This window comes from Tachyglossus aculeatus, chromosome 3 (assembly GCF_015852505.1).
Source record: "Tachyglossus aculeatus isolate mTacAcu1 chromosome 3, mTacAcu1.pri, whole genome shotgun sequence".
In the NCBI taxonomy this organism is placed as follows: domain Eukaryota; kingdom Metazoa; phylum Chordata; class Mammalia; order Monotremata; family Tachyglossidae; genus Tachyglossus; species Tachyglossus aculeatus.
The window spans coordinates 54,650,078-54,794,256 of NC_052068.1; the positions used below are offsets into that span (position 1 = coordinate 54,650,078).

The following is a 144,179-nucleotide window of genomic DNA, read 5'->3' on the forward strand; positions in this document are numbered from 1 at the left end:
TGCCTACTGAATGCCAAGAACTGTCTTAAACACTGGATTGGATATAAGCTAATCAGGTTGGACAGTTTCGGTACCACATCAGGCTTATAGCCTACGTAGGAGAGGGAACAGGTATTAAATCCCCACTTTATAGTAGAGGAAATTGAGGTACTGAGAAGTTAAGGACTTGCCCAAGGCAGGTGGCAGAGCCTGGATTAGAACCCAAGTCTCTGACATCTTTCCAGTAGCTAACAATGCATCTCACAAGTGTTTGCGGGATACAACTTGGGACATCATGGCACTCAACCAAACATGCCTGGAAAATGAAGGGGTTATAGAGAAAGAGAAATCCCGATGACGGAAAGAGACATTTGGGGGTATGATTTTCCATCCAAATTAACCTCAGGAGATGTCTGAGGCCAACTTGTACTTCCCAAGCGCTTAGTACAGTGCTCTGCACACAGTAAGCGCTCAATAAATACGATTGATTGATTGATTGAAAATCTATCCATACACACTGTCAGGGATGAAGTACGAGTTGACTTTGAATGGTATCAAGCCCACATTATGCCTGTGACAACAAACCAAAGAGGAATTTTAGAACCTCTGGGGCCAGGCGATCTCGGGCATGGCGAAAACATAGAAATTAATTCTACTTGGCCATTTGGACGGCAGGCTCAGTGGAAAGAACCCGGGCTTTGGACTCAGAGGTCATGGGTTCGAATCCCGGCTCCGCCACATGTCTGCTGTGTGACCTTGGGTGAGTCACTTAACTTCTCTGAGCCTCAGTTACCTCACCTGGAAAATGGGGATTAAGACTGTGAGTCCCACATGGGACAACCTCATCACCTTGCATCTCCCCCCAGCGCTTAGAACAGTGCTTTGCACATAGTAAGCGCTTAACAAATACCATCATTATTATTATTATTATTATTACCACCTGGAGTTAAAAATCAAAATGGCAACAGGTTCCTACAGCTAACCGAGTGCGCAGAACAACAGCTGGCAATTTCAAGTTCATGTTTTCAACAGATGCAACTCAAGACCACTTGGATAATAATAGTGATGGCATTTATTATGCGCTTACTACGTGCAATGCACTGTTCTAAGCGCTGGGGAGGTTACAAAGTGATCAGGTTGTCCCACAGGGGGCTCACTGTCTTAATCCCCATTTTACAGATGAGGGAACTGAGGCCCAGAGAAGTGAAGTGACTTGCCCAAAGTCACACAGCTGACAACTGGCGGAGCCGGGATTTGAACCCCTGACCTCTGACTCCAAAGCCCGGGCTCTTTCCACTGAGCCACGCTGCTTCAAAGCACCGGCGTCTTTTGGACTTGGCAATCGTATAGAGAGGAGGCTTGAATGATCTAAAGGCAGTGAGAGAACTGAGATGGGTGGAACGTCGGCCCAATCCCGGGATGGTCCAGGCTGTGCACAAGTGCCAGTTTAAATTCTTCTTTGTGAGACAAGCTCCCAAATCGACCAGAAAATTGGATTTGGGGAGGTGAAGAGACGAATCGCACCGGGCCGTAATGATCTCAAACACCGGCAAAGCTACATCATGCTTGCCAGCCTTTTGATACCGACATCGAGGCAGGCTGCCACCTGTTTTGGGACGCGACTTTCTTAGCAGCTGGAGATACCATCGGCTTCATCAGGCACGAGAAGCGGGGGGCTGGTTTGCCGAAAGCGATGCTAAAATAGCCACGCTTCTATCCAGGAAAATAGAGCATCATCACACCGAAATCACTGTGACTTTGTCAAATTCGAGAAAAAAAAGCTAAGCTGAAAACTGACGCCATGCAAAACAACTGGCGGGATCATCTTCAGTCCCCAGCAGACTGAGGAGCAGCGTGGCCTAGTGAAAAGAGCACAAGCCTGGGAGCCAGAGGACCTGGGTTCTAATCCTGGCACAGCCTCTACTTGCCTGCTGTGTAACCTTGGGTAAGTCACTTCTCTGGGCCTCAATTCCCTCATCTGTAAAATGGGGATTGAGACTGTGAACCCTATTTCTCCCCCTCTAGACTGTAAGATCGTTATATCTCTCCCAAGTACTTAATAGAGTACCAAGTACTCTCCCAAGTGCTTAATAGAAACAGCGTGGCTCAGTGGGAAGAGCCCGGGCTTGGGAGTCAGAGGTCAGGGGTTCAAATCCCGGCTCAGCCAGTTGTCAGCTGTGTGACTTTGGGCAAGTCACTTAACTTCTCTGGGCCTCAGTTCCCTCATCTGCAAATTGAGGTTTAAGGCTGTGAGCCCCCCGTGGGACAACCTGATCACCTTGTATCCTCCCCAGCACTTAGAACAGTGCTTTGCAAATAGTAAGCGCTTAATAAATGCCATTATTATTATTATTATTATTATTATTATTATTATTATTATCACAGAGCTTTACACACAATAAGTGCTCAATAAATACAGTTGACTGACTATGAGGGACAGGGACTGTGTTCAAACAGATTATCTTCTATCTACCCCAGTGCTACAGTGTTTTGTAGCCTGCCTTAGTGGAAAGAGCCCGGGCTTGAGAATCGGACATCACGAATTCGAATCCTGGCTCTGCCACTTGCCAGCTGTGTGGCTTGGGCAAATCACTTAACTTCTCTGTGCCTCAGTGACCTCATCTGTAAAATGGGGATGAAGACTGTGAGCCTCACATGGGACAAGCTGATTCCCTTGTATTTACCCCAGAGCTTAGAACAGTGCCTGGCACATAGCAAGCACTGAACAAATACCAACATTATTATTATTATTTTTATTTTTATAAATACCACAATCATTCTAAGACTGTGAGAGCTTTCCCAGAGCTCTGAGCTTGTCTTCGGTCCTAAAACAGCAGCAGTAGCCTCACTGCTGCAGCCCGGCTGAAAGGTGTTAAGATCAGCTAATTGTCAGCTGTGTGACTTTGGGCAAGTCACTTCACTTCTCTGTGCCTCGGTTACCTCATCTGCAAAATGGGGATTAAGACTGTGAGCCCCCCGTGGGACAACCTGCTCACACTGTAACCTCCCCAGCGCTTAGAACACTGCTTTGCACATAGTAAGCGCTTAATAACTGCCATCATTATATAGACTGTCTCTATATGTTGCCAACTTGTACTTCCCAAGCGCTTAGTACAGTGCTCTGCACACAGTAAGCGCTCAATAAATACGATTGAATGAGTGAATGAATGAATCCCCAAATCAGCTGTGCACGGAGTCGCTTTTCCAATTTGCCAGCTAAAGCTAGGAAAAGTTCCAGGACCAGTAGCTGGCCCGACTTTGCCACCTAAAATAGCCCCATTAGTCACTGTAATTCCAAGAACACTGCTATTCTAGCTGATATTCATTCATTCAATCGTATTTATTGAGCACTTACTGTGTGCAGAGCACTGTACTAAGCGCTTGGGGAGTACTAGTTGGCAACATATAGAGACGGTCCCTACCCAACAGTGGGCTCACAGTCTAGAAGGGGGAGACAAACCACAAAGCAAAACATATTAACAAAATAAAATAAATAGAATAAGTATGTACAAATAAAATAGAGTAATAAATACGTATAAACGTATATACATGTATACGGAGGGGATGGGGAGGAGGGGGAGAGACAGATGCAGATGATTGTTATAATCATTGAGAATGGTGTGGAAGAAAAACTTTACAGACTCTGCGTTGTGTTCAGAAAGAGGTAGGTCAGAGACAAGTTTTATTACTACCAGCGTTTCATCCAGTACTGGTAGGGGAAGGCGTTGAGTGACAGAGAGTCCCCTGCTAGTCAAGGCCAGCTCAAATTCAAGCAATACAGAGTTTCTTTAATAATAATAATAATGGTATTTGCTAAGTGCTTACTGTGTGTCAAGCACTGTTCTACGCGCCGTGGGGGGATACAAGGTAATCAGGTTATCCCATATAGGGCTCACAGTCTTAATCCTCATTTTACAGATGAGGTAACTGAGGCACAGAGGAGTTAAGTTAGAGAAGCAGCGTGGCTCAGTGGAAAGAGCACGGACTTTGGAGTCGGAGGTCATGGGTTCAAATCCCGGCTCCGCCACTTGTCAGCTGTGTGACTTTGGGCAAGTCACTTAACTTCTCTGGGCCTCAGTTCCCTCATCTGGAAAATGGGGATGAAGACTGTGAGCCCCACATGGGACAACCTGATTACCGTGTATCCCCCCAGCGCTTAGAACAGTGTTTAGCACATAGTAAGCGCTTAATAAATGCCATCATTATTATTATTATTATTAAGTGACTCGCTCAAAGTCACACAGCTGGAGCCGGGATTAGAACCTCTTTAGATACCATTAGTACAGCATTCATAATGATCAGACAATACAACAGGAGAAATAGTTTAGGATAGAAAGCAGTGAGTCCCTGGGGCGCTTTCTGTTTATTCATTCATTCAATCGTATTTATTGAGCACTTACTGGGTGCAGAGCACTGTACTAAGTGCCTGGGAAGTACAAGTGGGCAACATATAGAGACGGTCCCTACCCAACAACGGACTTATTCGTCCTGGGCCCCCTTTGATAAGGTGATAAGTAGGGCCAGGGGCTCGATTGGTTCGAAGGCTTGGTTTTACCGTGTTGTAATGTGATTGATTGAGATCCAGCTTGGCTACTCAATTTGAGTCAATCAAACCATCAATCAATCGTATTTATTGAGCGCTTACTGTGTGCAGAGCACTGTACTAAGCACTTGGGAAGTACAAGTTGGCAACATATAGAGACGGTCCCTACTCAAGCGGGCCCAGGCAGAGGGAAAGGTCAGAGAGAAAGGTGGACTAAAGTTGAGAAAAATGGCCTCACCAGTGACAATTATGGTGGGTTATCGCTCCTGGCTATACCTGGAAAGAACTAGCATGTATTATGCTAAACTGTATTATTATTATTATTATGTATTATACTAGCATGTATTACGTTAAACTGTTTCTTAATCAGCGGTACGTACTGCAGGTTAACTGAGTACAATCTGAGTACAATCAATCAACGGTATTTAACGAGTGCTTCCCATTTGCAGAACACTGGACAAAGCTCTTGGGAGACTACGATACAACAGAGTTGGTAAATATGTTCTCTGCCCACAAGGAACTTGTGGCCTAGACAGGGAGATGGTACATAGTAAGCACTTAACAAATACCAACAATATTATTATTATTATTATTCATAAAATAAATTATGGAAATATACACGAGTTCTGTGGGGCTGAGGGTGGGGTGAATATCTAGTGCTTAAAAGGGATGGAGCCAAGTGTAGACGTGACACAGAAGGGAGAATGAGTAAAGGAAAATGAGGGCTTAGACAGTAATGAAGCAGCGTGACTCAGTGGAACGAGCACAGGCTTGGGAGTCAGAGGTCATGGGTTCTAATCCTGCCTCCGCCACATAATAATGATAATAATAATGGCATTTATTATGTGCTTACTATGTGCAAGCACTGTTCTAAGCGCTGGGGAGGTTACAAGGTGATCAGGTTGTCCCAAGTGGGGCTCACAGTCTTAATCCCCATTTTACAGATGAGGGAACTGAGGAACAGAGAATTGAAGCGACTTGCCCAAAGTCACACAGCTGACAAGTGGCAGAGTCGGGCTTTGAACCCATGGCCTCTGTGTGCTGCTATGTGACCTTGGGCAATTCACTTAACTTCTCTGAGCCTCAGTTACCTCATCTGTAAAATGGGGATTAAGACTGTGAGCTCCACGTGGGACAATCTGATCACCTTGTATCCCTCCTGGGGCTTAGAACAATGCTTCACACATAGTAAGCACCTAACATTCATTCATTCATTCAATCGTATTTATTGAGCGCTTACTGTGTGCAGAGCACTGTACTAAGCGCTTGGGAAGTACAAGCTGGCAACACATAGAGATGGTCTCTACCCAACAATGGGCTCACAGTCTAGAAGGGGGAGACAGACAATAAAACATATTAGCAGCATGGCTCAGTGGAAAGAACATGGGCTTTGGAGTCAGAGGTCATGAGTTCAAATTCCGGCTCTGCCAATTGTCAGCTGTGTGACTTTGGGCAAGTCACTTCACTTCTCTGGGACTCAGTTCCCTCATCTGTAAAATGGGGATTAAGACTGTGAGCCCCCCGTGGGACAACCTGATCACTTTGTAACCTCCCCAGTGCTTAGAACAGTGCTTTGCACATAGTAAGCACTTAATAAGTTCTATCATCATTATTATTATTATATTAGCAAAATAAAATAAATAGAATAGTAAATATGTACAAGTAAAATAAATAGAGTAATAAATCTGCACAAACATATATACAGGTGCTGTGGGGAGGGGAAGGAGGTTGGGCGGGGGGGGATGGGGAGGGGGCTCAGTCTGGGAAGGCCTCCAAGATAACTAACCAGTGCTTAGTACAATGCTTGGCACATAGTACGTGCTTAACAAACACCATAATTATTATTACTATTATTATTATTATTAAGATGTAGGGGACAGTCCAGCTGAAAACCAGGAAAACGGCCACCCTAACAACCATTCTACCCACTAACAAATTCCCTCCTTCCTCTCCCTCTCCATCACCCCCGCCTTACCTCCTTCCCTTCCCCACAGCACCTGTATATATGTACATATGTTTGTACATATTTATTACTCTATTTATTTATTTTACTTGTACATAGTTATTCTATTTATTTTATTCTGTTAATATGTTTGGTTTTGTTCTCTGTCTCCCCCTTCTAGACTGTGAGCCCGCTGTTGGGTAGGGACCGTCTCTAGATGTTGCCAACTTGGACTTCCCAAGCGCTTAGTACAGTGCTCTGCACACAGTAAGCGCTCAATAAATACGATTGAATGAATGAATGAATCATTATTATTATTATTATTAAAGGCCTCTTGGAGGAGATGTGATTTTAGTAAGGCTTTACTCAAATCACTAACAACTACCAGAATTTCAAGTTGGCTTTCAAACAAACAGAAAAACAGCCACCCATGATCTTCCGTCCAAGGCAGCTGCTCTAGAACAAGCAGCGTGGCTTACTGGAAAGAGCCCGGGCTTGGGAGTCAGAGGTTGTGGGTTCTAATCCTGGCTCCACCACTTGTCAACTGTGTGACTTTGGGCAAGTCACTTTGCTTCTCTGGGCCTCAGTTACCTCACCTGTAAAACGGGGGTTAAGACTGTGAGCCCCATGTGGGACAACCCGATTAACTTGTAATTACCCCGGTGCTTAGAACAGTGCTTGGCACAGAGTAAGTCCTTAACAAGTACCATCATTATTACAGAACAAAGCATTGGACTAGATGCAATTTTTCTATTTATCGAAAGCTTTCAACACCATCAGTAGATCTGAACTGTGGATCACAATGGAAAAGCAGCATGGTCTGGTGGATAGAGACTAGTTCTGGGTGTCAGGGGACTTGGGTTCTAATTTCGGCTCTGCCACTTGTCTGCTGTGTGATCTTGGTCTTTTTGCCTCAGTACCCCGATCTGTAAAATGGGGGAAAAGACTGTGAGGCCCATGTGGGACAGGGACTGTATCCCATCTATTTACAGCGTGGCTCAGTGGAAAAGAGTCCTGTGAACCCACTGTTGGGTAGGGACTGTCTCTATATGTTGCCAACTTGTACTTCCCAAGTGCTTAGTACAGTGCTCTGCACACAGTAAATGCTCAATAAATACAATTGATTGATTAGATATAAGGTAAATAATAATAATGGCATTTATTAAGCACTTACTATGTGCAAAGCACTGTTCTAAGAGCTGGGGAGGTTACAAGGTGATCAGGTTGACCCTCGGGGGGCTCACAGTCTTCATCCCCATTTTCCGGATGAGGGAACTGAGGCCCAGAGAAGTGAAGTGACTTGCCCAAAGTCACACAGCTGACAGTTGGCGGAGCCAGGATTAGAACCCATGACCTCTGACTCTCAAGCCCGGGAGTCAGCCTAGTAGAAGGCTGCCTTTGTAGATCTTGCCTTGCCAAATGATTTTGGGTGCGGCCCAGAGGGGAAGGAAATGAAAGTACTAACCAGGATGTATGTAGCAACTGGGGCCTAGTGGAAAGATCACTGCCCTGGGAACCAGTCACTGGCATGCTGGATCGCCTCGGGTCACTTGCTCACTTGCTTTGTGCTTCAAATTCAATTTCAATAGAGAAGCAGCGTGGCCCCGTGGATAGAGCACGGGCCTGAGTGTCAGAAGGACCTGGGTTAAGGCAGAAACTCCTCACCCTGGGCTTCAAGGCTGTCCATCCCCTCGCCCCCTCCTACCTCACCTCCCTTCTCTCCTTCTCCAGCCCAGCCCGCACCCTCCGCTCCTCCGCCGCTAATCTCCTCACCTTTAGGCCTCGTTCTCACCTGTCCCGCCATCGACCCCCGGCCCATGTCATCCCCCGGGCCTCGAATGCCCTCCCTCTGCCCATCTGCCAAGCTAGCTCTCTTCCTCCCTTCAAGGCCCTGCTGAGAGCTCACCTCCTCCAGGAGGCCTTCCCAGACTGAGCCCCTTCCTTCCTCTCCCCCTCGTCCCCCTCACCATCGCCCCCGTCTTACCTCCTTCCCTTCCCCACAGCACCTGTATATATGTTTGTACATATTTATTACTCTATTTATTTATTTATTTTACTTGTACACATCTATTCTATTTATTTTATTTTGTTAGTATATTTGGTTTTGTTCTCTGTCTCCCCCCTTCTAGACTGTGAGCCCACTGTTGGGTAGGGACCGTCTCTATATGTTGCCAACTTGGACTTCCCAAGCGCTTAGTACAGTGCTCTGCACACAGTAAGCGCTCAATAAATACAATTGATTGATTGATTGATTGATTCTAGTTCTGGCTCTGCCACTTGTCTGCTATGGGACCTTGGACAAGTCACTTCACTGTGCCTCAGTTACCTCATCTGTAAAATGGGGATTAAGACTGTGAGCCCAACATGGGACAACCTGATCGCCTTGTATCCCCCCAGCGCTTAGAACAGTGCTTTGCACATAGTAAGTGCTTAAGAAATACCATTATTATTATTATTATTATTTATCGAGTGCTTACTCCGCGCAGAGAGCACCGTACTAAGGTCTTGGGGAAGCAGCAGGCCTAGTGGAAAGAGCATGAGCCTGGGAATCAGAGGACTTGGTCCTAATCCTGGCTTCACCTCTTGTCTGCTGGGTGACCTTGAGCAAGCCACTTAACTTCCCTGTGCCTCAGTTACCTCATCTGTAAAATGGGGGTTAATAATGATAATAATAATAATAATAATAATAATAATGGCATTTATGAAGCACTTACTATGTGCAAAGCACTGTTCTAAGCGCTGGGGAGGGTACAAGGTGACCAGGTTATCCCACGGGAGGCTCACAGTCTTAATCCCCATCTTCCAGATGAGGTAACTGAGGCCCAGAGAAGTAGAGTGACTTGCCCGAAGTCACACAGCTGACATTTGGCGGAGCCGGGATTTGAACCCAGGACCTCTGACTCCAAAGCCCATGCTCTTTCCACTGAGCCACGCTGAGACAGGGACGGTGTCCAACCTGATCCACTTGTATTTTAGTACAGTGCCTGGCACATAGTAAGCGCTTAACAAATACCATAAAAAAATTAGCTTCTCTGTGCCTCAATTCCCTCTTCTGCAAAATAGGGAGTCAATGCCTGTCCTCCCTCCTACTTAGACTGGAAGCCCCATGTGGGGCTTAATTAGCTTGCATCCGCCTCGGCGCTAAGTACAGGGCTTGGTATATAATAAACGCTTAATGAATACCCCAATTATCATTATTATTATTCTACTAAAGTTAGTCGAGTCCCAGAGCCCAGGAGTGCAAAAAGGCCATCAATCAATCATTCAGTGGCATTTACTGAGCGCTTACGATGAGCAGTGCACTGTACTAAGCGCTTGGGAGAGTACAAGCCAACAGAATTAGCAGATTCGTCCCCTGCCCATAATGAGTTTGCAGACTAGAGGAAGGAGGAGAGGTGTCCGCACGTCAGTCCTGGACTCCAACAAGGGTAAGAAGATACTTTTTCTGGTCCCAAAGCTGGGTGGGGAGAGAGAGAGAGAGAAAGACATATCCTGCTGGCAGAAAGAACCCTTATAAATAATGATAATGATAATAATAATAATAATAATAATAGTATTTGTTAAGTGCTTACTATGTGCAAGCACTGTTCTAAGCACTGGGATAGATACAAGTTAATCAGGTTGGACACAGTCCCTGTCCCACGTAAGACTCTCACTATCAGCGTGGCTCAATGGAAAGAACCCGGGCTTTGGAGTCAGAGGTCCTGGGTTCAAATCTCAGCTCTGCCGACTGTCAGCTGTGTGACTTTGGGCAAGTCACTTCAATCAATCAATCATATTTATTGAGCGCTTACTATGTGCAGAGCACTTCACTTCTCTGGGACTCAGTTCCCTCATCTGGAAAATGGGGGGGGGGGGTGAAGACTGTGAGCCCCCCGTGGGATAACCTGATCACTTTGTATCCTCCCCAGCATTTAGAGCATTCATTCATTCATTCAATCGTATTTATTGAGCACTTACTGTGTGCAGAGCACTGTACTAAGCCCTTGGGAAGTACAAGTTGGCAGCGCCTTGCACATAGTAAGCGCTTAGAGAAGCGGCGTGGCTCAGTGGAAAAGAGCCCGGGCTTTGGAGTCAGAGGTCATGGGTTCAAATCCTGGCTCTGCCAATTGTCAGCTGTGTGACTTTGGGCAAGTCACTTCACTTCTCTGTGCCTCAGTTACCTCGTCTGTAAAATGGGGATTAAGACTGTGAGCCCCCTATGGGACAACCTGATTACCTTGTAACCTCCCCAGCACTTAGAACAGTGAGCCCACTGTTGGGTAGGGACCGTCTCTATATGTTGCCAACTTGTACTTCCCAAGCGCTTAGTACAGTGCTCTGTACATAGTAAGTGCTCAATAAATACAATCAAATAAATGATTATTATTAATAAATGCCATTATTATTATTATTATTATTATTAATCCCCATTTTATAGATGAGGTAACTGAGGCCCAGAGAAATTAAGACACATCCCCTGCCCATAGTGAACTTACAGTCCAGAGATGAGCTTAAAGTTTAGAGGAAGGAGGAAATAATAATAATAAATATTTATGGTATTTGTTAAGCGCTTACTATGTGCCCAGCACTGTTCTAAGCGCTGGGGTAGATACAAGGTAATCAGGTTGTCCCACATCCATTCATTCATTCAGTCGTATTTATTGAGCACTTACTGTGTGCAGAGCACTGTACTAAGCGCTTGGGAAGTACAAGTTGGCAACATATAGAGCCCAACAGTGGGCTCACAGGGGCTAACAGGTGTAATCCCCATTTTCCAGATGAGGTAACTGAGGCCCAGAGAAGTGAAGGGACTTGCCCAAGGTCACACAGCAGACAAGTGGTGGGGCCAGGATTAGAACCCATGACCCTTCTGATTCTCAGGCCTAGGCTCCCAGGCCATGCTGGATCCACTACACCATGCTGCTGAGATCAATCAATCAATCAATCAATCGTATTTATTGAGCACTTACTGTGTGCAGAGCACTGTACTAAGCACTTGGGAAGTCCAAGTTGGCAACATATAGAGACGGTCCCTACCCAACAGTGGGCTCACAGTCTAAAAGATGTGCTGAGATGTGCCCACAGGTCAGTCCTGGACTCCAGGAGGATCCTTACTCTGGTCAAGGTCACACAGCAGGCACATGGCGGAGCCGGGATTAGAACTCAGGTCCTCCCAAGCCCGTGCTCTATCTACTAAGCCACACTGCTCCTCCACTATAATTCCGGTATCTGTTAAGCGCATATTATATGTCAAGCACTGTTCTAAACGCTGGGATAGATACATACCAATCGGGTCAGACACGGTCCCCCTCCCCCTTGAGCTTCGCAGTCTGGGTAGGAGGGAGAAAAGGGGTTGAATCCCCATTTTACGGAATCCACCATTTTACAGTGGAAAATGCCAAACAAATCTACAAAGGAATCAATCAATCAGGGGTATTTCTTGAGCGCTTACTATGTGCAGAGCACTGTACTAAACGCTGGGATAGATACATGCCAATCGGGTCAGACACGGTCCCCCTCCCCCTTGAGCTTCACTGTCTGGGTAGGAGGGAGAAAAGGGGTTGAATCCCCATTTTATGGAATCCACCATTTTACAGTGGAAAATGCCAAAAAAATCTACAAAGTAATCAATCAATCAGGGGTATTTCTTGAGCGCTTACTATGTGCAGAGCACTGTACTAAGCTATTGGGAGAGTACAAGCCAACAGAAATTAGCAGAAACATTCTCTGCCCAATCACGATCTGAGAGTCCAGAGGAAGCAATCTTTCCTTCCTATATCACCTAGTAAATGTCTAGAATAGAGAAGCAGCGTGGCTCAGTGGAAAGAGCCCGGGCTTGGGAGTCAGAGGTCATGGGTTCGAATCCCGGCTCTGCCACATGTCTGCTGTGTCACAACTTCTCTGAGCCTCAGTTACCTCATCTGTAAAATGGGGATTAAGACTGTGACCCCCACGTGGGACAACCTGATCACCTTGTAACCTCTCCAGTGCTTAGAACAGTGCTTTGCACATAGTAAGCGCTTAACAAATGCCATTATTATTTATTTATTTATTATTAATTTGGTACTATAATAAAGGATGCGGAGGGGACAATGGGGTGGTCCATTGCTAATCATGTGAACCCACTGTTGGGTAGGGACCGTCTCTATATGTTGCCAACTTGTACTTCCCAAGCGCTTAGTACAGTGCTCTGCACACAGTAAGTGCTCAATAAATACGATTGAATAAATGAATGAATAAAGGACCACCATCTTTGACAGGTCCACTCCTGGGAGGCCTCCCCTTTAATAATAATAATAATGATGGCATTTATTAAGGGCTTACTATGTGCAAAGCACTGTTCTAAGCGCTGGGGAGGTGACAAGGTGATCAGGTTGTCCCACGTGGGGCTCACTGTCTTCATCCCCATTTTCCAGATGAGGGAACTGAGGCACAGAGAAGTGAAGTGACTTGCCCAGAGTCACACAGCTGACAAGTGGCGGAGCCGGGTTTTGAACCCATGACCTCTGACGACAAAGCCCGGGCTCTTTCCACTGAGCCACGCTGCTTCTCGTCCCTTTGGCTTCAAGGGGGGGAGTGGGCAGTTCGATCTCCATTCCAAGCCAGCGGTCACCACCATCGCTTCCTCTTTCCCGCCCCTTCTCCCCAAATTGGATCCCCATGGGAGCAGGGGGTAATGTGGCCAAAGGCCCCTCCTGTCAACCCAGTCGTGAGAAAGGGCCACACCAGCAGAAACTACAGAAAGATATGGCACACCGACCCAGTAATGTAAAAAAAACTACTTCTAAAAAATGCTTCGTAAATTCAGATTTTCCCACTTAGCTCAAAATTGCGAACCCCTGCTCCGTTGGCATGGGCGAAGATGCTTCTAAATTTATTCTTGGAAGTGCCGATACATTCATTTTACCGCTAAAATTATTTTCAGGCTGGCTTTGTTGTTACTTGGTGAGTTTCAATGACTCATCCTTTAAACACTCACTAGCATGCTGAATTTATTAAATGTGCCGATACATTCATTTTACCGCTAAAATTATTTTCAGGCTGGCTTTCTTGTTACTTCGTGAATTTCAATGACTCATCCTTTAACCACTCACTAGCATGCTGAATTTATTAAATGCTTTCTTGGCGAAGAGTACTGTATTTGCAAGACACTTTATACCGGTCCTATCCTACAGCAGAGATGTCAGACAACACTGCACAAAACAGGAAGGGGAATTATTTTAGCACATAGCTTTTAAAACATTTGAAAAAACATGAAGTTTTTAACATCTCTTCCTCACCCTTGTTTAACACGTAGCTTTTAAAACGTATTTTTTAAAACATAAAGTTTTTAACATCTCTTCCTCACCCTTGTTTAACACGTAGCTTTTAAAACGCATTTTTTAAAACATAAAGTTTTTAACATCTCTTCCTCACCCTTGTTTTAAAACGGCACTTAATAAAATATCTTATAGCATCTTTTTTCCCCCAAGTGCTTCAGAAAGTAGAACGATCAAACTTGGAGAACCAGTGTGGCTTAATGGAAGGAGCCCAGGTTTGGGAGTCGGAGGTCATGGGTTCTAATCCTGGCTCTGCCACATGTCAGCTGTGTGACTTTGGGCAAGTCACTTCACTTCTCTGGGCCTCAGTTCCCTCATCTGTCAAATGGGGATTAAGACTGTGAGCCCCACCTGGGACAACCTAATAACCTTGTATAATAATGATGGTATTTGTTAAGCGCTTACTACGTGCCAAGCACTGTTCTAAGCGCTGGGGGAGATACAAGGTCATCAGGTTGTCCCACGTGGGGCTCACAGTCTTCATCATTAAGCATTAAGCAGCTTGGCTTAATGGAAGGAGCCCAGGTTTAAGAGTCAGAGGTCATGGGTTCTAATCCCGGCTCTGCCGCATGTCAGCTGTGTGACTGTGGGCAAGTCACTTAACTTCTCTGTGCCTCAGTTCCCTCATCTGTAAAATGGGGATTAAGACTGTGAGCCCCCTGTGGGACAACCTGATCACCTTGTAACCTCCCCAGCGCTTAGAACAGTGCTTTGCACATAGTAAGCGCTTAATAAATCCCATTATTATTATTATCCCAGCTTGTAGTACTACATCAGCCTCCTTGCCTCCAGCTGTTTACTAGACTCCCTGGATCATTTTTCTAAAATATCATTCTGCGAACGTCTCCCCGCTTTCCAAAACCTCGCACTGTTTGCCCACTCCTTTCGGCAACCAATCGCATTTGTTAAGCGTTTACTGGGCGCAGAGCACTGTACTGAACACTTGGGAGAGTACGGTACAATAGAGTTGGTAGACTTCTTCCCTGTAACCTCCTTTTCGTTCATTCAGTTGTATTTATTAAGCCCCATTTTAATCCCCATTTTATAGATGAGGTAACTGAGGCCCAGAGAAATTAAGACACATAGTGATCTTACAGTCTAGAGACGGGCTTACAGTCTAGAGGAAGGAGGAGATGATAATAAAGCACTTGGGAGAGCCCAATACAATAACAGATACATTCCCTGCCCACAATGATGTTCTTACTAAATCCATTACAATAACAGGTACATTCCCTGCCCACAGTGATCTTCTTGCTAAATCCATTTTAGTCCTCCTCGACCTCTTCGCCACTACTGTGACTTCGCCACAATTATCATTATTATTATTGTTACTCTAGAGTTAGTCGAGGCCCAGAGTGCAGAAAGGCCATCGATCAGTCAATCGATGGTATTTACTGGGTGCTTACTATGTGCAGTGCACTGTACTAAGAGCTTGGGAGAATATGATCCAACAGAATTAGCAGTCTCCTCTTCTCCTTGAAACGTTATCTAAAACCTCGGCTTCACTGACACTGTCTTCTCTTGGTTCTCCTCCTATCTCTCTGGCCGCTCCTTCTCATTCATTCATTCAATCGTATTTATTGAGCGCTTACTGTGTGCAGAGCACTGTAATTCTCAGTCTCTTTGGTGAACTCTGCTGACTGCGACAATCCCTGGAGGCTCGGTTCTGGGTCCCCTTCTATTCTTCATCTACACCCACTCTCTTGGACAACTCATTTGCTCCCAGGGCTTCAACTACCCTTTCTATGTGGATGATTCCCAAATTTACCTCTCCAGCCGTGAGCTCTCTCCTTCTCTATAGTTTCACATTTCCTCCTGCCTTCAAGACAGCTCTACTTGGACGTCCCACCGGCACCTCACGCTCGTCATGTCCAAAATAGAAGATGAGTTCATCCCTTGCCCACATCCTCTCTCTGGCCTGGCACTCCTTCCTGCCTCATATCTGACAGAGCACCACTCTCCCCACCTTCAAAGCCTTATTAAAAATCAGATTTCCTCCAAGGGGCCTTCCCCGACTAAGCCCCCACTTCCTCTCTCTCCCTTCTGCTTTACCTATGCACATAGATTTGTCATAGTTATTATTATATTACAATAATATTATATTATTCTATTATTATATTATAATAATATCATTGATAATATATTAATATATAGTATTATAATATAATAATACATAATGTATAATATATTATTATATGTAATATATTATATAATGATAATGATAATAATAATGGCATTTGTTAAGCGCTTACTATGTGCAAAGCACTGTTCTAAACGCTGGGGAGGATACAAGGTGATCAGGTTGTCCCACGGGGGGCTCACAGTCTTAATCCCCATTGTACAGATGAGGTAACTGAGGCACAGAGAAGTTAAGTGACTTGCCCAAGGTCACACAGCTGACAATTGGCGGAGTCAGGATTTGAACCCATGGCCTCTGACTCCCAAGCACATGCTCTTTCCATTGAGCCACGCTGTACCCTTGAAGCATCTGCTAGTCACCCTACGGCATTTCTGTACATAGATGTAATTTATTTTAGTGTCTCTCTCCCCTTCTAGAATGTAAGCTCCTTGTGGGCAGGAAGTATATTTATCAATTCTGTAGTATTAACTCCCCCGTGCATTACAACAGTGTTCTACACTCTTCATCTTCCCATCCAAACCCTGTCCTCTCGTCTTTCCCATCACTGTAGACGACACCACCACCACCCTCCCTGTCTCTCAAGCCCATAACCATTATCCTCGACTCTTCTCTCTCATTCAATCACATATGTTCGATCTATCACCAAATCCTGTTGGTTCTGCCTTCACGATATGACTAAAAATCCACCCTTTCCTCTCCATTTAAACCGTTACTATGCCGATCCAAGGATTTATCGAATTCTGCCATGATTACTGCACCAGCCTCCTACAGTCCATACTTCACTCTGCTCCCCAGATCATTTTTCAGTCCATGTCTCCCTACTTCAGGAACCTCCAGCGGCTGCCCATCCACCTCCGCATCAAACCGAAACAATCAATCAATCAATCGTATTTATTGAGCGCTTACTGTGTGCAGAGCACTGTACTCAGCACTTGGGAAGTACAAGTTGGCAACATATAGAGACGGTCCCTACACAACAGTGGGCTCACAGTCTAGAAGGGGGAGACAGAGAACAAAACAAAACATATTAACAAAATAAAATAAATAGGATATGTGCAAGTAAATTAGAGTAATAAATACGTACAAATATATACATATATACAGGTGCTGTGGGGAAGGGAAGGAGGTAAGGTGGAGGGGATGGAGAAGGGGAGGAGGGCGAGAGGAAGGAGGAGGCTCAGTCTGGGAAGGCCTCCTGGAGGAGGTGAGCTCTCAGTAGGGCCTTGAAGGGAGGAAGAGAGCTAGCTTGGCGGATGTGCGGAGGGAGAGCATTCCAGGCCAGGGGGATGAAGTGGGCCGAGGGTCGACGGCGGGACGGGCGAGAACGAGGCACAGTGAGGAGGTGAGCGGTGGCAGAGGAGCGGAGGGTGCAGGCTGGGCTGGAGAAGGAGAGAAGGGAGGTGAGGTAGGAGGGGGCCAGGGGATGGACAGCCTTGAAGCCAAGGGTGAGGAGTTTCTGCCTGATGTGTAGGTTGATTGGTAGCCACTGGAGATTTTTGAGGAGGGGAGTAACATGCCCAGAGCGTTTCTGGACAGAGACAGTCTGGGCAGCGGCGTGAAGTATGGATTGAAGCGGGGAGAGACAAGAGGATGGGAGATCGGAGAGGAGGCTGATACAGTAGTCCAGATGGGATAGGATGAGAGCTTGAACAAGCAGGGTAGCAGTTTGGATGGAGAGGAAAGGGCGGATCTTGGCAATGTTGCGGAGCTGAGACCAGCAGGTTTTGATGATGGCTTGGATATGAGGGGTGAACGAGAGAGCAGGGTCGAGGATGACACCAAGGTTGTGGGCCTGTGAGACGGGACGGATGGTAGTGCCGTCAACAGTGATGGGAAAGTCAGGGAGACGGCAGGGTTTGGGAGGGAAAACAAGGAGTTCAGTCTTGGACATGTTGAGTTTTAGGTGGTCGGCAGACATCCAGATGGAGATGTCCTGAAGGCAGGACGAGATGCAAGCCTGGAGGGAGGGGGAGAGAACAGGGGCAGAGATGTAGATTTGGGTGCCATCAGTGTAGAGATGATAATTGAAGCTGTGGGAGCGAATGAGGTCACCAAGGGAGTGAGTGTAGATCAAGAACAGAAGGCGACTGAGAACTGAACCTTGAGGAAACCCCACAGTAAGGGGATGGGAGGGGGAGGAGGAGCCCGCAAAAGAGACTGAGAATGAACGACCAGAGAGATAAGAGGAGAACCAGGAGAGGATGGAGTCTGTGAAGCCAAGGTCAGATAGCGTGTTGAGGAGAAGGGGGTGGTCCACAGTGTCGAAGGCAGCTGAGAGGTTGAGGAGGATTAGGATAGAGTAGGAGCCGTTGGATTTGGCAAGCAGGAGATCAATGGTGACCTCTGAGAGGGCAGTTCCCATGGAATGTAGGGGACGGAAGCCAGACTGGAGGGGGTCGAGGAGAGAGTTGGTGTTGAGGAATTCGAGGCAGCATGTGTAGACGACTCGTTCAAGTAGTTTGGAAAGGAATGGTAGGCGGGAGATGGGGCGATAACTAGAAGGTGAGGTGGGGTCAAGAGAGGGTTTTTTTAGGATGGGAGAGACATGGGCATGTTTGAAGGCAGAGGGGAAGGAACCAGTCGAGAGTGAGCGGTTGAAGATGGAAGTTAAGGAGGGGAGAAGGGATGGAGCGAGAGATTTCATGAGATGAGAGGGAATGGGGTCAGAAGCACAGGTGGCCGGAGTAGCACTTGAGAGGAGGAAGGAGAGCTCCTCTGAGGATACTGCTGGGAAGGATGGGAGAGTAGCAGAGAGTGTTGAGAGCTGGTGGGGTGGAGAAGGGGGGGAAGTGACTTTGGGGAGGTCGGACCTGATGGATTTAATTTTGTTAATGAAGTAGGAGGCCAGATCGTTGGGGGTGAGGGAAGGAGGAGGGGGAGGAACCGGGGGCCTGAGAAGCGAGTTGAATGTACGGAAGAGCTGACGGGGATGATGGGCATGGGTGTCAATTCAGCTTTAAAGCACTCAATCAGTTTGTCCCCGCCTATCTTACTCTGCTGATATCCTACTACGACCCAGCCCAGATACTTTGCTCCTCTAAAGCCAACCAACTCACTCTATCTAGACCTTGTCTACTTTATCACCAATCCCATGTCCACATCCTCTCTCTGGCCTGGCACTCCTTCCCGCTTCATATCTGACAGAGCCCCACTCTCCCCACCTTCAAAGCTTTATTAAAAATCAGATTTCCTCCAAGAGGCCTTCCCCGACTAAGCCCCCGTTTCCTCTACTCCCTCTCCCTTCTGCGTTACCTATGCACGTGGATTTGTACCCTTTAAGCACCTGCTAGTCACCCTACAGCATTTCTGTACATAGCTGCAATTTATTTTAATATCTCTCTTCCCTTCTAGAATGTAAGCTCCTTGTGGGCAGGAAATGGGTTTATCGATTCTGTTGTACTAACTCCCCCATGCAATTACAACAGTGTTCTGCACACACTAAGCACTCCAGCAGATTTGATGACAAGCAGAAACTCCTGATCATTAGCGCTCTCCTATTTATCCACTCCTCGCATTACACCCCAGCTCAAATCCACTAATTCACTCTACCTCATTCTCTTCCACTCACACTCCTAATTGCTCTCAAACCCATTTACTTACAGGACCTTATTTTTGTCTCTCCTTTTACTGACTCCTTGCTTATGTCCTCCCTCCTGCCCGGAACTCCCATTCCCCCTTCAACTTTGGGCAGGCAGATCTCCTCATCTTCGGATCGCATCTCCTCCCGGAGGCCTTCCCTGATTAACTTCTAAAATCCCCACCCTGTATCCCCCACAATTGCCACTTTAGCCCTTCAGTGCCATTTAGGACTTTAAATAATGATGGCATTTATTAAGCGCTTACTACGTGCAGAGCACTGTTCTAAGCGCTGAACTTATTCCCCCAAACACTTACATGCTCTATTACTTCCTCCTATTTATAATTCCCTTTAATAGTTGCTTCTCCCTTCTAGATTGTAAGCTCCTCGAGGACAGGGTCGTCTAATTATTCTCTAAAGCATTTAGTACACTGCTCTGCACTTGGTATGGAGCCAATAAATACTATTGATCAATTTGATTAATTTTGAAAGGATAGGACAAGCCCACATGATTCAGTAATCTGGCAGGCCCTTCCTCAGTATCCTTAAGGAATTTTATGTTAAGAGTTCAGCAAAAATAGAAAGGATGACGATCAGTCAATGGTACTTATTGAGCGCTCGCCATGTACAGAGCACTGTACTAAGTGCCTGGAGGAATACAACAAAAAACAGAGTTGGGAGGCAGGCTCCCTGCTCACAAGGAGGAGGGTGGTGATGACTATTACAAGTATTTTGGAAAAATAAATACAGAAGGAAGACTGGAAGCTACAAAAACCCTTGCAGGAAATATTTTGAATTGCATTGTGGTGTTTTTCAGCAACATAACTAAAAAATATTCTGCTGGCAGAGCTGGAATTTTGCAATAGCCTCCCGGCGTAATTTACCCAACCGAGCATTAGTAATTGTTAAAATAATGTACTACAATTATCTTGATTTATAGACACAATTAGGTTCTTCATTTTAAACAAACTTGGGGAGCTATTTCTGTAAATTGGAAGGAGACAGTTAAAACGTGCCACAGAACAGTCAGGAAAGCATCAATTCAGGTGCTTTCCAAGGGAATATTTGGAGCCTCGGTACTCAAGGAGGCTTAAATTCAATTTAGTGATCATTGGGTCAAAACCCCCGATATCATTTGCATGACCCCCTCTCCATCCCCCCATCTTACCTCCTTCCCTTTCCCACAGCACCTATATATATATATGTATATATGTTTGTACATATTTATTACTCTATTTATTTATTTATTTTACTTGTACATATCTATTCTATTTATTTTGTTAGTATGTTTGGTTTTGTTCTCTGTCTCCCCCTTTTAGACTGTGAGCCCACTGTTGGGCAGGGACTGTCTCTATATGTTGCCAACTTGTACTTCCCAAGCGCTTAGTACAGTGCTCTGCACACAGTAGGCGCTCAATAAATACGATTGATTGATTGATCCTCGATAGCACTCGAGGGGGAAGCGCCCCCCCCGGAGGGCCAGATTGCGCATGCGCCGCGAGGAGCAGCCTCCCCGCTTTCGGGGAGGGCCAGACCGCGCATGCTCGGCAGCGAGGCGCGGCCCCCAGCTTTCGGGGAGGGCTAGACTGCGCATGCTCCGCAGCGAGGCGCGGCCCCCCGCTTTCGGGGAGGGCCCAACTGCGCATGCGCCACAGCGCCTCGCACCCGTTAGCTGCCCGCCAGCCGGCCTTCCCTCCTCAATCCATCGATCAATCAATCAATCAATCGTATTTATTGAGCGCTTACTGTGTGCAGAGCACTGTACTAAGCGCCTAGGAAGTCCAAGTTGGCAACATATAGAGACAGTCCCTCCCCAACAGTGGGCTCACAGTCTAGAAGGGGGAGACAGTGAACAAAACCAAACATACGCGGCCATTTGAAGGCCTTGAAGCCTGGTCCTCCCGTTAGGCTGCGTGAGGGAGAGAGAGAAACCACCACTTAAAAGCTCGGTTCTTCCTCGCGTTGGGAGGAGAGAGAAAAGGAGGGGGAAAAAGAAACTGCCACGTAAACGCCCAGCCCGCCCTGCCGTTGGGTGGACTGTGAGCCCACTCTTTTAGACTGTGAGCCCACTGTTGGGTAGGGACCGTCTCTATATGTTGCCAACTTGTACTTCCCAAGCGCTTAGTACAGTGCTCTGCACACAGTAAGCGCTCAATAAATACGATTGATTGAGAAGGGAGGGGGAAGGGAAACCGCCACTTAAAAGCCTGGCCCTCCCTCCCGTTGTGGGGGGAAAGAGAGACACATGTCCACTTGTTTTGTTGTGAACCCATTCCTGGGTAGGGACAGTCTCTAGATGTTGCCAACTTGGACTTCTAAAGCGCTTAGTACAGTGCTCTGCACACAGTAAGCACGCAATAAATACGATTGAATGCGTGAGAGTGAAGTGGGGGGGGGGCCCTCCATCCCGTTAGGGGAGGGGGGGGGAGAGAAGGGAGGGAAGTGAGCCCGCCTTCTAGACTGTGCGCCCGCTTTTGGGTAGGGACCGTCTTTAAATGTTGCCAACTTCGACTTCCCAAGTGCTTAGTCCAGTGCTCTGCACACAGTAAGCGCTCAATAAATATGACTGAATGAACCGCCACTTAAAAGCCCGACTGTCCCTCCAGTTGGGGGGAAGGAAGAGAAAAAGGGAATCCATCACTTAAAAGCCCGGCCCTCCCGAGAGAGAGAGGAAGAGATAGAGAGAAGGGGGTGGGGGGGCACCGCCACTTTAAAGCCCGGCTTTCCCTCCAGTTGGGGGGCGGGGGGGGGGGCAGAGAGAAACCACCAACTAAAAGCCCGGCCCTTCCTCCCGTTGGGGGGGGGAGAGAGAGAAAGGGGGGAAGGGAATCCATCACTTAAAAGCCCGGCCCTCCCGAGAGACAGAGAGAGACCACTACTTAAAAGCCCGGCCCTCCCTCCCGTTGGGGCGGGGGGAGAGAGAGACCGAGAGAAACAAACAAACACCCCGACCCTCTCTCCCGTTAGGCTGAGGGAGGGAGGGAGGGAAGGAGGGAGAAAGGGAGGGAGGGAGGGAAGGAGGGAGGGAGGGACGGAGGGAGGGAAGGAGGGAGGGAGGGACGGAGGGAGGGAAGGAGGGAGAGAGGGAGGGAGGGAGAGAGGGAGGGAAGGAGGGAGAGAGGGAGGGAAGGAGGGAGAGAGAGAGGGAGGGAGGGAGAGAGAGAGGGGAGGGAGAGAGAGGGAGAGGGAGGGAGGGAAGGAGGGAGAGAGGGAGGGAAGGAGGGAGGGAGAAAGGGAAGGAGGGAGAGGGAGGGAGGGAGGGAAAGAAGGAGGGAGGTAGGGGGAGGAAGGGAAGGAAGGAGGGAGAGAGGGAGGGAAGGAGAGAGGAGAGGGAGGGAAGGAGAGAGGAGAGGGAGGGAGAGGGAGGGAGAAAGGGAAGGAGGGAGAGGGAAGGAGGGAGAGAGGGAGGGAGCGGAGGGAGAGAGGGAGGGTGGGAGAGAGAGGGGGGGAGGAAGGGAAACCGCCACTTAAAAGCCCGGCTTTCTCTCCAATTTTTTTTTGGGGGGGAGAAGGAGGGGGGGGGAGGGAAACCGCCACTTGAAAGCCCGGCTTTCCCTCCAGTTGGGGGGGGGAGAGGAAGAGAGAGAAAAGTCGGGGGGGGGGAACCACCAGTTAAAAGCCCAGCCCTCCCTCCCGTTGGTGGGGAGAGAGAAAGGGGCGAAAAAATCCGTCACTTAAAAGCCCGGCCCTCCCGAGAGACAGAGAGAGAGAGAGAGAGCGAGAGCAACAGCCCGACCCTCTCTTCCGTTAGGCTGCGTGAGGGAGGGAGGGAGAGAGAGAGGGCGGGCGAGAGGGGGGGGGGGAAGGGAAACCGCCACTTAAAACCCCGGCCCTCCCTCCCTCCCTCCCGTTAGACTGTGAGAGGAAGGAGGCGGGAGGGAAGGGGGGGGGAGGGAAACCGCCACTTCAAAGCGCAGGCTCCCCCTCCCCTCGCGCTCCTCTCCGTCCGGGCCCGCGCGCCTCCGGCTCCAGCCGTCGCCACCGCCCTGGTGGTCGCTTCCCTCCCTCCTTCCCCTCGTCCGCCGCCGCCGCCATGTACCGGTGCCTGGGGGAGGCCGCGCTGCTGGCCCGGGCCGCGGAACCGGTGGGGGCCTCCTCCTCCGTCGTCCTCCTCCGCGGCCCGGCCTCGTCCCCCCCCGCCGCCTCCTCCTCCGCCGCCCTCCTCCTCCTCCTGCCGCCGCCGTTACTGCGAGGCCTCCGCCTCCTCCTCCGCCCACCGCGAAGACGACCCCAACTTCTTCAAGATGGTGGAGGGCTTCTTCGACCGCGGCGCCGGCATCGTGGAGGACAAGCTGGTGGAGGACCTGAAGACCCGGGAGAGCGACGAGCAGAAGCGGAACCGGGTGCGCGGCATCCTGCGCATCATCAAGCCCTGCAACCATGTGCTCAGCCTCAGTTTCCCCATCAAGCGCGACGACGGCGCCTGGGAGGTGGTCGAGGGCTACCGGGCCCAGCACAGCCAGCACCGCACCCCCTGCAAGGGAGGTCAGTCGCCCCCCCCCCCCGACACCCCCTTCTCCACGACAATCAATCAATCAATCGATCAATCGATCGTATTTACTGAGCGCTTACTGTGTGCAGAGCACTGTACTGAGCGCTTGGAAAGTGCAAGTTGGCAACAACAGTAGCCCACTGTTGCGGAGGGACCGTCAAGATATGTTGCCATCTGTATATGTGTTTGTACATATTTATTACTCTATTTTACTTGTACCTATCTATTCTATTTATTTTATTTTGTTAGCATGTTTGGTTTTGTTCTCTGTCTCCCCCTTTTAGACTGTGAGCCCACTGTTGGGTAGGGACTGTCTCTAGATGTTGCCAATTTTTACTTCCCAAGCGCTTAGTACAGTGCTCTGCACATAGTAAGCGCTCAATAAATATGATGATGGTGTATATATGTACATATTTATTACTCTATTTTACTTGTACATATCTATTCTATTTATTTTATTTTGTTAGTGTGTTTGGTTTTGTTCTCTGTCTCCCCCTTTTTAGACTGTCAGCCCACTGTTGGGTAGGGACTGTCCCAGACTGAGCCCCTTCCTTCCTCGCCCCCCTCGCCCCCCTCTCCATCCCACCCTTCTTACCTCCTTCCCTTCCCCACAGCACCTGTATATATGGATATATGTTTGTACATATTTATTACTCTATTTTACTTGTACATATCTATTCTATTTATTTTATTTTGTTAGCATGTTTGGTCTTGTTCTCTGTCTCCCCCTTTTTAGACTGTCAGCCCACTGTTGGGTAGGGACTGTCCCAGACTGAGCCCCTTCCTTCCTCTCCCCCTCGTCCCCCTCTCCATCCCCCCTCCTTACCTCCTTCCCTTCCCCACAGCACCTGTATATATGGATATATGTTTGTACATATTTATTACTCTATTTATTTTACTTGTACATATCTATTCTATTTATTTTATTTTGTTAGTTTGTTTGGTTTTGTTCTCTGTCTTCCCCTTTTAGACTGTGAGCCCACTGTTGGGTAGGGACTGTCTCTAGATGTTGCCAATTTGTACTTCCCAAGCGCTTAGTACAGTGCTCTGCACATAGCGCTCAATAAATACGATTAATGATGACGATGATGATGATAGTAAGCGCTCAGTAAATACGATTGATGATGATGATGATGACTGTCTCTATATGTTGCCAACTTGGACTTCCCAAGCGCATAGTACAGTGCTCTGCACACAGCAAGCGTTCAATAAATACGATTGATTGATTGCCACATTGTACTGCCGAGAAGCAGCGTGGCTCAGTGGAAAGAGCCCGGGCTTTGGAGGCAGTGGTCCTGGGTTCAAATCCCGGCTCTGCCACTTGTCAGCCGTGTGACCTTGGGCAAGTCACCTCACTTCTCTAGGCCTCAGTTACCTCAGCTGGAAAATGGGGGTTGACTGTGAGCTCCCCCCCCCCCCATGGGACAACCTGATCACCTTGTATCAACCAATCAATCGTATTTATTGAGCGCTTACTGTGTTCAGAGCACTGTACTAAGCGCTTGGGAAGTACAAGTTGGCAACATATAGAGACGGTCCCTACCCAACAGTGGGCTCACAGTCTAAAAGACTGAAAGACTAGGCCTCAGTTACCTCAGCTGGAAAATGGGGGTTGACTGAGCCCCCCCCCCCCCCCCCCATGGGACAGCCTGATCACCTTGTATCCGCCCAGCGCTTAGCACATAGTAAGCGCTTAATAAATGCCACCATTATTATTATTATTATTATTCCCAACCGCTTAGTAATAATAATAATAAAGATGGCATTTGTTAAGCACTTACTATGTGCAAAGCACTGTTCTAAGCGCTGGGGAGGTTACAAGGTGATCAGGTTGTCCCATGGGGGGCTCACAGTTATAATCAATCAATCGTATTTGTTAAGTGCTTACTATGTGCAAAGCACTGTTCTAAGCGCTGGGGAGGTTACAAGGTGATCAGGTTGTCCCATGGGGGGCTCACAGTTATAATCAGTCAATCAATCGTATTTATTGAGCGCTTACTGTGTGCAGAGCACTGTACTAAGCGCTTGGGAAGTACAAGTTGGCAACATATAGAGACAGTCCCTACCCAACAGCGGGTCAGTTATAGTACAGTGCTCTGCACACAGTAAGCGCTCAGTAAATACGATCGAATGAATGAATAATAGGCCTTGTTTTGTTGTCTGTGTCCCCCTTCTAGACTGTGAGCCCGCTGTTGGGTAGGGACCGTCTCTAGATGTTGCCAACTTGGACTTCCCAAGCGCTTAGTACAGCGCTCTGCACACAGTAAGCACTCAATAAATCTGACTGACTGACTGAATGAATGAATAATGATTAGGATGGCATTTGTTAAGCGCTTACTAGGTGCCCATCACTGTTCCAAACCCTGGGGTAATAATAACGATGGCATTTATTAAGTGCTTACTACGTGCAAAGCTCCGGGGAAATTGCAAGGTGATCAGGTTGTCCCACGGGGGGCTCACAGTCTTCATCCCCATTTTACAGATGAGGTAACCGAGGCACAGAGAAGTTAAGTGCTTGCCCAAAGTCACACAGCTGACAGCTGGCGGAGTCGGGATTTGAACCCATGTCCTCTGACTCCAAAGCCCGCACTCTTTTCCACTGAGCCACGCTGCTTCTCTATGTTGCCGACTTGGACTTCCCAAGCGCTTAGTACCGTGCTCTGCACACAGTAAGCGCTCAATAAATACGACTGAATGAATGAATGAATAATGATTAGGATGACATTTGTTAAGCTCTTACTAGGTGCCCAGCACTGTTCTAAACGCTGGGGTAGATACACAGTCAGCAGGGGGTCCCACATGGGGCTCACAGTCCCGTTTTACAAACGAGGTGACTGAGGCGCAGAGAAGAATAATGATGATGATGAGTGTCAATCCCCATTTTACAAAGCAGGTGACTTAGGTGCGGAGAATAATAATAATAATAATAATAATGATGAGTGTCAATCCCCATTTTACAAATGAGGAAACTGAGGTGCAGAGAATAATAATAATGATGATGAGTGTCAATCCCCATTTTACAAATGAGGAAACTGAGGCGCAGAGAATAATAATGATGAGTGTCAATGCCCATTTTACAAACGAGGAAACTGAGGTGCAGAGACTAATAATAATGATGAGTGTCAATCCCCATTTTACAAAATGAGGTTACTGAGGTGCAGAGAATAATAATAATAATGATGAGTCTCAATCCCCATTTTACAAATGAGGTAACTAAGGCACAGAGAATAATTATAATAATGATGGCATTGGTTAAGCGCTTACTATGTGCCCAGCACTGTTTTAAATGCTGGATTAGATACACGGTCAGCAGGGTGTCCCACGTGGGGCTCACAGTCCCATTTCACAAACGAGGTAACTGAGGCGCAGAGAAGAATAATAATGATGTCTCAATCCCCATTTTACAAATGAGGTAACAGGCACAGAGAATAATAATAATAATAATGATGAGCCTCAATCCCCATTTTACAAATGAGTTAACAGGCACAGAGAATAATAATAATGATGAACCTCAATCCCCATTTTACAAACGAGGTAACAGGCACAGAGAACAATAATAATAATAATAATGATGAGCCTCAATCCCCATTTTACAAATGAGGTAACAGGCACAGAGAATAATAACAATAATAATGATGAGCCTCAATCCCCATTTTACAAACGAGGTAACAGGCACAGAGAATAATAATAATAATGATGGCATTTGCTAAGTGCTTACTATAATGATATACTATATAATAATAATTATTATTATGTGCCCAGCACTGTTCTTCTAAACGCTGGGGTAGACACAGGGTGATCAGGTTGTCCCATGTGGGGCTCACAGTCTCAATCCCCATTTTACGTATGAGGTAACTGAGGCACAGAGAATAATAATAATGATGGCATTTGCTAAGTGTTTACTATAATTATATACTATATAATAATTATTATTATTATGTGCCCAGCACTGTTCTAAGCACTGAGGTAGATACAAGGTCAGCAGGTAGCATGTGGGGCTCATAGTCTCAATCCCCATTTTACAAATGAGGGAACTGAGGCACAGAGAAGAATTATAATGATGATGAGTCTCAATCCCCATTTTACAAATGAGGGAACTGAGGCACAGAGAATAATAATAATAATGATGATGATGAGTCTCAATCCCCATTTTACAAATGACAGAGCTGAGGCACAGAGAATAATAATAATGATGATGATGATGATGTCTCAATCCCCATTTTACAAAGGAGGGAACTGAGGCACAGAAAAGTGAAGTGACTTGCCCAAAGTCAAACAGCTGACAAGTGGCAGAGCTGGGATTAGAACCCACGACCCCCTGACTCAAGGCCCGCTGTTCCTTGAGGCAGTAACCTTGCTGGGAGAGGAACCCTGATTCCACCGCTAATAACTGGGATGCCTGCGAAGCACTCATGGGGTGCCAGGCACTGTACTGAGCGCCCCGGGGGAGAATCCAAGCGAATCGGATTGGGCACGGTCCCTGTTCCGTGGGGGGGATGCTCCCCGACTCGATCCCCATTTTACAGATGAGGGAACTGAGGCCCAGTGAAGTGATTGGCCCAAAGTCACCCAGCAGACTAGTAGCGGAGTCGGGATTAGAACCCACGACCGTCCGACCCCCCAGGCCCTGGGTCTGTCCACTGTTGACTTCCCCCAAACCAGAAGCAGCGCGGCGTAGTGGATAGAGCACGGGCCTGGGAAGCAGAAGGTCGTGGGTTCCAATCCCGACTCCACCACTTGTTAGCTGTGGGACCTTGGGCAAGTCACTTCACTTCTCCGGCCCTCAGTTGCCTCGTCTGTAAAATGGGGATGGAGACTGGGAGCCCCACCTGGGACAGAGACTGTGTCCATCCCTATTTGCTTGGCTCCACCCCAGCGCTCAGTACAGTGCCTGGCACCTAGCAAACGCTTAACAAATGCCATCATCATCACCCGCTCGCCGTCCCGTGGGGTAAAACCTCGCCCCCTTGACCAGGAAGGGCATTGCTTCCTGCAGGTCTCCCACGCCCAAAATCATTCGTTCATTCAGTCGTATTTATTGAGCGCTTACTGGGTGCAGAGCACTGTACTGAGCGCTTGGAAAGTACAGTTCGGCAACAAGTAGAGACAATCCCTGCCCACAACGGGCCCGCCCCCGAAAAAGAGGGGACCCCCTCCCCCAAGGCCCGGGGGTTGCCCTTTCCCAGGATAGGGGAGCTGTTCAGGTAGCCGCCAGGCACCGATTCCCGATCCCAACTCCACATTCCTCCGCGTCTCCGCCGCAGGGATTGGTACTCGCAGAATCACGGCCCGGCCCTCCCGCCTTCGCTCATGGCAGGCAATCAATCAATCAGTTGGATTGAGTGAGCGCTCATGGCAGGCAGTCAATCAATCAGTGTCGGATTGAGTGAGCGCTCAGTGTATTGCAGAGCACTGTACTAGGCGCCAGGGCTGCTGGACCGAGGTGGGGTTCGCCCAGCTCTGATCGAGTCTTACTAGACTCTCCTTTCCTGGTGGGCCAGGGATCGGCGTCTACCCACTCTGCTGTATTGTGGCCTCCCGAGCGCTTAGTTCAGTCCTCTGCACACAACACTCATTAAATGCCATGGATTAAACTTGGCCCTGCCTTCAACTCTCCCCACCATCAAGCTGTCACTAACGGGCTCGGAAGCATGTTTTTACGTTCTCAGGCCTATGTGGGCCCTTGCATTAGTTGGCAAAATGATCTACTCCCACCCCCAGATCCAAAAGGATGTTTTTACCTACACGGATCTCCTTAATGAAATCGCCCCGGGGTCGTTCTAAAGCAGGAGTCTTTTTAAAATACATTTAAAACCGCACAGCCCTTTCTATTAAAGATTTGGTCGGGGATTCCGCCAGAAAAGCTGAAGGGCACAAACTCCTTCTGGTAGCCAATCAAGAGAAACAGTTCTGGGGGGTGGGAAAGGTCCCATGGTTAACTTTTAATTCGAGCTTGTAGGGAGGAATATAGAGTACTGTAAATGGAGACTGGGCTCGGTGGTTTTTACTTAGTGAGACCAAAGAATGCTAAAGTTTAGGTGGGGCAGTTGTGTTTTCTGGTGTATCTGTAGGACTGTATCTGACCAGATTTTTATCTTGTGCCTCCCTTAGCGCATAGTATAGTGCTTGGCAGATATTAAACACTAGTGTTTTTATTGATGATAATCATTCCTACAGCTTGGAGTAATAATCCTCAATTTTGGCCCATTGACCTCTAACCCCAGAGTTTCAGCTTTTCCTATCCGGACAGTGCTTCTAAAGGTATCTGTTGAAGTGTTTACCGTAAAGGGCTAGGGTGGAGTGCAAATGCATCCTTTTCCTGTACTGGGGTCAGATTGTCTCCTTCTTTGAGTAGAGGACACCTCTACCTGTTTTGCTTTTCCGGTCACCACTGTACTTCTCTGAAGCTGCTAGGATAGAAAATTGAAGAATGTAGCTGTCTGTGTGGAAAACTACAATTACATTTCCTAACATGGGAGAAAGGATCTCATTATTGCGCCTTGTAATGTTTAGAGAATCTGGTCCCTTAAATACTTTAAATAGGCCCTTCAATCAATCAGTGGTATTGGTATTTATTGGATTTTTGCATCAGCCTCCTGTCTGATCTCCCACCCTCCTGTCTCTCCCCGCTTCAGTCTATACTTGACTCTGCTGCCCGGATTATCTTTGTACAGAAATGCTCTGGACATGTCACTCCCCTCCTCAAAAATCTCCAGTGGTTGCCTGCCAACCTACGAATCAAGCAAAAACTCCTCATTTTTGGCTTCAAGGCTGTCCATCACCTCGCCCCCTCCTACCTCACCTCCCTTCTCTCCAGCCCAGCCCGCACACTCCGCTTCTCTGCCTCCACTAACCTCCTCATTGGGCCTCGTTCTTGCTTGTCCTGCCGTCAACCCCTGTCCCGGAATGCCCTCCCTCCCCACATTTGCCAAACTAGCTCTCTTCCTCCTTTCAAAGCCCTGCTGAGAGCTCACCTCCTCCAGAAGGCCTTCCCAGACTGAGCCCCTTTTTCCTTCCCTCCTCCCCTCCCCATCGCCCCCCCCACCCTATCCCCTTCTCCTCCCCACAGCACTTTAAATTCATTTATTCATTCATTCAATCGTATTTATTGCGTGCTTACTGTGTGCAGAGCACTGTACTAAGCGCTTGGGAAGTACAAGTCGGCAATATATGGAGACGGTCCCTACCCAATAACGGGCTCACAGTCTAGAAGGGGGAGAAAGACAACAAAACATGTAGACAGGTGTCAACATCGTCATTTGTACATATTTATTACTTTATTTTACTTGTTCATATTTACTGCTCTCTTAATGATGTACATATAACTATAGTTTTGTTTATTCTGGCGGTTTTGACACCTGTCTACTTGTTTTATTGTCTGTTTCCCCCTTCTAGGCTGTGAGCCCGTTGTTGGGTAGGAACAGTCTGTATATGTTGTGGACTTGTACTTCCCAAGTGCTTAGTACACTTCTCTGCACACAGTAAGTGCTAAAATACTATTGAATGAATGAATATTGAGTGCTTACTGTGTGTGGAGTCCTGCACTGTGTTTGGGACAGTACAGTCTAGTAGAGACGGTAGACACGTTCCCTGTCCACAACGAGCTCACAGTCTAAGGGGAGAGAGACAGACATTAATATAAAAAATTATGACTATGTGCGTGAGTGCTGTGGGGCTGAGGGAGGGGTGTAAATGATATCCATTCAATTCATTCATTCAATCGTATTGAGCGCTTACTGTGTGCAGAGCACTGTACTAAGCGCTCGGGAAGTACAAGTTGATATCCCAGTGCAAGGGCAACATAGAAGGGACAGGGTGGAGAAGAAATGAGGGCTTTGCTGGAAAAGAACCTCTTGGAGAAGATGTTTAATATGTGATATTTATTCATTTTATTTCTACATATTTATTCTATTTTATTTTGTTAGTATGTTTTGTTTTGTTCTCTGTCTCCCCCTTCTAGACTGTGAGCCCACTGTTGGGTAGGGACCGTCTCTATATGTTGCCAACTTGTACTTCCCAAGCGCTTAGTACAGTGCTCTGCACACAGTAAGCGCTCAATAAATCCGATTGAATGAATGAATGATAATTCCCCTTGATTTAAGTGGTAGACCTGGGCTCTGCAGGACACATTCATTAAACTTTAATGGAAAGGATAGACGTAACTACTTGGGAGAGAGTCTTTTTTTCCTCTTAATTGCAAATTTGTACATTTATAAGTCAGTTCTTTATGGAGTGAAAAAGGAGGGTTTTATTAATGTAAGGAAAAAGAGACTTGTAATGGAGGAGTGGTTCTTAACGATTGCTGCTTTTAAGGTCAGAATGCTTGCTGCAGAATCAGTTCTTCCATCCCTATTTCTTCTGCAAGTGCAGGGTATTCATTCATTCATTCAATCGTATTTATTGAGCAGTTACTGTGTGCAGAGCACTGTACTAAGCTCTTCGGAAGTACAAGTCGGCAACATATAGAGACGGTCCCTACCCAACAACGGGCTCACAGTCTAGAAGGGGGAGACACAACGAAGCAAAACATGTAGACAGGACAGTGCCTTTCCTGTTGGTCCACTTGCATCTCTTAACCTTCAGGGTTAAATTCTAGTTTGGTTGTCCATTTGTCTAATAAAGAGCAAGGATGTGCAAAGTGTAGGATTTACCGTGATTTTTACTTCAGTCGTGTGCTTTTTATTGTAGCAACACAGGATTTTTTTTTTAAATCCCAAACCCCCAAAATGTGTCCTGTTTTGATAGCTCTGCCTCCAACAAAGGTACATGAAGAGTCTCTTCATTTTTCAAAGAATCAGAACTGTAAGTAACTTAGGTGGTGTCATTAAAGAATGACTGTTACATGCTGAACAGCTGGTCAAAGAGGCAGAGAAATATGCAGTAAACTGGTCTTGATCAGACCATTGCAAATTTGAGACATAACCCTGATATTGGAGGCCTAGAAGGAAGCCTACTATAGGAACATAATTCATAGCCAGGAGGCAGTGTGGCCTAATGGAAAGAGCATGGGTTTGGGAGTTTCTAATCCTGGCTCCCCCACTTGTCTGCTTTGTGACCTTGGGCAAACCTCTTAACTTCTCTGGGCCTCATTTTCTTCATCTGTAAAACGGGGATTAAGTACCTGTTCTCTCTTCCCCTTAGACTGTGAGGCCCATATGGGACAAGGAAGGACTATATCTGACCAGATTTTTATCTTGTGCCTCCCTTAGCTCATAGTTAAGTGCCTGGCAGATATTAAACACTGTTGTTTTTATTGATAATAATCATTCCTACATATTGGAGTAATAATCCTCAATTTTGGCCCATTGAGCTCTAACCCCAGAGTCTCAGCTTTTCCTATCCGGACAGTGCTTCTAAAGGTATTTGTTGAAGTGTTTACCTTAAAGGACAGTTTAGGGTGGAGTGCAGATGCATTATATAACACTCCAGTGATAGGAGGCTCTCCAGGATTTCTTCCTGGGAGATAACTGGTTTCTCTCATTGTACTGATTCCTTTTTTTGCATTGTCTATGTTTCTCCCTTCCCCACTTGTCCTAATCTTTTGTCCTAACTGTAGTTTTCTGGGACATGATACACCCTTTTGAGTTGTTTACTCCTTTCATGGCATTTTAAGTTCTTCATCAGTGGTATTTGAACGCCTATTGTGTGCAGAGCACTGTACTGAGAGAATACAGAGAGAATACAACAGAGTTGGTAGGCACATTCCCTGCCCACAATGAGCTTAGAGTGTTCTTGGGGTTTTTTTTGTTTTAATTACCCACTTGCTCTGCATTCTGACCCTTTTGTTAAAGAGGACATTCCTAGAACACAAGTTCAATAATAGGTACTTGATTTCCTCTGCCACCACCCTCCTCTAATTTAAATTTGTATTAGTGCTAAAATGTAAGAAATTAACATGGAGTAATGTGAAAATAATCTTTCTAGTGAGGTGGCTGCTGGGTAAAACTCTGAAGAATCTTGATATTCTTTTGAACGAAACTCCAACTTGTACTTCCCAAGCGCTTAGTACAGTGCTCTGCACACAGTAAGCGCTCAATAAATACGATTGATGATGATGATGATGCTCCCCTCCCCCCCCAGTGGAAACTAATCAATCAATGGTATTTTTTTTGAGCACTTGATCTATGCAGAGCTCCCTACTAAGTCTTGTGTGGTAGAATTAGTAAATGCGATTCCTGCCCTCAAGGAGCCTAAAATCAGATCCTTGGTAATGCTCGTCTAGAATGTGTTATCAATATAATAATAATAATAGCATTTGTTAAGCGCTTACCATGTGCAAAGCACTGTTCTAAGCGCTGTGAGGGATACAAGGTGATCAGGTTGTCCCATGTGGGGCTCACAGTCTTAATCCCCACTTTACAGATGAGGTAACTGAGGCACAGAGAAGTTCAGTGACTTGCCCAAAGTCACACAGCTGACAAGTGGCGGAGCCGGGATTAGAACCCATGACCTCTGGCTCCCAAGCCCGTGCTCTTTCCACCGAGCCATGCTGCTTCTCTTGATGTACGAGCTTTCAGCATGATAATTATAAGTTTGTTCGGATCACCAGTTTTAGAACAGTACTCAGATGTCATTGTTCTGTGGCCCTTTAAAGATTCTAATGCCTTTTGTTAATTTTAATTGCTCATCTTAAACCAGAGCTGTAACAATACTGACTTTTCTTAGGTAAGTATTTTTCATCAGATTAATGTAACACCTCAGTGTGAGAATAGAAACTAAGACGAGAAGAATGAAAGAAAATAAGAACTTGAGTCTCGAATAAAATGTCCCAGATGACTTTTAGGCTAGCCCTGAACTGAAGCTGTTTCCTTTAATTAGTTAATCGATGGTATTTTTTTGAGCACGTACCGTGTGCAGAGCACTATACTAAGTGTTTGGGGGAGAGTACAATACATCAGATCTGGCAGATGCATTTTAATGTGTTCTCCCACATGTTTGGAAGGTTGACAGTTCAAAATTAGTAGGAGTTCAAAATCAGTAGGACTCTTATCCTCCTCCTTACCCATCTATGTGTACTGTTGCCTGCTCTGACCCGGTTATCACGTTACTAGATTAGCTGATGGTTTTTGTCCCTTCATGCCCTACTGAACAATGTCATTTCTAACTTGCATCCTTTCTCAGAATGCCCAGGTGTCAAACACCCCTTAATTTCCAAGGATATTAAGTGGGGGAAGCAATTGAAATAACCTTTTAAATCGAGTATCTCAAATCTTCCACCAACTCATGTGTTTTTAATGTATCTCACTGGCAGTTTACTTTGGCATTAAATCTAGCAGGTAGAAAGACAAACACTCAGTGCTCATTCATCTATGTAAAGCTGGCGAGTAGTTGGGCATCAATAAGTGGAAAGTGAGAAGCACTGTTAAGCTCTAGAATAACTTACCATTTTTGATCTTCAAGTAATCATTTTGTTTTGTTGTTTTTGCCCTTTTTATGTGCTGACGCTTAAGTACTTTTTTGCCATATGCAAGGCAGTGTAATGCCATTGGGTTCAATGGAATACATCTTTTTCTCCAAATTTTTTTTCCAATTTACAGCTAAAATTTTTTAGTGCACTTTTATAACCAAAAGTGTGAGAACTAATAGATAATTTGAGTGTTTTAGAATGCTATATGATGAATCTATCTTACTGCTATATACTGTTATCTCCCCCCCGTAAAAGCATCTTGAGAAATTTGGAATCCCAATCACTTCCCCTCTTTTCTGCTGCCTCTTTTCAGCCAAAGAATCTTTCCCAGTTGGCCACAAATTGCTGTTACTTCTTTTGATCATCACACCATTCACTGTGGAAGTCTTTTGAAACCTCCCGGGTTCTTAGAATTGCCTTGTGGAGTGAGAAGGAACGGGAGGCTTGACCCAAATAAAAATCTAACAGTGGCTATCAAAGACAACTTCCAAGACCTATTGAATGGACCTTTGTGGCCTTGTTCTCTTTTAATTTTACCATTACCACACAGGAAGTAGAAGTAGGGTCAGAATGCTTTGTTTTTAAACAAGAATTGTACTTACCTGCCAAAAACTGGTTAAAGTTCATGAAAACTCAAATGGACTCGTGCAAAGTCAAATGAATAAATCCTCAAATGTAGCGCTTATCTGTGGGATGGAAGGTCCAATGAGATCATACAGGTTAATGAGTAAAAATTAATCTAAATTAGATTTGGATTTCCTTTTGGACTCATACATTTTTTTTTTTTTTGTATGGTTGTTATGCCCTGTACTAAGCTCTGGAGTAGATACAAGCTAATCAGGTTGGACACAGTCCATTTCCCACATGGGGCTTACAGTCTTAATCCCCATTTTTCAGATGAGGTAACTGAAGCCCAGAGAAATGAAGTGACTTGCCCATGGTCACACAGCTGAGCTAGGATTAGAACCCAGGTCCTTCTGACTTCAGGGCACGTGTTCTATCCACTGGGCCACGCTGCTTCTCCCCTCCTCAAAAATCTCCAGTGGCTACCAATCAATCTGCGCATCAGGCAGAAACTCCTCACCCTGGGCTTCAAGGCTGTCCATCACCTCGCCCCCTCCTACCTCACCTCCCTTCTCTCCTTCTCCAGCCCAGCCTGCAACCTCCGCTCCTCCACCGCTAATCTCCTCACTGTACCTCGTTCTCGCCTGTCCCGCCGTCGACCCCCGGCCCACGTCATCCCCCGGGCCTGGAATGCCCTCCCTCTGCCCCTCCGCCAAGCTAGCTCTCTTCCTCCCTTCAAGGCCCTGCTGAGAGCTCACCTCCTCCAGGAGGCCTTCCCAGACTGAGCCCTTTCCCTCCTCTCCCCCTCGTCCCCCTCTCCATCCCCCCATCTTACCTCCTTCCCTTCCCCACAGCACCTGTATATATGTATATATGGTTGTACATATTTATTACTCTGTTTATTTATTTATTTATTTATTTTACTTGTACATTTCTATCCTATTTATTTTATTTTGTTGGTATGTTTGGTTCTGTTCTCTGTCTCCCCCTTTTAGACTGTGAGCCCACTGTTGGGTAGGGACTGTCTCTATGTGTTGCCAATTTGTACTTCCCAAGCGCTTAGTACAGTGCTCTGCACATAGTAAGCGCTCAATAAATACGATTGATTGATTGATTGATTTAAAGGCAAACTATTCGTGTCATCTTGAAGTTATTTTTCATCCCCAGAGTACCTTTTCCTGTTCCTTCTGACTTTGAAATCAAGGAAACAGGAACTTAAGTAGGAGAAGCAGCGTGGCTCAGTGGAAAGAGCCCGGGCTTTGGAGTCAGAGGTCATGGGTTCAAATCCCGGCTCCGCCACTTGTCAGCTGTGTGACTTGGGGCTAGCCACTTCACTTCTCTGGGCCTCACTTACCTCATCTGTAAAATAAGGATTAAGACTGTGAGCCCCTCGTGGGACAACCTGATCACCTTGTAACCTCCCCAGCACTTAAAACAGTGCTTTGCACGTAGTAAGCACTTAATAAATGCCATTATTATTATTATCATTAAGTCCCAGAAATTAGTACTGATGCTAGTCAGAAAACATGATGGCAAATACAGTTTTAGTCTCTTCAAAATATTTCTAAGTTTTTCAAAGGGAGAGAGATTTCCTTGTAACTCAGATGTGGCCATTTGAAGCATAAGGAACAAAAACCTGATCATGGGATTGCCATCTCTCTCACTGTACCCACATAGTGACCTATCTGGAAAGGCTGCTTGATAACGGAAACCACAGCTGCTTTTTCCTGTCCAACTGTCAGCTGCTAAAGAAGAAAAATAATCTAAATAAGGGAACAGGAAATAGGAACTTAAGTAGGCAACCAGATAGCATCAAAGCAACATATAGCAAGATTTTAACTTCAACTTTTGCTAGAAAGTGTGTGAAGTGTTTAAAAAAAATATTTTTCTGTTTACTTCTAAGCTTCTGAAACTGCATGATTCTCATTTATCTTCTGGACTCCACTTGCACATTAATGAACACCCGGCAAAGTCCTGTGAGCCAATTAAAATGTTGTTGTCTTCTAATCTTCCTATTTTTGTTATTGTAGGCAAAATGCTTGTTTTCTGTTTCTTCTGTTTCTCCCAGTCTTTCGGGTTGGATCAGGAAATGTGGTATTAGCAGCTTCCTTTCTCCATCATAACTCGTCACTTTTCTCTCTTCACTCTTGAGGTCTTTTAGCATCTGCCAAAAGCAAAGATTCTACTCCTAGCACAACTTTTAGCCTTCTATGCCATTTTTTCCAATCTGTGTCTATCAGAACAATCAACTAGGGGGAAGATTAGGGCGATTTGATTGTTGGACTGTCCTGTAAATCTCCTGATGGGAAGAACTTGCCACCTAGCCTTCAGGTTTCAACCAATCCAGAAAATGTCTTTGAGCTCCTAGGAAACAAATAGAAAAAGGGAAAGATGATAGAATGACAATTAGCTTTTACCTCCAGTACGGAATGCCTTTCAAAATTTTAGTAGCGCTAGATCTGGATACTACTTTTTAATCCCATTTGGAGGGCCAATCTTGTTTATCCACCAAAGCAGTTGGTAGTTTAATCTTGAGTTCAGATTATCTGTTAACTGTTAAACTCAATATGTAAGGCATTTTTCATAAATCTGAAACAGGTTCCTTTGCCAGATGTAATTAGACCTTATATAGCCTTTGTTTTCTTAGTGGCCCAGCCCTAGAGCACATCTGAGAGTCCAATTTTGGAGTTGGAAATTAATGGGGTTTATCATTTGCAGCCTACAGAATAAAATTGAGCAGATAGTCTGTTGTGGTGCAACCCTGAACTAGGGAATAATCACTCTACGTAAATTTGGAGATGAAATTACTGATTCACTTTATGTAGTGACAAGAAGTGTCCCTTGTAATGGTACTCTTGAAGGTTAAAAATAGATGTAACAATAATCCAAACCCTCTTAACAAGTAACTCACTGACTGGAGGTCTGACTTTTTAAAAAAATGTAAAGTGAAGTGAATTGATCTGCTTTCCTCTGCATCAGCACGACAGTAATATGAACACTTTGATTTCATTTCCTAGTATACATTACAGAGCTCAGGAAGTCATGCACCTCCTTGATCAGGAAGAAGGAAGCTAAAAGGACAGAGAAACATCGCTATCCCAACCATTTTTATATAGGACAATTGGTGAAATTGCCGGTATATGAAGTAAAAGTTTTATTTTATATAGCCAGAGAGTAAAATGTGATGAAAGATCTTTAGCTCTTGAGATTTTAATATCTTGCTCACATTTGGTATTTTTGTGATGATACCACTTGCAGGGAGTTTTGTGTATTCAACCAGAAGCCCTTTTAAAAGACAGGTAAATGGGGTCGTGGGCTCTAATCCCGGCTCCACCACTTAGCAGCTGTGTGACTTTGGACAAGTCACTTCACTTTTCTGGGCCTCAGTTGCCTCATCTGGAAAATGGGGATGAAGACTCTAAGCCCCATGTGGGACGACCTGATCACCTTGTATCTACCCCAGCGCTTAGAAAAGTGCTTGGCACATAGTAAGGGCTTAACAAATACCAAAATTATTATTATTATTGTTAATATCCTGTTTTCACAGATTGGAAAACTGAGAATACTAGGAAGCAATGATTTTTAGATATCCTTTTGTGTGTAAAGTAATGCAGCAGTATCTCCAGTGAGATTCTGCTTAAGACGCTGTCTTTAGTGTATTCACAAGGACTGCCTGAATATATTTGGCACATTTCATTCCTAATCATTGAGCATGGACACTTAAGCATATTTATTTCAGTGGTTTCTTGCTTGATTATACTATGGAAATGGTTGCATTCCGTTATCAGTCCCTGTTTAAATTTGGGCACGAGAATAGGAATGTATCAGGCACCCATGGCTCTAGGATTTTGACTCTTACAGTGTGTAGTTTGACTCTTACATGTGATTCCAATAATGTTTTTTCAACTACTTTGAAAATTTAGATAAGCCACTTTTCTGGAACTTTGATGTCTTCTCACCTCCCCTCACCCCTAAATTGAGGAGTTTGTAAAAGCAGGGAACTTCAGAATGGTCTTCTTTCTCCTTGGATCAATTTGCTGTTACTCTTGAGGTATTTTAGCAAAAAAAAAAAAAAGGGGGGGTGGAAAAACCAGCCCACCAACTGTTGACCATGGGAATCTGTCCTATTGTTGTTTGTCTCAAGGCAGCCCCCTCACTCTGGCCTTAGGGTACCGTGAATCATCCTGGAGTTGAGTCATGCCCAGGAGACCTATGTCAATAGCCAATAACCACCCAAAAGCATCTGGTCCAGATTCTTCCCTTTGTCCCCAACCAGTAGGACTGAGAGGATCTAAATCCCTTTGTCTCCTCCTTTCCTCCACGGTCCCAGGGACCAGGTGCAGGGAGAAAGAGGAGTCCTGAATGAAACTGAGCTGATCCAAACTCAGTGGCATCACTGTAGGGGCCCAGACGCATTCCCGTTCTTGAGAAGAGGAAGTCACTGACCGGGAGAATAGGGAAGAGAGTGGATAGGAAAAGTGGAGCCGATTGTGAGGTGTTTTTGATGAGAAGGGACACAGGGAGCCAGTGGCAGGTTTTGAGGAAAGGAGAAATGTGGGCCAAACAAACCTTCAGGGGGGTAATCCAAGCAGCATTGCCTAGTACAGTTTGGAAGGAGGTTGGGAGACCAGCGAGGAGGCTAACGCAGCTGTCTAGCTGGGCAAAGGCCAGAGGTTGTACCAGGGTGGTACTGGTTTGGGAGAAGAAGAAGGACTGGGTCCGGGAAGTAATTATGCAGGATAAAACAGCAAGATTTGGCAGCCGACTGAATGTGAGACTTGAACAGTAGCAGAGAGTGGAGGATAACATAAATGTTGTGGACTTATAGGGCGGGGAGGTTGGTGGTCTTTGGATGGTGAGAGGTTTTTTTGACTTGTTTGAGGTGCCAGCTGGACATCCAACTAGAGATGTTCTGGAGGCAAGGGAGATGTGGGATTGCAGGACATATGAGGGGGGTCGGGACTTGAGCTGAGCATTTGGGTGCTACCCATACAGGATAGCTGAAGCCATGTGAGTGGTTGAACTGCCAGAGAGAGTACTTGTTTGTTTTTTGTCGATTTTTTTCCTTACCCATTTGATGCATATAATCAGCTTGATTATTCAGAACTTGGACTGATTTACTTTGACACCCCGTGCATTAACTCATAAGTGTTAATGCAAGAGAAGTAGCAGGGCCTAGTGGAAAGAGTATGGGCCCGGGAGTCAGAAGGACCTGGGTTCTAATTTCGGCTCTAATGTTTGTGTCTGCTATGTGACCCTGGACAAGTCGTTTCACTTCCCTATGCCTCAGTTACCTCGTTTGTAAAATGGGGATTGACTGTGAGTCCCGTGTGGGACAGGGGCTATGTGAGAAACAGCGTGGCTTAGTGGAAAGAGCACTGGTTTGGGAGTCAGAGGTCGTGGGTTCTAATCGTGCCTCTGCCACTTGTCAGCTGTGTGACTTTGGGCAAGCCACTTAATTTCCCTGTGCCTCAGTTAGCGCCTCTGTAAAATGGGGATGAAAACTGTGAGCCCCACTTGGGACAACTTGATTATCTTCTAGACTGTGAGCCCACTGTTAGGTAGGGACCGTCTCTGTATGTTGCCAACTTGTACTTCCCAAGCGCTTAGTACAGTGCTTTGCACACAGTAAGTGCTCAAATACGATTGAATGAATGGATTATCTTGTATTAGCCCAGCACTTAGTACAGTGCCTGGCATATAGGCAAAATATGATTTTTTAAAAAATGTCTAACATGATGTCTACAATTTTACAAATTGAATTTGGACAGAAGATAAGTTTTAGTTTAGGAGTATTGAACTTGAAGACTGTAAAAGCAAACTGCTTCCTTTCTCTCTACATCCTTCTAAACTGAAATTGTACTTCTTTCCCTAATGAGTCACCAAAGTGACTGTTTGAAATGTTTTCTCCTGTTCTGGAAAATAGTGGTGATAATTGTAGCCATTTCCCCTTCTGAAACATAACGTCTTTGAGCTCTGACTGGGTGTGGTTGAGGGACAAAAAAATCCATTTGTAAAAAAAAAAAATTTCTGGGACTCATCCAGCGAGAACTTGGTTGCTGGATTATCATGAAAACATAAGTCTGTATCTTGACGCCTGGTATAATTCCAGGCCTTTTGTAATAGGGCAGCTTGTTTTTCTCTTGAAAAATGAGCTTCATTTAGTATGCCTTTTTCAGTTTGCAACATCGTGCTTGTGGGGAAAAATGCAAAGGTTATCGTTTGAATAATACATTAAACTGTGGGAAATACTGAAGTATGTTCTGTTGATGATGATTAATTAGATTTTAATACTAAATGAGTATTTGTGTCCCATCTACCCCAGCACTTAACACAGTGCTTTGCACGTAGTAAGTGCTTAATGTCATTATTATTATTAAAAAAGCCAAACTTGATAATTTGCCATAATAAGAATTATGTCTTCATTTTCTGAGTGACTAAATCAGAAACTAGATGGAGGAAGATTTTTTTTTTTTTCTCCCTCCTCAATTTCTGGTCTATGGCTGATTAAAAGTAAATCACCTAATTTTCTAGAGCTGAATTTTTCTCAGGAAGCTAGCTATAAGCATTGCAGTAAAATTGCAGTATTTGATTCCCTTTGAAATACATGGCTACTAATCCCATTGAAAGAAATTATCCTTAATGAGAACAGATGCACTTTGATCGAACCCTATAGCCTTGAACAGCTGACCTACCTACAGCCTCTGAAAATTAGCAAAGGAGTATGTTAATTGTTATTGATGCATTAAAGGAAGGTTCTTGTCTCCCCTTTTCCCAGGCTGTAAACTCTCTGTGGGCAGGAAATATGTCTGTTTATTGTTGTCTCTTCCAAGTGCTTAGTACAGTGCTCTGCATACACAGTAAGCACTCAATAAATAGGATTGAATAAATGAACTACTGGATGAGACAATATTAGAGACTTTTGGTGTGGTTTTTTTTTTTTTGAGATGGTAGGGGGTTTTTTTGGTTTTAATTGAAGCATCATGGCCTGTGGGAAGAACACAGCCCTGAGAATCACAGGACATGTGTTCTAATTCTGGCTGTGCCACTTTTCTGCTGTGTAACTTTTGTCATATCACTTAACTTTTCTGTGCTTCAGTTCCCTCATATGTAAAATGAGAATTAAGACCGTGAGCCCCACATGGGGCATGGACTGATTAGCTTGTATCTACCCCAGCACTTAGTATGGTGCCTGGCACATAGTAAGCACTTAACAGATACCATTTTAAAAAAGCCGGGGAGAGGTAAGGAGAGGATTTCAGTTTTTTTGTTGTTGTTGCTTCAGGGATTCCCCCCGCAAGGACTGTCTGTTGAGCCTGGTTGACAGATCGGTTCCAGAATAATTTTAAGCGCTAAAGCCAAAGTCAATTGGGATGTTGCCAACTTGTAATTCCCGAGCGCTTAGTACAGTGCTCTGCATACAGTAAGTGCTCAATAAATACGATTGAATGGATGCATGTCAGTCATTTTGCATTGTGGAATTCCTTGTGTTAAAGGCAAGGTGGTATTTCAGTCAATGGTATTTATAAAGCACTTGTTGTGTGCAGAGCACTGTTCAATATACTGGAGTTGATTGAGTGATTCCTGTCCACAGTTAGGTTACAGTCTAGAGGCACTTACTTGAAATGTGCCAATTCTTGGAGCATCTTTAATAGGGGACCTTGAATTGCAAATAAGTACTGTGGATCTCTGAAGTTTGCTTTGTGCCTTTGTTAAAGACTTGGAAGAACGTTTTAAACTAAAGAAATAATGACTAAATACTAAAGAAATACTTTCTAAATACTTTCTAAATACTAAAGAAGTATTTTTGGGGGTGTAAATGCAAAGAATTGCTTCACCTTATGCAATAAATACCACTGGTTTGAAAGGGAAGTCTCTTTGTCATTCAGAAGAAGCTCTTTGGGGCTATTTCTGAAAATAATGTGCTTTCCTTTTAGCCCTAGATGACACCTACTTCAGAGGTGACATTCAGTCCAGGTAGAAATAAAACTCCTGGCCTCTAATGGTAGGTAACTTTCGGACCATGACTATTAAGTGAGCTTAGGTTCCAGCCCCTGGTATGGTCATAATTTAGCTCATTACAGTGAAGAAATTTTTCTTTGCAGATAAGTAGTCCCACCCTGGCCCCCTGCCAATCTCACCAAGACTGGTCAAAAATTATATGAAAATGGAAAAACAGTGTTAGGCCCTTCTATATTTTTCCCTCTTCTGACAGCTTAAACTCATTTCACAGTCACTAACTGCATTGAGCCACTCAAATTTGTGTTGTCATTGGCGGTATATCAGGAAGAGTCTGGAGGTGGTCAGCAGTTTTACCTTATTTCAGGTAATTCTGCAAAAGACTTACTTGGATTTGTTACACAACTAAATTATTATCTTAAAATGAGCAAATTAGTTCTAAATAATGGATTAAAAAAAATAAAGTCCATGGGAAATTTGCTCAATTTTGTTTTTTCCAGAGGTGTCAGTAGATATTAAAATAAGACTGAAGCAGCAGCAGGGCCCAGAAGTGTTCTGTTCCAGAACTCAGATCTGAATTAGGATTTTTCAGAATTGATTTTCTGTTGAACTTTTAGTAAATGTTCAACCAAATGCTGTTTTGAATTGGTGCATCCAGCAAACATGTATTTAATACTAGTAATATAAAACTATTGTGTTTGGGGTACAGGAGCTTATGATTTAGAAGATCTACCAACAAAAGATGAGTTGTCAGTAACTGAGGAAATCACTGAAGACCCAAGCAAGACATTTTTAATGTAAAATAGAAAATCAAGGAGAATAGGGGAAAATAGCATCCTTAAAGTAAATGTACATACACAGGAACCATCAGCATTAAAAGCTGCCTAAGGACTGCAGAACCGCTTGCTTTTGAGAACTTAGGGAGACTAGAAAACCTGATGATTATAGGCTATAAATTCCTTGGGGACAGAGACTCTATGAGCTCTGTTGTACTGCATTCACCTGAGCACTTAGCATAATGTTCTGCACACAGTAAGTGCTCAATAAATGCCTCTGATTGTAAATGTCATGTACGTGCAGTCTCTCTCTGACTCTCACCTTTCCGCCTGGCTGTCCACTTTAATTAGGAGGCAAGTTCCTTTTTTTTATTTGGTTGTTTTGTATTTGTTCCTGTTCTGTCCTGTTCCCCCACAGGGTCCTACGATCTGACGCCATCCAATTTTCTGAAGTCACCATGCCCCATTTAGTCTCCATACCCAAACTACCTTCCCTTGACAACTGAGTCGATGCCTTCAACACCACCCTCTCTACTGAGCTCACTCACTTGATCCCCTAGTCCTTTGCCATCTCAAACCACTAACCTACAGCCTTTGCTCTTCCTTCCCTCCTGAGCATGAGCTTCAGAGTTCTGCTGGTGGAAATACAGCCATCAGGCCAACCGTGTCCACCTGAAATCCATCCTTGTCTGCTTTAACTCTGCCTCCCCTCTGCCCGGCAATGTTATTTCTCCATCCTTATTGACCTCCATGCCCACTGCCCTCACCAGTTGTCTCCCCCATCTCTTACCCCTAAATGACCTGATCACATTATTGAGAAAATTGAAACCATCAGGTGTGCTTTCCCCTGCTCCTCTCCAGTCCCTCTGTCCTCCTGCCCCTCTTCCCATTATCCCCTCTTTCCCAACAGTATCTCCACAGATCTCCTGCCTCCAGCCCCATCCCTTCCCACTTGATCCCACTTGTCCCTCCCTTCTTCCCTTCCTGACTGCCATCTGCAAATGTTCACTCTCCAATGGCTTCTTTCCCACTGCTTTCAAACAAGCTCCTGTCTCCCCTATCCTGACAAAAAAACCCCACCCACTTTGACCCCACAACTCTCTTCAGTTGTCACCCCATCTCCCTCCTACCAGTCATCTCCAGTCTCAGCGAGTTGTCTATACCTGCTGCTTCCCAATTCCTCTCCTCCAGTTCTCTCCTTGACACCCCCACCCCCTTTCAATCTGGCTTCCGCCCCTTCATTCTACAAAAACTGCCTTCTCAAAGGTCACTAATGATTTCCCTCGTGCCAAATCCAATCGTCTCTACTTGACTTTAATCCCCTCTCAGCTGCCTTCAGCTTAGTGTCGACCATCCCCCTTTGGAAACAGTATCCAAGCCTGACTTCACTGACACCATTCTCTCTTGGTTCTCTTCCCAATCGGTCTGTCTTATTTATTGAGCGCTTACTGTGTGCAGAGCACTGAACTAAGAGTTTGGGAGAATACAGTATAACAATATAACAGACCCTTCTCAGTCCCTTTCACAGGCCCCTCCTTTGCATCCCACCCCCTAATTGGGAGAGTCCCTCAGAGCTTCGTTCTGGGTCCCCTTCTCTTCTCCATCTACACCCATTCCCTTGGAGAATTTATTCACTTCTATGACTTCAGTCATGTGGTTGATTCCCAAATCTACGTCTCCAGCCCTGATATGTCTCTTTCTGTGCAATTTCATATTTCCTCCTGCCTTCAGGACATCTCTACTTGGATGTCTCACTGACAATTCAAACTTTACATGTCCCAACAGAATTCCTCATAATCCCACCCAAACCTGACCTCCCCTGACTTTCCCATCACCGTTGACAGCACCACCACCCTCTCTGTCTCACAAGCCCATTCACAACCTTGGGTTTATCCTCGTCTTATCTTTCTCATCGAACCCATATTGCCTGTCACCAAATCCTGTCTGTTCAACCTTCACAGTGTTGCTGAAATCTGCCCTTTCCTCTTCACTTTAATCCATTCACTTATCCGGTCCCACCTCTCCTTGCTGACCTCCTTTCCTCCTGTCTCTCCCCACTCCAGTCCCATTCTTCACTCTGCCGCCCGGATCATTTTTCTACAAAACCATTCAGTCCCAATTTCTGCACTCCTCAAGAACCTCCAGTGTTTTGCCATGCACCTCCGAATCTGATAGAAACTTCTTATCACCTTTAAAGAACTCAATCACCTTGCCTCCTTCTACGGTACCTCGCTGGTTAGCTCCTCTAAGGCCACCCTATTCACTGTATCTCAATCACCTCTATCTTGATGCCGACCCCTCACCTACTCCTGCATCTGGCCGGGAATACCTGCCCTCTTCATAGCCAACAGACTTTCAATTTCCCACCTTCAAAACTTTACTAAAAGCACACCTCCAAGAGGTCTTCTCTGAATATACCCTCATTTCCTCCTCTTCTAGACTGAGCCCACTGTTGGGTAGGGACCGTCTCTATATGTTGCCAACTTGTACTTCCCAAGCGCTTAGTACAGTGCTCTGCACACAGTAAGCGCTCAATAAATGCGATTGGTTATGTGTCACCATTGCCCTTGAATTTGCACCCTTTATTCACCTCTCCCTCAGCTCGCATCACTTATGTACAGGTGCATTATCTATTTCCCCCTCTAGACTGTAAGCTCCTTGTGGGTGGGAATGGGTTTACCAACTCCCTTATATTGTGCTCTCCCTAGCTCTTGTTACAGTGCTTTGCATACAAGAAGTGCTCAACAACTATGATTGATTCTGCTGATACTATTATGCTGAAGATAAGTGCCTATTTAAATTGGGCAAAATTAGTATTTGAAACAATAGAGAAATTAAGAAGTACCAGACCAACCAGTGTGGGAGCTTTCAAAGGCCCAGATTTCTTTAGAGCTTCAAATTTGATTTAGCAAACTCCTCAAACCCCGAGTTATTTTCTTGGACAAAGTGTATCTTTTAGACACCTGTGTGGGGGTTGGGGGGGAGAAGTCTTTCTGAAAAATGGTTTCTGAACAGGGTGTAAGCAACATTGCCTAGTAGAAAGAACATGGGTCTGAGAGTTCTGGGTTCTAATCCCAGCTCCTCCACTTGTCTGCTGTGTGGTCTTGGGTACGTCATTTAACTTATCTATTCTTCAGTTCACTCATTTGCAAAGTGGGGGTTCAATACCTGTTTTTCCTCCTTACTTTGAGCCCCATGTGGTATCTGATTGTCCTGTATCTACTCCAGTGCTGAGGAAAGTGCTTGGCATATAGTGAGTGCTTAAAAAATGCTATAATAATGCTAATTATTATTATTATTATCAGGATGCACTTAAATATATATTGACAGTGCTAACAAGGCAGCAGGAGATTATTTGGGCTCAGTATCAGTGAGGTAATCATACCATGTTTCCTTCACACATTGGGTGACTGCAGTTGAAGGCAGACTATAGAATTAGATGGATCATAGATTTGACCTAATAGAGACATTGCTTTTAGACTGTGAGCCCACTGTTGGGTAGGGACTGTCTCTATATGTTGCCAATTTGTACTTCCCAAGCGCTTAGTACAGTGCTCTGCACATAGTAAGCGCTCAATAAATATGATTGATGAAGATGATGATTGCTTATGTTCTTATGGTTTCCCTTGAACCTGTGGTGGACAGGGAGTGTGTCTACCAATTCTTTTATATTGTACTCTCCCAAGTGTTTAGTAGATGCTTTGCACCTCAGTAAATACAATTGGGTCTTTTTCTGGTAGGCCAGGAACTGTACTGAGTGCTGGGATAGATATAGAATAATCAGATTGGACATAATTCCCGTCCCACATGGGGCTCACAGTCTTAATCCCCATTTTACAGAGGAGGTAACTGAGGCACAGAGAAGTGAAATGACTTGCCCAAGGTGACCCAAGAGATACCTGGTGGAGTTCATTCATTCATTCCTTCAATCAGTTGTATTTGTTGAGCACGTACTGTGTTCAGTTCAGCAACACAGTTCAGTACTGTGTTAAGCGCTTGGCAAGTACAAATCGGCAACATGTAGAGATGGTCCTTATCCAACAATGGGGTCACAATCTAGAAGGGAGAGACAGACAACAAAACCGGTAGATGGGTGTCAGTACCATCAGAATAAATATAATTATAGCTATATACATATCATTAATAAAAGAGTAATAAATATGTACAAATCTAAACAAGTGCTGTGGGGAGGGGAAGGGAGTAGGGCAGAGGGAGGGGGAGTGATGGGGAGGGGAGGAGGAGAGGGAAAAGGGGGGGCTCAGTCTGGGAAGGCCTCCTGGAGGAGGTGAACTCTCAGTAGGACTTTGAAGGGAGGAAGAGAGCTTGTTCAGTGGGTGTGAGGGCATTCCAGGCCAGAGGTAGGATGTGGGCCAGGGTTCGACTGCGGGACAGGCGAGAACGAGGCACATCCAGGAGATGAGCGGAGGGTGCGGGCTGGGCTGGAGAAGGAGAGAAGGGAGGTGAGATAGGAGGGGGCGAGGTGATGGAGAGCCTTGAAGCCGAGAGGAGAGTGAGGAGTTTTTGCTTGACTTGAAGGTTGGTAGGCAAACACTGGAGATTTTTGAGGAGGGGAGTGACATGCCCAGAGCGTTCCTGTACAAAGATAATCCGGGCAGCAGTGTGAAGTATAGACTGAAGCCGGGAGAGACAGGAGGATGGGAGATCGGAAAGGAGGCTCATGCTGTAATCCAGTCGGAATAGGATGAGAGATTGAACCAGCAAGGTAGCGGTTTGGATGGAGAGGAAAGGGCGGCTCTTGGTGGTGTTGTGGAGGTGAGACCGGCAGGTTTTGGTAACGGATTGGATGTGTGGGGTAAATGGGGAAAGGAGCCCCTAAAATAACTTGGGAATCTGAGGCATAAAATCCCTGATGACATCTGGAATTAGGTGGAACTAAAGGGTTCTCACCTGGGTCCCAGAGTCCACTGGAGATACAGGGAGCCACCAGATTGCTGGCAGCCCCAGGCTGGGACAAGAGGCATCCCGAGTTCTCTCCCAGAGCCCCGACCAGGCTGCCTGACTGGGCCTGGGGGTAAGAATCATCTGGCTCAGGGCCTAGCTGGGTGAGAAGATGCTCGGTGGATTCTGAAACTAAGCCAGAGAATTGCCGCCTCCCAACAGGGTGCAATAAAATGAAGCCACCAATTAACTTCCAACATCTTCCCCCCAGCTCTGGCTCCCATCCAGCTCCAGAGAGTGGGGAGGGCCTACGGCGGTCCGTCATGCCAAGAGCGGCCGGGAAAAGACCCACGATGCCAATCAAATGAGGGTGATGGGGCACTGTACCACCATGGATAATCTCTCCACCTTTTTCTTTCTTTTTAATAATAAGTATGGTACTTAAGTGCTTACTATGTGCTAAGCACTGGGGTAGATAGAATTTAATCAGGTTGGACACGGCCCCTGTCCCAGATGGGGCTCGCAGTCTAAATAGGAGGAAGTAGGATTTAATCCCCATTTTGCAGATAAGGCAACTGAGGCACAGAGACGTGATGTGACTTCCCCCAAGGTCTCCCAGCAGACGCGTGGTGAGCTAGGATTAGTACCCAGGTCTTCTGATTCCCAGGCCATGCTCTTTCCACTAGACCTTGCTACTTCTCTACCTTTTTTCTTTTTTTTTCCCCCCTCAAGAGTCTCCCAAGGTCTCTTACCTGCAGGCGTTTGTGTCTTCTATTTAAGCCAAACTGTGCAATCAATCATTAGTAATTGAGTGCTTACTCTGTGCAGAGCAGTGCGGTATTTGGGAGAAGACACTAAAATGAGTAGACATGGTCCCTTCCCTCAGTCGTTTGTGGACCAGGTCATAAAACATAAATCAGGTTCTGGAAGAAATAACTAATAAATGCTATCAGCTTGAATAAATAATTGTGAACGTCTTGAGAAGTGTCAGTGTGAGAAGGGTAAGGGAAAATATTTCCGTAAGTTACATATGTGTGTTCCCTTAAGGCAACTTAATTCCTTTTGTTCCTTCAACAGGTATTCGTTACAGCACAGATGTTAGTGTGGATGAAGTAAAAGCTTTGGCTTCTCTAATGACTTACAAATGTGCTGTAGTTGGTAAGTGATCTCTCATTTGTTGTATTACCTTTTAAAGCTCTCCAGGAAAGCAAGCTGTTATATAATTGTAGTTTTTATTCTGAGAAACAATGAGTGTGCCCTGTCTCTAGAAATGAACTAGTTTTTAAGAAACGAATGAGCGTTTGTTAAATTTTTCTTTATTTTTACATTATCATTTAGAGTCCTAAATCATGAAAATTGAATGTATTTTATTTTAAAAAATCCTTTTTAATGAAAGTAAAGATTGCCCGTCAATAATTACTTTATGGGAGGAGAAAATTAGGTAAAATTGTGTTGGAGATTTGATGAGAGATCCCCGATTGAACAGAACTCTCCTCTTCATCTTGTAATACACTTTTTAGTCCAGTCAGAGAGGATGTGCATTCTCTCTGAGTGAAGGAAGGCTTTAGAATTAACCTAGTACCTGGGTGCAATCTTAATTTTACAAGTACCGGTGAGTTTTAGTTTTAACTATTGAACAACTTGAAATTCTATCACCCGTTAAGGCAGTTTAATTGTTTCGGTTTTGTCTTGCCTTTACCTCTGTCTACTTGGGGTGGGGGGAAAAATCCTTTTTTTACTTTTTGTTTCAGATGTGCCATTTGGCGGTGCTAAGGCTGGGGTTAAAATCAATCCCAAGAACTATTCAGTAAGTCATGATTTCATAGATGTACATGTTCACAGAGCAATGTGTCGTATTCACCTCACTTTAAAGCCGTGGATATCCTTTTCCTGAGTCAAGTAATGTGCCAAGGCTGTGTTTGCCTTTCTAAGAATTTTGGATTCTGACTTTGTTTTTCCTGTGCTCTTTATCGTATAGCAAACCCATTTCTGCGCCCTTTACTAAATGCTTAGAATGTTAATTTTGAGAAGCAGCATGGTCTAGTGGAAAGAGCACGGGCCTAGAAGCCAGAAGACCTGGGTTCCTGCTGTGTGACCTGGGGCAAGTCACGCGACTCCTCTGCCTCAGTTTCCTCAACTGTAAAATGGGCATTCAATACTTAGACCCCGGGCTCCATTGGGGATAATAATAATAATAATGGTGGTATTTATTAAGCGCTTACTATGTGCAAAGCACTGGGGACGTAACAAGGTGATCAGGTTGCCCCGGGGGGGGCTCACAGTCTTAATCCCCATTTTACAGATGAGGTAACTGAGGCACAGAGAAGTTAAGTGACTTGCCTAAAGTCACACAGCTAAGTGGCGGAGCCGGGATTTGAACTCATGACCTCTAACTCCAAAGCCCAGGCTCTTTCCACTGAGCCACGCTGCTTCCCTATAGGAATAGGATAGGAATTATGTCCAACCTGATTATCTCGTATTTACACCAGCACTTAAAATAGTGCTTGATGCATAGTAAGAGAAGCAGTGTGGCTCAGTGGAAAGAGCCCGGGCTTTGGATTCAGAGGTCATGGGTTCAAATGCCGGTTCCACCAATTGTCGGCTGTGTGACTTTGGGCAAGTCACTTGACTTCTGTACCTCAGTTCCCTCTTCTGTAAAATGGGGATTAAGACTGTGAGCCCCCCGTGGGACAACCTGATCACCTTGTTACCTCCCCAGTGCTTAGAACAGTGCTTTGCACATAGTAGGCGCTTAGTAAATGCCATCATTATTATAGTAAATGCTCAAGCAGCGTGGCGTAGTGGATAGAGCACGGGCCCGGGTGTCAGAAGGTGGTGCGTTCTAATCCCGGCTCTGCCACTAGTCTGCTCCGACGTGGGCAAGTCACTTCACTGTGCCTCAGTTTCCTCATCTGTAAAATGGGGATTAAGACTTTAAATTATTAACATACGATTTTTTTTTTTTAAAAAGTCCTTCATCATTTCCCGGTCAACCAGGGTCAGTTGCCGTTCTGTTTCCCAGAAGTTAATAATTAGCAGTTTGCACCAAGTGGGATAATATCCAACATTGGATCCGTAGTCCATCAGAGATAATTTACACTGTTGAGAGGGAGAGAACTGCTGAAATTGTCAAGTATTGAATAGTAAAAATGGGGTTGGGGGGGGCGGTTGCTGAGGCTGGAGGATGAGTGAGGGGAAGGGTGATGTCCTAGATTAGTGAAACCTGGAGAGAGCTACAGTGTGGACTGTAAATACTGCTGTAGCATGGGGGGAAATGGGAAAAGTCAGATAATTATGGTGATGATAATCATGCATTTATAAAGTGCTGCTTACTAGGTGCCAAACACTAAGTTGAGCCACAAAGTAGATTATTCACATGTGGACAATGAAGTCTGACTAGAATGCCAAAACAATATAATAATAATAATGGCATTTAAGTGCTTACTTTGTGCAAAGCACTGTACTTAGCGCTGGGGAGGATATAAGGTGATCAGGTTGTCCCACGTGGAGCTCACAGTCTTAATCCCCATTTTACAGATGAGATAACTGAGGCACAGAGAAGTGAAGTGACTTGCCCAAAGTCACACAGCTGACAATTGGCGGAGCTGGGATTCGAACCGATGACCTCTGACTCCCAAGCCCGGGCTCTTTCCACTGAGCCACACTGCTTCTAAAGAGATAATTCTACGTACTTTGCCCGGGGTGGGGTGGCGGGGTTCTCCATGTAAAACGGACTCCTTATACTAAAGTGGTATCTGGATGGGAAAAGGGACAAGAATAGTATAATTTCAATACTGAACCATCCTAAAAGTTAGATTCTGTTAGTGAAATCAGTCGTACAAGAAAATAGGATGACGTTCCAGTTGTTTGATCGGTTTCAGGGACTTCAGTCATATGAAAAATCTTCCCTGAACTTTAATATATCCTGTAATAATTATTATGCTATTTAAGTGCTTATGTGCCAAGCACTGCACTGTGCAATGGGGTAGATATAAGGTAATCAGGTTGGACACAGTCACACATGGGACTCACAGGATTGGACCCCCATTTTACAGGTGGGGAAACTGAGGCACAGTGAACTTAATAGACTTGCCCAAGGTCACACAACAGACAAGTGACAGAGCCAGTTGTCTGACTCACCCAGGCCCATGTTCTTTCCACTAGACCAAGCTCTTATTATGTTGTTATTTATCATGATGTATTTTTCTTCGCAGGATAATGAGTTGGAAAAAATCACACGGAGATTCACCATGGAGCTAGCGAAGAAGGGCTTTATTGGTAATTATTTTCAGTTTTCAATGATACGAATTTTTCAGTGATAACCTAGGCTTTAGTATTTCATTGCCTAAGGAGAAGCAGTGTGGCCTAGTAGAAAGAGCATGGGCCTAGGAGTTAGAAGACTTGGGTGCTAATTCTGGCTCTGCCAACTGCTTGCTGTGTGACCTTGGCCAAGTCACTTAACTTCTCTGTGCCTCAGTTTCTTCAACTGTAAAATTGGGATTCCATACCTGTTCTCTCTCCTACTTAAGACTGTGAGCCCATGCATCATAGGGACTGTGTCTGTGCTAATTGACTTTGCCTAACCCAGTACTTAGAACAGTGTTTGACACTCAGTAAGCACTTAAGTACCATAAACCAAACTTACTATGTGCAGAGCACTGTACTAAACTCTAGGAAAGAATACAATTGTTGGAATTTAGCAGTGTCCCTGTTTCTCAGGAGGCTTTAGTGAGTTTGAATCAGATCTTATTCGTATGCAAGTGTATGTCAGAGGAGAGGTGCACTTCTAGCCTGAGAAATTTTTATTTAATCTACACTAACCCAGTTGTACCTCTTAAATGTTGAAGCAACATGGCTCAGTGGAAAGAGCCCAGGCTTGGGAGTCCGAGGTCATGGGTTCTAATGCCAGCTCCGTCACTTGTCAGCTGCATGACTTTGGGCAGGTCCCTTCACTTCTCTGGGCCTCAGTTTCCTCATCTGTAAAATGGGGGTGAAGACTGTGAGCCTCACATGGGACAACCTGATCACCTTGACTCTTTCCCCCCCCCCCCCCATGCTTTGAACATAGTAAGCGCTTAACAAATACCATTACCATTAATATTATTATTGATAGTACTATTGAGGCACCTATTTTGTGCCGTGTTCTGTCAATGCCTAGTAAAAGATAATGCAAATTATTAAAAGTAATGCATACTTTGTCTTCAGCTGTTTTTTTAATCTCCAAATAGTATGGGGTACAAAATAGTAAGGAAACAGAACACAATGCCTCTTCTATGTAGACATAATAGGCTCGCTTAATTGTGGAACAGTATATACACTGCCATTCAAAAAGACCTAATCTGGTCTTTTACTTGGGGAAAATGGATTAAGGTTACACACGGCTTTTTCAGCATAAGTTTTTGGATAGTGTCGCTCTGCTGTTTCTTTGAAAAGGTTCCACTTTGTGGCTGTTAATCCCCTTAATTAAGGAAAGGTCTGCAGATTTTCCCCGAGCAACTGAAGAGACTTTCTTTAAAGTGGGCCAAATGTCTATCTGGTTTGTTTTCTTTTTTTGCGTGTGTGTGTGTTGGAAAAGGGACAAGAATAGTATATTTTCAATACTGGACCAACCTAAAAGTTAGATTCTGTTAATGAAATCAGTCGTACAAGAAACTAGAATGACGTTCCAGTTGTTTGATCGGTTTCAGGGACTTCAGTCATATGAAAAATCTTCATATGTGTGTGTGTGTGTGTGTGTATGTTTTTTGTTTGTTTTTTTTTTTTCCTGGGGTGGGGGAGTGAGATGGGAGGTTTAAACTCTTCTGTTTAAACCTCTTCTGTTCTTTTAGACTGTGAGCCCACTGTTGGGTAGGGACTGTCTCTGTATGTTGCCAACTTGTACTTCCCAAGAGCTTAGTACAGTGCTCTGCACACAGTAAGCACTCAATAAATACGATTGATTGATTCTGTTTTTATGTTCGCAGATAAATGTTATTTATTTAGAAATGGCATCTGACCACATTTGGATTGATTTTTCTAATGAAAAAAAGTAAAATGGAGGAAAAACATAATGTGAAAACTCGATGCCTGGTCACTGGTCAATATTTATCTCTGACCCTGCTTCTGGGGCTCAGGGGCCACATTAGCCCACTGTGGCTCTTCCTGCTGTACAAATTTGATAGTCCAGGTTTTAGGGCTATCCCCCAACAGTTCTGCTGCTCTACTAAATCAAGACTAGCTTTGGAGGGTTTGCAGGGGTGGAAGAGGAGGAAAAGCTGCCTTCAGTGCTCTATCATCATCATCAATCGTATTTATAGAGCGCTTACTGTGTGCAGAGCACTGTACTAAGCGCTTGGGTAGTACAAATTGGCAACATAACCTTATATTGCCTATCACATGACCTTAGGAGCCCTAACCTCTGCTGCGAAGCCACTCTCTCCTGAGAGACCCAGGCAAGTACAGGTCAATGTCAGGCCCTTCACCAGGCAGCCTGGGTGGTAATAATAATAGTGGTATTATTTGTTAAGCACTTACTATGTCCCAGGCACTGTACTAAGCGATGAGATACAAGATAATTGTGTTGGACACAGTCCTCGTCCCACAAAGCGCTCCCGGTCTCCATCCCCATTTTACTGATGAGGTGGTAACCACAGAGAAGTGAAGTGACTTGCCCAAGGTCACACAGCCACCTTGGTGGAGTGGGATTAGAACCCAGGTCCTTCGGACTCACAGAGCCATGCTGTATCCACTAGGCACACTGCCTCCTGCAGCCTGATAATAATTTTAATAATAATATTATTGATGGTATTTGTCAAGCGCTTACTAAGTGCCAAGCACTATACGAAGCACAGGGGTGGATACAAGCAAATCAGGTTGGGCACAGTCCCTGTCCATATGGGGCTCTCAGTCTCAATCCCCATTTTACACGTGAGGTAACTGAGGCACAGAGAAGTGAAGTGCGTGGCACAGTGGAAAGAGCACAGGCTTTGGAGTCAGAGGTCATGGGTTCAAATCCCAGCTCTGCCACTTGTCAGCTGTGTGACTTTGGGCTAGTCACTTAACTTCTCTGTGCCTGTTACCTCATCTGGAAAATGGGGATTAAGACTGTGAGCCCCCCCTGGGACAACCTGATCACTTTGTAACCTCCCCATCGCTTAGAACAGTGCTTTGCACATAGTAAGTGCTTAATAAATGCCATAAAAAAAGTGATTTGCCCAAGATCACACAGCAGACATGTGGCGGAGCCGGGATTAGAACACATGACCTTCTGACTCTCAAGTCTGTGCTCTATCCACTATGCCATGCTGCTTCTCACAATACTTCTAGTAAACGCAGTTGGTGTGAAATACCAAGACCAACTCCCCCCCACCCCCCAGTTAGTACCCCGCTTAGTACAGTGCTCTGCACACAGTAAGCGCTCAATAAATACGATTGATTGATAGTAGACATTTGGTCCCCTACCCATAGATTTTAAGGTTGTGTAGAATTTTTGTCTCCTACCCACCAGCACTTTATATTTGCAGTATTGTTACTTGGATAATCAACTTCAGTTGAGGAAAAACGTGATAGAAGGACTGGATTTACTGATTGTTCATTCATTCATTCAGTCGTATTTATTGAGCAGTTACTGTGTGCAGAGCACTGCACTAAGCGCTTGGGAAGTGCAAGTTTGCAACATATAGAGACAGTCCCTATCCAACAGTGGGCTCACAGTCTAGAAGATTGTTGATTTAAAGGGACATCTAGGCTGGAATTCTTTCACTGGTAAATTTAATCTTGTTCTCAGTCCTTCACATCTTGAGGATGTATTGCAGCAAATGGTATGCAAAAAATGGCTGTTTTTGAGGGAGGGTGAATCACCTAGCCTCTCCCTCATGAGTGATTTGTTAGGAATGTAAGGACTAAGATGACTGGGAAATCTTAACCATGTTCTCGTTTCTGAATTAGCCGGTACACTAGTCGGGAACAGTTTCTTTCCCAGTATGGGATGGGAACCCTATATTCTGAATGATGTGATAGAGATTACAAACATAAGAACGATAAATTCTTCATTTTATCCAATTATGCCGGCTTATGACTTTTTGGTGTGTGATTATAAAAATGCATCTATGAGAGAAGAAAAATTTAAAAAATTCTCAAGATCATTTATTTCCAAGAATCTGGTAAAATGTTTTGAGACAGAGTGCATAATAATAATAATAATGGTATTTATTAAGCACTTACTATGTGCAAAGCACTGTTCTCCAAATAGTCACTGTCCAAAAATATGAGGTTTCATGATCTCTTGTATGGAATTGGTTTATACAGAGTGCATAATAATAATAATGGCATTTATTAAGCACTTACTATGTGCAAAGCACTGTTCTCCAAATAGTCACTGTCCAAAAATACGAGATTTCATGATTTCTTGTATGGAATTGGTTTATACAGAGTGCACAATAATAATAATGGCATTTATTAAGCACTTACTATGTGCAAAGCACTGTTCTCCAAATAGTCACTGTCCAAAAATATGAGGTTTCATGATCTCTTGTATGGAATTAGTTTGTACTGCAACAGTGTCTCTCAGGGTAGGGAAATGAGGGAAATAAAAGACCATAATTACCATCCTTTCATTTGCATAATCTGCCCTTGCAAATGTGGCCATGATGACCATTTCCATCTCTCCTCCGCCCTCCCCCCCTTTTTTTATAGAAAATGTCAACTTGTCATTAGCTTCCCCCATTAACCCTTTGTTCACAACCAGTCTCTCCCCTCCTTATTTCACATTTCGCCCTCCATCTCCCTCCCCTCCCCACCCAGGGCATTAGTCTTCCCTTCTCAGCAGCCTAAACATCCTGCCATGTTTTTAAATATGTATTTTGGGGGTTGGAAGGATGACTTCATAGGAGCGAGTTTGGGGAAATCCTTGGTCTATATATCGGACTGGCTGTACAACTGGGTGGGCTAAAGTTAAGAGCATTAACTTTGTCTTTTTCTCCAGGACCTGGTATTGATGTACCCGCCCCTGACATGAGCACAGGTGAGAGGGAGATGTCGTGGATTGCAGATACTTACGCTAGTACCATAGGGCACTATGTAAGTACCAAATAAGGGTTGTAGGGTTGTCTAATGCTTTACTTTGTAGAGAATGTCCTCCTAAGTGTGTTTTTTGCTTAACCACTGGAATAATCAAGTCACAGCATGGTTCTGGGTTGGCAGGTCCTCCTGTCCTGGGCATTGTGGCATTATGCCACTGACCATGAAAGCTGGGGACAGGATGAGGTAAAAATCCCAAGCCCTTTGAGGCTTGTAGTCTTCAGCAGGATTGAGAGAGTTTGTATGCCGATGTCTGAGTCTTGCTTCCTGCAGAACAGCAGTCCCAGAAGTATGCTCATCTAATAGGGTTAAAAATGAGACTGGCCCCTTCCCCTAGCAACAGAATGATTTTTAGTCTAAAACCTAGAAAGTGATTATCATTTTTGGGCCATGGAAAGATCGGTTGCCATCCTGAAATGGGTACAAAGGAAAAATGCTGCATGTACTCTCCTTAGACTTTGGGTCTTCCACTCTTACTGTAGTGTGTTTTTGTAATGACTTTACAATGTTTAGATTTGACTTAATATTAATTGAAAACTTTTAGAGTTGTACAGCATGTTCTCTGTAGGAAAGGGCTCTTACGCCATCGTGTTGGGTATAGCATTATGTTTTTGGATGGGACCTGGGAATAGTAATCAGGCCCAATTTTAACCAACTTTAAGTGCACTGCAATATGGGTGAAAGATAGTGAAGGCTGGTTACACTTAAGAGCTCTGCAGATACATTTGTACATTTTGTGTAACCTAGTAAATAGGACGCCTTCAGTGAAATAGAATTTTGCCAGTTTGGCTAAGTTCGGTTTCTGGCTCCCTCACTGATTTTTATTACCTTCAGTAACTTATCTCCCTTTGCTTCCTCCCTTTCTTAACCAGAACCTAAAAGAGAATGCGTATTTAAACACTTTAGTTCCTTGGCTATTGAACCAAGTAGAAGAGCAGTTTTAATGAAGGTATGCATGGTATAGACCAGCAAGGGTTTAGAACAGTGTCCTGCACACAGTAAGCACTCAATAAATATTATTGATGATCAGAAAGGGTGTGCTACATGCCTTGTTGTTTAAAGCTTATTTCCTAGTAGATTCATTCATTCATTCAATCGTATTTATTGAGCACTTACTGTGTGCAGAGTAGATGTTGTTGAATTAAAGCAGCGGCTTGTTGATCCTTTTTTTTTTTTAAAAAAAAAGGAAAAAAAGAAGAAATTTAGTTCAGCTTTTGCTTTTAGAGTCTCATTTGAATCTTCTCGTACACATTCATTCAACGAGGCATCACTGGTCTTCTATCCTTCAAACCTCAGGCAGGGCTTTAGAATGCTTAACACATCCGAAAAGCCGACAGCCAAAGAAGGCTCTCTGCAAAGCCAGTAAAACCCTGCTACTTTGTAGGTCAGTTGGCTTCTTTATTTGGAAGTCATTACATCCCAATACAGATTGAGGCCCCACAGAAACAATTTAAAATTTGTGGGAAATGCAATTTTCCATTTGTAAGATGAAACCTAGCATGTTCAGCTTCAGCTGCTTAGGCTGATGGAGCTGGTGGGGAAATGTCTTAGACAGTTTGCCTCTCAGCTGCAGTAGTTGCAGTTTCATGGCTATAGTTGGCAGTGGGTGAAATGTTCTGCAGTCTCTCGTGTTTTTAATTATTCATGAAAAACTGTGGGAAAACCTGACTAATTCCATAATTCACTTGAGAAGACTTCTTTTACTCAGTAGTTTGTCTTTTTGCTATGGAAACAAGAGAGCTTTCAAAACTACTTCATGCATTTCACACACCAATGAAAATTGGACAATAACGTGCTGTTAATGGATGCACATTACCCAGAGAAAACCATTTGTGGGTGCAGTTGTCTGTTTGACTAGAATGTAAAATGTTGGTCATCTTCTGATAGCCTTTTTTGCAAGTGGTCAAATACATTAATTCTAAGCAACTCTAGGCAGTTTTTCTTTTATTCTCAAGGGCTCCTTGTTTACCTCTGTTTTCTACCTGACATAAGAATTGTTTGTCACAGGTTGAGCCTTATTACCTAAGCATTAACTTTATATTTCTTTGGACTGGTCAAACTTTTCACAGTAGCCTTTGTATTCGTATGTTTGTAACTGAAAGAAGGTATAGGACTCCAAAAAGTTACCAAACTAAGTTGTCATGGCCATCAATCCGAGAAGAGTCATGGTAATTTGGTATGGGCTTTAAAAATTTGTATTTGTGGAATCTTTATGGTTGATTCATGTTGACTGAAGTGTACAAAGCCCACAGAGAAGCAGCGTGGCTTAGTGGAAAGAGCACAGGCTTGGGAGTCAGAGGATGTCGGTTCTAATCCTGGCTGTGCCACTTGTCTGCTGTGTGACCTTGGCCACTTAGATTCTCTGTGCCTGTTACCTCGTCTGTAAAATGGGGATTAAGACAGTGAGCCCCATGTGGGACAACCTGATTATCTTGTATCTACTCCAGGGCTTAAAACAGTCCTTGGCACATAGCGCTTAACAAATACCATCATTAATATTATTTTTGATTTTCTGTGACAGTCTCAATGTACAGGATAGTTTAGAAATAGAGTCCTTACCCTGCAGAATTTGGGGAGTAAAAACAGAAACGTTTTATCCCATCAGCAGCATTTATCACAAGTGCTGACAGTGCTCATACTCAGTATAAAGTCCCGGAAAGAATACATTCAGGCCAAGCCCTTGGCCTTCATGATGGGGAGAACAGACATCCAGGGGTTAAGTAATCAGTAGCATTTACTGAGTACTACTTTATTCAGAGCACTGTTCAAGGCAGCTGGGAGAGTAAAATAGAATTGGGAGATACGATTCCCTGCCTTCTAGTTTACAATCTAGAAAGTGAGACAGGCACTACAGATAGGAGAAAGTGATGGAATAATATAAGATACAAACATACCAGCGTAAACTCAAGAATTCATAAACAGTAAAAGTAAATTATTACTTCCCGGAGGGGGTAGTCCTTGAATTCTGTGCCTTCCCCAAATTCCTTGGGCAGGCTGGCTTCTGCTCAGCTTCCACTCCTGTGTGAAGAGACTTCACTCTTGCGGCAGACAGGCAGCTGCTGGGAATGAAGTGTAACTTCCTAGTTTAAACTGGCTTGTCTACCAAACTTACTAATTTCAGATATTCACAATGCTGAGGAACTTTGTAAAAAGCATGAATAATTTGCACTGAGGTTTAAAGAAAACTCCCCCTTATTGACATTTAATGTGAAAGATGTCAAACTTTAAAACATAGAAAGATATCTATCTTTAGTGATTTAGGAAAATTCAGATTGCTCATCTTCATTAGTGTTCACTGATATGAAGAAAAGTGACTGAAGTTCCCAAGAGCACCTGGTTACGTAGGATCACAAAATGGGAATTGGGCAGGATACCAATGCTGTTTCCCCTGAACTATGGCATGTAGGCTTTCTGCTTGGGACCTCAGCAGTTTTGCTCTCTTCATGTGAGGGAGAGGGTAGACTCCTAGAGTGAGGGAGAGCAAACTCTAATTTCTAAACATTAGAAAATGGGTCTGTTTCACTGAAGGATGGCTAGTGGTGGAAAGGCAGAAAGATGTATTGATTGATTTTTTTTTTCATTGTTGTTTGAGTAGCCACAGTGTTCCAGGGCTTGTTATCCAAAGTGCAATGATAGTATGGGCCAATATAGCAGCCTTTGAAAATTTGGCAATTACTCCCCAGTGCCTTTTGGATACTTGGATCTGTTCATTTGATCGCGTTAGAATATGGTAACTTCTTTCAGGAACTTCACCACACAGTAAGCGCTCAATAAATACGATTGAATGAATGAATGAACTGGGTAGCCTAGATTCTTTGAGCCTACTTCCAAAGATAGTCTAGTTCACGAGTTGTTGTCAGTGGCCTTTCCTGAAAATGAAAATGAGCTCAACCTTAGCGAACAAGCCTTGAGTTTGTTTTTTGAGAGGTGCTTTCAGCACTTAAGATCTGAAATGACTATGGTATTTTGAGTTGTCGTTCTCTTACAGGATATTAATGCACATGCCTGTGTTACTGGTAAACCCATCAGTCAAGGAGGGATCCATGGGCGTATCTCTGCCACTGGCCGTGGTGTCTTCCATGGGATTGAAAACTTCATCAATGAGGCTTCTTACATGAGTCTTTTGGGGATGACTCCAGGATTTGGGGATAAAACCTTTGTCGTTCAGGTAATGTGTCTTTATCCCTATTCCAAGCCTAAGTGAATCACAGTTGCAGTTATCAGTGAATCTGATAGCTAATTCAAAAAGAATCAGATGATAATGGCAAATGAGATTGTTAATTTGCTCTACAGTTCACATCAGCACATGTATAAAAAAAAAAAGACAATCGACGTATAGCTCTGAAACCAGTGACTTCAGCCCTCAGTCTGATGCTTCTGAATCAGAACTACTTTTCCTTGCAAAAGATCTCAAACATTTGTAAAAGACCTTTACTTTTTTAGTCTCCTGGGGAGAGGTTCTTTTTGTTTATGTGAATGAATAGCATAAAATCATCTTACGCAGAAGTGTTTACCACTTCATGGAAGAACCTGTAGCACTCCCTTCACTGTTTTATCTTCTGCAAATACCTCTCCTACTCCCACAGAAAGAGAAAGGTACCTTCAGTTCCTTGGAAAAAAACACATGTAGCATTCCCTCAGGGCCCTAGACACTCGACACACAAATGTTCTAAGGGAGCAGAGACTCCAGCGCTTGTCCATTGGCAGCTGCCAAATCAGATCATTCCCCACGATGCTATTTTTCAGCTGCCCAGTTGGTTCTCCGATCCACGTTGGTCATCTGGGATTTAGAAAGCAGATATGTCATCTTGAGAGCTGGATTGTCTCTGGATTTTCAACTTGCAATTAGTGCCAATAATCAGAATTTACTGTAAATGCTTAGGTCTCAGTGTTAAGGCAAGCATTTGTTTTCTGTGGCTGAACATTGATAAGGGGGTGAGGAGAGGGGTTTGGGGGAGCAATATGGTTAAAGTTCAGTTCTGAGCAAGGCGTGCCTGAAATAGTTTTCAGCTGTGTTGTGGGAAGAGGCTCTTTTCAGGGTCTTATTGTTTAATGAATTGGGGTATAGGGGGAAGCTCAAGGGGAGGGGAACATATTCCTCACCACTTCAGTAACATGGGCTCTGAGGAAACCAAAACAGGTGATTAATCACAGCCTAATTAAACGTACGATCATTTCATTATTAAAAGGTGGCCTTTGGATGCTGTTCTTGAACAGTTTCTTTGGAATTATTGGAATGTTTTCCCTGTTAATACAATTTGTTAGGACTATGTGAGGAGTAGTTACTAAATTAGAGATAATGAGGCCACACCACCACGTAATCCAACCACTATTTTTTGCCAGTTAGTAAACAAGCAGAAGACGTACAGAATATCCTGAGCGGTGATAAAAGTAGAGCACACTATTAACAGGCCCATCTTTGCGGAGACACACAGATAATTCTCAAAGAATGTAAGATCTTGGCTTTCTCCCCCTTCACCAACCTTCTCATTTGTCTCCTTGGTATGGGATTATTATTATTATTTTTTTGCTATTTTTCAGTTATGTGAACCCCATTGTTACAATGGATGGCCTGACTGTTGTGAGCACCATTCTCATGGCACCTGTGCTGGCCTTCCTATATCTCAAGAGCACTTAACCAGGGCCTCAACTGGTCTAGCAGCACTGATTCTCAAGCAATCTCTAAAACCACTTCCATCCAGATGCTGTCCCTTTATGCACTAGACCAAAGATGGTCACAGAAAAGCTCTTAAATTTAGAGGGTTTAGCCAAATGTGCCGTGGCTGCCGGCATTAGGAAGGTGAACCTTGTTTCTCAAGGTAAAACTGGGAAGGTATTTTACATTGAATTAGATAAATGCATGATACAGAACCCAAGGGTAGCTATCACAATTCTCTCCATATGCTATCTTTATGGCTAGCATAGTCATCTTAAGCAGAAGTCTTTATCACATCCACAGAAGAGCCTGTAGCACTCTCTTCACTGAATTCTTGAATTCTTGTTTTATTAAAATATAACTTGTTTGACTTGTGGAATTTTTACTGTGGGGTTGCAAAATAATCCATTTTATTATTTGCAGGGGTTTGGTAACGTGGGCCTGCACTCTATGAGGTACCTCCACCGTTTTGGTGCCAAGTGTGTTGGTGTTGGTGAGATCGATGGAACTATATGGAATCCTGAAGGAATTGACCCAAAAGAGCTAGAAGATTATAAATTGGTATGTAAGGCGTACTTACTGTGAATCAACTCGGAGATCACTTGCCTAGTTTTTTGTATATTTACCAAGAATAGCGATACTTTGACGGTATCCTATACTTTTTCAACCGTTTGATAACATTTGACATTAGAGAAGCAGCGTGGCTTAGTGGACAGAGCACAGGCTTAGGAGCCTGAGGTGGTGAGTTCTAATCCCGGCTCCTCCGCTTGTTAGTTGTGTGACTTTGGGCAAGCCACTTCACCTCTCGGTGCCTGTTACCTCATCTGTAAAATGGGGATTAAGACTGTGAGCCCCAGCGAGGGAAGATCTGATTACCCTGTATCTACCCCAGCGTTTAGAGCAGTGCTCGGCACATAGTAAGCGCTTAACAAATACCGACATTATTATTATTTGCCACTTTTAAATGTTTTGGAGCTTTTTGAATATATTTTAAATTCTTATCTTGTATGGGATACCGAAGGCACAAGTTATCAATTAGGACTGTCCATATAGGCTTTAGACACAGAATTGTAACTACAAATTAATTAGCCTGTGAGCTCCTTGTGGGACGGGGACTGTGTCCTGCCTGATCCCATGGCTTAGAACAGTACTTAGCACATAGTAAGTGCTTCATTCATTCAATCGTTTTTATGGAGCGCTTACTGTGTGCAAAGCACTGTACAAAGCGCTTGGGAGAGTACAGGCCTCCTCCAGGAGGCCTTTCCAGACTGAGCCCCCTCCTTCCTCTCCCCCTTCTCCCTCTCCATCCCCCCCGCCTTACCTTCTTCCCCTCTCCACAGCACCTGTATATATGTTTGTATGTATTTATTACTCTATTTATTTGTACACATGTATTCTACTTATTTTGTTACTATGTTTTGTTTTGTTCTCTGTCTCCCCCTTCTAGACTGTGAGCCCACTGTTGGGTAGGGACCATCTCTATATGTTGCCAACTTGTACTTCCCAAGCGCTTAGTACAGTGCTGTGCACACAGTAAGCGCTCAATAAATACGATTGATTGGTGATGATGTGAAGGTAGAATGGACAGGATTTTATGATGACATGAGTACCATAATAAAAATTTCAAAATGTTATTTTGTTTCCACCAACACAGCAACATGGGACAATTGTTGGCTTTCCCAAGGCAAAGCCCTATGATGGCAGCATTTTGGAAGCAGATTGTGATATTCTCATCCCTGCTGCCAGTGAGAAGCAGTTGACCAAATCAAATGCATCCAGAGTCAAGGCTAAGGTGGGTGAAATCTCATTAAAAATGTGTAGTAAACATTTTCCCCAGGGTACGGTGACTTCTCTTCAGAAACGAAAGAAGAAAAGAAACCCGAACAGTCAGTCAAATATAGTTAGTGAAATAGCCACTTCACATTTTACCTGAAACTCCTTTATTTGTGTAGGTCTTGGTATGAAAGTGTGAAATGCTTACGAGGAAAGGGCCCTCCAGTCTTTATTTTGAAGTTTGTGTATTCAGCATCTGTTGCTTATTTAATGTCTTCATCACCCCCTTGCTCTCACTGTACTGGGACTTTGCAAACACTTTCAGCATTATTGCCGTATGATTTTCTTTCAGATCATTGCTGAAGGTGCAAATGGACCTACAACCCCAGAGGCTGATAAAATCTTCCTGGAAAGGAATATCATGGTCATTCCCGTAAGTCCCTATTGCTAACCAACTGTAGCAAGTTCTTCAAGTGGAGTAATAGTCAGGCTTTTCTGCCTTTAAGAGGGAGCAGCAGTGAGGTTTGTTCCTTTCTCAAACTGTACTTGGTCCTTCCCTTGTTCCTTGTGATTTTTAGCCAAAGGAAAGAGAGGGGTGGTGGAAACAACACTTTTGACCTAATAAATCACTAACTCCCTTTTAAATGATGTCAGCCATTCATAGCTTAATAATTTTTTTTTTGTTAATCTCTCAAGATTCAGAATCTAAAACTGCCTTTTTAGTTTCAAGCAGCACCTCAGTTAAACTTTGAAATCCAGTTACTGAATGCCTTTTTGTTATGCAAGTGAAAGGTAAGCATAACCTAAAGCAGTAATTCTTATTACAATGGTCACTGAAGAGGTGCAAAGGTTATCCAGGCAATTTCTAGCCATCTCTTTCCCTGTAGTCAACCCCTATTTTTTATTTTTTTTTTTTTTGGTATGAACCTTCCTGGGGTAGCGGTGGGTGGAAAAAAATTTCTTCTTGGGAATCCTTTGATTCTAAGATTTCTATGAAAGATAGAATTTTTATGGAAACTGAGTTGAGGCTGGTAGATAATTTAAAGTGCTTGAGTGCCTACTATGTATGAACTAGAGCCTTGGGAAGGTGCATTAGAATTAACAGACAGGTCCCTGGCCTGGAGGAATTTGCACCTGAGAAGCTGACAGATTTCAGTTTTAAATGGTAATTGGGTGGGATGTGCCAGGGAGAAATTCAATCTCCATGCATATAAGAAATTTCATCTCAGCTAATTTCTTTCTTACCCATAATTTAGAAGATTTTATAAGCTTATTAAAGTGTGTTCTAACACGTTCCATAGTTAATAAAATCCTCATATGTTTTAAGAAACTTGATATTCTGGTTTGCGGTGGGGTTTTATTTGTTTCCATAGGATCTCTATTTGAACGCTGGAGGAGTGACGGTGTCCTACTTTGAGTGGCTGAAGAATCTGAATCACGTCAGCTATGGCCGCTTAACTTTTAAATATGAAAGGGATTCAAACTACCACTTGCTCAGTAAGTAATCATTTTGTCTCCTCCAAAAACCATGCTGTCACTGAAAATACTGTGGAACTGATAAAGGATTACTAAAATCCCATTCCAGAATGCCATTCAAGATTTAGAGTCTAAAGGCTAGTATTTAATTTCTAATTTTTTGTTTTTTCTGCCATAAATAAATTTAGAAATTAAAATTGGGATTCTCAGAGTTCAGTGCCATATTTTCACTGATACATCATTACACATGGCAAAGGCCAAATATGCTAATGCTAATAGTTAAACCTCTGAAAAATGAATTTGTACATATGAAGTCTCCAACTCCAGTGTGGCACTTTTTGGGTTGAACAAAATCATTAATTCTAGGTTTGGTTAAAGCGGTAAATATTGAACAGATCCGTGCTAGAACTGCTATATAAGTCTCTTTTAATTTTTAATTTTTTTTTTAAGTTGAGAAGGGAGTTAAAGTAGTACAAGGTGGTCTTTCTAACTAATTTGGTAGAGGTCTCAAACTTTGGTTGTGTTTTTGGTAAAGATTTACCCAATGCAAGAACTCTTCAGCCCCCTGATGAGAATATTTATCCTGTCGTGAATAGTGGTACAGTTCTTCTCCAGCAGAAACAAAACAAATATATTCTATTGTACTTTTTGAGGGGTTGCTAATGAGCAGCACTAGCTCAGGAAATTTTATTTTTCAGATGAGTTTTGTCGAGACCTTAAACTCAACCTGATTTGAGGTCTGAGATGATTTTTTCAACCATTTGCTCTGTTTTTTTTTTTTTCTCCCTTTTTTTCTTTTAGTAGGCTGTGCTTAAGTGCCAAAATAAACCTTGGTAATGAGTGTTATGGAAACACAGAACAAAGGCCTAAATTGACAGTTGAGTTGAAATTTAGTAAAATGCTAGGCAGGCTAATCCTCTCCTTCCTCTTTAACTTCAAGATGAATGAGCAGAATATGGGTTTTCGTTACTAATGGTCAGGGCTCAGTAAAAGACTTTGAAAAGGGTGCTAGTCCAGTCTTCCATAGTCATCCTCCAACCTGTGTCATTATTTAATTTAAAACAAAATTTTTTAAAAAGGGCAGGAGACAGGCATTGAGAGCAGACATCAACAAACAAAATCCTAAAGATAATGAAAAATCAGCGTACACAGCCACATCTACACAAGCAGAAAGCCTTTAGATGAGAAGCAGTGTAGCTCAGTGGAAAGAACACGGGCTTGGGAGTCAGAGGTCATGGGTTCTAATCCCGGCTCTGCCGCTTGTCAGCTGTGTGACTTTGGGCAAGTCACTTCTCTGTGCCTGTTACCTCATCTGGAAAATGGGGATTAAGACTACGAGCCCCATGTGGAACAATCTAATTACCTTGTATCCCCTCAATGCTTAGAACAGTGCTTGGCACATAGAACTTAACAAATGCCACCATTGTAATAATAATAATTATTATTATTATTATGAGTGAAGACTGTAAGCTCTTTGTGGGCAGGGAATGTCTTTATTGTTGTACTCTCCCAAGCACTTAGTACAGTGCTCTGCACACAGTAAGCACTCAGTAAATATGATTGATTGAATGACTGTTTTAGACTGTGAGCCCACTGTTGGGTAGGGGCTGTCTCTATATGTTGCCAATTTGTACTTCCCAAGCGCTTAGTACAGTGCTCTGCACATAGTAAGCACTCAATAAATACGATTGATGATGATGATGAGTGGATATTTGCTAGTTGATCGTATTTGAGTGCTTAGTATCTGCAGAGCACTGTACTACTCTCTTGGGAGAGTACAGTGTAACAGATGGTAGACACATTCCTTGCCCACAAGGAGCTTATAGTCTAGGTGTTTGACATGGACTAGTTCCATTCTTGTTGAGCCCTGTTAATGAATATTGGTATTATGAGTTTTCAGATTCTATCAGAAATAGTTGTTGAATTACTCAAACTCCAATGAGTCCTTCTGTTATTGGTGAGACTTGGAAAGTGAGATACCGAGAATTTGAAAACTTGTATCTTGAGAGTATTTTCCACTGACACGTCTCATCTGGACTTCCTTCCCTTTCAGTGTCTGTTCAGGAAAGTTTGGAAAGGAAGTTCGGAAAGCACGGTGGAACTATTCCAGTGGTGCCTACGGCAGAGTTCCAAGACCGGATATCTGTAAGTAAGGGCATCGTTTGCACTTACTACATTAGTAGTTTTCCAGTTCAGTGGATCACTGTTGAACTGACGAGAGGGTCTAAAGAGTACTGTCATTTTCCACATGACAGTTCAGTGGCTTTACATCGGTGCTTGGTACACTTGGTAAGATCTACAGACTGAAAGAAAATTCTGCATGTGGAGTGAGGAAAAACTTACAACCCCCTAGTCGTTCTGGTGGCTCTAAAAGACAAGGGCAGAATGATAGTTTGAAAAAGCTGGGCTTCTAGAAGTTGCTATTGTAGTGTCCTGGGAAGAGTACTGGTCTCTGGGGTGTAGATTTGCCTCAGAGAACAAATTCAGTTCTAAAGATGTGAATGGAAACTTGAATAATTACTTATGGTTGCTTTCAGTACATGCCAAAATCCATCCTGGTACTCTTTAACTCTTAAATCTTAGAGCACTCTTCCTCCTTGCCAAGTATCAACTTCCAACAGGGGCCAAACTAAATAATTCTTTAGTCTTTTGTTTAAGAGCTAAAGAAAATTGGGATCTCTAAACCGGGTTCTTTTTCCTTTGTGAATTGGAAGAGATCAATTATCTCTTTCTTTTGACAATATGAGTACATTTTGATTAAATTGAAAATCAGCTGCAAAGATAGTTAAATTCCTGTCAGAATAGTCTAAGACCTGGTGACGTGTGAGACATCGATACTGAATGCAGTTCCCTTTCTCATGCATGATTGCTTGGAACTAGGAGAGCTCTTCACATACATCAAGTGGAAGTTAGAGGTAAAGAGGTGTCACTTTCTATATGATCTGATCCCAGCATTTTTTGTTTCTAGCCCACCCTCCTGATCTTACTGAGGGCTTGGTGAAGTTTCTAAGAGTCATTTAAGTTCAGCCTTTAAAGAATCATTGTAAGAGAATTCCTGAAGTCAGAAAGCTAGCCATTTGGTCAAACACCTGAAACAAATTTGACCAACTAAATGTGTGTTTTTTGTTTTCCATATTTGTGCCAGGTTGTGTTGGTCATATGGGTTTCTTGGCTTTTGTTTTAAACTGCTGCACTGTAGAAGCGTTAAAGACAAATCATTGTTTCTCGGTGACTTGTGGACATTTAAACTTTCCTCTGAAATTTACTGTCCCTTGTGCTTGAGCTTTTCATTAACATTTCTGTTGGAACCCTAAAAGTGTAATTAGGACTGAATTGTGAAAGTCAACATGAATCTCAGTAACTATATGCTCAGGTCTGCCACAATGGGCATTTTTCCACCCGCGATATGAATAGAAAACAATTAGGGTATTTGGGAAACAATTCTTCTGACAGCATAAGCCTGAACGGGGTGCTATTAATAAAGAAAGTACTTGTGCAAGTTTGCAAGGCATTGGAATGAATGACTGGTGAGTGAGTTTTCCTTAACAGATGGTTTTGCAAGAATGTGAATCTCAAGTGAGAAGAGCAGTGGGGTTAGTGAAATCTTGAACTTGAAAGTCGCAGGCTTGCTCTCTTGGTTAGAAAGAAAGTCTGCATCTGGACTTCTTTTTGTAAAGGGAAATGAATCTGTGTTAGTCTTGCCGGCGATCCTGGTCTATATGAATTTCAAACTGTTTTCTCCTTCCTTGCAGGGTGCATCTGAAAAAGATATTGTACACTCTGGGCTAGCATATACCATGGAACGTTCTGCCAGGGTAGGTATTGAGCACGTGCTGCTCGATTTATCCTTGCCCTTGGAGAGACTTCACTGCTTGAACTCTTCATCACCTAGATTTGTAATGTTAATGGAAAAATTCCCACTCTGTGTTTGACTGTGTTCAGTTGAACTGTCCGTCTCAGTGATGAGCAGGTTTTTCCTGGGAGAACGTATGGGAGTGTATTGATCCAAACCCACCTTTAGGAATAAGCAATGGACTTTATGGGGGCCTCCCAAGTGTCAAGTGGGCTTTAGTCAATCATTTGTATTTATTGAGCACTTACTGTGTGCAGAGCACTGTACTAAGCTCTTGGGGGAGCACAGTAAAACAATATAACAGACCCATTCCTTGGCCACAATGAATTTACTGTCTTGAGGGGGACTTGCAGACTTGCAGCTCCCGACTTGCCTGTGTCAGTGATCTTGACAGTGGCTTTCCTTTTGTAAGAAATCTGTTCAAACCACCTTTTAGACTGGTAGCCACTTGTGGGACAGGGACTGGCTCTGCTAGGATCATCTTGTGTCTACCCCAGTGTTGGCACAGTGCTTGGTACATAATAATAGCTTAAAAATGCCATCATGATTCCTACTAATCCTCCCCTTGACGACCAAATTGGCACCCTCGACACCACCCTCTCTACTGATCTCAGCCCACTTCGTTGATGTACCACTGAACCCACAGCCCTGAATCACCCCACAGTCCGCTTTCTTCACTCCTGTACAAGTCACAGAGCTCTGCTGGCGAGAATCTAGATATCAGGCCAACTTCATCTACTCCAAGTTTATCCTTAAGCGCTTTAACTCTGCCCAGCAACATTCCTTCTCCATCCGTATTGACACCCATGCCCATTGACCTCACCAGTTGTTCCAGATGTCTAACTCCCTCCTCAAACCCCTTGCCTCCCCGAAGTCTTGCCCCTAATGACCTGTCCGCCTGCTCAATTGACAAAAATGGAAACCGTCAGTTACGATCTCCTTAAAAGTCTTCCCTGCTCTTCTCCAGTCGCTCCCTTCCTCCTTCCCCTTCTTAACTCTTCCACCATCTCAAGAGGAGAGCTCCTGCTTTCTCTCAGAATCCACCCCCTCCACCTGCACATCCAAGTGCATCCCTTTGCACTTTATCAAAGCGCTTGCTCCCTCCCTGACTGCCATCTTCAACTGGTTGATTGCCAAAGGTTCCCCCCCACCCTGCTTTCAAATACACTCATGTCTCCCATCCTAGAAAAAAACCCATCACTAACCCCACAGCTCCCTCCAGTTATCACCCTATCTCCCTTCTACCTTACCTCTCCAAACTCCTGGAATGAGTTGTCTGCACCCACTGCCTCCACTTCCTCTCCTCTAATTCTCTCCTCCAGTCTGGCTTCGATCCCCTTCACTCCACAGAAACCTCCCTCTCAAAGGTCACAAGCGATTTCCTTCTTGCCAAATCCAACAGCCTCTACTCCATCCTAATCCTCTTCAACCTCTCAGCTACTTTTTGACACTGTGGTCACCCCCTTCTCTTGGAAACGTTATCCAGCCTTGGCTTTACTGACACTGTCCTCTCCTGGTTCTTCTCTTATCTTTCTGGCCACTCATTCTCAGTCTCTTTCTGCCTCCCACCCTCCAACTGTGGGGGGCCATTAAGATTCAGTTCTGGGTTCCCTTCTGTTCTCCGTCTAAGCCCACTCCCTTGGAGAAAGCATTCGCTCTCATGACTTCAACTATCACCTCTTTGCAGACTATTCCCACATCTACATCTCCCTCCGTACAGTCTCACACTTCCTCCTACCTTCAAGACATCGCTACTTGGTCGTACCGTCAGCACCTCAAACTTAACATGTCCAAAACAGAATTCCTTATCTTCCCACCCAACCCCTCTCTTCCTCCTGACTTTTTCCCATCACTGCAGACAGCACTACCATGCTTCCTGTCTCACAAACCAGTAACCCTGGCATTGCCCCCGACTCACCTCCCAACCCACATATTCAGTCTGTCACTAGATCCTGTTGGTTCACAACATTGCTAAAACCCATCCTTTCTTCTCCATCCAAACTGCTACCGCATTAATCCAAGTATTTATCCTATTCCCCCTTCCCCTCTTGATTACTGCATCACCTTCCTTGCTAATCTCCCTGCCTCATGTCTCTCTCTCTCTCTCTCTCTCTCTCTCTCTCTCTCTCTCTCTCTCTCTCTCTCTCTCTCTCTATCTATCTATCTATCTATCTATCTCTCTCTCCTTTCGTGCTACCCAAATCATTATTCTACAAATCCACTTGGTCTGTGTTTCCCCACTCCTCAAGAACCTCCAATGGTTGCCCATCTTTTCATCAAAAAGAAACTCCTTACTATCGGCTTTAAGACACTCAATCACCTTACCCCCTTCTACCTTACCTCGCTGCTCTCCTTATCCAACTTAGCCATACACTTCGCTCCTCTGTTACCAACCTACTCACTATACTTCGCTGTTGTCTGTCTTGCCCCCGGCTTCTCACTTCATCCTGCCTCTGGCCTGGAACACCCTCCCTCTTCATATTCAAAAGGCAGTTACTCTCCCCACCTTCAAAACTGTACTGAAGGCACATCTCCCAAGAGGCCTTCTGTGACAAAGCCTTCATTTTCTCTTCTCCCACTCCCCTCTGTGTCGCCCCTGCACTTGGATTTGCTCCATTTATTCACCCTTCCATCAGCCCCGCAGCAATTATGTACAGATCCATAATTTTATTTAATATTAATGTCCATCTCCCTCTCTAGACTGTGAGCGTGTCTGAGTTACGTTATTATATTGTACTCTCCCAATCACTCAGTAGAGTACTGAACACAGTAAGCACTTAATAAATATTATTGGTAATATTATTATGAGCTTAGGCCATGTCTTTGTGTGTGGCACTAACTACACTGTCAGCCAGTCCCCCAGTGTGAAATACAGTTGCAGTGATGAGCTACTGGCGGCATAATTTGTGTTTAGAGTAATGGTAGTGCTTTGTCCTGAGCTGTGGGAGTACCCTCGACTTAGACTGAGATAACAATCTGTGATCCAGAGCTACACTACAGTAAGGTAACCACGTTAGTGAAATCATAGTTGTAAAATCAATCTCTTCTGTGGAGAGGACCATAGATCCCCAAATCTCTAAAGTCCTGCAGTATTATAGGAAAAAGTTTATGCATTTCTTGGCATGGACATACACCCCAAGGACTTAAATGTAACCGTGCCTTCAATCAGGCAAACATCAGTGTCCTTGCAGTAGGGAAATTTCTCAGAGGCAGTGGAAAGATTGTTCTGCAGCCAGAGGACAGATGTTCAAATGTGATCCAGATTCTCAAGGCTTGTTCCTATTATCTACTAAGTGAACTGAAGTGCTTCAAGGACGTATGCACTACACGTTTGAGCCCAGTTTCCCCTTGATTCCTTCCAGCATAAAGCTCTGTTCTTCCAGCCATCTGGGCTGAAGTTGAATGAGGCCACCGACTGGACTTAATCAAGAAGGAGCTCTATAAACCACAGGGCGTCCTCAACTAGAATATCTTAGAACTTAGTCCTGAGGGGCATGGTGGAGGATCACCCTGATTTCCTAGGTGTCTAGAAAGAAGTCACCTAAATCTTTCCTGCATTTTATCCTCTGGTGTGTGTGTGTGTGTGTGTGTGTGTATATATGTATGTATGTGTGTGTGTGTGTGTGTGTGTGTACATATATATATTTAGTTTTTATCAATCGTATTTATTTGTGTGCAGAGCACTGTACTAAGTGCTTAGGAAAAGACAATATAAAAGAGTTGGTAGATAACTCCCCCTCATCCCCCTCTCCATCCCCCCATCTTACCTGCTTCCCTTCCCCACAGCACCTGTATATATGTATATATGGTTGTACATATTTATTACTCTATTTTACTTGTACATATCTATCCTATTTATTTTATTTTGTTAGTATGTTTGGTTTTGTTCTCTGTCTCCCCCTTTTAGGCTGTGAGCCCACTGTTGGGTAGGGACTGTCTCTATATGTTGCCAATTTGTACTTCCCAAGCGCTTAGTACAGTGCTCTGCACATAGTAAGCGCTCAATAAATACGATTGATGATGATGATGATGATAACGGTCCCTGCCCACAGTGAGCTTATAGTCTAGAGGGAGCTTAACAGCCTTAAACGAGCTACCAAGAAGAGTGACTTCTGCTTTATATATTGGGACACAAATGTGCGGGAAACCCAGGGTAGGCGCAAAGGTCTTGACGGAGTAATGGGCCCCAGGTGACACGTGCACATAGGCAGAAACAGCTGATGTCTGTAGACGTCTGTCCCCAAGATTGTCCACCGAATGAGCTCTCCGTCTCGGAGCTGCTGTCGTTTCTCAGTTGAGGTATTCTGAGCAGTTCACTACATCCAAACTTGGTTTCTGGTCTTCTTTTCAGCAAATCATGCGTACTGCCATGAAATACAACCTGGGTCTGGACTTGAGAACTGCCGCCTATGTCAACGCGATTGAGAAGGTCTTCAAGGTGTACAACGAAGCTGGTCTGACCTTTACATAAATGAGAGAGCTAGCCAACTAGAGTCGCCTCCTTCGCCGCCTCCTGTTCTGTACCCTCTTTCACACGTTTACATGTAACTACCGAAGCCCCTTTTCCCTTTTAGGACTCATTATAGCAGATCCTGTTCTCAACTAGTTTCAGTCCGTAGTCCTTTTTTTTTTTTTAATTACACTCTTCGGAGTGGGGTATCGTATGCAGATTTAGCGGCCTAAAGATAACCAGTTCATCTGCACTTAAGGACCATTTGGGGTATTTCAACTTAAACTAAAAATCTCTGCCGTATGGGCATACCGTCTTGCTATATGAGCTGCTTCCCGAGATTGCACATCAGTCGCATTTTGCACCAGGTGAGCGTCTGGCGAGATGTTAGCTAGCTTGCTCTTTGGCGCTGTGCAATTTTGGTTCATGCTGCAACCTTGGCTTTGGCATTGTCAAGAAGGCCTTGTACGAACAATGCAGTGGCCCTGTCAAAAGGTGGGGCTTTGCTGATGTGCAGTAGCAGAACTTCGGGCCTGGTCCTCTTTAGGTTAATTTTTTTTTTCTTCCCCTTCCTTCCTCTCCTCCTTTTAAGAAAAAAAAAATTCCATGCTGCTGTTCTAGAATTGCCTTTAATCACTTATCAACCTAAACTTGACTTGAGCAGTGAGATGCATATAAACCCATGGATGAAAGAAGCTAGTATTTTTGTAACCTGAAAACAGTATCATTTATAGCTTATTATGTACAGACATCCAGCAAAAAATTTCTGGTTGGTGTAATCAAGGTGTCGACGTAAATGTGTGGATGATGGGAGCTAGATTTTGTTTTTTAATTTAAACAAATACCCGAATAGGCAAAAGTTATAATCCTGATATCCCCTGAAGAACTGTCACCTCCTTAACAGTCAACTCTTTCAGATTTTCTAATCCTTTGGAAGAGTCGTTCAGAACATGAGATTTTTATGCCGCCTCAGTGAGTAGCAATGATAGATAGAGGGGAGGCTAACCTAGAAACGGATTTTGGCCCAGAAACTTGGAGCCAGGCTAGGAGCTTTGAGCACTGGCCAGTAAAGGACTTACTGGACTCGACAGTCTTTGTCCATCTCCTTTATTTGGATGTCTAGCAAGTGCTGGACATAACCAAGCAAAACAGAGTGGACTTTGAGACCCTATTGGAACCAATCTGGTTTTTGACGAGTTCTTGTGGTTTCTGGGTTGTTTTTTTTTTCCCTTTTGTGGGGGTCGGGGAGGGAGAGTAAGGCTTTTTGTCTAGAATAATCCCAATAAAGTGCCAGATATTATTTATGTAATGAATAAACCTTTTTTTTAGAAAACAACCTCCCAGAAATTTCATGCTTTTTTTTCTAACTACTTTGTAACTGCATGATTTAACCTGGCGATGAGCAGTTATTAAAAAGTGAACCTTTTCCAAACAGCCCCCTGTTTCTTTTCCAATGTTGTTAATTTTACATTTGGTAATACGTTTAAAATGTGGTCAACTGCAATTAGAGCTATGAAATTTCATGTAACAGCCACATAAATACCACGTTGATTCCCTGTGCTGTGAGTTTCTTTCTTCACCAGGTAAATGCGTTTTACAAAATACGCCCAAAGGACAGAATAATGCTCTCGTTTTTCAGGTAGCCCGTACTGCAGTAAGATCTGTAGTCTGGCTCTTTGACACTGGGAAAACTCTAGAAACTGAATATTTCTGTGCTCTCTTTTCTCTCTCTTGCTCACTTGGCCTGCCTCTCTCTCTCTCTGCCTCTCTCCTTCCAAAATATCAACCTTCATACTGGTGACTGGGCCTGAGCTCAGCGCTAATGAACATATTCTTGTACTAACTAGAGCTGGCTTGACCGAATGAACCTTTGCAGAAAATGCTCCACCAGCGGGATGGAGGTGTCCCTGATGAGCAGGGTGTCCATGTCCTCCTTAGGACAATGGGGAGGCATCTGATGGGGTTAAGCTGAATGCATTTCCAGCCCTCCTTGGAGGTGATCATCTCTGAGCAAGGTGGTCCCCAGCAGCTCAAGGTCCCCGGTTCTAGTCTCCTAATCAGATTAGAGAAGCAACGTGGCTCAGTGGAAAGAGCCCGGGCTTTGGAGTCAGAGGTCATGGGTTCAAACCCCGGCTCCGCCAATTGTCAACCGTGTGACTTTGGGCAAGTCACTTCACTTCTCTGGGCCTCATCTGTAAAATGGAGATGAAGACTGTGAGCCCCCCGTGGGACAACCTGCTAACCTTGTAACCTCCCCAGCGCTTAGAACAGTGCTTTGCACATAGTAAGTGCTTAATAAATGCCATCATTATTATTAGTAACAGCAGCCTCGGTGCTGGTGGTGGGGTCGATTTTATTTTTATTTTTTATTCCCCACCCCCAAGGGCCTGTGCCACCTGCTCCCTGGGACCCCCACACACATTCTCTAGCTTCCATATCCCAGAAATAGGGGCACATCCCCCAAGTTTTACCCCTCCCACTTTCCAGTGGTATACACGACTCTCACCCCTCCAATGGGCTAATGGGCTTCTGCAGGGATGTTGCTTCCATTTGTCTGTCAGGGTCTCACTAGCCTCGTTAGAACCTCTCCTGATGATAATAATAATAATAATGGCATTTATTAAGCGCCTACTATGTGCAAAGCACTGTTCTAAGCGCTGGGGAGGTTACAAGGAGATCAGGTTGTCCCACGGGGGGCTAACAGTCTTAATCCCCATTTACAGATGAGGGAACAGAGGCACAGAGAAGTTGTGACTTGCCCAAAGTCACACAGCTGACAATTGGCAGAGCTGGGTTTCGAACCCATGACCCCTGACTCCAAAGCCCCTGCTCTTTCCACTGAGCCACGCTGTTCCTGATGGCACTCCCCAGCTGGTGGTGGGGTTCGGCAACCTCACTATTCAATCAATCAATCATATTTATTGAGCACTTACTGTGTGCAGAGCACTGTACTAAGTGCTTGGGAAGTACAAGTCGGCAACACATAGAGACAGTCCCTACCCAACAGCGGGCTCACAGTCTACAAGGGGGAGACAGAACAAAACCAAACATACTAACAAAATAAAATAAATAGAATAGATATGTACAAGTAAGATAGAGTAATAAATATGTACAAACATCTATACAGGTGCTGTGGGGAAGGGAAGGAGGTAAGATGGGGGGGGATGGAGAGGGGGACCAGGGGGAAACGTCCACCGGGGTGACACTAACCCCTGGTTGACTGAAACTTTGGCTCGGCTGTAACAAACTGTTACTGTACGTCACTTTCAGGTCTGTCCTTTTCACGTGGGATCACTATCGTTGGGCTTGGCAGGTGTAATGCAAGTGTGGCGCACGGCCTGCTTGTAGCCTGACGCGTCGTGAGGCAACCGTCTCAGAGCAGCTACGCCCACATGACTGCTGACGGGGTAGAATTGCTGCTTTAAATGCTGCCAGGTTTCTGCCATGGTTTTAAGATACTAATTTAAAGGAAAGCACCCAGACGTTCTCTGCATTGACTTGAAATACTGAATTGGTTGCTGACAGGCCTGTGACAGTGTCTAGGGCCGTTGAAGGACCATTCTTAAAGTCCAGGGAACATTTTTGTGAGATGATAATATTAAGTGCCTAAAATGAGTGCCCTAAGAGAGAGGGGCTGCATCTGTAATTGAGTAGGTTTAGGAAAACCAGCACCATTGCTCCGGCAGGAAGCTTCTCCCTGGCCCTCCCAACAGCTTCAGCGCTTAATAAGTACAATTGAATGAATGAATGTAGCCCTTGAAATAGCCATTGCTCTAGTCAGGACACCTCTAGTAATAATAATAATAATGGCATTTATTAAGCACTTACTATGTGCAAAGCACTGTTCTAAGCCCTGGGGAGTTTACAAGGTGATCAGATTGTCCCACGGGGGGCTCACAGTCTTAATCCCATTTTACAGTTGAGGTAACTGAGGCCCAGTGGAAGTGACTTGCCCAAAGTCACACAGCTGACAATTGGCGGAGCTGGGATTTGAACCCATGACCTCTGACTCCAAAGCCCATGCTCTTTCCACTGACCCACGCTGCTTCTCTAGTGTCTGACTACTATTTTTCCTGAGGGATTGCAGGTTTTTGTTGGGGGGTGGGGAGCAGCTCCACCTCGCTTGGGAAATCTCCCCAGGGCAAAATGCCCCTGCCACAACCCTCTGCCGTAGCCCGTGGAGCTGTTTGGGTGTCTGGAGCAGAATTCTTGGTTGAGGTTTCTCTGTCCCCATCTCAACCCTCTAGAGAGGGCACGACCTGCCTCTGAAAACTTTCTCCTGTAAGAAAGGCCCCACGTGGTGCTGTCCCAAATAAACTGGAAAGTTTGGGTGGTTATCCCCCTCTGAATCAATCAATTAATCAATCGTATTTATTGAGCGCTTACTTTGTGCAGAGCACTGTACTAAGCACTTGGGAAGTACAAGTTGGCAACATATAGAGACAGTCCCTCATAAGCCCACTGTTGGGTAGGGACTGTCTCTATGTGTTGCCAATTTGTACTTCCCAAGCGCTTAGTACAGTGCTCTGCACATAGTAAGTGCTCAATAAATACGATTGATGATGATGATGATAAGCTAGTTGTGTGTGGTCAGGAAACACGTCTACCAACTCGGTTGTACTCTCCCAAGCACTTAATACAGTACTCTCCCCATCATCATCATCATCATTAATCGTATTTATTGAGCGCTTACTGTGTGCAGAGCACTGTACTAAGCGCTTGGGAAGTACAAGTTGGCAACATATAGAGACAGTCCCTACCCAACAGTGGGCTCTCAGTCTAAAAGTCCCCAAGTAAGCGTTCAGTAAATACCATTGATTGAGGTATCCTTAAAAGGCAGGGGAGCTGGCTTGGGAATCTGAGGCGTCAAAGCCTCTTTGAAGTATAATATTTTAGGGATTGATAGCATTCCTGTGATTTTTTTTTTAATATAGAATAATTGTAACTGGGTAGAGATGTGCTTAGTGGATGGTCTTTCTTTCCAAGCCGTCAGCCTACGTCTGGCAGGATCCCTGGCCGAACTAGCACGACAGAACTCAGGGCATGGCCACAAAAAGCCAGTTTGGAGAGGAAGGAGGTGGGTGGGAGGGTGGGCACTGGTACCCCTGGAAGTGATTTGTGTTAATATGATGTGCATGCAGCCGGGAGCAGAAGTACCCACTTCCCTACCAAGGCAGAGTGGGAGGGACTAATGGGAGTCTGGGCCCCTGCCAGCCTGGGCCCGGGGGCCACGGCCTCAAAGCCGGTTGACGTGTGGCCAAACTTTCCGAAGAAGAAGATGAAATCAGGAGTGGAAGCCAGGAGTCACATTGATTATTTTTATTTTATTGCTCTGAAGCCTGCAAGGGGACAGCGGAACTGCTTACTGTCCTCCCAGCTTGCCAATGCCCGCAGCCGCGTTGGTCACAGTGGTGGCAACTTTGTCGGTCACTTCCTTCACGACTTTGTCACCGGCCTGTTGGGCAGCCTTGACGACTTCCGAAATGACTTGGAAAGGGAGAGAGGTGGTAGAGGTGAGTATGGAGAATCAAATATTGGGGTAACTTTGAAGAGCCCGAAGTGACATCTTTCTGTAAATTCTATCACCCAGAGGGCCCAAGTTGCCCATTAATGTCATATGGCTTCTCCCTCTGTTCAATTGGAAGAAGCCACTGGCACTTTAGGGTGGAGGGGCGACAAGGATGTCCCGACACGATGGCTGAGTTTGCCACCGGTGAAGAATCTGGTTTGGATTTGTAGCGGCAGCGAACAAGTCCAGGAGGTCTAATAGAATAATAATAATGATGGCATTTGTTAAGCGCTTACTATGTGCAGAGCACTGTTGTAAGCGCTGGTACAAAGGTTGGGTGTTTTGAGGTGGCTTAGTGAGGGTAAAAAAGGTCACTCTGTGGAGGCAGGGTGCCTTCGAGATGGTGAGATCGATTAGGCCAATTGAGGCTTGAAAGAAGCGGAAGTCTTTAAATATGAGATCAAGCAGGCTGACTAAATAATGATCGTAACTTCAGTATTGGAGTGTCAAACACCATACTAAGTACTGGGGGTAGATGCCAAATGGGAGACCCGGGAATTTAATTCTCATTTTACAGATGAAGAAACTGAGGCACTGGGGAGCAAAATGACTTGTCGAAAGTCACACAGCAGGCAAGTGATGGAGCTGGGAGTAGAACCCAGGTCCCCAGCCTCCTAGATCCGTTCTCTTTTTACTACGCCATGAAGGAATTAGATTGGCAGTCACTGTGCCTTTCTCCACTCCCAAAAAACTGTCTTTTCTACCTCTGCCACCTTCTACCAACCCTGGGCTTCTCAGGGAGTTTGGCCAGGGTAGGAAGCATGGTGATCTAATCTGGGTACCAAGGCAGAATGGAGACCAGGGGGCCACTTCGCAAGAGGGGAATGGCTTAGGTATTTTTTAGTGTTCAGGTATGGAATGGAGCTACTTTGATTGCAAGCTACTTTGCCCACTGCAAGCCTAAAGGGCAAGTCTTTGGTGGTCTCCTTAGCTCTCCCACCTCAGAAGAGGATACATTGTTATCCGGTCCCAAAGAAGCTGTTTCTTACCTTTCTCACCAGCCTCCTTGGCATTATCCACCACCTCCTTCACCACCTCTCCCGCAGCGTTGACTGAAAATCCAAGATAAGCTTATGTCAGAACAAAGAGGCGTTCCCACGTCCCCACCCTTAAATAATCCCAGCCTGCTCCTTCAGCCCTGGACTGTAAATTTCGGCCTTCCTAATACTGGTCTTTCTGGGGTTCTGGAGCAGGAATGGAAAGTGGGGTTGGGAGATTCAGGCAGGAATCCAATTTTAGCTGGGTGCTGGCTGGCTTACTGTAACTTGTCTGTGGTTTCAGGAGACAAGCCTCCTCCGTACTCTCTTTGACTTGGTTGCTAATTTCAAGGGTCTTGAAAAGATGCCAGATTGGCCCATTTGTCCCTCTTGTCCATTATCTTGGAAATCTCTTTAGGGCCAAAGTGGCTGGTCTACCAAGAGAAAATGGGACCGTTACATCTTAAATTCCTAAGCTCATCATCATCAGATACAGAGCATTCTATGAACAGAACAGAGTAAGTAAACACATTCCCTGCCCACAGTAAACTTACAGTCTAGAGGGAGAGAAAGATAGCATGACTTAGTAGAAAGAGCTTGGGCCTAGGAGTCGTTGGACCTGGGTTCTAATCCTGCTTCTGCCACTTGTCTACAGTGTGACCTTTGGCAAGTCACTTCACTTTTGTGTGCCTCACTTTCCTCATCTGTAAAATGGGAATTAAGACTGTGAGCCCCCATGTAGGGCATGGACTATCAGTACAGTGCCTGGAAAAATCCCATTAAAAAAAAAAAAGTCCCACTGCGTTTGCAGGACAGGGTTGCCAAAGCAGAAATCAACCGATCAATCAGTGGTATTTATTGAGTGTTTACTGTGTACAGAGTAATATAATGATGGCATTTATTAAGCGCTTACTATGTGCAAAGCACTGTTCTAAGCGCTGGGGAGGTTACAAGGAGATCAAGTTGTCCCACGGGGGGTTCACAGTCTTATTCTCCATTTTACAGATGAGGGAACTGAGGCCCAGAGAAGTTAAGTGACTTGCCCAAAGTCACACAGCTGTCAATTGGCAGAGCGGGATTCATTCATTCATTCATTCAATCGTATTTATTGAGCGCTTACTGTGTGCAGAGCACTGTACTAAGCGCTTGGAAAGTACAAGTTGGCAACACATAGAGACAGTCCCTACCCAACAGTGGGCTCACAGTCTAGAAGGGGGAGACAGAGAACAAAACAAAACGCATTAACAAAATAAGTAGAATAGATAGGTACAAGTAAAATAAATAAATAAATAGAGTAATAAATACGTACAAACATATAGACATATATACAGGTGCTGTGGGGAAGGGAAGGAGGTAAGGCGGGGGGATGGAGGGGGGAGAAGGGGGAGAGGAAGGAGGGGGCTCAGTCTGGGAAGGCCTCCTTCGAGCCCATGATCCCTGACTCCAAAGCCCGGGCTCTTTCCACTGAGCCACGCTGCTTCAGAGTACTTTACTAACCCCTTGAGAATGTATTCATTCATTCATTCATTCAATCATATTTACTGAGCGCTTACTGTGTGCAGAGCACTGTACTAAGCGCTTGGGAAGTCCAAGTTGGTGACATATAGATGGTCCCTACCCAACAATGGGCTCACAGTCTAGAAGGGGGAGACAGACAACAAAACAAAATATATTAACAAAATAAAATAAATAGAATAAATATGTACAAGTAAAATGGAGTAATAAATACGTACAAACATACAGGTGATGCGGGGAGGGGAAGGAGGCAACACAACAGAGTTGGTGGACACATTCCCTGCCCACAACAAGCTGGCACTTATTTTTCACATAAACAGGAAGTGGCCCGGGTCGAAATTGAAGGATAGTCATCACAGCCGCCTGGCCACTACTTTTACCGTGAGCAGTCACTTCACTTCTCTGGGCCTCAGTTACCTCATCTGTAAAATGGGGATTAAAACTGTGAGGCCCCCCGTGGGACAACCTGATCACCTTGTAACCTCCCCAGCGCTTAGAACAGTGCTTGGCACATAGTAAGCGCTTAATAAGTGCCATTATTATTATTATTATTATCTGCCACCCACAGCAGTATAAGTAGCATGGGAGTCCTCACTGTCTTTGTCTCTTTCAGTATCTCCCTTTCTCTCTCTATCCCTCCCTCCCTCTCTAGCAGGGGGAAGATGAGTCCAAAAACAGCTTTCTCCCCTTGCCATCCTGGATTAGACCTCTCCTCCACCACCCAGAATTTGTGCCAGGAGAGATTCCCAGGGTTTGTGGACATAAAATCATCAGTCAACCCACACCACTTATCCGAGAGAAAGCCTCTTTCCAAAGGATCAGAGCCCCACCCTGAACACTTCAAAGCCTTTTCCAGTATCCTAAATGGGTCTTTCAGTAAAAGCATGAAAGTACTTTGAGAGCTCCACATGAAAGGCACCAGATAATTTAAAATAATAATAATAATAGCATTTATTAAACGCTTACTATGTGCAAAGCATGATTCTAATAATAATAATGGCATTTATTAAGCACTTATGTGCAAAGCAGTGTTCTAAGCACTGGGGAGGTTACAAGGTGATGAGGTTGTCCCACGGGGGGCTCACACTCTTAATCCCCATTCTACAGGTGAGGTAACTGAGGCACAGAGAAGTTAAGTGACTTGCCCAAAGTCACATAGTTGGCGGAGCCGGGATTTGAACCCATGAGCTCTGACTCCAAAGCCTGGGCTCTTTTCCACTGAGCCACACTGCGTCTCAAATACTTTAGTAGAATTAGCAGTAATCTCCCCTTTTCTCAGGAGGGCTGACAAAGTGGTAAGACATTATCCCTCTTCCTTAGAGATTTCGATGAGTCCAGAGAGTTTCTATTGCACAGTTCCCTGATGGGCCCCCCTATTAAGAAAAAGTCATTTTCCAACACACAAAAATGTTTCCTCCAACACTGCAATGCATTCTGTTCAGATGGAAGTGCGCTTGTTGCAAGAACATTCCCTAATTCCCCACCAGAGTTCAAGCCAAAAAGCTTAGGGGAAAACATGAGAGAAATATTTTGAATTTCCCGAGAAACCTGCAAACCCAAGTGGACACCGCCGCTCCCTCCGAGACTGGGGAAATTTTGATAAGCCCAGAAATCCTGAAGGTTTTTGAACTTCCCGCTTTCAAGTCAAATCTAGGCCTGGGACATTTCAGGGGTGGATTTTCCCCTTTGAAGCGCTTCGGTCTTTGTTGTGGGGAGTTGGTTTTGCAAAAGCAGTATAAATAGCATGAAAGGAGACTGCCGTCTTGAATTTCACAAACTGCTGGCTCCTGTGGGCTATTTCTATTTCCCAGCTGTGAACAGACTTGATTTCCCCAAGGAGCCCAAGAATCAGGGAGTCCCCTCTCTGTGCTACCCGTTAGCTCCAACGCCTCGGGCCCCTCTCGAGCGAGCTAGATGGTAATGTTGCAGTCCTTTTAGACTGTGAGCCCACTATTGGGTAGTGACTGTCTCTATATGTTGCCAACTTGTACTGCCCAAGCGCTTAGTACAGTGCTCTGCACACAGTAAGCGCTCAATAAATACGATTGACGATGATGATGATGATGGGCAGAAGGCTGAGGTGAACCTGGCCAGGCACAGAGGAAGTACAGGGGCAGAAAAAGTGATTCTGCAGGCGTGTGGGTGCCCGTGTGACACCCACTGCTGGCAGAGGCCAGGAACAAATAATAATAATAATGATGGCATTTATTAAGCGCTTACTATGTGCAAAGCACTGTTCTAAGCGCTGGGGGGGATGCAAGGTCATGAGGTTGCCCCACATGGGGCTCACAGTCTTCATCCCCATTTTACAGATGAGGGAACTGAGGCCCAGAGAAGTGAAGTGACTTGCCCAAAGTCACACAGCTGACAAGTGGCAGAGCCGGGCTTTGAACCCATGACCTCTGACTCCAAAGCCCGGGTTCTTTTCCACCGAGCCACGCTGCTTCTCCTAAAACAAAGCTAATCCCCGGTCCTGCCCGCCCCTCATTTAGCTTTGGCGGCTCTGAAAACCTTCCGAGAGGCAGAGGGAGTTCCCCAGGGTGGCATCCCGGGAAGCAGGGGCCTTGAGGGAAATGAAGGAAAACACGGACTGCTCCAGGATTATCTTGCGCGGAAATGAGAGCAGGTGGACCACTCCAGCCAGGCAGCCCTTCCCAAAGCCCCCAGAGCAGACTGTCGCAGAGGCTTCTGCTCCTCTCAGGCCCATGAGAGGTCATTTGCCAGACTGGTGGGCGGTTAAGAGAGTTGGCCGGCTGGTGGTTCTGAAACAGCGACCGAGGAAAAGGCATCAAATGGGGTGCTGGAGCGTGTCAACAAAGCCCCCACACCCCAGAACCAGTTCACTTTGCGGGTCAGACCCCCAGGAACACATTGCACATCAGGGAAAAAAAGGGGCACTTAGGGGTGCTTACCTACATCCCCTGTGGCCTTCTCAGCACGGTGAGCCAGGCCCTCGGCGGCAAGCTTTCCTACTCCTCCCAGCATGGTTGTTTCTGGCAGCTCTGAACGCTCGCGTCTTCAAGATCTCTGGAAGAGAGAGATGTGTTGTCTGGGTCCTCCCTCACGCTGCCTTTTATAGGCCAAGCCAGGATCCTCCAAATGTCCAAGGGGCAAGTCAGTTCAATTGATGTCACGTCAAAGGAGTCAGGTGGATTTGGCCGGGTGACTAATCGTGAAGACATCAAAGGGTGGAGGGAAATCTGGAGCCGGTATCTGCGCTCCGCTGAGAGCAGAGGGTGTCCTGTGCCCAGAGCAGCCTGTCAAAGTGCCATAGGAAGGGCCCCTGGCTGTCAATCAATCAATCAATCAATCGTATTTATTGAGCGCTTACTGTGTGCAGAGCACTGTACTAAGCGCTTGGGAAGTACAAGTTGGCAACATATAGAGACAGTCCCTACCCAACAGTGGGCTCACAGTCTAAAAGTGGGCTCACAGTCAAAGGGGGTGAGCGCTGGCAGGGGGGCACTGGGCTCACAGGAGACCCCGATTCCTATGAAAGTGAACGGGGCTGAACTCTAGCTGAAGAGAAGTCACAACAGAAGCAGGCATTCCTTACCCCACCCATCCTTTCATTCGTTTATTCAATCGTATTTATTGAGCACTTACTGTGTTGCCGACTTGTACTTCCCAAGCACTCAGTACAGTGTTCTGCACACGGTAAGCGCTCAATAAATACGATTGATTGATTGATTGATTGTGTGCAGAGCACTGTACTCAGCGCTTGGGAAGTACAATTCGGCAACAAGTAGAGACAATCCCTACCCAACAACAGGCCCATGGTCTAGAAGGGGGGAGGCAGGCAACAAAACAAAGCAAGTAGACAGGCATCAATAACATCAATATAAACAAATAGAATTATAGATAGATTCATTCATTCATTCATTCAATCGTATTTATTGAGCGCTTACTGTGTGCAGAGCACTGTACTAAGCGCTTGGGAAGTACAAGTTGGCAACATATAGAGACGGTCCCTACCCAACAGTAGGCTCACAGTCTAGAAGGTGTAGACAGACAACAAAACAAAACATATCAACAAAAGAAAATAGAAAGATATGTACAAATAAAATAAATAGAGTAATAAATATGTACAAACATATATGCATTATATACAGGTGCTGTGGGGAGGGGAAGGAGGTAAGGCAGAGGGGCTGGGGAGGGGGAGGAGGGGGAGAGGAAGGAGGGGGCTCAGTGTGGGAAGGCCTCCTGGAGGAGGTGAGCTCTCAGTAGGGCCTTGAAGGGAGGAAGAGAGCTAGCTTGGCGGATGGGCAGAGGGAGGGCATTCCGGGGCAGAGGAAGGACGTGGGCCGGGGGTCGACGGCGGGACAGGCCAGAACGAGGCACGGTGAGGAGGTTAGCGGCAGAGGAGCGGAGGGTGCGGGCTGGGCTGGAGAAGGAGAGAAAGGAGGTGAGGTAGGAGGGGGCGAGGTAATGGACAGCCTTGAAGCCCAGGGTGAGGAGTTTCTGCCTGATGCGTAGGTTGATTGGTAGCCACTGGAGATTTTTGAGGAGGGGAGTAACATGCCCAGAGTGTTTCTGGACAAAGACAATCCGGGCAGCGGCATGAAATATGGATTGACGTGGAGAGAAACAGGAGGATGGGAGATCGGAGAGGAGGCTGATACAGTAGATAGATACATAGTAGATAGATACACAACATTAAGAAAATGACTAGAATAATAAATATGTACATAAACGCACATCTGCCAGAGGGCACAGGCCTAGCCACTCTGCTTAGCTCACTAGCCCCTGGTTACCACCGGCTCGGCACCATCTGGCCACTTGACCCGAGGCCTAGGTTCCAGCAGCAGTGATGTGGGAGCACTCAGTACGGGCAGAGGGCCTTCTGGGGAAGACCAAACTTTGCCTCAAGTGAGATTTCTGAAACAGACCTGAACGATCCATTTCCCAATCACATTCCTTTCCAAATTCACAACCTGTGCTCAAGTCACCCTGGCAAGGAGGGCGAGAGGAAGATGAATGTAATGAGGAGGAGGAGGATGACAACAATGTGGAATAAGATGCTGAAGATGACGATGAAGAGGACAAAGACAATGAAGATGATGAAGATCATGAGAAAGATGAAGAGGATGTTGAGGAAGATGAAGGTTCAAAGGATGCAATAACATGATTATTCATTCATTCATTCGATCGTATTCATTGAGCGCTTACTGTGTGCAGAGCACTGTGCTAAGCGCTTGGGAAGTACAAGTTGGCAACATATCGAGACGGTCCCTACCCAACATTGGGCTCACAGTCTAGATTAGTGCCCAAACTGTGACCTCACAGCATGCAATAGGGCAGAAACAACTTACCAAACACGGTTGGGAACATGAGGAGCTGAAGGGGCTTTTCTATGAATCAATTAAATAATAATAATAATGGTATCCGTGAAGCGCTTACTATTTGCCAGGCACTGTACTAAGTGCTGGGGTGGATACAAGCAAATCGGGCTGGACCCAGTCCCTGTCCCATGTGGGGTTCAGTCTTAATCCCCATTTTACAGATGAGATTCATTCATTCATTCAATAGTATTTAGTGAGCGCTTACTCTGTGCAGAGCACTGTACTAAGTGCTGGGGTGGATACAAGCAAATCGGGCTGGACACAGTCAATGTTCCATGTGAGCCCCATTTTACAGATGAGATTCATTCATTCATTCAATCATATTTAGTAAGTGCTTACTCTGTGCAGAGCACCGTACTAAGCGCTTGATGCTTATCTCATCAAGAGAAGTGAAGTCACTTGCCCAAGGTCACACGGCAGGCAAACGGAGGAGCAGAATTAGAACCCATAACCTTCTGTCTCCCCAGCCTGTGCTACACCATGCCGCTTTTCTGGATCCCTGGCTGTAAAAGCCGGGCTCTCTGCTGGAAGCAGGGCAGGAATTCTGGCTCTCTGGGCTGAGGTGTCTGGAGCCGGGCAGTCCTGGGGAACAGGATTCCCAAATGAGCAAAGCCTGTTAAGGAAACCCCCAGAATTCCTCCATAGAACAGCCTTTGGGACGACTTTATGTGCCCAGTGAGCTGGAATCTCACGGGCCCAAGGCCGAAAAGAAGGAAGTCTGTGCAAGGGGACTTTTTCTCCGTCCGGGCCGCGGAGGGACATGGTATGGGTGGGAGGGAGTTGCCTTGGGGAATGAGTCCACTGGATCCCTCTCCTTTATTCAGATCTTCTCCACAGGGCAGATAGACTGAGTGAAAGAGAGAGAGAGAGACAAAGTGTGTGTGTGGTGATCGTTGGAATATCAAGCCTCAAATCCTCCTGGAAGCAGTGTGGAACCACAGTGAGCTTCCCGGGAGAAAGAAGGTGCTCTCCAGAAAGTGGGATTCCTCTTGCTGACCCAAACCCCCTCTCCATCCCCCCATCTTACCTCCTTCCCTTCCCCACAGCACCTGTATATATGTATATATGTTTGTACATATTTATTACTCTATTTATTTATTTATTTTACTTGTACATATCTATTCTATTTATTTTATTTTGTTAGTACGTTTGGTTTTGTTCTCTGTCTCCCCCTTTTAGACTGTGAGCCCACTATTGGGTAGGGACTGTCTCTATATGTTGCCAACTTGTACTTCCCAAGCGCTTAGTACAGTGCTCTGCACACAGTAAGCGCTCAATAAATACAATTGATGATGATGATGATGATCCCAGGCTGGGAACACATAGGTGGATGCCATTTTTTTTTTCTGCCCCCAAGACAGACATCAGCCTGAGGGTTTTGTAGCACCCAACATTCATTCATTCAATCGCATTGACTGAGCACTTACTGTGTGCAGAGCACTGTACTAAGCGCTTGGGACGTACAAGTCGGCAACATATAGAGACGGTCCCTACCCAACAACTAACTGTGGGGCAAGAACACAGACTCACCTTGGGCCTGGAGGTGGAAGGGATACCCCCTTCTTCCCGGCTGCGACCACCCCCCTGGAAACCCTGCCTCCAGCAGCCTGCCCTGATTTCTCTCCCAGAGATCGATTCTTTGACTCCCTCATCCACCAGCCTAATTCTGTCAGTGCCCATGTTGATCACCATGTCCGGAATGCCCCGTTTTGCGGGAGGGTTCTCTGTCCAATCAATCAATCGCATTTATTGAGCGCTTACTGTGTGCAGAGCACTGTACTAAAGAGGCATTCCCATCCCACTGTCAAAATGATAATAATAATAATAATAACAATGGCATTTATTAAGTGCTTACTATGTGCAAAGCACTGTTCTAAGCGCTGGGGAGGTTACAAGGTGATCAGGTTGTCCCATGGGGGGCTCACAGTCTTAATCCCCGTTTTACAGATGCGGTAACTGAGGCACAGAGAAGTCACACAGTCACACAGCTGCCCAAAGTCACACAGCTGGCAATTGGCAGTCAGGATTTGAACCCATGACCTCTGACTCCAAAGTCTGGGCTCTTTCCACTGAGCCACGCTGCTTCTATATGGCCTAGCGGATAGAGCATGGGCTCCCACTTGTTTGCTGTATGACCTTGGGCCTGTCACTTCACTTCTCTGGGACTCAATCAATCAATCAATCATATTTATTGAGTGCTTACTGTGTGCAGAGCACTGTACTCAGTGCTTGGGAAGTACAAGTTGGCAACATATAGAGATGGTACCTACCCAACAGTGGGCTCAAGTCTAGAAGAGGGAGACAGAGAACAAAACAAAACATATTAACAAAATAAAATAAATAGAATAGATATGTACAAGTAAAATAAATAAGTAGAGTAATAAATACATACAAATGTATATACATATATACAGGTGCTGTGGGGAAGGGAAGGAAATAAGGCGGGGGGATGGAGAGGGGGAGAAGGGGGAGAGGAAGGCGGGGGTGGGCGACCTCAGTTACCTCATGTGTAAAATGGGAATTAAGATCCCATGTGGGACAGGGACTGGATCCAACCTGATCGGCTTGTACCTAGCCCAGTGCTTAGGTCAGTGCCTAGCAAGTAGTAAGCGCTTAACAAATACCATTTAAAAAAAATATGGCCATAGTCATCAAACCAAGTCCTCAAGACCAACAGCCCAACGCCCAGAAATGGTGTGTGTGTGGGGGGGGTGTCACTGCTCTGTTCATTCATTCATTCATTCAATCGTATTTATTGAGCGCTTACTGTGTGCAGAGCACTGTACTAAGTGCTTGGGAAGCACAAGTTGGCAGCATATAGAGATGGGCCCTACCCAACAGTGGGTCCACAGTCTAGAAGGGGGAGACAGACAACAAAAGAAAACATATTTTACTCTGTGAATCCAGGCCCATTCCCATTCCCAATCCATTGCCCCAGTCTGATCGGCACCTTCCAGAGGCTAGTGAGAGACGTCATCCCACTAGGATTCTGGGCCCCCCTTTTTCCTCTCCTCCTCCTCCTCCTCCTCCCCTTCCCATTGCCCCCCACCCCTCCGGCCATACTCCCTCCTCCTCCCCACAGCACTTGTACATATTTATTACTCTATTAATGATGTGTATATAGCTATAATTCTATTTATTCTGGTGGTATTGACACTTGTCTACTTGTTTTGTTTTGCTGTCTGTCTCCCCCTTCCAGACTGTGAGCCTGTTGTTGGGTAGGGACCGTCTCTAGATGTTGCCAGCTTGTACTTCCCAAACGCTTAGTACAGTGCTCTGCACACAGTAAGCGCTCAGTAAATACAATTGAATGAATAAATACGATTGAATGAATGAATGAATGAATTCATGGAGACTTGCAATACATTACCAATAAAACAGTTATTGACACGTTTTATATTTTGATTCTTGGTTTCTAAAGGATAATATTGTGAATTATTCATATTTCACATCAAGTGTACTGTGTTCTCTACCTCTAGCAGCGCTTAGTACAGTGCTCTGCACACAGTAAGCGCTCAATAAATATGATTGATTGATTGATTGATTGATTGCTTTGCACATTTCTAGACTGTGGGCCCACTTCTAGACTGTGAGCCCACTTTCTAGACTGTGAGCCCACTGTTGGGTAGGGGCTGTCTCTATATGTTGCCAACTTGGACTTACCAAACGCTTAGTACAGTGCTCTGCACACAGTAAGCGCTCAATAAATATGATTGATTGATTGATAGTAAGCTCTTAATAAATGCCATCATTATTGTACTTGCCAAGTGCTTAGTACAGTGCTCTGCACACAGTAAGCGCTCAATAAATACAACTGAATGAATGAATGAACTAGAAGCCCAAGGGTCCAGGAGATTCTGGGTGTTAGATGTGTCAGCTTATTAGCGGCCTGATGGGGCTGAAATGATGATGATGATGATGATGATGGCATTTGTTAAGCGCTTACTATGTGCAAAGCACTGTTCTAAGCGCTGGGGGCATACAAGGCGATCAGGTTGTCCCATGGGGGGGCTCACAGTCTTAATCCCCATTTTCCAGATGAGGGAACTGAGGCTCAGAGAGGTGAAGTGACTTCCCCAAGGTCACACAGCAGACAGGCGGCGGAGTCAGGATTAGAATCCACGACCCAGGGAACCAGGATGCCAGCAGTCACTTCAGAGCCTCACACACAGAAAACACAGGCCAGTATTTTAGCCCGAGCCTGGACTATCACCCGGGGACCAGCTCCGGGACAGGATGGCCAGAGACGACATTGAAATGGAAGCCGTCGAGTTCGAACCGGAGACACCCGCCCGAGCTTCTCGCCCCGGAAAACCCTTCCTGGAATGTCAGGGGAAGCCGTGTGGCCTGGTGGGAAGAGCACGGGCTTGGGAGTCAGAGGACTTCGGTGCTAATCCCAGCTCAGCTGCTTGTCTGTTGTGTGACCTTGGGCAAGTCACTTCTCTGTGACTCAGTTCCCTCAACTGAAACCTGTTTACCTCCTCCCTCCTCCCTGCAGCTGAGACTGTGAGCTGCCTCTGAGACACGAATTGTGTCAATCAATCAGTAGTATTTATTAAGCACTTAGTACGTCCAGAGGAAGTGGGAGAATATAATCCAACAGAATTAGCAGACACATTCTCCGCCCACAGTGAGCAAAAATTTCCAGTGGCTGCCTGTCAACCTACGAGTCAAGCAAAAACTCCTCACTCTCGGCTTCAAGGCTGTCCATCACCTCGCCCTCTCCTACCTCACCTCCCTTCTCTCCTTCTCCAGCCCAGCCCGCACCCTCCGCTCCTCTGCCGCCGCTAACCTCCTCACTGGGCCTCGTTCTCGCCTGTCCCGCCGTCAACTCCCGGCCCACATCCTTCCACTGGCCTGGAATGCCCTCCCCCCGCACATCCGCCAAGCTAGCTCTCTTCCTCCCTTCAAGGCCCTACTGAGAGCTCACCTCCTCCAGGAGGCCTTCCCAGACTGAGCCCCCTTATTCCTCTCATCCCCCCCAGCTCCTTCCCCTCCCCACAGCACTTGTATATATTTGTACAGATTTATTACTCTATTTTACTTGTACATATTTACTATTCTATTTATTTTGTTAACGATGTGCACCAGCTATAACTCTGTTTGTTCTGACGATTTTGACACCTGTCTTCATGTTTTGTTTTGTTGTCTGTCTCCCCCTTCTAGACTGTGAGCCCGTTGTTGCGTAGGGACCGTCTCTAGATGTTGCTGACTTGTACTTCCCAAGTGCTTAGTACGGCGCTCTGCGCACAGTAAGCGCTCAATAAATACGATTGAATGAATGAATGAATGAATGAGCGTTCGATCTGGAGGGAACAACCTGATTATCTTGAATCTACTCCAGCACTTAGTACAGTGTATTGCACATAGTAAGCACTTAACAAATCCCATTAAAAGATGAGCTGTGGTAAAGGTTGGAGGGATTTTCAGATTTACATGGAATGCTCCATGGACCCACCAGGCAGACAGAACTATGAGACCGAGCATGAGCCCAGGAGTCAGAAGGTCATGGGTTCTAATCCCAGCTCTACCACATGTCTGCTGTGTTACCCTGGGCAAATCCCTTCATTTCTCTGTGCCTCAGTTTATAAAATGGGGATTGAGACTGTGAGCCCCATGTGGGACAGGGACTGTGTTCCACTCACTTTCATTCATTCATTCACTCGTATTTATTGAGCGCTTACTGTGTGCAGAGCACTGTACTAAGCGCTTGGGAAGTACAAGTTGGCAACATATAGTGACAGACCCTACCCAACAATGGGCCCAAAGTCTAGAAGGGGGAGACAGACAACAAAACAAGACGTGGACAGGTGTCAAGTCATCAGAATAAATAGAAATACAGCTAGATTTGCTCGTACCTGATCACCTTGTAAACTCCCCAGCGCTTAGACCAGTGCTTTGCACATAGTAAGCGCTTAATAAATGCCATTATTATTATTATTATTATACCCTTCCCTGCACTTAGTACAGTGCCTGGCACATAGTAAGTGCTTAACAAATGCCAGTTATTATCTGCACCTGCAACAGGGGAACATCAAGACCCATTGAGAGTCCCGCCAGTGTGAGCTAGCTAGCAGGTCAGACCCTTGGATCCACTCATATAATAATGATAATAATAATAATGACAGTATTTGTTAAGCGCTTACTATGTGCAAAGCACTGTTCTAAGTGCTGGGGGGGATACAAAGTGATCAGGTTGTCCCACGTGGGGCTCACAGTCTTAATCCCCATTGTACAGAAGAGGGAATTGAGGCACAGAGAAGTTCAGCGGCTTGCCCAAGGTCACACAGCTGACAACTGGTGGAGCCGGGATTTGAACCCATGAACTCTGACTCCAAAGCCCGGGCTCTTTCCAGTGAACCACGCTGCTTCACCCAAAGCCCATTTAACCCCATCAGCAGGGTGCAGAAGCAGTCAGCGCCCAACAGCCCTGCCCAGGGAGCCCTGTTGGAGGTGGCACAGTAACCCAGGCAATCCATCAAACAAAGCAGCTCCACCAGGAATTAGCCCGTCTGCAATGGAGCGGAAATTATGGCAGCAAGCTGGGCGACCAAAGACAGCAGCGTGTCCCCGAGGAGTTCATTCATTCATGCATTCATGCATTCATTCAATCGTATTTATTGAGCGCTTACAGTGTGCAGAGCATCGTACTGGAAGTACAAGTCGGCAACATATAGAGACAGTCCCTACCCAACAACGGGCTCATAGTCTAGAAGGGGGAGACAGACAACAAAACAAAACATGGAGACAGGTGTCAAGCCGTCAAACAAATAGAATTAAAGCTAAATGCACATCATTAACAAAATAAATAGAATAGTAAATATGTACAAGTAAAATAAATAGAGTAATAAATCTATACATTTATTGGGGAGGGGAAAGGAGGTAGGGCAGGGGGAGATGGGGAGGAGGAGAGGAAAAAGGGGGCTCAGTCTGGGAAAGTGTTGGGAGAGATCCCTGCTAGATGACCGGTTCCCGCTGAGTCCCTGGAGGAAAAGTTTGGCAGTGAATATCTTGTCCCCAACCATGATGAGCGGCATCTAGGAAGGCAACCATCACACCATTCCACCGCACATCCTCTTGCTGTTCTTGGAGTCATAGTCCGGAGCTGGACAGGACAAGGCATGAGGTGGGAATATCTGGGCCTGGGGTTTTACTGAGGATATGAAAAGACTCTCCACCTATGAAGACAGAGGGGAGGGAAGGAGAGAGAGGGAGAGAACTCTTTGGTTTTAGAAATGATGCTGTATCAATTGTGATCTCTATCCATGTGGAAGGGGGACAATCTCTTCACGATAAACTTCCGTAAGATTTTCCTTGCCTGTGCTGTGGTATTTGAGTTCACCTCTCAGGGACAGAATCTCCCCAAAAGCACCTTGCCCTAGTGGAAAGAGCACAGCCCGGGAGTCAGAGAACCTAGGTTCTAATCCTGGCTCTGCCAATTGCTTGCTGAGTGACCTTGGGCAAGTTACTTAACTTCTCTATGCTTCAGTTTTCTCAACTGTAAAATGGAGATTAAATACCTGTTCTTCCTCCTACTTAGAATGTGAACTCCAAACATGTCAGGGACTGTGTCTGACCTAATAAGCTTGTATCTACCCCAGTGCTTAGTTTGACACATAGTAAGAGCCTAACGAATACCATTAAAAAAAAAAAATATCTGCTTGAGGACAGCCATCTCTCTTCTTCTCTTCTAGACTGTGAGCCCACTGTTGGGTAGGGACCGTCTCTATATGTTGCCAACTTGTACTTCCCAAGCACTTAGTACAGTGCTCTGCACACAGTAAGCGCTCAATAAATACGATTGATTGATTGACTGATTGAAGGCCAAGTGCTGAATGAATGAATGAATGTTGGCCTCACTCTGGACCAATCTGTCACTGTTTGCCTTCTCTGTCTGCTGGTTTGCTCGCTTTACGTTTAAAATACTGATTTCCCCCACTCCCCACCCCCAAGTGCTCCCTGTTTACTGCGCTCTCCATTTACAGGCCAGGTCAAAGGGCTCAACTCTTCAAGGACCACCCTAAAGCCCTAAAGTCATCCTAAAGTAGAGAAGCAGCATGGATTAGAGGAAAGAGCACCGGTTTAGGAGTCAGAAGTTGTGGGTTCTAATCCGGCCCCACCACTTGTCAGCTGTGTAACTTTGGACAAGTCACTTAACTTCTCAGTGCCCCAGTGACCTCATCTGCAAATTGGGGATTAAGACTGTGACCCCCACGTGGGACAACCTGATTACCCTGTATCTACCCCAGCGCTTAGAACAGTGCTCGGCACATGGTAAGCGCTTAATAAATGCCATTATTATTATTATTATTATAGTAAGTGCTTAACAAATACCAACATTATTATCATTATTATTCCAACACCTCTCACTGACCTCCTTCCCCATCTCCCCCTCAAACTGTGAGCTCGTTTTGGGCAGGGAATGGTGTCTATTTATTGCTCTATTAAACTCTCCCAAGAGTATAGTATAGTGCTTTGCACAAGTAAGTGCTCCATAAATACGATTGAATGAATGACTGAATGACTGAATGAATCAGTTGGTTCCATGTCCAGGCTAGGGTCATTGGAGGGGGACATGTACCTGCGAGCTCAGACACTTCCCTGGGGAAGTGTGTTGGTGGAGGAGAGGGAGGAGAAGGTGGGCTTTCAGATCTTTCTGCTCTACGCCCTTCAAAGTGGTAATCTGTCCTTCTTCAACAGCGACTGGAACCAGCCACAAGAACCGGTCACAATCTGTTGCTGCGGTTACTGCCTATGGCTCTGGTTGGAAGGTGAACTCTTCTACCCGGAGGGCTCTGGGGTGTGCCAACTTTGCCTCCAGCAGGGCAATGGTGCTGCAGAAACACTCTCAGGAAACGTCCACACCCATGGCCACCCCGCGCCTAGCCGAGCAGAGGCCGGAAGAGAAGGGGCGGAAGAGGCCGAGAGGCAGGGCCCAGCCTGGAGTCAGATCACCGGCTGTGGGGGGCAGACAGCCCCTCTGCCCCCTACCCAAACTGGGCCTGATGAAGCCTCCCCCTGACTGGGGGTGGGGGGTACCCCTGCAGCTGTGGGGCAGAGTCCTAGTGAGGGCCTCTCTCTTCCCGAATCATTTCCTCAAGGCCAGATCTGGGTTGAAGATCCCGGGAAGAGGGGAGGTGGCGGGGCGTCCAAGACAGGGCAACACCTTTCCAGCAGACCGGCCCTCCCCTGCTTGCCCACTGCATCCCCCCACCCTTGGCGCAGCCTTCTGGAGATGACGGATTGAGGCCAGGGGATCAGAGACTCTCGGGTTCACTGCTAGGCAGCTCTCAAGCCTTGGTTTCCTCATCCCTAATGACACCGTCCCAGCTCACCAGGGGTTGGGTGGGGTAATTAGTGTTTACGGAGGCTTGGAGATCTGCAGATGAAAGATGCTATTGCAAACAGCGTATTATTAATTTCAGGGCCGGAGTAAAGATTCCCCACGTACTTAGGGAGACGGGGCAAGTTCCAAGCCTGTGATGTCTCCACAGAGCTGAGGAGCTCCTGACCGGCCTGAACTGGATACACCTGACAGGGCTCAGAAACGCCTCACTGTACATGACCCCACCCCCATCAGTAAACCGAGGTCAAAAATTCATCGATAATAATCATTGATGATGACAATAATAGTAATGGTTGGTATTCATTAAGTGCCCCTTGCCGCATGCCCTTTACCATGTGCTTGGGAGGGTACAATAGTAGCACGAGGCACATTTCCTGGCCAAGTGGAGCTAATGCTCTCACAGGAGAGGCAGATAATAATAATAATAATGTTGGTATTTGTTAAGCGCTTACTATGTGCCAAGCACTGTTCTAAGCGCTGGGGTAGATACAAGGTAATTGGGTTGTCCCACGTGGGGCTCACAGTCTTCATCCCCATTTTCCAGATGAGGGAACTGAGGCCCAGAGAAGTGAAGTGACTTGCTCAAAGTCACCCAGCTGACAATTGGCGGAGCCGGGATTCGAACCCATGACCTCTGACTCCAAAGCCTGGGCTCTTTCCACTGAGCCAAAACATTTACCAGTGGAAAAATCAGAATAATTCAGTTTTTATAATTGTTGAGTGCTTACTATTGTCAAGTACTGATCTAAGCAATGGGGTAGGTACAAATAAATTAGGCTCAGTTCTTGTTCCACATGAGACTCACGGTCTAAGTAGGAGGGAGAACTGGTGCCCCCGTTTTACATATGAGGAAACTGTGGCACAGAATAATAATAATAATGATGATGGTATTTGTTAAGCACTTACTATGTTCTTGGCACTGTTCTCAGCTCTTTGGTAGATGCAAGGTAATCAGGTTGTCCCACGTGGGGCTCACAGTCTTAATCCCCATTTTACACATGAGGGAACAGAGGCACAGAGAAGTTGAGGGACTTGCCCAAGGTCCCACAGCAGACAAATGGTGGATTCGGGATTAGAACCCACGTCCTTTGACTCCCAAGCCCACGCTTTTTCCACTAAGCCATGCTGAGAGGTTAAGCGACTTGCCCAGATCACACAGCAAGTAATTTGCAGAGGAACAATTGATTATCTATCCATCCATCTTCCATCCATCCATCCATCTTCCATCCATCCTTGAGGGAGTGGGTTTACTCTGCTCACACTCTGCCACTGAGTGAAATGTTTCCTTTCACTATGTTCTGAATCCGTCATCTTTCAGCTCCAATGGATCCTCCTCACTCTCGCCCTGGTGTTTGCCCTTTCTATGCCCTTTGTGTTTCCCTAAACCCTAATCCTGCCCCCTCTCAGCCGGGGGTTTTCCAGGTTGCAAAGTCCTGCCCTTTTCAAGCCCATCCTTATACAGAAGCTTCTCACCCCCTTAGTCATCTTTGTTGTCCTTCTCGGTCCTTTTCCCCCTTCTTCCATGCCCATCCTATGATAAAAATAATAATAATTACGGTATCTGACAAGCGCTTACTACATGCCAAGCTTACTCCATCCCCTTCCACTCTGACGGTGTCCAGCACTTGGCCTTCAATCAATCAATCAATCATATTTATTGAGCGCTTACTGTGTGCAGAACACTGTACTAAGCTCTTGGGAAGTACAAGTTGGCAACATATAGAGACGGTCCCTACCCAACAGTGGGCTCACAGTCTAGAAGGGGGAGACAGAGAACAAAACCAAACATATTAACAAAATAAAATAAATAGAATAGATATGTACAAGTAAAATAAATAGAGTAGTAAATATGTACAAACATATACACATATATACAGGTGCTGTGGGGAAGGGAAGGAGGTAAGACGGGGGGATGGAGAGCGGGATAAAGGGGGGAGGAAGGAAGGACCTTCCTCCTGGAAGGCCTTCCTCACCTCCCCAGCAGCCTGGACCAGTCGGTCAATTGTATTTATTGAGCATTTACTTCGAATAGAGCACTGTATTAAGTGCTTAGGAGAGTACAATATAATAACAGGCACATTCCCAGCCCATGACGAGTCACAGTCTAGAGTGAGAGACAGACATTGCTCTAAATAAATAAATTGCAGATGTGTACTCAAGTGCTGAGGGGTCGGGAGGGGGGATGAATGAAGGGAGCAAGGCAGGGGGATGCAGAAAGGAGTGGGAGAAGAGGAAAGAGGGGGTTAGTCAGGGAAAGCCTCTTGGAGGAGATGTAAGGCTTTGAAGGGGGCGGAAAGTAATTGTCTGTCGGATATGAGGAGGGAGGCATTCCAGGCCAGAGGCAGGGCGTGAGCGAGGGGGTCAGCAGTGAAAAAAACAAGATCAATCAATCAATCAATCAATCAATCATATTTATTGAGCGCTTACTGTGTGCAGAACACTGTACTAAGCGCTTGGGAAGTACAAGTTGGCAACATAGAGAGACGGTCCCTACCCAACAGTGGGCTCACAATCTAGAAGGGGGAGACAGAGAACAAATCAATCAATCAATCAATTGTATTTATTGAGCGCTTACCGTGTGCAGAGCACTGTACTAAGTGCTTGGGAAGTATAAGTTGGCAACATAGAGAGACGGTCCCTACCCAACAGTGGGCTCACAGACCAGAAGGGGGAGACGGAGAACAAAACCAAACATATTAACAAAATAGAATATATATGTACAAGTAAAATAAATAAATAAATAGAGTAATAAATATGTACAAGCATATATACATGTATACAGGTGCTGTGGGTCAGGGGGTGGTCGTCGGCGTCGTGGACAGCCGGGAAGGGGTGGGCCTCCTTCCGCCTCACCCAGGCCAATGCGGGGGTGGGAAGGGGACGCAATGGTGACACTCGACGGCTTCCCGGGGCTCGTTGGTAGGGAACAAGATCTAAGTACAGTGATCGGTGATGGTTCCACAATCCCTCCCTGGTGCTGTGTCAGGCCTTCCCGGACTGAACCACCTTTTTCCTCTCCTCCTCCCCATCCCCCCCACCCTACCTCCTTCCCCTCCCCACAGCACCTGTATATATGTTTGTACAGATTTATCACTCTATTTATTTTACATGTACATATTTACTATTCTATTTATTTTGTTAATGATGTGCATTTAGCTTTAATTCTATTTATTCTGACGACTTGACACCTGTCCACACGTTTTGTTTTGTTGTCCGTCTCCCCCTTCTAGACTGCGAGCCCATTGTTGGGTAGGGACCGTCTCTATATGTTGCCGGCTTGTACTTCCCAAGCGCTTAGTACGGTGCTCTGCACACAGCAAGCGTTCAATAAATGCAATTGAATGAATAAATGAGTGGTGTCTTAGCCATCCTGGTGTCTGGGAACAGCTAAACTTCCCTCAAGCAGGTTGGGAAATTTGCTTTCTCCAGGTCTCACTCAGAGAAGGAAATGCCCCAAGGCCATTCAGGAAATCATCCCTCCACCCCCAGCCTTGCCAACATCCTCAGCAGGTTTTGAATCAGCAAGGATAGTTGGCAGGGTGCAGGATGGTGTGAAAGTCTGCTGGGGGCAAGCCACGTCTCTCTCCCCTCCTTCGGTGCCTTACTGAAGGCCCATCTCCTCCAAGAAGCCTTCTCTGACTAAGCCCTCAATCAATCAATCGTATTTATTGAGTGCTTACTGTGTGCAGAGCACTGTACTAAGTGCTTGGGAAGTACAAGTTGGCAACATATAGAGACGGTCCCTTCCCAACAGTGGGCTCCTGTCCTCTTCTCTCACTCCCTTCTCCGTTGCCCTCACTTGCTCCCTTTATTCATCCCTTCCCTCAGCCCCAATCAATCAATCAATCAATCGTATTTATTGAGCACTTACTGTGTGCAGAGCACTGTACTAAGCGCTTGGGAAGTACAAGTTGGCAACATATAGAGACAGTCCCTATCCAACAGTGGGCTCAGCCCCACAACACTTATGTACCAAGCTGTACTTTATATTAATGTCTGCCTCCCCCTCTAGACTGTAAGCTCTTTGTGAGCAGCAAATATGCTTGCCTATTGTTATATTATACTCTCCAAGCGCTTAGTACAGTGCTCTGCACACAGTAAGTGCTCAATACGTATGATTGAATGAATGATTGAATGAATGGGCAGGACACTGTATTGGGGGCCCCGCTAATAACCAACCAATCAAATTTATTAAGCGCTGTGTGCAGAGCACGATACAACAGAGTTGGTAGACCCATTCCTTGCCCACAATGAGCTTACAGTCTAGAGGGGGAGGCAGACATTAATATGAATAAACTATGAATATGTACATAGATGCCGTGGGACTGAGGGGAGGATGAATTCAGGGGGCAAATCCAAGTACAGCGAGATGCAGAAGGGAGTGGGAGAGGAGGAAATGTAGGCCTAGTCGGGGAAATCCTCTTGGAGGAGATGTAATACTACTCTTAATAATTGTGGTATTTGTTAAGTGTTTACTATCATCATCATCAATCATATTTATTGATATTTATTATTTATTGATACTACGTGTATCTACTACTAGTGATACTACTAGTATATTTATTGATACTACGTGTCAAACACTGTGCTATAGGGTGAGTAATAATAATAATAATAATAACGATGGCACTTGTTAAGCACTTTCTATGTGCCAAGCACTGTTCTAAGCGCTGGAGGGGGATACAAGGTGATCAGGTTGTCCCGCGTGGGGCTCACAGTCTTAATCCCCATTTTACATTCATTCAATCGTATTTATTGAGCGCTTACTGTGTGCAGAGCACTGTACTAAGCACTTAAGCGCTTACAGATGAAGTAACTAAGGCCCAGAGAAGTTAAGTGACTTGCCCAAAGTCACACAGCTGACAAGTGGCGGAGGCGGGGTTAGAACCCATGACCTCTGGCTCCCAAGTCCGGGCTCTTTCCACTGAGCCATGCCGGATACAAGATATCCGGATTGGACACAGGCCCAAACAGGGCTCCTCGTGTGAGCAACAGTGGGTCAGGAACTAAGAATGTGGCTTAGTGGAAAGATCACGGGTTTGGGAGTCAGCAGATGTGGTTCTAATCCCGGCTCCGCCACTTGTCTGCTGTGTGACCTAGGGCAAGCCACTTAACTTCTCTGTGCCTCAGTTCCCTCATCTGGAAAATGGGGATTAAGACTGTGAGCCCCATGTGGGACAAACTTGTATCTCCCCCAGTGCTTAGAACAGTGTTTGGCACATAATAGCACTTAACAAATACCAAAATTGTTATTGTTATTATTCTAATCCCGGCTCTGCCACTTGTCTGCTGCGCGACCTTGGGCAAGCCACTTCTCTGTGCCTCAGTTACCTCATCTGTAAAATGGGGATTAAGACTGTGAGCCCCAAGTGGGACAATCTGATTACCTTGTATCTAAACCAGCACTTAGAACAGTGCTTGGCACATAGTAAGGGCTTAACAAATACCATAATAATAATTATTATAATTGTTTTGTGCTTAGGGCTGCTCTGTGAGCTTGGAACAAACAAGAGAGATAAAATGCATAATGATCATCATTATAGTAATAATTCTGGTATTTGTTAAGCACTTACTAGGTACAAGGCACTGAACTAAGCGCTGGGGCGGAAAGAAGCAAACTGGGTTGGATACAGTCCCTGTCCACATATGGCTCACAGTCTCAATCCCCGGTTTACGGATGAGGTAACTGAGGCCCAGAGAAGTGAAGTGACTTGCTCAGGGTCACATGACAGACAAGTGGCAGAGCTGAGATTAGAACCCATGACCTTCTGAGCACGAGCCTTGTCCTTAAGGAGTGTACATTGAGTCTAGTTATCTCTTGGACAAATAAGCTTCCAAAGGCCTGAGGCCTGAGACCGTTCTCAGTGACCTCAGCACTAAACCCCGGAGGAACTTGGACTGAGCCTGCGTAAAACACTCTTGTCTACAGGGTTTCTGGGTTTCGTCAGTCCGTCAATCATATTTATTGAGTGTTTACTGTGTGCAGAGCACTGTACTAAGCACTTGGGAGGGTCCAATATAACAGTAGAGCAGACACATCCCCTGCCCACAATGAGCTCTAGGCTGTGAGCTTGTTGTGGGCAGGGATTGTCACTCTTTATTATTGTATTGTACTTTCCCAAATGCTTAGTACAGTGCTCCGCACACAGTAAGCGCTTAATGAATACAATTGAATGTATGAATGAATACATGAGGACTCGGTGTGATGGGCCTAGGTGGGAGATGGATTTCTAAGAATGAGGATATCCTTCACAGTAATGAGGTCCAGGACCCAGTAATAACACCTTATTTCAGGTAGTTATGTTTCCAGGGTAATCAATCCTTCCAACTTCCCTGTGAATTCCAGGTGCTTCTCAAAGGTTCATCTTAGACCTTGGCTTCTTCCTTGTTTGGAAAAACATGGGTCCTGAAGTGGGAAAACAGATAGACAAGGAAGAGGAGGGGTGAAAAACCCCAATTTCAAGGAGGAGGGAGGATGAGGGTGGTCCCTCCGGGGGCTAGTGGCGGAAGTCGGGTTGGAACCCAAGGTGGCCTAGTGAAAAGAGCACAGGCTTGGGAATCAGAAGACCTAGGTTCTAATCCCGGCTCTGCCACTTGCCTGCTGTGTGACCTTGGGTAAGTCACTTTACTTCTCTGTGCCTCAGTTCTCTCCTCTGTAAAAATGAGGACTCAATTCCTGTTCTCCCTCCTTTGTAGACTGTGAGCTCCATGTTGGGACCTGACCGTCTTGTATCTACCACAGTGCTTGGCATGAAATAAACACTTAACAAATACAGCGTGGCTCAGTGGAAAGAGCCCGGGCTTTGGAGTCAGAGGTCATGAGTTCAAATCCTGGCTCCGCCAATTGCCAGCTGTGTGACTTTGGGCAAGTCACTTCACTTCTCTGCTCCTCAGTTACCTCATCTGTAAAATGGGGATTAAGACTGGGAGCCCTACGTGGGACAACCTGATCACCTTGTATTCCCCCCCAGCGCTTAGAACAGTGCTTTACACATAGTAAGTGCTCAATAAATGCCCTCATTATTATTATTATTATCTGTAAAATGGGGATGAAGAATGTGAGCCCCACGTGGGACAACCTGATCACCTTGTATCCTCCCCAGCGCTTAGAACAATGCTTTGCACATAGCAAGCGCTTAATAAATGCCATTATTATTATTACCACAATTGTTATTATTAATAATCATTAATTATTAATAACAACAACAATAATAACCCAGATCTTGGGGCTCCAGCTTTTGGGCTGGGCCTTTTTTGATGACTCATCCTCCATCTTACCTCCTTCCCTTCCCCACAGCACCTGTATATATGTATATATGTTTGTACATATTTATTACTCTATTTATTTATTTTACTTGTACATATCTATTCTATTTATTTTATTTTGTTAGTATGTTTGATTTTGTTCTCTGTCTCCTCCTTTTAAACTGTGAGCCCACTGTTGGGTAGGGACTGTCTCTATATGTTGCCAATTTGTACTTCCCAAGCACTTAGTACAGTGCTCTGCACATAGTAAGCGCTCAATAAGTACGATTGATGATGATGATCAATGTGGCCTTCCACTCCCAGTGCTGTCCTCTTCCTGCGGGCGGGAAACCGATCATGGGCCCTTTACCCCTGGCGGGTAATGACCTGCCCTGATCTAGTTGGATTCAGCTCTCCGGAGCCTGAATCATCCAGAGGGTTAGTCAGGGCGGTTCCCAACTCTCCAGAGATTCTAAACTTTGCTTGGTCTTTGTCACTGCCCCCCACTGCAGCTGGGATCGGAACCCATCACCTCCTAACTCCCACTCCCGTGCTATACCCGCTCCACCACGCTGCTTCTCCATGTCCATAAAAAGGACACGCTCCTTCTCCATTAAAAAGTTCAGCTCCATGTCCTCAGCTCGATGTCTTCAATTTTCTGTGTATGAAATACGCTAGAATTGCGGAGGTGGTTTGGAGCAGAAGGCCAGGCTGTCGGAGAGATGTTCGGAGAGAGGGGATTGAGGCCTGGGCCAGGAGCCCCGAGGCCTGGGTTCTAATTCTATCTCTCCATTGACTGCTTGGGGGGTGATGACTGAATAACCCCCTCTCCGGTTGCTTTCTCCTGCTGCAGGCTCCTTCCTCTGCTTGGGAGTTCCCCTCTGGCTTGCCTGGGATATTTCTAACAGAGCCAGTGAGAGAGTATGGCCAATGATTGTTTCTATCAGTTGAAACCCAACAAGGAAAACCTACATGGAGAGGGGGAATTCCCATTCCCAACTTCTCAACCCCTCTCAGTCCCTCTCGCTAGCCTGGAGGCAGAAACCAAGATCTTAGCCCCTTCACCCGCCCCCTCCCCAATCCCAGCACAGAACAACTCATGGCAGCATGGCATAGTAGATTAATAATAATAATAGTATTTATTAAGTGCTTACTATGTGCAAAGCACTGTTCTAAGTGCTGGGGAGGTTACAAAGTGATCAGGTTGTCCCATGGGGGACTCACAGTCTTAATCCCCATTTTACAGATGAGGTAACTGAGGCACAGAGAAGTTAAGTGACTTGCCCAAAGTCACACAGCTGACAACTGGAGAAGCTGGGATTTGAACCCATGACCTCTGACTCAGGCAGATACTCCTCACCCTGGGCTTCAAGGCTGTCCATCCCCTCGCCCCCTCCTACCTCACCTCCCTTCTCTCCTTCTCCAGCCCGGCCCGCACCCTCCACTCCTCCGCCGCTGATCTCCTCACCGGGCCTTGTTCTCGCCTGTCCCGCCATCGACCCCCGGCCCACGTCATCCCCCGGGCCCGGAATGCCCTGCTTCTGCCCATCCGCCAAGCTAGCTCTCTTCCTCTCTTCAAGGCCCTGCTGAGAGCTCACCTCCTCCAGGAGGCCTTCCCAGACTGAGCCCCTTCCTTCCTCTCCCCCACGTCCCCCTCTCCATCCTCCCCATCTTACCCCCTTCCCTTCCCCACAGCACCTGTATATATGTATATATGTTTGTACATATTTTTTATTCTATTTATTTATTTATTTTATTTGTACATATCTATTCTATTTATTTTATTTTGTTAGTATGTTTGGTTTTGTTCTCTGTCTCCCCCTTTTAGACTGTGAGCCCACTGTTGGGTAGGGACTGTCTCTATATGTTGCCAATTTGTACTTCCCAAGCGCTTAGTACAGTGCTCTGCACATAGTAAGCGCTCAATAAATATGATTGATGATGACTCCAGAGCCCGGGCTCTTTTCCACTGAGCCACGCTGCTTCTAGATAGAGCAGGCCTGGAAGTCAAAAGGTCATGGGTTCTAATTCCGGCTCTGCCGCTTGTCTACTGTGTCACCTTGGGCAAGTCACTTCACTTTTTTGGACCTCAGTTACATCATCTGTAAAATGGGGATTGAGACTGTGATCCCCATGTGGTTCCCCATGGGACTGTAACCAACTCGATTTGCTTGTACCCACCCCAGAGCTTAGTATAGTGCCTGGCACATATTAAGTGCTTAACAAAGGCCACAATTATTATTATTATTATTGTTATTATTATTATTATAATTATTATTAACTCCCAACCCCACCTCCTGGCGACTGCTGGGGTCCAGCGTAGCCCCAAGGTACCAGTGGAAGACTGGATGGTTGTCTCTTGGCCAGAGACCAAGGAAGAAAAGTGAAAAGAGGTCAGTCAATCAATCAATCAATTAATCAATCGTATTTATTGAGTGCTTACTGTGTGCAGAGCACTGTACTAAGCACTTGGGAAGCACAAGTTGGCAACACATAGAGACGGTCCCTACCCAACAGTGGGCTCACAGTCTAGAAATCAAAGGTCATAAGAAAGTGGCGGGGTGGGGACGGAATAAGGAAAGTGAAAAGAAATTTCAATAAAATAACAAAGAAAAGTAATGCCTTTTTTCCCCCCATTTGGCTCGATGCATTTATTCTATATTCAATCAAGCAATGGTATTTATTAAGCGCTGGCTATGTGCAGAGCATTGATAGGTACCCAAAGGCATAAAGGAACTGGTTTTAATTTAAAATCCAAGATAACAATACCTTAATGAACTGCACGGCCGCTTGAGGAACATCGAAATGAACACCCATCCTCCGGAGACATCTGCCCCGCTGTTGATGGGGATATTCTGATGATTTAATAAACCAGCACTGTCCCCGGACTCATTCCCTTCCAGATACTCCTGGGGCTAAAGGGGCCTGCAGGAAGACACGACAGGACTTTTACCAAACCACATCCCACAGAGATCCAAGTGGCCATGAAGCAGCATTTGGAGTCGGCAGTGCCAGGCTGCTTCTCGAACTTCAGTGAGCGACGGGTAGGCAAGGAGTGGAAACTCACGTTCCCCTACGCCAGGGTCGGCTACCATCCAGGCCCTCGGGCGGTTCCGGGGGCTTCCAAATGAGTGATTTGGGGAAAATAGAGCTGGGTCAGAGAGGAGCAACAGTGAAAAGGACAGTGGGACACAGACGCCTTAGGATAAGGGAATTGCGAGTGCTCTGCCTGGATCACTCAATCACCGTCTTCAAGTCGCTGAAAGGTTTTGTGGGGAAGAGCCTGCTCCAGAGGAGCTGGATTTAACTCTCCCCCTTCTAGACTGTGAGCCCACTGTTGGGTAGGGATCGTCTCTATATGTTGCCAACTTGTACTTCCCAAGCGCTCAGTACAGTGCTCTGCACACAGTAAGCTCTCAGTAAATATTATTGAATGAACGAATGAATGAACTTGCAGTGAGTGGGATTTGGGCTTGGCGTAAGGACTGTTTTTTTAAAAAAAATTGGTGTTTCTTAATTGCTTACTACGTGCCAGGCACTGTACTAAGCGCTTGGGTAGATACAAGATGTTCAGGTTGAATACAGTCCCTGTCCCACATGGGGCTCACAGTCTTAATCCCTTTTTACAGATGAGGTAACTGAGGCCCGGAGAAGTGAAGCGGCAGGCCCAAGGTCACACAGCAAACAAGTGTAAACTGTGAGCCCACTGTTGGGTAGGGACCGTCTCTGTATGTTGCCAACTTGTACTTTCCAAGCACTTAGTACAGTGCTCTGCACACAGTAAGCGCTCAATGAATATTATTGAATGAATGAATGAATGAATTTGCAGTGAGTGGGGTTTGGGCTTGGCACAAGGATTGTTTTTTTTAAAAAAAATTGGTGTTTCTTAATTGCTTACTACGTGCCAGGCACTGTACTAAGCGCTTGTGTAGATACAAGACGTTCAGGTTGAATACAGTCCCTGTTCCCCATGGGACTCACAGTCTTAATCCCATTTTACAGATGAGGTAACTGAGGCCCGGAGAAGTGAAGCGACAGGCCCAAGGTCACACAGCAAACAAGTGTAGACTGTGAGCCCACTGTTGGGTAGGAACCGTCTCTGTATGTTGCCAATTTGTACTTCCCAAGCGCTTAGTACAGTGCTCAGCACACAGTAAGTGCTCAATAAATATTATTGAATGAATGAATGAATGAACTTGCAGTGAGTGGTATTTGGACTTGGAATAAGGGCTGTTTTTTTAAAAAAATTGGTGTTTCTTAATTGCTTACTATGTGCCAGGCACTGGTACTAAGCGCTTGGGTAGATACAAGATATTCAGGTTAAATACAGTCCCTGTCCCACATGGGGCTCACAGTCTTAATCCCATTTTACAGATGAGGTAACTGAGGCCCGGAGAAGTGAAGCGACAGGCCCAAGGTCACACAGCAAACAAGTGTAGATTGTGAGCCCACTGTTGGGTAGGGACCGTCTCTGTATGTTGCCAACTTGTATTTCCCAAGCGCTTAGTACAGTGCTCTGCACACAGTAAGTGCTCAATAAATATTATTGAATGAATGAATGAATGAACTTGCAGTGAGTGGGATTTGGGCTTGGCATAAGGGCTGTTTTTTTAAAAAAATTGGTGTTTCTTAATTGCTTACTACGTGCCAGGCACTGGTACTAAGCGCTTGGGTAGATACAAGACATTCAGGTTGAATACAGTCCCTGTCCCACATGGGGCTCACAGTCTTAATCCCATTTTACAGATGAGGTAACTGAGGCCCGGACAAGTGAAGCGACAGGCCCAAGGTCACACAGCAAACAAGTGTAGACTGTGAGCCCACTGTTGGGTAGGGACCGTCTCTGGATGTTGCCAACTTGTACTTTCCAAGCGCTTAGTACAGTGCTCTGCACACAGTAAGTGCTCAATAAATATTATTGAATGAATGAATGAATGAACTTGCAGTGAGTGGGATTTGGGCTTGGCATAAGGGCTGTTTTTTTAAAAAAAATTGGAGTTTCTTAATTGCTTACTACGTGCCAGGCACTGGTACTAAGCGCTTGGGTAGATACAAGACATTCAGGTTGAATACAGTCCCTGTCCCACATGGGGCTCACAGTCTTAATCCCATTTTACAGATGAGGTAACTGAGGCCCAGAGAAGTGAAGCGACAGGCCCAAGGTCACACAGCAAACAAGTGTAGACTGTGAGCCCACTGTTGGGTAGGTGCCGTCTCTATATGTTGCCAACTTGTACTTCCCAGGTGCTTAGTACAGTGCTCAGCACAGAGTAAGCGCTCAATAAATAGGATTGAATAAATACGATTGAATGAAGTGGCAGAGTGGAGATTAGAACCTAGGTTTTACTAGGTCATGCAGCTTCCCAACTGCCATGTTATATGAAAGGAGAGAAGGATAATAATAATAATAATAATAATAATAATAATAATAATGGCATTTGTTAAGCGCTTACTATGTGCAAAGCACTGTTCTCAGCACTGGGGAGGTTACAAGGTGATCAGGTTGTCCCACGGGGGGCTCACAATTTTAATCCCCAGTTTACAGATGAGGTAACTGAGGCACAGAGAAGTGAAGTGATTTGCCTAAAGTCACACAGCTGACAATTGGCGGAGCCGGGATTTGAACCCATGGCCTCTGACTTCAAAGCGTGAGCTCTTTCCACTGAGCCACGTAAGGATGGAAGAGGTTGTAGTGGTCCTTACAACACATATACTGCTAAGGCATGGCCACCTACTCAGTGGCATCTAACCAACTTTTTCCTCTTGGCTGTAAGTTTGTTCTCTAGACTGTAAGCTCATTGTGGGCATGGACTGCGTCTGTTATATTGTTATATTGTATTCATTCATTCATTCAATGCTATTTATTGAGCACTTACTGTGTGCAAAGCACTGTACTAAGTGCTTGGTAAGTACAAGTCTTAGAACAGTGCTTTGCACTTAGTAAGCGCTTAATAAATGCCAATATTATTACAATCAGCAACATATAGAGATGGTGTCCCTACCCAACAATGAGATAATAATAATAATAATAATAATGACATTTGTTAAGCGCTTACTATGTGCAGAGCACCGTTCTAAGTGCTGGGGCGATAAAGGTGATCAAGTTGTCCCACGTGGGGCTCCCAGTCTCAATCCCCATTTTACAGATGAGGTAACTGAGGCCCAGAGAAGTTAAGTGACTTGCCCAAGGTCACACAGCAGACGTGTAGCGGGGTCGGGATTCGAAACCATGACCTCTGACTCCAAAGCCCGTGCTCTTTCCACTGAGCCACACTGCTTCTCTAATTGACCAACTGTCAGCTGTGTGACTTTGGGCAAGTCCCTCCACTTCTCTGGGCCTCAGTTCCCTCACCTGGAAAATGTGCTTAGTAGAGTGCTCTGCACACAGTAAGCTCTCAATGAATACGACTGATTGACTGACAGACTGTTGCAGTGTAGGACTGCTTGATAATAATAATAATAATAACAATAATAATGATAATAATAATAGTATTTGTTAAGCGCTTACTATGTGCCAAGCACTTTTCTAAGCACTGGGAGGGTATACAAGGTAATCAGATTGTCCCATGTGGGGTTCATAGTCTTAATCCCCATTTCACAGATGAGGGAACTGAGGCACAGAGAAGTTAAGTGACTTGCCCAAAGTCACACAGCTGACAAGTGGCGGAGCCGGAATTAGAACCCACGACCTCTGACTCCACGGAGCCACACTGCTTCTACCTCTTGAGGTTCGTTCATTCATTCAATCGTCTTTATTGAGCGCTTACTGTGTGCGGAACCCCATACTAAGCGCTTGGAAAGTACAAGGCAGCAATAAAGAGAGACAATCCCGGCCCCCACCAGGCTTACAGTCTGGAAGGGGGAGGATAGACATCGAAACAAGTAAACAGGCATCAATATGAATGAATAGAATTATAGATATATGCATACCAAAACAAGTAAACAGGCATCAACATAGATAGAATTTATATATATTTATAGTAACAAGTAAACAGACATCAACATAAATAAATAGAATTTATATATATTTATAGTAACAAGTAAACAGGCATCAACATAAATAGATAGAATTTATATATATTTATAGTAACAAGTAAACAGGCATCAACATAAATAGATAGAATTTATGTATATATATATATCTAAATTCTATATATATTCTATATATATACTATATAATCTATATTCTCTCTATATATTATATATATGTATGTATATATACATGCATATGTATATATGCGTATGTATATATATACATATATACTCGTATGTATATACATGCATATGTATATATGCGTATGTATATATATATATATACATAAGTGCTGTGGGGTGGGGGAGAGGGTAAAGAGCAAAGGGAGCAAGTCAAGGTGACACAGAAGGGTGGGGGAATTGAGGAAAAGGGGGGCTTAGTCTGGGAAGGCCTCTTGGAGGAGGTGCGCCTTCAGTAGGGCTTTGAAGAGGGGAAGAGTGATTGTTTGGAGGATTTCATTCATTCAGTCGTATTTATTGAGTGCTTACTGTGTGCAGAGCACCGTACTAAGCGCTTGGGAAGTACAAGGTGGCAACATATGGAGACGGTCCCTACCCAACAGCAGGCTCACAGTATTTGAGAAGCGAGGGCGTTCCAGGCCAGAGATAAGACGTGGGCCAGGGGTCGATGACAGGACAGGCGAGATGGAGCCACAGTAAGAAGGTTAGCACCAGAAGAGATAAATGTCCAGTGGCTACTTTTCCATCTCTAAAATGGTTCCAATTGCCCTGGTTGGACTTGGAGGCAGGGAGAGGTTATTATTATTATTATTATTGTTATTATATTTGTTCATCACTTACCATGTTTCAAACACTGTCCTAAGCCCTGAGGTAGATACAAGTTAATCAGGTTGGATGCAGTCCTTGTCCCACAAGAGGCTCACAGTCTAAGGAGGAGAGAGACGAGGTATTTAATAACCATTTTACAGTTGAGGAAACTGAGTCACAAATAAGTTAAGTAATAATAATAATGATGGCATGTATTAAGCACTTACTATGTGCAAATCACTGTTCTAAGCACTGGGGAGGTTACAAGGTGGTCAGGTTGTCCCTCAGGGGGCTCACAGGCTTCTTCCCCATTTTTCAGATGAGGGAACTGAGGCACAGAGAAGTTGTGATTTGCCCAAGGTCATACAGCAGACATAGGGGGGAGCTGGGATTTGAACCCGTGACCTCTGACTCCAAAGCCCGGGCTCTTTCCACTGAGCCACGCTGCTTCTCCGTGACTTGCCTAGGGTCACAGAGTAAGTAATTGGCAGAGTCAGAATTAGAACTCAGGTCATCTGACTCCCAAGCCTGTGGTTTTTCCAGTAATTTGCACATTGGATCCACCACAGGGGACTGTCTCACTTTGGGTGGGCACAATTTAGTCTCAACGCTATGTCGGAAAATAGTAAAAAATGGGCAAAGAGATAAAACCCTATCGATAGTCAGTAGGTAGAGCACGGGCCTGGGAATCAGGAGGACATGGGTTCTAATCCCAGCTCTGCCACTTGGATGCTTTATGACCTCGGGCAAGCCACTTCACTTCTCTGTGCCTCAGTTCCCTCATCTGTAAAGGCCTTATGTGGGACAGGGACTGTAACCAACCCCATTATCTTGCATCTACCCCAGTGCTTAGTACAGTGCCTAGCACATAATAAGCACTGAACAAATACAATTATCATTATTATTATTATATTTGTTAAATGCTTACTATGTGCCAGGCAATGAACTAGCATGGTCTAGTGGAAAGAGCCCAGGTTTAGAAGTCAGAGGACATGGGTTCTAATCCCGGCTCTACCACTTGTCTGCTGTGTGACCTTGGCAAGTCACTTTTTTAAAAAAATGGCATTTATTAAGCGCTTACTATGTGCAAAGCACTGTTCTAAGCACCGGGGGGGGGGGGGGGTTTAAAGGTAATCAGGTTGTCCCACGTGGGGCTCACAGTCTTAATCCCCATTTTACAGATGAGGGAACTGAGGCCCAGAGAAGTGAAGTGATTTGCCCAAAGTCACACAGCTGGCAAGTGGCGGAGCTGGAATTTGACTCCAAAGCCCTTGCTCTTTCCACTGAGCCACGCTGCTTCAATTATCTGTGCCTCAGTTTACTCATCTGTAAAATGAGGATTAAGACTGTGAGCCCCATGTGGGACAACCTGATTACCTTGTATCTACCCCAGTGCTTAGAACAGTGCTTGGCTCATAGTAAGTGCTTAACAAATACCATAATAATAATAACTATTATTAATAAGCACTGGGGTGGATACAAGCAAATCATTACCACGACCTCCCCATTCACCATCCATCTAGTGATGGTTCCCCCGATGTCTTTTCTTGCTTTTCCCCAAATTTGCAGACCTTCTTTGCAGCCATTTCACCCACTCTGTAGCCCACCGCCTTTACTGAGTGTAAAGTCCATTCGTGTGGCCAGTTTCTCGATATCGCCTTGCATTTTCATGACTTTTCTGGGACTTGTATTTTGTTTTTTAGCCTACGTGGTGATTGTCCGGCCCCAAGCTTCTGAATGTGAGCTCCTTCAGGGCAAGGAGCGGATTTCATTTGTGGGGATTCTTTATCTTCCTCCCTGCTCTCCTTGAGCCTCCCTGGACCTACCCACCTCTGCTCCTAAGGGCCTGTTTGCAGAGAAGGAGGCAGAACAGGAAGCTAGGCTTCTTCATTCTCATTCCTAGCAGTAGTTGTAGTATTCATTCATTCAGTCAATAGTATTTATTGAACGCTTACTGTGTGCTGAGCACCGTCCTAAGCGCTTGGGAAGTACAAGTCGGCAACATCTAGAGATGGTCCCTACCCAACAGCGGGCTCACAGTCTAGAAGGGGGAGACAGACAACAAAACAAAGCATGTGGACAGGTGTCAAGGCATCAGAATAAATAGAAGTAGAGCTAGATGCACGTCATTAAGGAAATAAATAGAATAGTAAATATGTACAAGTAAAATAAATAGAGTAATAAAGCTGTACAAACATATATACAGGTACTGTGGGGAGGGGAAGGAGGTAGGGCGGGGGTGATAGGGAGGGGGAGAGGAAGGAGGGGGCTCAGTCAGTAGTAGTAGTAGTAGTGATAGTAATAATAATAATAATAATTATGGTATTCATTAAGTGCTTAACTATGTGCCAGACACTGTAATAATAATAATAATGGCATTTGTTAAGCGCTTACTGTGTGCCAAGCACTGTTCTAAGCACTGGGGAGGATACAAGGTGATGAGGTTGTCCCACGTGGGGCTCACATTCTTCATCCCCATTTTACGGATGAGGTAATTGAGGAGCGGAGAAGTGAAGTGATTTGCTCAAAGTCACACAGCTGACAAGTGGTGGAGCTGGGATTTGAACCCATGACCTTTGACTCCCAAGCCCATTCTCTTTCCATTGAGTCACGCTGCTTCTCCAAGAAGCTGTACTAAGCTGTGCTGTACTAAGCGCTGGGGTGGATACAAGCCGATCAGGTTGAACCCCTGTGGGGTTCAAAGTCTCAATCCCCATTTTACAGATGAGGGAACTAAGGCCTAGAGAAGTGACTTGCCCAAGCTCACACAGAAGACAAGTGGCATAGTGGGATTTGAACCCATGACCTCCTGATTCCCAGGCCCATGCTCTATCCACTACACCATGCTGCTTCTCCTAATAATAATAATAATAATGATATTTGTTAAGCACTTACTATGTGCCAAGCACTGTTCTAAACACTGGGGTAGATAAAAAGTGATCAGGTTGTCCCATATGGAGCTCACAGTCTTAATCCCCATTTTACAGATGAGGGAACTGAGGTGCAGAGAAGTGAAGTGACTTGCCCAAAGTCACACAGCTGACAAGTGGTGGAGCCGAGATTAGAACCCACGACCTTTGACTCCAAAGCTCGGGCTCTTTCCACTAAGCCACGCTGCTTAGTAATAATAGTAGTAGTAGTAATAGTAGAATTGACCCCATGACACGTTCCAGTTATTATAGCTCCTTCTCCCTTATTCATTCATTCAATCATATTTAATAATAATAACAATAATATGATGGCATTTATTAAGTGCTTACTATGTGCAAAGCACTGTTCTAAGCGCCGGGGAGGTTACAAGGTGATCAGGTTGTACCACGGGGGGCTCACAGTTTTAATCCCCATTTTACAGATGAGGAAACTGAGGCCCAGAGAAGTGAAGTGACTTGCCCAAAGTCACACAGCTGACAGTTGGCGGAGCCGGTATTAGAACCCATGACCTCTGACTCCAAATCCCGGGCTCTTTCCACTGAGCCACGCTACCTCTCCATTGAGTGCTTATTGAGTGCTCACCGTGTGCTGAGAGCACTGTACTAAGAGCTTGGGAGAGCACAGTACAGCAATAAACAAACACAGACTCCCAGCCTAAACAGACTCCCTCCTTCAAGAGAAGCAGCGTGGCTCAGTGGAAAGAGCGCGGGCTTTGGAGTCAGTTGTCGTGGGTTCAAATCCCGGCTCTGCCAATTGTCAGCTGTGTGACCTTGGGCAAGTCACTTCTCTGGGCCTCAGTTACCTCATCTGTAAAATGGGGGTTGACTGTGAGCCCCCCGTGGGACAATCTGATCACCTTGTATCCCCCCAGTGCTTAGAACAGTGCTTTGCACATAGTAAGCATTTAATCAATCAATCAATTGTATTTATTGTGCGCTTACTGTGTTCAGAGCACTGTACTAGTACAAGTTGGAAACATATAGAGACAGTCCCTACCCAACAGTGGGCTCACAGTCTAGAAGACTGTGGCTTAATAAATGCCACAGTCTTGTGGCATACTAATGATGGCTTAATAAATGCCATCACCATTATTATTATTATTATTACCATTCCTCTCCAAACTTGAGCGAGTTGTCTACAAGCTGCTGCTGCCTCCATTTCCTCTCCTCCAATTCTCTCCTTGACTTCCTCCCTTCTGGCTTCCACCCTCTTCACTCCACCAAAACCGCCCTCTTAAAGGTCACCAATGACCTCCTTCTTGCCAAATCCAACAGCCTCTACCCCATCCTAATCCTCCTTGACCTCTCAGCTCCCTTCAACCCTGTCAACCACCCACTGTTCAATCGTATTTATTGAGCGCTTACTGTGTGCAGAGCACTATACTAAGCGCTGGAAACATCCAACCTTGGCTTCGCTGACTGTCCTCACCCCACAAGTTAGGAGGTGGGAGGCAGAAAAGAGACTGAGAATGAGCGGCCGGAGAAATAAGTTCTCATTCCCTTTTCTGCCTCCCACCTCCTAACTTGTGAGTATCCCTCAAAACTCAGTTCTGGGTTCCCTTCTCTTCTCCATCTACACCCACTCATTCATTCATTCATTCAATCATATTTATTGAGCGCTTACTGTGTGCAGAGCAATGGACTAAGCGCTTGGGAAGTACAAGTTGGCAACATATAGAAACGGTCCCTACCCAACAGTGGGCTCACAGTCTAGAAGGGGGAGACAGACAACCAAACATATTAACAAAATAAAATAAATAGAATAAATGTGTACAAATAAAATAAATAATCAATCAATCAATCATATTTATTGAGCGCTTACTGTGTGCAGAGCACTGTACTAAGTGCTTGGGAAGTACAAGTTGGCAACATATAGAAACAGTCCCTACCCAACAGTGGGCTCACAGTCTAGAAGGGGGAGACAGACAACCAAACATATTAACAAAATAGAATAAATAGAATAAATATGTACAAATAAAATAAATAATCAATCAATCAATTGTATTTATTGAGCGCTTACTGTGTGCAGAGCCCTGTACTAAGCACTTGGGAAGTACAAGTTGGCAACATATAAAGACAGTCCCTAACCAACAGTATGCTCACAGTCTAAAATAGAGTAATAAATACGTACAAACATATATACATATATACTATATATATACACATATGGAATGTGTGTAGAGTGCCCACTTTCCAAATACCACACAAGCTTAACATCGAATAGTTTACAGTGGAAATGGAACCTACCCTAATGACACCATGCCCATCATTTTGTGGAAATCCACCCGAGGCCACTTGGATTTAAATAAATAAATCTTACTGAACTTCATCCATGACAACTGCTTGTTGAGTTCAAGTGTCGGGGCGGGTGTCCTTCAAGTAGGAAATGAACTTAAATTTCATTTAAGTAGACTTTTCTTGGTAAAAAAACCTATCTCCTTTGGAGAACTCTTTTGCTCCTATGGCTACAACTCTATGGATGAATCCCAAATCCACATCTCCAGCCCTGATCTTTCTCCGTCTCTGCAATCTCACATTTCCTCAGTCAGTCGATCAGTCAATCGTATTTGTTGAGCATTTACGGCATGCAGAGCACTGTACTGAGGACTTGGGAGAGTACAATATAACTGAGTTGGTAGACATAGTCCCTGCCCCCACTGAGCTGATGGTCTAGATGGGGAGACAGACATTAATACCAATAAATAAATTAAATTTTGGATACGTACTGGAGTGTGATGGGGTTGAGAGGAGGGTGAATTAAGGGGGTGCATCCTAAAGCAAGGGGGACATAGAAGGGAATGGGACAAGAGGAAATGAGAACTTAATCAGGGAATAATAGCAATGATAATAATAATTATGTGCCAGGCACTGTACTGAGCGCTGGGGTGGGTACTAACAAAGCAAGTTGGATGCAGTCTCGAGCCCCATTCTCCAGATGAGGTAACTGAGGCACAGAGAAGTAAAGTGACTTGCCCAAGGTCACACAACAGGCAAGTGACAGAGCCGGGATTCCAACCCATGACTTTTTGACTCCCACTCTCGTGCCGGGAAAACCTCGTGGAGGAGGCCTCTTGTTTGGTGTCCTGCTGACACCTCAAACTGAACATGTCCAAAACCAGAACTATCCAAACCACCCAAACCCTGTCCTCCCCATGACTTTTCCATCACTGTAGACACCACCACCATCCTCCTCGTCTCACAAGCCCATAATCTTGGTGTTATCTTCGACTCATCTCTCTCATTCAGCCCACATATGTAAACTCATTGTGGGCAGGGAGCATGTCTGCTAAGTCTGCCGCATTGTAATCTCCCAAGCGTTTAGTACAGTGCACATAGTAAGCACCCAATAAATTGATAAATGAGAAGCAGCGTGGCTCAGCGGAAAGAACATGGGCTTGGGAGTCAGAGGTCATGGGTTCTAATCCTGGCTCTGCCACAAATCAGCATGGAGTACAGATTAGATAGGGGTAAAGTGGTCACTGGGAGACCAGTGAAGAGGCTAATCTTAATAATAATAATCTTAATAATCTAGCTGAGCAAGACCAGAACTTGTAGAAAACTGGAGCTTAGAGAAACAGCATGGCTTAGTGGAAAGAGCACAGGCTTGGGAGTTCGAGGACCTGGGTTCTAAATCCGGCTCCCCGACTCGCCTGCTATGTGACCTTGGGAAAGTTATTTAAATTCTCCGTACGGAAGCAATCCCTCATCTGCAAAATGGGGATTCTATACCTGTTCTCCCTTTTACTTAGAATGTAACCCCCTGTGGGACCTGATTATCTTGTATCTAACCCAGCGCTTAGTACAGTAGTTGACACATAGTAAACACTTAAGAAATATTATTATTATTATTATTATTATTATTATTATTATTATTATTATTGCACCAGGGTGGGAGTAACTTGGAAGGAGTGGATGTGGGAAAGGTGCAGGAAAAACTGATGGTATTTGTCAGTAGAATGTGAGAGTTGAATGATTGTGAGGAGTCGAGGATGATGCCGACAAAAGATGGTGGAATTGTTAACTGAGAAGATGAGGAGTTCAGTTTTTTACCCTTTGAGTTGGACGACCAGGAGGAGATAATGATAATGACGGCATTTGCTAAACGCTATGTGCCAAACACTGTTCTAAGTGCTGATGTCGTGGAGGCCCGAGTAGATGTGAGATTGTGGGTCAGCTGAGAGGTTAGGGCTAGAAAGATCAATCAATCAATCAATCAGTGGTATTTATTGAGCACTTACTGTGCACGGAACACTGTATTAAGTGCTCCTAGCCCGACAGCACTTATGCACATATTTGTCATTTATTTATTATATTAACGTCTGTCTCCCCCCTTTGAGACTGTAAACTCATTATAGGTAGCGAATGTGTCTGTTTATTGTTATATTGTACTCTCCCAAGTGCTTAGTACAGTGCTCTGCACACAGTAAGCGCTCAGTAAATACAATTGAATGAATGAATGAATGCTTGGGAGTGTACAATATAATAGAATTAGTAGACACGTTCCCTGCCCACAGTGAGTTTACAGTCTAGATAGATTTGGGAGTCTCCTGCACAGAGTGTCTCTGTAGTCATGTGAGCCAACGAGCTGTTTGGGAGAGCGAGTGTGAAGGGGGAAGAGTAGAGGACACAGAAAGGGAGGACCTGATAATAACCCTCTGTCCTAGGGTGATCCCAAGGTACCCACCATCTCAAGGTCAAATGTTATCTCGGCGGAACTAGGAAGTGTGGATGGGATATCACCCCCACAACCAAAACCGCTAGATTGACAGCTCAAGCCGGGAATACGGAAGGTGTCCCTCACTCCCGTGCCAATCGAATTACTTATGGAAGACGGGGGAGGGCGGAGATTGGATAAACTGAGACCAGAAGCTGGAATGGCCTAGGATCATAGGTAATAAATACGTGCGGCCTCCGACCTTCCATGCAGCAGATCAAGACTCTCAGCAGCTGGCTGCAGGTCGCCTCTGCCCAGGGCGTGGGATGCGCTCTCTGCCTGCACCAAGTGAGGAGGGATGGGGTGGGTGAGTGTCCCGCTGAATGCTTGGGGGGCTGGAAGCTATGGCACTTTGCCACTGGTGTGTAATACATAAATGGATTTTTCCCAAGTGGGAAGCGTTCGTGGGTGGGAGCTAGCTGACTCATCACATGTGAACAAAGCATAAGTGAATTCCTCGTGGGTGGGATCTAGGTGTTATGCCACGTGCCAGTAACACATAAGCATATTCCTCCAGATAAGGGAGATCTAATATGATTAAATAATCATATTCCATCCAAAAAGGGCCTCCCAAAAGGTAGGTTCAATTCACCATGTCCAAAATGATCAAATAATAATAATGATGGCATTTGTTAAATGCTCACTATCATCATCATCATCATCATCATCACCATCATCAATCATATTTATTGAGCGCTTACTGTGTGCAGAGCACTGTACTAAGCGCTTGGGAAGTCCAAGTTGGCAACATATAGAGACAGTCCCTACCCAACAGTGGGCTCACAGTCTAAAAGGGGGAGATAGAGAACAAAACCAAACATACTAACAAAATAAAATAAATAGAATAGATATGTACAAGTAAAATAAATAAATAAATAAATAAATAGAGTAATAAATATGTACAATAATAAATATGCACGCTGCTTCTCGTGGCTCAGTGGAATCAAATAATTCAATGCGCCTCACAGAATAGATAGTGTATAAAACTCAGCCTTTCTGTCCCCAGTCTCTCTCTTTCTCTCTCCCTCTCTCCCTCTCTCTGTCTCTGTCTCTCTCTGTCTCTGTCTCTCTGTCTCTGTCTCTGTCTCTGTCTCTCTCTCTCTCTCACCGCACCCATTCCCAAATGAACCCGGCCCCGGGCGACTGGTGACACCCTCCCACAGACTGGGCCTCCCGCCCCACGGATCCTGCTGCCATCATCACCATCTGCAATTTTGTTCTGGCTGAAGGAGAAGGCTGGTCAGCTCCAGGCCGGTGCCGAAGGGGCCAACCGTGACTTCACCCTTGAAAAGGAGTGAGCAATGTGGCCTAATGAATAGAGCATGGGCCTGGAAACCAGAAAGATGTGGGTTCTAACCCCAGCTCCGCCCTTCGTTTGCTGCTTGACCTTGGACAAGTCACTTCACTTCTCTGGGCCTCAGTTACCTCATCTGTAAATTGGGGATTAAAACTGTGAGCCCCATATGGGACAGGGACTGTGTCCAACCCGATTAGCTCATATCTACCCTATGCTTAGCACATTGCCAGGTATATAGAAAGCACTTAACAAATGCCATTAAAAAAAAGACGCCACAAAGCACCCATGCAGTGGCAAACCGCATGGGCCTCAGTTCTCTGGGCCCAGTTCTCAGTTATGACTTCTCTGGGCCTCAGATACCTCATCTGTAAAATGGGGATTAAAACTGTGAGCCCCCTATGGGATAGGGACTGTGTCCAACCCTATTAGCTCATATCTACCCCAGTGCTTAGCACATTTCCAGGTACATAGAAAGCACTTAACAAATGCCATTAAAAAAAGAGGCCGCGAAGTACCCATGCGGTGGCAAACTGCATGGGCCTCAGTTCTCTGGGCCCAGTTCTCAGTTCTCACTTCTCTGGGCCTCAGTTACCTCATCTGTAAAATGGGGATAAAAACTGTGAGCCCCCTATGGGACAGGGACTGTGTCCAACCCGATTTGCTCATATCTACCCCAGTGCTTAGCACATTGTCAGGTACATAGAAAGCACTTAACAAATGTCATTAAAAAAAGAGGTCGCGAAGCACCGATGCAGTGGCAAACGTCCCCAAGCCTTGCTGGGAACTCACCGCCAAACCAACTCAGTCCTGACACTCAGTTGCTGCACATTTTTCTCTGATCAAAAGCCCAGGAACATGTGCAAACAAGCCCAAAGTGTTCCTTCCCCACGAGCAGAACTGCGGCCCGCTCAGAGACCAGGTTCTCTGGCGGAACAACTTTTGGGTGTGTTCCCAGTTCAGTGAGACCACGCTGTGGCCGGGGAAAGTTGACTGTAAGCTCGTTGTGGGCAGGGAATGCGTCTGTTACATTGTTATATTGTACTCGAGAAGCAGCGTGGCTCAGTGGAAAGAGCACAGGCTTGGGAGTCAGAGGTTGTGAGTTCGAATCCCACCTCTGCCACTTGTCCGCTGTGTGACAACTTCTCTGTGCCTCAGTTACCTCCTCTGTAAAATGGGGATAAAGACTGTGAGCCCCACGTGGGACAACCTGATTACCTTGTATCTACCCCAGCATTTAGAACAGTGCTTGGCACATAGTAAGCACTTAACTAATACCATTATGATTGTTATGATTAATCATTATGATTATGGTTTCTCGACTGTGAGCCCACTGTTGGGTAGGGACCGTCTATTTTATTTGTACATATTTATTCTATTTATTTTATTTTGTTAATATGTTTTGTCTTGTTGTCTGTCTCCCCCTTCTAGACTGTGAGCCCACTGTTGGGTAGGGACCGTCTCTATATGTTGCCAGCTCGTACTTCCCAAGCGCTTAGTACAGTGCTCTGCACACAGTAAGCGCTCAATAAATACGATTGAATGAATGAATGAACGAATGTGGGACGGGGTCTGTATCCAACCTGATTTGCTTGTATCTACTCCAGTGCTTAGAATGGTGCTTGATGTAATAACAAATATTATTTTGTTGTTATTATTACTAATAATAATTCATTCATTCATTCAATCATATTGATTGAGCGCTTACTGCGTGCAGCACACTGTACTAAGTGCTTGGGAAGTACAAGTTTAGACTGTGAGCCCACTGTTGGGTAGGGACTGTCTCTATATGTTGCCAACTTGTACGTCCCAAGCGCTTAGTACGGTGCTCTGCACACAGTAAGTGCTCAATAAATACGATTGATGATGATGATGATGATACAAGTCGGCAACATATAGAGACGGTCCCTACCCAACAGCAGGCTCACAGTCTAGAAGGGGGAGACAGACAACAAAATAAAACATGTAGATAGGTGTCAAAACCATTTGAATAAATAGAATAATAATAAATAATAATGACAGCATTTATTACACACTTACTATGTGTGCAGCACTGTTCTAAGCGCTGGGGGGGATACAAGGTGATCAGGTTGTCCCATGTGGGGCTCACAGTCTTAACCCCATTTTCCAGATGAGGGAACTGAGGCCCAGAGAAGTGAAGTGGCTTGCCCAAAGTCACACAGCTGACAATTGGCAGAGCCAGGATTTGAACCCATGACCTCTGACTCCAAAGCCTGTGTTCTTTCCACTGAGAGCTGCTTCTCTCCAATTATAGCTAATATAGGGTTAGAGTCACATCATGGGAGAGGGAGGGCACCTGGGAGTCCCAGGTGGGGCAGAGGCGGTGTCCTCTCAGATGATCTGTATCAGCCCCTGAATTGAGCACTGCGTTTGGCACAGAGTAAGTGCTGAGTGACTCTCCTCAGTGAAATTCGGTCCTTTCCCCAACACTGCTGTCTCCCGGATATAATAGAATATAATAGAGAAGCAGCGTGGCTCAGTGGAAAGAGCCTGGGCTTTGGAGTCAGAGGTCACGGGTTCAAATACTGGCTCTGCCATTTGTCAGCTGTGTGACTTTGGGAAAGTCACTTAACTTCTCTGTGCCTCAGTTACCCCATCTGTAAAATGGGGATTAAGACTGTGAGCCCCCCGTGGGACAACCTGATCGCCTTGTAACCTCCCCAGTGCTTAGAACAGTGCTTTGGACATAGTAAGTGCTTAATAAGTGCCATCGTTATTATTATTATCAATATAATATACTGTAATATAATATAATGATATAACATAATATAATACAAAATAATATACCATACAATACATAACATAACATAATATATGATATAATATAATGTAATATAATATAACATAATATAACATAATATAATATAATAATATAATATAATATAATGTGATGTAATATAATATATAATAATATGATATGCTATGATATGGCATGACATGACATGACATAACATACTAATATAATATAATATTATAATATAATATAATATAACATAACATAACGACATGACAGGACAGGACATGATATAATATAATATAATAAATATAATATAATATAATATAATATAATATAATATAATATAAAATATAATATAATATAACATAATATGATACAATACAATACAATACAATATAATATAATATAACATAATATAATAATCTAATCTAATATAATACATTATAATATAATATAATACAATAATATGATGATATAATACAATATAACATGATATGATATGATATGGTATAATATGATATGATATGTTATGATATGATATAACATAAGATAACATAATATAATTATAATGTGACATAATATAATATAACATAACATACTATAATACAACATAATAACATAGCATAATATAATATAACATAATATAATATAACATAACATACTATAATATAACATAACATAACATAACATAACATTATAATATAATATAACATAACATAACATAATATAATATATAATATAATATAATATAAAATTCATAATATAATATAAAATTCATAATATAATATAAAATTCATAATATAATATAAGATTATAATATAATATAATATAATATATAATATAATATAATATAATATGATATGTAATATAATAATTATAGCTATAATAACGGTCAATCTGCTAAGCCCCCATCCCAGGGCGCAGGCCCCAGCTGGGCCCAATGAGGTGGCTGAGAGCTGAGCTCTGGGGCACCGTGGGATGGGGAGGCAGCCCCTGGGCTGGCAGGCTAATGTGCACTGCCTCGCTGGTGGGTAGATTGGGGGGGGTGTATCTAGCCTCCTAGGAGGAGCAGAATGGCACGGCTCCCCAGAAAATGGCTAGCAGAATTCAGGCTCCCTGGCTTAGGTGTGGCGTAGTGAACGGAGCACGGGCCTGGGAGTGAGAAGATCATGGGTTCTAATCCCGGCTCCGCCACTTGTCTGCCGTGTGACCTCGGGCAAGTCGCTTCACTTCTCTGGGCCTCAGTTCCCTCGTCTGGAAAGTGGGGATCGAGACCGTGAGCCCCACGAGGGACAGGGACTCTGTCCGACCCGATTTGGTTGTATCCACCCCGGCGCTCAGTACAGTGCCTGGCACATAGTAAGCACTTTACAAATACTGCAATCATCACTATCGTTAGGAAACTGCAAGGCAAGGAGACCCAGCGATCTGCAGAAGGCTCAGAGGGGTCTCATTGGTGAGATGGCACTGGACAGTTTAGTTCTCAGCTGGTTTGTTGAGTGTAACAAATCATCTGCTTTTACACCAGGAAGTACAGCTTCCATCTGGCCCACCCCCTGCCCAGTTCAGGCACTGAACTGGATTTTTCTGTCCGGCCTTTCCATTTCGGCCCCACTCCTTCCTCCAGCGTGGCTCCTTCCCCCAAGTTCCCACGGCTCGACACCGCTCCAGGCTTCACTCCAGCCTGGGAGGGGACGGGGCCACTCTAGGATCGGGCTAAATCCTCATTCTTCCCCCAGATGGCTTCCATGACATATAATAATAATAATAATAATAATAATAATAATGGCATTTATTAAGTGCTTACTATGTGCAAAGCACTGTTCTAAGCACTGGGGAAGTTGATTGGGTTGTCCCACGGGGGGCTCACAGTCTTAATCCCCATTTTACAGATGAGGTCACTGAGGCACAGAGAAGTGAAGTGACTTGCCCAAAGTCACACAGCTGACATGTGGTGGAGCTGGGATTTGAACCCATGATCTCTGACTCCAAAGCCCGGGCTTTTTCCACTGAGCCACGCTGCTTCTATACCAGACATTACCTCGCCTGGTATGGAGGAGGGCAGCCAGGGGACACAGCCTCCACAGAGGAACCTCTGATGGTGCCATCCAGTCTGGGCAAACCCTGAGGAGGCCAGGTATGTAATAATAATAATTCTGGTATGTGTGTCAGGCACTGTACTAAACGCTGGAGCGGGGGGATACAAGTAAATCGGGTTGGACACAGTCCCTGCCCCACATAGGGCTCACAGTCTCAATCCCCATTTTTAAGATGAGACAAATGAGGCCCAGAGAAGTGAAGTGACTTGCCCAGGGTCACACAGTAAACAAGTGGCGGAATCAGAATTAGAACCCAGGACCCTCTGACTCCCACATTTATGCTCTATACACTATGCCGTGCTGCTTTGTGGTTCCCTTGGGCAGCTCCCCAGGTAATAATAAAAATAATAATGATGATGACGTGGCTCAGTGGAAAGAGCCTGGGCTTTGGAGTCAGAGGTCATGGGTTCAAATTTTGGCTCCACCACTTGTCAGCTGTGTGACTTTGGGCAAATCACTTCACTTCTCTGTGCCTCAGTTACCTCATCTGTTAAGACTGTGAGCCCCCCATGGGACAACCTGATCACCTTGTAACCTCCCCAGCGCTTAGAACAGTGCTTTGCACATAGTAAGCGCTTAATAAATGCCATTATTATTACTGTTTGTTAAGCGCTTACTATGTGCCAAGCACTGTTCTAAGCACTGGGGGGGGATACAAGGTAATCAGGTTGTGCCACATGGGGCTCACAGCCTTAATCCCCATTTTCCAGATGAGGTAACTGAGGCCCAGAGAAGTTAAGCATCTTGCCCAAAGTCACACAGCACACAAGTGGCGGAGCCGGGATTAGAACCCACGTCCTCTCACTCCCAAGCCCGGGCTCTTTCCACTAACCCAAGCTGCTTCTGACCACTGCAGAGGCCGAAACCTTCCTGCAAATGTCCAGAGTGTCGGGGTCACCGGTGGCCGGGGATGGACAGCCTGGGCCCTTCCAGGCCAAGCCACAGAACAACTGTGAGCGCGTTGTTGGGTAGGGACCGTCTCTCTCTGTTGCCAAATTGTACTTTCCAAGCGCTTAGTACAGTGAGCGCTCAATAAATATGATTGAATGAGTGAATGAATGAATCTCCCAAGAAAGGCGGGCAGGGAATGCCGCTCCGCCGGGTGGATCCGGAGGACAACCACCCTCACACCAAGGCTCAAACTTCCTTTCTCCAGAAAACCACAAGACTGTTTATTTTGTTTTTTAAATGACTCTTCTGCTTCGCACGACCTGCGTTGATCTCCCTGGTCTTTCAGTGACTAACCCCTCCAGCAGCCCCTCCCTGGGTTATTCGTTCAGCCGCGCTGCCCCTGCCTCTCTGGGAGTCGGCCGTAGTTGAACCGGTTCTTGTACTTCCTACGGTCGTGTTCTGGGATGGCTTGTCTCCTCTCATTGATCCCCTGACACCCCTGGGGCAGGGTCCTTGGGATTCTCTAATAAAGAGTGATTCCTCTAATAGAGGTTGCTGCACCAACTGGGTTCCTGACAAATATTATCCGTGCCAAGGAGGGTGATGCCCGCCACCACCCCGGCCTTGGGATGGACGTAATCCAATCATCTCCGCTTTAGACTTCCTGCGATCGTGACCCTTTCCTGCTGATGAGGCAGAACGGGCGTTCCAGTCAGGACACGGCAGAGATGAGCAGGTCTCTATCTGGATTGTAAATTGGAAGACTTTGGTTCTATGCCTGACTCAGCCGCTGACTTGCTGGGAGACCTCGGGCTGGGGGCCGGGCCTCCCGCGCCTCAGTTTGCCTCTCCATGCTATGGGCAGAAGGATCTGTACTCTGGGGTGGGAGAGTTGAGTTGGACGAGGATGTTAAGCTGAGGTCTGGGAGGGGCCAGGAGACCTAGGTTGAGTGGAGAAAAAGCTGGGGATAAATACTTCGGGGCAGGCCTGGGGAGGGTATCGCCTGTCCCGCCATCGACCCCCGGCCCACGTCATCCCCCGGGCCTGGAATGCCCTCCCTCTGCCCATCCGCCAAGCTAGCTCTCTTCCTCCCTTCAAGGCCCTGCTGAGAGCTCACCTCCTCCAGGAGGCCTTCCCAGACTGAACCCCTTCCTTCCTCTCCCCCTCGTCCCCCTCTCCATCCCCCCATCTTACCTCCTTCCCTTCCCCACAGCACCTGTATATATGTATATATGTTTGTACATATTTATTACTCTATTTATTTTACTTGTACATATCTATTCTATTTAGTTTATTTTGTTAGTATGTTTGGTTTTGTTCTCTGTCTCCCCCTTTTAGACTGTGAGCCCACTGTTGGGTAGGGACTGTCTCTATATGTTGCCAATTTGTACTTCCCAAGCACTTAGTTCAGTGCTGTGCACATAGTAAGCGCTCAATAAATACGATTGATGATGATGATGATGAGACTAGAGAGAGCCAGAAAGGCAGTCATAAGGGTTGGAGGTGGCGGAGGAATGGGGGCTAGAGCCCAGGTATTGGATAATAATAATAACAATAATAATGGCAATAGTAATAATAATAACTGTGGTTTTTGTTGAGCCCTGTACAAAGCTCTGGGGTCTTGTCTTACGCCGTCGAGTCGTCTTCGGCCCATAGTGATGCCATGGACACATCTCTCCCAGAATGCCCTAACTCCACCTGCAATCATTCTGATACTGCATCCACAGAGTTTTCTTGGTAAAAATATGGAAGTGGTTTACCATTGCCTCCTCCATGCGGTAAACTCAAGTCTTCGCCCTTGAGCGCTCAATAAATATGATTGATGATGATGATGACTCTCTTCCATGCCGCTGCTGCCCAGCACAGGTGAGTTTTGACTTGTAGCCGATTGCTCTCCACTCGCTAGCCACTGGCCAAGCTAGGAATGGGATGGGTAGGCCTCCGCCTGACTCTCCCTCCCATAGTAGAGACTGGTAGAAAACTCTCCAGGTGTGATCCTGAGAGAAGAACCCTGGGGTAGGTGCAAAATAATCAAGTCTTCTGCGGAGCTCACAGTCTATGAAGAAATAACAATAATAATAATAATGGCATTTGTTAGGTGCTTACTACGTGCGAAGCAATGTTCTAAGCGCTGGGGGGGGGGTTACAGGGTGATCAGGTTGTCCCACGTGGGGCTCACAGTCTTCATCCCCATTTTACACATGAGGTAACTGAGGCCCAGAGAAGTGAAGTGACTTGCCCAAGGTCACACAGCTGACATGTGGCAGAGGCGGGATTAGAACCCTTGACCTCAGGCTCCCAAGCCCGGGCTCTTTCCACTGAGCCACGCTGCTTCTCTAAAAAACGTTTCCTGTATATATACCTGTATATATGTATATATGTTTGTACATATTCGCTACTCTATTTATTTATTTATTTATTTTACTTGTACATATCTATTCTATTTATTTTATTTTGTTAGTATGTTTGGTTTTGTTCTCTGTCTCCCCCTTTTAGACTGTGAGCCCACTGTTGGGTAGGGACTGTCTCTATATGTTGCCAACTTGTACTTCCCAAGTGCTTAGTACAGTGCTCTGCACACAGTAAGCGCTCAATAAATACGATTGATGATGATGATGATGATGGTTTCCTCCCTCCTCAAGTACCTCCAGTCGGTTACCCACTCAACTGTGCATCAAACAGAAACTCCTTACCTTTGGTTTTAAAGCACTTTCCCACCCCGTCCGGGTATGTGAGCCCCTTCTAGACTGTGAGCCCACTGTTGGGTAGGGACCGTCTCTATATGTCGCCAACTTGTACTTCCCAAGTGCTTAGTGCAGTGCTCTGCACACAGTAAGAGCTCAATAAATACGATTGAATGAATGAATGAATGAATTTTACCAAGGTTTACCGAGGGAACCAAGGCCCAGAGAAGTTGAGTGACTTGCTCAAGGCCAAAAAGCAGGCAAGTGGGGGGATTTAGGATTAGAACCCAGGTCCTCGGACTCTTAGACTCTTTCCACTAGGCCATGCTGCTTCCCCGTGTACCCTGAATGAACTGTCCAAGCGGTTAGTACAGTGCTCTGCATGCAGTAAGCGCTCAATAAATACGATTGATTGATTGTTCTCATCCGGGAAGCAGCGTGGCTCAGTGGAAAGAGCCCGGGCTTTGGAGTCAGAGGTCATGGGTTCAAACCCCGGCTCTGCCGGTTGTCAGCTGGGTGACTTTGGGCAAGTCACTTCACTTCTCTGGGCCTCAGTTACCTCATCTGTAAAAATGGAGATGAAGACTGTGAGCCCCCTGTGGGACAACCTGATCACCTTGTAATATCTCCAGTGCTTAGAACAGTGCTTTGCACATCGTAAGGGCTTAATAAATGCCATCATTATTATTATTATCCGGGGCAACGGTGTGCCACCTCTGTGCCCCTCTCCCCGACTTGACTCCATCCACGCCCAGTGCCTGCTGGCTGGGCCCAACCCAAGCCCAGTTGAGATGACTCAGACAGGAGTTGCCCAAGAACCTCTCAGGAGCTGCTTTTTCTCCCCACCCGCCCTTCCTCCCTATTCCCCTCTGGGGTCGAATGAGTCACTCCAGTTCCTCTGAGGCTCTCGTGACGATCACCCAGTGAAGAATTCAGATTCTCAGGCAAGGCATATGGCCAATGGAAACAGGCAGGGCGTAAGCAGCCGGGAGGAGGTTGAGGGTGGCGGTGGAGGATTCCCGAGGGGTGGGGATGGGGAGACAGGGGCAGGAAGACTGTGAGCCTACTGTTGGGTCGGGACCGTCTCTATATGTGGCCAACTTGTACTTCCCAAGCGCTTAGTCCAGTGCTCTGCACCCAGTAAGCGCTCAATAAATACGACTGAATGACTGAATGAATGGCTGAACAGTCCAGCTGCTTTCTTTTCATTCACGTGGGCCTCAGTGGGGGCGGCCACGCTAGGGGACGAGGAGCAGAGTGGGGCATCTCGGGTAAGTCGGGCTCTGGGGTTATGGGAACTGCACCCAGTAGCCCCCCGGGAAGTTGCCCAAGCTCCGTTTTGCGAGTCGGGGGTGTGAGCCCACTGTTGGGTAGGGACTGTCTCTATATGTTGCCAACTTGTACTTCCCAAGCGCTTCGTACAGTGCTCTGCACACAGTAAGCGCTCAATAAATACGATTGATTGATTGATTGATTGATTGTGCCCAGCCTGGGGTTCGGCAGCCTGGAGGATCTCCGTGCCACAGGGGGCTTTGTCCCGTCTTTCCGTGGTCCACTAAAGTCCATGCGCCAGTGAAATCTGGCCCAACTTGTTGGCCCTCCCCAGCCTGAGTGAGTGGGAGCCTGTGGGACCCTTGGGGCTGGACTCAGCCTGGCCTTCGAACCCAGGACTGGAATTTATGGTATTTATGGTATTTGTTAAGTGTTCACTATGTATGTGCCAGATACTGTACTAAGCATTCATTCATTCAATCATATTTATTGAGTGCTTACTGTGTGCAGAGCACTGTACTAAGCGCTTGGGAAGTACAAGTTGGCACTGGGCAGATACAAGATAATTCATTCATTCATTCATTCAATCATATTTAGTGAGTGCTTACTGTGTGCAGAGCACTGTACCAAGCGCTTGGGAAGTACAAGTTGGCAACATAATCACGTCGGACATAGTTCCTGTCCTACATAAGGCTCACAGTCTTAACCCCCATTTTACAGACAGGGTAACTGAGGCCCCGAGAGGTGAAGTGACTGCCCAAGGTCACACAAAAAACAAGGGGCAGAGTCAGGATTAGAACCCAGGGCCTTCTGACTCGCAGGCCTGGGCTCTATCCACTAGGCCATGTTGCTTTAGTCTAACTGGAGAAGCAGCGTGGCTCAGTGGAAAGAGCCCGGGCTTTGGAGTCAGAGGTCATGGGTTCAAATCCCGGCTCCGCCAACTGTCAGCTGTGTGACTTTGGGCAAGTCACTTCACTTCTCTGTGCCTCAGTTACCTCATCTGTAAAATGGGGATTAAAACTCTGAGCACCCCCGTGGGACAACCTGATCACCTTGTAGCCTCCCTAGCGCTTAGAACAGTACCTTGCACATAGTAAGCGCTTAAAAAATATCATCATTATTATTATTATTATTATTATAACTGAACCTCCTTTTCCCCCTGAGATAACCAATCCTTCAAGAGGGGTGGTGGTCATTAAGGTGCCCCTTCTCACCCTCCATTAGAAGACTACCCAGAACCCAGTAACTGCTTGGCTCTGCCGCTCATAAGCAGGCTGGCCTTACATCCCGACTTTATTTGGACAGTCCCAGATTCTTGTACTCTGCCTTTGGCAATGTTAGAAATAGAAACAAAGTCCGTGGGAGGGAAAATTTGGATGAACTTTTCATCTTGCCCTGCCCAGCTCCAACCCTTAGCCTCCCTTGCCTTTTTTAAAATTTAAATGGTATTTCTTAATGTCTTAATGTCTTGTTGTCTTGACACTACCATGTGTCAAGCACTATAATAATAATAATAATGGTATTTGCTAAGTGCTTACTATGTACCAAGCACTGGGGTAGATACAAGGTAATCAGGTTGTCCCACATGGGGCTCACGGTCTTTATTTCCATTTTATAGATGACGTAACTGAGGCAGAGAGAAGTTAAGCGACTTGCCCGAAGTCACACAGCAGACGAGTGGCAGAGCTGGAATTAGAACCCATGACCTCTGACTCCCAAGTCTGAGCTCTTTCCACTGAGCCACGCTGCTTCCCACTGTATGCTGGGGTAGAAATAAGATAATCGGACGACACAGTCCCTGCCCTGCGTGCGGCTCACAGTCTTAAGTAGGACGGAGAACTGGTATTGAATCCACATTTTACAGTTGAGGAAATGGAGGCACAGAGAAGTTAAGTGACTCGAGCAAGGTCACTCAGCAAGCAGTTGGAAGAGCCGGGATTAGAATCAGGTCCTCTGACTCTTAGGCCCATGCTCTTTCCACTAAGCCATGCTGCTCCCTGTAAATGCTTGACTATAAAAATAATAATGATGGCATTTGTGAAGTGCTTACTACGTGCAAAGCACTGTTCTAAGCGCTGGGAGGATACAAGGTGATCAGGTTGTCCCACGTGGGGCTCACAGTCTTAATCCCCATTTTCCAGATGAGGTAACTGAGGCCTGGAGAAGTTAAGTGACTTGCCCAAAGTCACACAGCTGACAGTTGGATTTGAACCCATGACCTCTGACTCCCAAGCCTGTGCTCTTTCCACTGAACCACGCTGTTTCTCAGAGCCAATAATAATAATAATGATGGCATTTATCAAGCGCTTACTATGTGCAAAGCACTGTTCTAAGCACTGGGGAGGTTACAAGCGATCAGGTTGTCCCACGGGGGGCTCACAGTCTTAATCCCCATTTTACAGATGAGGGAACTGAGGCACAGAGAAGTGAAGTGCCAAGCTTCTTCTCCCGCTGCTATCCTCTTCTGGGCTGGAACACGCTCAGTCCATGCTCAGTTTTGGCCCCACAAAATTCTGGGATTTTCTGTTTGGGGGCCTCAGAGGATGCTGCAGGGCTGCAACTCCAAGCTAGACTTCCTGGCTCTCCCAGCTGCTGCGAGGGAAGGAAGACGTGCAGAAGTTGGGGACGGAACCACTGGCCGCTTTTTCTACAGTAATGGGATCATCCCCACTTGTCAGCTGTGTGACTCTGGGCAAGTCACCTCACTTCTCTGGGCCTCAGTTACCTCATCTGGAAAAAGAGATGAAGACTGTGAGCCCCACATGAGATAATCTGATTATCTTGTATCTACCTCAGCTCTTAGAGTATTTATTACCTTATTTATTTATTTATTTATTTTACTTGTACATATCTATTCTATTTATTTTATTTTGTTAGTATGTTTGGTTTTGTCTCCCCATTTTAGACTGTGAGCCCACTGTTGGGTAGGGGCTGTCTCTATATGTTGCCAATTTGTACTTCCCAAGAGCTTAGTACAGTGCTCTGCACACAGTAAGCGCTCAATAAATACGATTGATGATGATGATGCTTGGTACGTAGTAAGCGCTTAACAAATACCATCGTTATTATTCTAGACTGAAAGCCCGCTGTGGGCAGGGATTGTCTCTATTGCTGAATTGTACTTTCCAAGTGCTTAAGCGCTCAATAAATACGATTGAATGAATGAAGAGCCTCTATCTTGCAGCCCAAGTATAAAAACACCCGGTGGTGATCAAGTCTGGTCAGGGCAAGTTTGAGAGAGCCCAAGGAGCTGAGTGGGCAGAGGGCCGTTCCACTCTCGTAAGAAAGAAGACACTTCCAGGAAAAACATTTTTAATGCAAGACCTGACCCTCAGTTCCATTTGCAGTTCCCAACATCATTTCCAAACGCACAGGCAGCAGGGCAGAAGTGGTTGTGTGGTTTACAGGGCTTTCCAGATCATTTCTTGAACCCACATTTTTTCCCTAATCCGGCAATGGCCCCGGTGGCTTGCTCTGTGGTCTTGTCGACTCCTTCCTGGGTGGCCTTGACTACCTGTTCCACGGCTGGAGGAAGAAGAGAGATTGGTGGGACTGTCAGGTGGCTCCGGAATGGGTGGGGTTGGGGCCGGGCCCATCTGCTGGGCAGCCCGGTCTCGGGGAAGTGTGGGGGTGGGCGGCAGATCCAGACATTGCCCCCCAACAAATACTTTCTATAACCTCTGCCTTCTCCAAACCTGTGTCGTGTCCCTTCACTGACTGTGTGGAGATAATAATAATAATAATAATAATAATGATGGCATTTGTTAAGTGCTTACTATGTTCTAAGTGCTGGGGGGGATACAAAGTGAGAAGCAAGACTGCAAGCAAGAAGCAAGAAGCAAGACCAGCTTCTTGAAGCAAGAAGCAAGGTGAGAAGTGAGACGGTGAGCCCCACGTGGGACAACCTGATCACTTTGTATCCCCCCCAGTGCTTAGAACAGAGCTTTGCACATAGTAAGCACTTAACAAATGCCATTATTATTATTATTAAGGTGATCAGGATGTCCCACGTGGGGCTCACAGTCTGAATCCCCATTTTACAGATGAGGGAACTGAGGCTCAGAGAAGTTGTGACTTGCCCAAGGTCACACAGCAGACATATGGCGGGGCCGGGATTAGAACCCATGACCTCCGACTCCCAAGCCCGGGCTCTTTCCACTGAGCCACGCTGCTTCTCGAAAAAAATGGCAGCGACAAGGGTGGGATCTGCTGTCTCAGGGTCCAGCTCCAGGACCAGTTTGGGATTGGCTTGGGGACCGGCTCGGTGGTGGCTTGGTGATGGGCTACAGTGATCAACTTGATCAACTTGAAGCAGCATGGCTCAGTGGAAAGAGCACGGGCTTTGGAGTCAGAGTTCATGGGTTCGAATCCCGGCTCCACCACCTGTCAGCTGTGTGACTTTGGGCAAGTCACTTCACTTCTCTGGGCCTCAATTACCTCAACTGTAAAATGTGGATTAAGATTGTGAGCCCCTTGTGGGACAACCTGATCACCTTGTAACCTCCCCAGCGCTTAGAACAGTGCTTTGCACATAGTAAGCGCTTAATAAATGCCATCATTATTATTATTATCAACTTGGTGACTGGCTCGGTGACTGGCTCAGTGACCAGCTTGGTGACTGGCTTGGTGACCGGCATGGGGCCTGGCTAGGTGGCCGGCTGGGTGACTGGTTCGATGACTGGCTTGGTGACCAGGTTGGGGACTGGCTCAGTGACTGCCTCGGTGACCGTCTCTGTAACTGGTTCGATGACTGGCTCGGGGACTGGTTTGGTGACCAGCTGAGGGACTTGCTCGGTGACCGGCTCAGGGACTGGCTCAGTGCCCAGCTTGGTGACTGGCTTGGCCATCAACTCGGAGACTGCCTCAGTGACCAGCTCAGACACCTGCTCGGTGACTGGCTCAATGATAGGTTAGGTGATCAGCTCGGGGATGTGCTCAGTGACCAGATCAGGGACCTGCTTGGTGACAATCTCAGTGCTCTGCTCAGTGACTGGCTTCGGGTCAGATTTGAGGACCGTCTCAAGGACTGGTTTGGGGACGGACTCCGCAGCATTTCCCAGCTCTCTGGGTAGCAGCAGGGCCATTCCACTGACAGAGCTGCCAGAGATAATAATAATAATGATAGTATTTGTTAAGCTCTTACTATGTGTCAAGCACTGTTCTAAGCACTGGGGTAGATACGAGGTAATCAGGTTGTCCCACGTGAGGCTCACAGTCTTAATCTCCATTTTATAAATGCCTCACGTGGGACAACCTGATTACCTCGTGTCTACCCCAGTGCTTTCGAACAGTGCTTGGCACAAAGAAAGCACTTAACAAACTGAGGCCCAGAGAAGTGAAGTGACTTGCCCCAAGTCACACAGCTGATAAGTGTGCCCATCCCTCTGCCCATCTGCCAAGCTAGCTCTCTTCCTCCCTTCAAGGCCCTATTGAGAGCTCACCTCCTCCAGGAGGCCTTCTCAGACTGAGCCCCTTCCTTCCTCTCCCCCTCGTGCCCCTCTCCATCCCCCCCTTCTTACCTCCTTCCCTTCCCCACAGGACCTGTATATATATATATTTGCACATATTTATTACTCTATTTATTTATTTATTTATTTTACTTGTACATATCTATTCTATTTATTTTATTTTGTTAGTATGTTTGGTTTTGTTCTCTGTCTTCTCCTTTTAGACTGTGTGCCCACTGTTGGGTAGGGACTGTCTCTATATGTTGCCAATTTGTACTTCCCAAGCGCTTAGTACAGTGCTCTGCACATAGTAAGCGCTCAATAAATACGATTGATGATGATAAGTGGTGGAGCCGGGATTAGAACCCATAACCTCTGCCTCCCAAACTCCGTGCTCTTTCCACTAAGCCATGCTGTTTCTCTGTTAAGATAATTTGGGGGCAGGAACAAGTTTGGGAAAGGAACGGGAGGAGAAGGGGCGTGGGGAAAAATAGGAGGCGGAGAGGACAGAGACACACAGGCGTACCGGGAGGGAGGGGGTAAACATGGGTACACAAGAGGCTAAGGAGGAAACACACAAGCACACATGGGGAGGGACAGACAGACATGTGTGCACACAAATACACACACACACGTACACACACAGGTACCCACAGTTACGTAGAGGCCAAGGGAGTGGGGTGGTCTCAGTGTGACCATGCCTGAAGGTACAGGGATGAACTCTTTGAGGGCAGGGGGGAGGCTGTTCATGGAGGGCAACTTCCCAAGCGCTTAGTACAATGCTCTGCACACAGTAAGTGCTCAATAAATACGATTGAATGAATTAATGAATGAACAGTGTAGGCCTCTGGGAAAAAGCCTGGCATGTCCTGTGATGCTGAATGAATGATGGCATTTGTTAAGTGCTTACTATGTGCAAAGCACTGTTCTAAGCACTGGGGGGATACAAGGTGATTAAGTTGTCCCACGTGGGGCTCACAGTCTTAATCCCCATTTTACAGATGAGGTAACAGAGGCTCAGAGCAGTGAAGTGACTTCCCCAAGGTCACACAGCAGACATGTGGCAGAGCTGGGATTCGAACCCATGACCTCTGACTCCAAAGCCTGGGCTCTTTCCACTGAGCCACGCTGCTTCTCTGGCGAGCAATGGATTCAATGAGGGGCTGGGGGGTTCCTGAGCCCTGGGGGCCTTTGGCTGGCCAGGGGGACAAACCCTCCGGGTTGATCCGGCTGTGGCCAGGCTCCTTCTCTGGGCATCTCCTACCTTTCTGTCCTGCTTCTGTGGCCTGGTCCACAATCTGTTGGGCCGCTTGTCCTGCCGCGGTCGCTAGAAGGGAAAAGAAGAGCCGGTGAATGTAGTTTCTGCCCCTGGGACCGTGCGGCTGGTCGGTCAACGGGACGGGGCAGGGCGGACTCCCAGTGAACAGAGGGGTGGATCTCCACCCCCTCACCCCCTCCTCCCCCTCTCCATCCCTCCCGTCTTACCTCCTTCTCCTCCCCACAGCACCTGTATATATGTATATATGTTTGTATGTATTTATTACTCCATTTATTTTATTTGTACATATTTATTCTCTTTTTTTTATTTTGTTAATATGTTTTGTTTTGTTCTCTGTCTCCCCTTTCTAGACTGTGAGCCCACTGTTGGGTAGGGACCATCTCTATATGTTGCCAACTTGGACTTCCCAAGCGCTTAGTACAGTGCTCTGCACACAGTAAGCGCTCAATAAATACGATTGAATGAATGAATGAATGAAAAGGAAGCCCCAAGACCGGAGCCTTTCCAGGAGCCTCACATCAGCCAGCCTGTTCATTCAGAGGGGTGGTGGTCCGTACTACAGCATCCGCACTTCCCCTTGGAGGAAATGGATGGGAAAGTGGGAGAGCTACTCAGGGGATCACTTGGCTGCTTTGGGCTATGTTTTCCTGGTGGATAGCAAGTTCTGACTGCGTTCACCATGCTGTCGGCCACAAGTCCAAACTGAGCCTGGATGGCACCTGACTCCTCAACCTAACTGGAGGTTACAATGGAAATGGGTAAGACAGGGTGTCAGGCCCAAACACCTAGTGGGGGCCAGCTCCCTGTCTTCTTCCCTTTCTCCCTCTCTCCCGGCTCTCCTTAGAAAGAATTTAAACAGGCCCGAGGGTGGAGAGGCTGAGGAACCCAGAAAGTTAGAGAATACAATCCCAGCTGAGCCTCCTCCTACTCTTTTTCCTCCTCCTCTTCTCCTCCTCCATCCTCCTCCTCCCTTGTCCCCTCGGATCCTCCTTCTTCTTGTCCTCTTCTTCCTCCTCCTCCATCCTCCTCCTCCTCCTGTTTCCTCTTCTCTTCCTCCTCCTCCTCCTCCTCATCGTCCTCCTCCTCCTCCCCCTTCCTCTGTTCCTCCTGCTTCTCCTCATCTTTGTACTCCTCCTGCTCCTCCTTCTCATCTTCTTCCTCCTCCTCTGCCTCCTCACAGCCCAGCTGAGCCCAGCTTAGCTACAGCTAGGTCTACAAAGGTCTGGGAAAGACCATTCATTCATTCAATCGTATTTATTGAGCACTTACTGTGTGCAGAGCACTGTACTAAGCGCTTGGGAAGTACAAGTTGGCAACATATAGAGACGGTCCCTACCCAACAATTTTGGCCTCCAGAATGGTCCAGGCAGATGGCCCTACTGAGAGCTCACCTCCTCCAGGAGGCCTTCCCAGACTGAGCCCCCTCCTTCCTCTCCCCCCTCCATCCCCCCTGCCTAACCTCCTTCCCTTCCCCACAGCACCTATATATATGTATATATGTTTGTACGTATTTATTACTCTATTTATTTTACTTGTACATATCTATTCTATTTATTTTATTTTGTTAATATGCTTTGTTTTGTTCTCTGTCTCCCCCTTCTAGACTGTGAGCCCACTGTTGGGTAGGGACCATCTCTATATGTTGCCAACTTGTACTTCCCAAGCACTTAGTACAGTGCTCTGCACACAGTTAGCGCTCAATAAATACAATTGATTGATTGATTGATTGACAGTAAGTAGACATGCTGGAAGGACTTAATCATCCTGGGAATTCTGCTCCTCATTCCTTTCCAGACGGAACTGTACCATACCTACAGTTCAAAGCTTTCTATTCACTGGAAGTTGTAGCTCCAGTGAACTGGACCCATGGGAAAGCAGTGCACATGAAAGGGAAGACCTAGAGTGAAAGGGAGTCACAGTGGGCCCTGTCAGAAGGCAGATCCATCCAAGGGCCACAATAAATCCACACCTGCCCTCTGACCTCCCTCAGCCGGGCAGGGGTGTCGGGACAATTTCCTTGCCTGGGGTGGTAGATACAAACCAGTACAGGTGTAACCAACTCCAGCTTCCAGCTCCAGCCCCCAGCCTCCCTGGATTTCTTCCACACATCCCTGCACATCCAACGAGGGGCTTGGAGCCCAGCAAACACCCACTGTGCATTCAGTAATGACATCTCTACGGGGTGGGAAGATGCAGTTTCCCCTTCCATCGGCTGCCTGCGATAGGCCAGGACCGGATTTCTGAAGGTCTCTGGGGCCACACGGACTGCCCCGTCCTGGCTCCGTAGTCTCAATAAAACTGTTCCCCAATTATTGCCCCTTTTATTTATGCCCCACCCGTGCCACAGGCCAAGACCTTCTGCGGGGCAGTCAGGCTAGGGCTGGCTGGGGACCTCTGAATCCCATGGAAAACCAGCCTGATCTCAGCCCCGACAGCCAGCCCTGAGATGCAGCAATGCTCACAGACCTGGGGAGTAACACAGGGTTTTCAGAACATAGGCCCAGAAGACCCTCTCAGGGCAAAACAAATGAGCTCTCATTTGGGCGAACACAACCTTCTTCAAAGCCCTACTGAAAGCTCACCTCATCCAAGAGGACTTCCCAGACTGAGCCGCCTTTTCCTCTGCTCCTCCTCCCCTCCCTATCGCCCCTACTCCCTCCCTCTGTTCTACCCCCCTCCCACCCCACAGCACTTGTACACATATTTATTATTCTATTATATATCTGTAATTCTATTTATTTTGATGCTATTGGTGCCTGTCTACTTGTTCTGTTTTGTTGTCTGTCTCCCCTCTTTTAGACCGTGGGCCCATTGTTGGGTAGGGACTGTGTCTGTTGCTGAATTGTACTTTCCAAGCGCCTAGTACAGTGCCCTGCACCCTATCAGTGCTCAATAAATACAATTGAATGAATGAATAAACTCCTGTGGGTGCGGACACAGGAAGTGGATTACCCAGCAGGAAGTGGCTCGTCCCAATCCTGGCAGGATGGCAAACTCGGGTAGAAAGCTACAAATCTGCAGTTCTAGCAGGCCTAAAACAAATACCTCAAAGCCAAGGCATTTTCGCCCTAAAATGGCTGCTCACATCCTGTGGTGGCCATTTTAGGTTCAGGATGGTCAAGAGTTATCTCATTGAGTTTCTCTCTCCTCCCAGAGGTGTGATGCAGACCCCTTCGCTCTTTAGACAAATATTCAGCCCTGGGATCTGCCCCTCGTAATTTTTCAAAATCACCCGCAGAAGGGAGACTTCCATGAGCTCTGCCTTTCCCAGTCCTTCCTCCTCTCTTGGGGCCAGTTTCTTTGGCCCAGCCTCCTTAGTCAGGCTCCTCCATCTGCCTTCCTTTCTCCTTTTTTCCCCTCCCTCCCTTTTCTTCCTCCTCCCTCCCTCCCTTAATGTGCCTGCTTCCTGGCCCTGCCCTCTTCTTGGGCCTCCCCCACATTTCAGCCACATGTTCCCAGAATCCTCCAAGGAATATAGCCTGAGGCAAAGTGTTAGCAATTTGGAGACTGTTCTTGGCTTGGGCTCTGGATTCTGGGAGCTTGGCCAAGGCCCCAGCATCCTGCTGCCTCTGTTTTCCCCAGAGCTCCCAACAGTGGCGTTCCTAGAGCTAACGGGACCATCAGCCATCACGGGGACCCTGGGCAGAGGCGGCGAGGGATACCCTGCCTTGCAGGAAGCTTTCCCTGGGCTCTCACTCTCCGTGCTTTCGGCCAGCCCCACGCCGCTGGGGTTTTGCGGTGACTATTATCTGTGAGACAACAGTCACTGGTCACCCGTCTCGAGGAAACAGGCCCCGTCCGACCCATATTCCTGCCAACTTCCCCTGTAAGCCCTGGGGGAGGGGAGAGCCACTCCCAGCCGTGCTTTGTGGGGAAGGATACCTTTAGAAAGGATGACCCTTTCCTGCCATCTGAAAGCAGGGAAGGAGAAGAGTAGGCATGCCAGCTCCATGGTAACTGTGGGAGGGTTGGGATCCCTTATGGTTCTTCTAGGAGCAACTGCCCCTTGGGTCCCAGAGTGGGGCAGAGGGCGGGCAGGGATGTGACCCAGGGATGAGGGCTCCATGGTTCCCTTAGAGAGGGAGAATGTCCAGCCGGATGGCCTTCAGGGGAGGTCTCTGGGAAAATAGCAGAGTTCGGATCAGGAAGCATCAAGCCCGGGCAGGCCTCCACCCTGTCTTCCCAGGGGCGTGGGGATCGGGAACGAGGTTGGTCAAGGACCCCTTCCTTCCCCTCAGCCAAGGCTGTGCCCCCCGCCCTCACCACCACCCTCAGGCATGGGGCGGGATGAGAGGGAGCAAAGGGGGCAGAGGGGACAGCCTCTTACCAGCATCCTGAGCCGCCCCCTCTGCCTGCTGTTTCAGGCCTTGGAAGCTCTTGCTAGCCATGGTCTCTGGGATGCGGTGAGTGGGGTTCAGTCACGGGTTGGTGGGGTGGAACCTTAGCTTTCTTCTCTGCTTGATCTGGTGTCCGCTACAGCTGCGACTGCTGCTGCTTTTATGTAGCCACTGGGCATGGCTCCACGCCCCCCGGGCCAGAGGGAGGGTGAGGCTGGGCAGGGCTGGCACCGTTCAGGGCCAGTCCCCTGGGGGTGGGTGGGAAGGCCTCTGAGTACTTTTCCACCCCGCCGGCAGCCCTCACGCACTAACCTTTTGTACTCTCCCTGCTCATAAATATTTCCCAGCCAATGTGAGCGGCAGGAGAAGCATCTGTGCTGCTGCTGCTGCCACAGGAGGTTGAATGCTCAAGTCCAGAGGCCGAGCCAGCCCCTTCCTGGTCTCCCGGGCAGGGGATGCTCCTGGGCAGTGGAGGGTCCTGGGTGGCAGGCGTTACTTGGTAGGGGAATGCTACTAGACCACAGATGCTCCCGGGTAGTTGGTGCTCCCGGGAAGAGGGGCAATCCTGGGCCGTGGGCACTCCTGGGCCGGCCCAGAGTCATCAGGAGAGATGATGGACAGCCAAGGGGCATGGCCTCTGTGGATGGGCACTGCCGCCACCTGGGCCCACCAAGCGCTGCTGTGGTCAGTGGATGGTGCAGCACACTCTGTCCCCCTGGGCCAGTGCTCTGTGCCCAGGGCTCTGTCCGTGCACTTGGGGGCACAGAAGGTGGCACAGCTGGCTCTTCCTCCTGTTGCCTCCTTCCACTTCTCCCCTCATTTTTCTCTCATCCTTC

At 45.8% G+C, this 144,179-nt stretch overlaps 3 protein-coding genes and 1 pseudogene across 4 annotated transcripts; 2 read left to right on the forward strand and 2 right to left on the reverse strand.

The window, feature by feature from the left end:
• The first annotated feature begins 23,414 nt into the window (after positions 1-23,414).
• GLUD1 (glutamate dehydrogenase 1) lies at positions 23,415-77,402 on the forward strand. The gene is given in 14 exon segments (XM_038743403.1): positions 23,415-23,613; positions 23,615-23,967; positions 50,657-50,737; positions 51,331-51,386; positions 53,794-53,857; positions 58,542-58,636; positions 62,625-62,804; positions 64,716-64,853; positions 65,947-66,084; positions 66,418-66,498; positions 67,439-67,562; positions 69,595-69,686; positions 71,294-71,356; positions 75,746-77,402. Coding segments are annotated over 14 exon segments (1,683 nt in total). The 5' UTR covers positions 23,415-23,515; the 3' UTR covers positions 75,866-77,402.
• Positions 77,403-81,150: 3,748 nt separating this feature from the next.
• Positions 81,151-108,690, reverse strand: FAM25A (family with sequence similarity 25 member A). 2 transcript variants are annotated; one of them, XM_038743311.1, is made up of 4 exons: positions 108,608-108,690; positions 86,818-86,932; positions 82,403-82,465; positions 81,151-81,331 (listed from the first exon to the last, which is right to left on the reverse strand). In XM_038743311.1, the coding sequence occupies exons 2-4, from the start codon at positions 86,888-86,890 to the stop codon at positions 81,207-81,209; spliced, it is 261 nt and encodes an 86-aa protein (XP_038599239.1). In that variant the 5' UTR covers positions 86,891-86,932; positions 108,608-108,690; the 3' UTR covers positions 81,151-81,206. The 2 variants fall into 2 exon arrangements, with proteins under 2 accessions (XP_038599239.1, XP_038599238.1); XM_038743310.1 differs by lacking the exon at positions 108,608-108,690 and having other exon boundaries at positions 86,818-87,012.
• A 2,821-nt stretch (positions 108,691-111,511) lies between these two features.
• LOC119925939 lies at positions 111,512-111,599 on the forward strand (annotated as a pseudogene).
• Positions 111,600-135,575: 23,976 nt separating this feature from the next.
• ADIRF (adipogenesis regulatory factor) lies at positions 135,576-143,522 on the reverse strand. The gene is made up of 3 exons (XM_038744268.1): positions 143,334-143,522; positions 138,992-139,054; positions 135,576-135,805 (listed from the first exon to the last, which is right to left on the reverse strand). Exons 1-3 carry the CDS (start codon positions 143,392-143,394, stop codon positions 135,699-135,701), a joined length of 231 nt encoding a protein of 76 aa, XP_038600196.1. The 5' UTR covers positions 143,395-143,522; the 3' UTR covers positions 135,576-135,698.
• Between the last annotated feature and the right edge of the window lie 657 nt (positions 143,523-144,179).

Bases quoted from the DNA above. Each gene is read 5' to 3' on its own strand.
- FAM25A (XM_038743311.1), bottom strand. From the start codon at position 86,890: ATGCTGGGAGGAGTAGGAAAGCTTGCCGCCGAGGGCCTGGCTCACCGT. The intron at 82,466-86,817 runs GTAAGCACCCCT...TTGGATTTTCAG, and splicing joins GAAGGCCACAGGGGATGTAG to TCAACGCTGCGGGAGAGGTG. The intron at 81,332-82,402 runs GTAAGAAACAGC...TCCCTTTCCAAG, and splicing joins CAAGGAGGCTGGTGAGAAAG to TCATTTCGGAAGTCGTCAAG.
- ADIRF (XM_038744268.1), bottom strand. From the start codon at position 143,394: ATGGCTAGCAAGAGCTTCCAAGGCCTGAAACAGCAGGCAGAGGGGGCG. The intron at 139,055-143,333 runs GTAAGAGGCTGT...TTTCCCTTCTAG, and splicing joins GGGGGCGGCTCAGGATGCTG to CGACCGCGGCAGGACAAGCG. The intron at 135,806-138,991 runs GTAGGAGATGCC...TTCTTCCTCCAG, and splicing joins CACAGAAGCAGGACAGAAAG to CCGTGGAACAGGTAGTCAAG.